This window comes from Gouania willdenowi, chromosome 6, assembly GCF_900634775.1.
Source record: "Gouania willdenowi chromosome 6, fGouWil2.1, whole genome shotgun sequence".
NCBI classification, from domain to species: domain Eukaryota; kingdom Metazoa; phylum Chordata; class Actinopteri; order Blenniiformes; family Gobiesocidae; genus Gouania; species Gouania willdenowi.
The window spans coordinates 17,403,196-17,515,180 of record NC_041049.1 but is presented as its reverse complement, the minus strand read 5'-3'; the positions used below and the strand labels follow the sequence as shown (position 1 = coordinate 17,515,180).

General features: G+C 37.6%; 6 protein-coding genes and 1 pseudogene across 13 annotated transcripts; 3 read left to right on the top strand and 4 right to left on the bottom strand.

Moving 5' to 3' along the window:
- Nucleotides 1-1,595: 1,595 nt before the first annotated feature.
- kdm5a (lysine demethylase 5A) lies at nucleotides 1,596-22,134 on the bottom strand. Of its 2 annotated transcripts, XM_028449453.1 has the most exons (28): nucleotides 21,140-22,134; nucleotides 20,555-20,632; nucleotides 18,751-18,873; nucleotides 18,385-18,555; nucleotides 18,028-18,210; nucleotides 17,786-17,864; nucleotides 17,585-17,676; nucleotides 17,307-17,465; nucleotides 16,478-16,597; nucleotides 16,223-16,381; nucleotides 15,557-15,738; nucleotides 15,302-15,464; nucleotides 15,059-15,178; nucleotides 14,772-14,966; nucleotides 14,054-14,235; nucleotides 13,780-13,904; nucleotides 13,563-13,713; nucleotides 13,295-13,415; nucleotides 13,026-13,202; nucleotides 11,240-11,418; nucleotides 10,684-11,002; nucleotides 8,714-9,274; nucleotides 8,484-8,642; nucleotides 7,404-7,532; nucleotides 7,028-7,175; nucleotides 6,718-6,938; nucleotides 6,166-6,639; nucleotides 1,596-2,399 (listed from the first exon to the last, which is right to left on the bottom strand). In XM_028449453.1, exons 1-28 carry the CDS (start codon nucleotides 21,284-21,286, stop codon nucleotides 2,100-2,102), a joined length of 5,217 nt encoding a protein of 1,738 aa, XP_028305254.1. In that variant the 5' UTR covers nucleotides 21,287-22,134; the 3' UTR covers nucleotides 1,596-2,099. The 2 variants fall into 2 exon arrangements, with proteins under 2 accessions (XP_028305254.1, XP_028305255.1); XM_028449454.1 differs by lacking the exon at nucleotides 14,772-14,966.
- A 3,389-nt stretch (nucleotides 22,135-25,523) lies between these two features.
- Nucleotides 25,524-34,639, bottom strand: LOC114465555 (3-oxo-5-beta-steroid 4-dehydrogenase-like). Its single transcript, XM_028450645.1, has 9 exons — nucleotides 34,433-34,639; nucleotides 33,860-34,027; nucleotides 33,623-33,739; nucleotides 33,466-33,543; nucleotides 31,324-31,446; nucleotides 27,046-27,155; nucleotides 26,773-26,938; nucleotides 26,617-26,699; nucleotides 25,524-26,505 (listed from the first exon to the last, which is right to left on the bottom strand). Exons 1-9 carry the CDS (start codon nucleotides 34,523-34,525, stop codon nucleotides 26,463-26,465), a joined length of 981 nt encoding a protein of 326 aa, XP_028306446.1. The 5' UTR covers nucleotides 34,526-34,639; the 3' UTR covers nucleotides 25,524-26,462.
- A 1,701-nt stretch (nucleotides 34,640-36,340) lies between these two features.
- Nucleotides 36,341-51,418, top strand: trim24 (tripartite motif containing 24). 4 transcript variants are annotated; one of them, XM_028449299.1, is made up of 20 exons: nucleotides 36,351-36,426; nucleotides 36,718-37,041; nucleotides 40,087-40,205; nucleotides 40,315-40,462; nucleotides 40,667-40,799; nucleotides 42,162-42,278; nucleotides 42,438-42,552; nucleotides 42,636-42,782; nucleotides 42,883-42,997; nucleotides 45,118-45,263; nucleotides 45,355-45,600; nucleotides 45,721-45,843; nucleotides 45,917-46,064; nucleotides 46,512-46,569; nucleotides 46,858-46,984; nucleotides 47,901-48,190; nucleotides 48,398-48,509; nucleotides 48,798-48,872; nucleotides 49,770-49,931; nucleotides 50,035-51,418. In XM_028449299.1, the coding sequence occupies exons 2-20, from the start codon at nucleotides 36,774-36,776 to the stop codon at nucleotides 50,590-50,592; spliced, it is 3,207 nt and encodes a 1,068-aa protein (XP_028305100.1). In that variant the 5' UTR covers nucleotides 36,351-36,426; nucleotides 36,718-36,773; the 3' UTR covers nucleotides 50,593-51,418. The 4 variants fall into 4 exon arrangements, with proteins under 4 accessions (XP_028305101.1, XP_028305102.1, XP_028305099.1 ...); XM_028449300.1 differs by having other exon boundaries at nucleotides 36,341-37,041; nucleotides 40,670-40,799; XM_028449301.1 differs by having other exon boundaries at nucleotides 36,341-37,041; nucleotides 45,118-45,257.
- Nucleotides 51,419-51,839: 421 nt separating this feature from the next.
- Nucleotides 51,840-65,573, top strand: LOC114464765 (fibulin-1-like). Its single transcript, XM_028449303.1, has 15 exons — nucleotides 51,840-52,180; nucleotides 52,331-52,445; nucleotides 55,502-55,637; nucleotides 55,735-55,870; nucleotides 56,077-56,127; nucleotides 56,391-56,477; nucleotides 57,402-57,539; nucleotides 57,672-57,809; nucleotides 57,872-58,012; nucleotides 58,116-58,238; nucleotides 59,510-59,635; nucleotides 60,862-60,985; nucleotides 63,843-63,985; nucleotides 65,074-65,211; nucleotides 65,350-65,573. The coding sequence occupies exons 1-15, from the start codon at nucleotides 52,117-52,119 to the stop codon at nucleotides 65,487-65,489; spliced, it is 1,800 nt and encodes a 599-aa protein (XP_028305104.1). The 5' UTR covers nucleotides 51,840-52,116; the 3' UTR covers nucleotides 65,490-65,573.
- Nucleotides 65,574-67,156: 1,583 nt separating this feature from the next.
- atxn10 (ataxin 10) lies at nucleotides 67,157-98,849 on the top strand. 4 transcript variants are annotated; one of them, XR_003674257.1, is made up of 12 exons: nucleotides 67,157-67,315; nucleotides 70,961-71,146; nucleotides 71,230-71,312; nucleotides 71,405-71,501; nucleotides 72,348-72,512; nucleotides 72,630-72,710; nucleotides 73,050-73,209; nucleotides 74,293-74,410; nucleotides 74,547-74,737; nucleotides 78,199-78,262; nucleotides 81,896-82,140; nucleotides 98,575-98,849. XR_003674257.1 is itself a non-coding variant. In XM_028449307.1 (11 exons), exons 1-11 carry the CDS (start codon nucleotides 67,170-67,172, stop codon nucleotides 82,078-82,080), a joined length of 1,476 nt encoding a protein of 491 aa, XP_028305108.1. In that variant the 5' UTR covers nucleotides 67,157-67,169; the 3' UTR covers nucleotides 82,081-85,195. The 4 variants fall into 4 exon arrangements, 1 of the variants encoding a protein (XP_028305108.1); XR_003674258.1 differs by lacking the exon at nucleotides 98,575-98,849 and adding an exon at nucleotides 89,071-89,341; XR_003674256.1 differs by lacking the exon at nucleotides 98,575-98,849 and adding an exon at nucleotides 83,016-85,195.
- Nucleotides 85,221-95,766, bottom strand: wnt7ba (wingless-type MMTV integration site family, member 7Ba). The gene is made up of 4 exons (XM_028449308.1): nucleotides 95,492-95,766; nucleotides 93,800-94,026; nucleotides 89,044-89,315; nucleotides 85,221-85,739 (listed from the first exon to the last, which is right to left on the bottom strand). The coding sequence occupies exons 1-4, from the start codon at nucleotides 95,572-95,574 to the stop codon at nucleotides 85,260-85,262; spliced, it is 1,062 nt and encodes a 353-aa protein (XP_028305109.1). The 5' UTR covers nucleotides 95,575-95,766; the 3' UTR covers nucleotides 85,221-85,259.
- LOC114466286 (uncharacterized) lies at nucleotides 93,469-93,585 on the bottom strand (annotated as a pseudogene).
- Nucleotides 98,850-111,985: the final 13,136 nt, after the last annotated feature.

The window sequence follows — 111,985 nt, the reverse complement described above, 5'->3', positions numbered from 1 at the left end:
AGGAGAAACTGGTCCATGCTTTTATCTCCAGCAGACTGGACTATTGTAATGGTCTTCTGACAGGAATCCCCCTAAAGAGCATCAAACAGCTACAGCTGGTTCAGAACGCTGCAGCTCGGGTCTTAACCAGAACAAAGAGGTCAGAACACATTACTCCAGTTTTAAAGTCTTTACACTGGCTCCCAGTCAGCCTCAGAATATATCGTTCTGCTGCTGGTGTATAAATCTGTGAATGTGTTTGGTCCAGAATACATCAGTGAGATGTTAGTCAGGTATGACCCCAGCAGGTCTCTCAGATCTATGGACACAGGTCAGATAATGGAGCCCAGAGTACTGCTGATTTTAATGCTTATTGATTTTTAAACTGTTAAATGATTACTTTTTATTCACATAAAGCACATTTAGTTGCCTTGTGTATGAAATGCGCTATACAAATAAATGTGCCTTGCCTTACAGTGTGGTTGCGTTATGTCATTCTCATGCACATTTGCAGGTTGTGTAAATGCATCTAATTGTGTCTTTATTTGAGACATTGAGATGAGTTGATCAGATGGAGGCTAAAGCAGCTGAAGTCTGTCCGCACTGGATTTGGCTTGGTTGACTAATGAGTGAACACCAGCACAGCCCCCACCCCCAATCCTCAGCCACATGTGCTGATTCACACTCACTCTGCACAAAAGAGCTCAAATTAGTTTCTGCAAAGCAAACAAATACAAAATGATATACAACACTATAATATTGATGCTGAGTGACAAAACAAATGATACAAAAGCTAAATGGGCTGCTCACTTCTGCTTTTGGAGGCTATGTGATCCAAAATTTGTAGCTTTACATTTAGTGTTGTTGTGCACAATGGTTTTTCGATTGTTGGATTTTCTAATTGCAGAAGTCATCTAGTTTCTGTAGTGGAATTAACATACAGCATTATTCTGCATATTCTTTATCATAGTGGCCCGCTGGCAAATGCAGACCTAAGACAAAAAAATTAAATAATGTAACATCAGTGATCATTCCTTCTACAAAATATGAAAAATACTTGAACTTATGTAAAACACATCTATTCATGACAATAGTTTTTAACTATGAAATTTAAATGGTAAAAACTGCATTTTTACAAGATCCAAGGATTTTGTCTTCGCTATATATGAGAGAGAAAAAACAAATATTAAAAATGGAGCCTTTTAAAAACGTTTTTTTAACTTGGTACATACTCTTAGCCCTAAATCAAAAATCAATACTAATATTGATGAAGTTAAAAAATTAAAAAAATAAATCTATATCAACACATCATTCCGTGTCTGCATTGTTTGGATTTGGTCACCCTTGGGTTAAAAAGCCCTTTTAGTCTAACCTGCTCTTTGCTCCGAGTTCACCTTCCTATCATTACTATATATACAGTACATATAATCAATTTACATTTTAATGCATCCTACCTATGTGCATGTAACCTCTTTGCATGACAACAGAATCTACATTGTGCCTTAATGATCATTTGTACTCATTAGAACACTTGACATTGAATGATAGGAGAATAGAATGGATTCCAGGCCACAGAATTCACACAATTAACATAAAAAAAAAAACTGAAGAAAATATAATATTTGACTAGGAATAGTTTATTAAAGGTGAGAAAACAGAACAAAAAGCCACAATCCATTGATTTAATTGCTTAAAAGCTATGTACATTATAAATAATCCCACTACATTACAACTGTTTGCTTGTTCTAACCTTGGGGATCTACATATTGAGATGTTACTGCCTGAACAGCTGGTCAGAGAGCAGAGGGGAGCATGTGAGGATGTCTCACACTGGAAACCATTACCGCAGTGAGTAAAACAGCAAGTGTATCAACACTCTAGTACAGTTGATGGGAAGAGGAGCCACTTAAAACCCTTGAATAACTCATAGCTGGGTAAAGGTGTGAGTGCTGAGACTGAGATCTGCTGTGTGGTTTGACATCAAGACAGAAGCGCTCCTCTGACGACTCCTGCGTATCAAGTTTCTTCAAAATAAAAGGCTCTCTGAGGAGGAAAACCCCGATTATCCAACCAGTAAAACCGTTCTGCATGGCACTCAAGTTTCAGTTCATTTGTGAGTGCTAACTGCCCTGCTGAGGCTCCTGATGTGAGGCTGCCGGGGTTAAGTGAGGAGCAGAGGACCACGGCGCCACAACGATCGCTGAGGTGGGAGCGCTCTGCACGCTGCACAACGACGTGGCCAACACCACCACGCTCTCCTCTGCCACCTCCTCGATGGTCACCCCTCCACCTGAGCCGGTGGCCTTCCTGGAGCAGTCCATGCAGATGTAGTCCTCGTTCTCGGCCATTTCACAAGAGACGCCCACGCAGATCTGGTGGAACCACTCATCACAGCCGCCATCGCATTGAACCCAGTCCACCTGAGCAGAGAGTGGAGATGCAGTCATTTCTTAAACCTAAGGCTGACCAAATAATCAATATTCCATTATGATTTTTCAATGATACATATGTTTTATTTGTTAAATAAAACAAACTCACAGGATTGAGGATATCTACAAAGAATAAAGCTTGGCACACACAACAAAAAACAATTATTAATACTAACTTTGAGTTGTTTAATGCACACACATGTAAACTCCTAACCTGCAGGCTAACACAAGGAAAGTTGTTGCTCGTGGTCTTGAAACATGGCAAGAGAAACGCAGCAAAACGCTTGGTAAAGAAGTGGCAAGTCAAATTCTCTTCTATGGGAACACTTTGGGTTTAATGATGAAGACCTAGAACATAGACACATCACGTGCAAGAAGTGTTTTGTTTTGTGCAAAATGAACATACTTGATTTTAGTGTTTGAAAGATTTTATCTATGTTTAAAGAATATATTTTACATTGTTTTGTACAAAAAATAAATAACTTTTTGGCTGACAAATAATTGTTTGAATAATCATTTCAATTATGACTAAAATTATCGTGATTATTTTTTCTATATTCGAGCAGCCCTACTTAAACCTATTAATTTAACATTAAACACCCACATTTGAAGATAAAAGCCCAATGCATGTTTGAACTTGTGCACATATACCATTGACCAGGTAAACCTAATGAAATTATCCTATTTTCTTGTCTGAGCAGCTCTTTCACAATCTCAGAACCAATCTGCGCCACAAGCACTCCTCAGCTCTGATTGGTCCGTGCCACGCACCTACAGCATATGGAATGTTGCCACTGGTTAACCCAGCAGTGTGAGTTCTGCACCATGTTGCTGTGGCCTGTTAATACGTTATGTGTAACTCTCCTTAAGGTGTTCTAGTGCTGTTGTCAGCTGTTGATATTCAATGACGTTGCATGATGTTCATTTAAGAAGTGTTCTTCATTAACTCCATCGTGTGCAAACAGCAGCACCGTAACTGTTTGAAGACATGAATTGGCTTCAACCAGTCACAACTGCCATAAGCAGGACAACGTCACAGCATGAGACATTTTATCTTTCTGATCTTTTTGGTTAAAAAAGGACTTTATCTTTTCTCTGTGGTCAAAAGACAATTGGAAGATGTATTTTATACATTAATAAAAAGATTAAAATTCATTCACAAAACAAAATACAAATATTGACTTCTACCGCTTGACCGGGTCAGGTACCTCTACCCTATTCTGGCCAAGGACCATGCCTTTGGAGGTGCTGATTCTCATCCCGGCCACTTCACACCTGGCTGGAAACCGATCTAGTGAGATCTTAAGGTCACAGCCTGATGGAGCTAACAAGATCATATCATCCGCACAAAGCGGTGACCTAATCCTGAGGTCACCTGAGGACCCCCTTGATCTCTTGCCTGCACCTCAAAGATCTGTCCAAAGTTTGAACAGAATCTGTAATAAAATGCAACCCTTGCGGGGTCAAACCTTGACACCAGTCGTACAGGGAATGGAGAACCCTTAGCAGGGGGTCCGGTATTCTCATAGTCCTGGAGAACGCCCCACAGGACTCCCCAGGGAACACGAATGAATACCTTCTTCAAGTCCACAAAGCACATGTGCACTGGTTGGGCAAACTACCATGCACCCTAAAGGACCCTGCTGAAAGAATAAGTTGGTCCACGGTTCCACAACCAGGACAAAAACCACATTCCTCCTCCTGGATCTGAGGTTCGACTATCCAGCGGATAGTCAAGTAGAATAGACCTCACCAGGGAGGCTGAGAAGTGTGATAGTGTGATCCTCTGTAGTTGGAACACACCCTTCGATCCCCCTTCTTATAAAGAGAGTTAAATGTAAGGATGTTGGCTTGTAAATGTTTACACGTGTACACTAGGGGTGGGAACCTCTGAGTACCTCACAATATGATATGCAATACAAAGCTCACGATACGATTATCTCAAAATATGACAATACTGCGACTGTCGATATATTGGTCATAAATCAATCTATGACATAACAAGAAAAAAAAGATTAAGTGAAAAAATACAATTTTTATTTTATATCTTTGAAAGACAATAAATTGAAAAAGTGTTCTATGAACAGTGACACTATTTTCGTGCAACATTTCTGTAAATAAGTGTCAACATACCAATGTAAACAAATAAGTATCTCCAATTGTGCTTTTTGTAAACAAAAAATAGGGTCTTTCTTACCAGTGACACCATTATAGTGCAATATTCCAGTAAACAATATATTGGTTCCTTTAACAGTGAAAAAAATTCTGTGAAGACGTACCTGCACATTTTAGTGAAAAAAGCAGAAAAAGTTTTGAAAATAATAAAATTAATCTTAAATCCAAAAGAATAAAAAAAATTAAAAAAAATCGATACTTAGTACAAGCATATCGATAATGGATTGTGCAAAAAAAATATCGTGATACATCACCATATCGTCACACTCCTAGTGTACACAGCATTCTAGTCGACTGACAAAAAACTAGTTTATTTTGTGTTTCAGTGACATAATAATGTATCAACAGTGCGTGTGGAAATACTTTCCATTAAAGAGTGACAAAGTTAAACGCAAACTGCTCAACTCAAAACTTTCAGGCTATAATTGAACCGGGCAGAACCTCATTAAAATGCAGCTGGAGGGTAGCACACAGGCTAATCAGACGGAGCAGCTCAGCAAGCTAATGTTAGCGTCTATTCTTTATTTTGTACCAATGTAATGATGTCAGAGAAGATAACTGACCTAACTGAAGAGATAAGGGTGTGAGGTGTGTGTGCGAGTGTTGTGTTTTTGTCCGTGCAAGAGCAAGCAAATGTGTACGACCGTATTTTATTGGAGGTGTTTGTGATGTAATACTACCTGCTAATGATTACATGGCTGCTACGTTTGTATCAAGTCAAAGCTTTACCTGGTATTCAGTAACAGGATAAACAACACTTCTCTCATTTTCCATTTCCTTTTTGAATTAAGATATGATACCTGAAAACTTTATTATTGAGAGCTGAAAATTAATTCTGATAACTGATTTATAGTTGTGGTTATAGTATATTTTATTGCTTTTTGTAAAGTTGCCATTGTTTAATGTGATTGTTCAATAATAATGCTTCTGCCTTTTGGACTGTTTTTTGTCCAAATATTTGCAAGCTTTAAACTTCAGAAATGCTTGGAAATGACACACATTGATTCCAGAGCTTATTGATTTGTCACTGAAGGTTTAGTTTGATGTTCAGCAGAATTCAGTTGCTCGTCTGTCTCACAGTGTGCACATCTCACTGGTATCTAAACTAATAACTAGTTATGCAGAGGATGTTTTCAGATAAAATGGTTTTAAACAATTGTAGCAGTGTTTCGGTTCATCATTAGACAACAATAACCTTGACAAACCGTATTACCATATACTAGAACCAATTAGAACAATCTTAGTTGACAATGTGTGCTTGACTTCTGTACAAACCCTAACACTGAGGGTTGCTCAAGTAAAAAGTGCATAAAATGTGTCTGGATCTCCATGAACTACATTCTTGGAAAATTCAACACAGACAAAATGGGTGGAGCAAGTTAAAGAAGATACAGTGTCACGTAGTCACCTGTATGACCGCTGTTAATCTCTAATCTGTACATCAGTTATTTATCATCACTGTCGTGTCATGTTTACAGCAGGACGACTGGCTAACAGAAACTTTCATGTCTCTACTTGGAAAAAGAAATGTTAAATGAATGTTATTACAGTCACACCCCCAGAGTGAGGAGTTACTACTCACCTTATCTTTACACGGCCTCTGGCAGTTCTTTGATGCACACACTGCGTTCTCGTCGTTGGAGTCCTCGGCCCCAGACCAATCGTATTTGGAGGGAATGTCTAGAATCTTCTTCTCCTTCCTCTTATCCAGCCCGTCCCAGACGGCCTCTGCTTTGGCTGCTGCCTTTTCTTTCCTCTTCCTCTCTTTCTCCTCCTTGGCGATGCGCTTTGCAAACTGCTTTATGTCGCGGCTCTTGTCTATGTTCAGTTTGAGCTTCTTTTTCTTGCTTTTGCTGCTGAGGCTGAGCTCCAGGCTGACCCTCTTCAGCTCCTTGGACTTGGCCTGTCGAATTTCTCCCAATGTGGAGGCTCCGCTGGCGGCTGCTACTGCCAATAACATATGATGGTGCTCAGCTCGTTCCAACTTTCGTTTCCTCTTCTTCTCTGAATCTTTCATTTTGATCTTCAGAGGCTTCTCCATTAAGGAGTCTTCAGGCTTTAAGCAAGAGGAGAAGTGAGATTAACCATCACATAATTCACATTTGGGTCTACACATCGAATGACCCTCCCCTACCTCCATGACCTGCAGAAATCTCTCCTCAGAGGGAGGATGCGTGGCCTGTAGGATCCTCCAGATGTGCTGCGTCTCATCCAGGGACACCTCCAGCAGGTCTCCCAACATCATCAGTTCCTCCAGCTGGGCCTTGGCCTGCGAGGACAACTCCAGCACTGGGGGCTCCAAGCTCCGAGGAACCAGGGGCGTCTTCCTGGGCTGCTTTCTGGGCGTACCTATATCTGAAAAGTAAATATTTGAAAGAACGAGTAAGGCTATATGAACGCGTAAAATCGCACAGTATTGATGAGTCATGTTAAAAATACATTACTTTGCACGCAGGACTTGGAGGCTGAGGAGTAGGCGTGTTCCGCGCAGAAGGAGGGCGGGGCAGACGGCCACATGTGACTGACCACCTCCTCAGATTTCACAGGAATTTCCTCGTCGCAGAACAAATAGGGCTTGACCTCCCCTTGGTCCTAATACCAGCCAAACAAACAACAAAGGAGATGATATAAAGCATGCAATTATATCAGTTAACAGAAATAAAATATGGAACAGATCAGCAAAGACATTTCATCAACAAGTTTGTAATATTACTAAGTTCAATAAATATCTAAATAGAAGCTTAAATCATTGCAGTAAGCATGAAGATTGAAATCTTTCAGCATTGTTTCATATACAAGAAAACTGAGGTTCTCACATACCTTTGCGTCATATCCGTAAGTCTCCCTGATGTCCTCGTCGGAGTCCGTCTCCTCGTCATCGTAGTCCATGGATTGGCGTGGGGACGTAGCTCTGCTGAAGCCAGATTGCTGGAATGTTTGGATGTGTCCCTAAAAATCAACCAAACGTCAATTTCTAAACCAATGTTTCCGTCTACATGTTTACAAGATTCACTGAGCCACTACACATTACAATATTGCATGGTGCGTGTACCCCTAGAGGTACACGATGGTACTACAGAGAGAGAGAAAGTGGACAATAAACAAACAAAACATTTAAAGCATGGGGTTTTATAATATTTATTTTTAGTTAAAATGATAATCATAATAACAATGATGAAAATGATCTTAATCAAAACATGAATTGAAAATACAAGAGTCAGTCTTGTTACCACACCAGACGTGAGATGACCGAAAATTAAAAAAACTATAGAAATAAATCTATTCAGGAGTCACTAAATACTGTTTCATTCCACTTATTTACTAAATGACATTCTTTAAAACATGTTATCACTCATTCATTCCATCATTTTGCTCTATAAATGTTTTTTCAGCGTATTCAGAGCAAAATGTTGTAGTCGGACAAAAGGAGGTACTTGGATTCAAAAATAAGAGAGAGGGGGTACTTGAGAATAACTGCTTTACATAGTAACTGATGTTATCAAGAAATGACAAACGCACAATGTTATAAATTGGTTGAATTTCTCTAATATTACAAAGTTCCTTCATCTGTTATTCTATTGCCAAAAAAAAGAAGAGGAGAAAAACTATTCAAGGAGCCAAAATGATGTTACAAATTTAAAAAAATCCATAGACAGGAAGCCCTACTTTTAACTATGCAGATACAGAACCAGGAAGCTTCCAAAATATTTCCCAAAAACAGGTGAATAAGTTTAACTATTGTGTAAAAAACTTTTCTATCTTATCGGTTAGTGCCCTCTGTTGGAGCCTTGAGCACTTACAGCCAAAAGACCATATTTTTGCTATTTCGAAGACAACTTCCACCCAAAGACACAGTTTTCAATCCCCCAATGTAATTTTATTTTCTAAAGCCTGCAGTACCTGGAGGTCGGGGTTTGCAGCAGCTTTCTGCAGCTCTGCGTTGATGATCTTCTCAGTTTTCTCCCTGGCTGCCTGCTCCACCATACGCTGGCTGAGGACGGACAGCTTAGCCAGGGCCGACGAGAGCTCGTCCGTGGCCAGAGCCTGACGTGCTCGGTCCTGTAGCAACAACCACTATCAGCAAAAAAAAAAAAAAAAGAAAGAACAACAAATCGGTATTTTGTACCCACCTGCCAGCTCATCACCCTTTCAGTCAAACACTGGAGAGCTTCCCCTTCTGGCAGACGCACCGGCAGCTTCTGCAGTGACACCAGCAGAGACAGAATAGTCTCCAGCCGCGGCCTCCTGGAGCGCTGACACAGCGGACACAGAAACTTGGACTCTTTGCTGTTGCTCTGGCAGCTCACGCCGACCTTCTTCTGCGATCCCGTCTTAGGGAGCGGGACACACGCTCCGTGGAACCAGTCTTTACACAGCTCACACTGCAACATGAAGCCGCTCGCCGTCTTCCGACAGAGGCAGAACTTAACCTCCTCAATGCGGTCTGCCATGGCCATCTTGGCTAAATTAGCAGCCCTCAGCGAGTGAATGGCCTCTACCTCCTTCTGCTCTTTGGCTTTGAAGGCAGCGACCACGGTAGACGGTTCTCGTACCTCCTCCAGGCTTTCCTCCAGGTCGCTCAGGATGTCGCGGTCAAAGCCACCACGTTCCTTCTCCATGAGCTCTTTGACGCGCTTCCGCTTGCTCTTGCTGTTACCGTACACACCGATGTCTGCACGGGGACTCAGGACCTAAAGACAGAGAAAGATCCTCAGAAGTTTGGTCTAAATTAAATAAAAACTGCAGACATATTCTTAGACAACACTATGATTAAATCGTCAACCAGGTGCATGGGAAATGATACTAAAGCAGATAGTGTTCATTTTGTTGAACAATATGTTTTTGTTTAAACTACATTTAAAAATGTAGTTCAAAAATACATAAACAAAGGAAAAGTGAGTAAAAGCATAAATTCAAACTAGACATAAATGCTCTTAAAGATTTGAATTAGCAACTAATTTAGTCCAAAATATTCAGAAATCAATGTTGCACGGAAACTCAAAATTTACAAACTCAGTTAAATATTTAAAGTAAAATACATTTTTGTTCACTAACTCAGCTGGTCAAAAATAAATAAATACTTAATGTCTCATGTTGGACTTTTCTTTTATTTTGAAAGAAACTTTTCTTTTGACAGGCATATATAGAATCTTGTTATAGAAAAGAATATATGTGTGTTTTCAACAGCTATTTTTGAAAAACTAAATTTGGATGGGTGAATTCTCAAAAAGAAAGTGGGTCGTGATTTAATGACCGTGGGGTGAAACCAGTTGAAAACATCTGGACTAAAATGAAATTTGAAAAAAATCTGATGGCCAAAGAAACTACAAATACCACTACTGACTACTTAAAGTACAGAAACTTGGGGGTAAAATTGTAATTTACGTTCAAATGTATCAAAAATAAAAAGAAACACTGGAGAGGCAAGAACATTTTTTGTATGAGGCTGTTTTGTCCTGTGAAAGGGAAGCTGCAACTATTTATGCTGCTATAAAAGTTCATGGGCGAAAGAAAAACAATTACACATCAGAGCTCAGACAAGGCAAGGGTAAACAAACAATAACATTTATTATAATATATGTGCCATGTACCTAATCCCTACGAACAGGTTTTGAAAGCTGGATTTTAAAAATGTATCAAATGTTAACTACATGATTAATATTATTAGTCAAACATGCATCTGATCTCGTGTCACATTTTTTGTTCGTTCTAAGCCGTGCTTGGAAATCTAAAAAGCATGGCATGTGATACTGAGTACTGTCGCCTAAAGGAAAATGCTTATAAACCATGTAAAGTGGAGTCAAGCAGGGACATACATAGTGTGCATGCACCCTTACTGAGCAAGATGAACATTTAATTATACATTTTAATTTACTAAAAGTGGCTGGGGAAAAAAAACTGTAAATGATTACCTTTAATAAAGTCATTGTGATTATGTATATTACTGTGTAGTTATGCATGAATATATATATACAGTATATACACATACAGTTTTATATAAGTGTTTTAGCAAGTGAGACACTAGCAAACAAATGTGTGAACATACTTGATGAATAAAAAACGGATTCTGATGAGGATGGTTGTGTTTTTAGGGGCCCACCTGGAGCAGTGTGTACGTGGAGTTCTTCTTGAGAAAGGTGCGAGCTGTCCTCTCCCTCCAGGCCCGAGCAGCAGCCACCTGAGATTCAACCTGGCCCAGTGGATCCAGTCTGACGGGGATGGAGCGACCTCGGGCCAGTAGGCTCTCCAGTTGCTCAAGGTAGGCGTAGCTGCCTCCGCTCTGGATGGCCTCCACCTTGGAGGTCCAGTCCTTGGCCTTCTGCAGGGCTTCTCTTAGAGCCAGAATATAAGGCAGGTAGGCAGGGATGTTCTTTGCTTCCAGCACGATGCTCTCAAGGGTCACCATGCTGTGACGAGGCCTGAGGACACAACGTGGGGGTCATTGTGGAGAAGTAAATGTCTGTTTGCACTGTTGCATTTTACATTTTAAATATATGCTTCTTAAGTAAATATTTGCATGCTTTTAATTTATTAAGATGTTATTGTTATTCGTGACACCATTCCAAGCTGCTACAATTTTGCTCTATGACTTTGTACAATGACAATAAAAAGCCATCTATCTATTGATATATTGAATTGCATCAGTGAGGGCTCACCTGGCCTGCAGACAGGCTCGAGCCTTGTCCTCCCACTTCTCTGAGACAGTGAGGATCTCCTGTAATTCAGCCATGGCTTTCTCCACCGCATGATGAGGAGCAAGACCAACACCAGAGTCTATCAGCCTCTTCATCAGCTCCAGAGTCACACGCTGCGGTTCAGCAAGGGTCAAACGCACCTGAGAGAAAATAAATATATTCCATACATTTTGTCAGTCTTATCTAGTTTCTGTACTTACAATGTTGACTGGAAAGATAGACAATATAACATGCATCAAAAATGTGCGATGTACTTATCTGTATAGGAATCTTACACATAGCGTTTCCTCTTGATATCTATTTCTATTTTTTTTTCCATTCTACTTACCCTATGTAAATACTTGCTGCTTTTTATCCTGCCATACAAGCCAATTCAATGTAATTTATTTCTTATCTGTACTGTTATGTTCAAGTTTGAATGACAATAAAGGAAGTCTAAGTTTAAGCCTTGACACTGTAACAACAATATACCAGTTTATTTTAGACATAAGTCCAAAAAAAAATAATTGAAGTTTAAAAAGGAATTATTAAACTATTAAAAAGTTAAAAACATTTTTCTGGTGGGAACATCAACATCATCTCTCGTAGCGCCATTTTCTGTCTTGTGAACTCCTTTCCTCTCCCTCTGAGCTCTGCATTCAAAGGCGCCTACACCTACATGTCGCCTATTATTTTGCTATCTGGCTTACAGTTGAAGCCCACTCACCCCCGTCGATCACTCAGACGTAACTTCCTCTTCCTCTCGACACGCAGCGATGACCGTTCTGGCTAGGTTAGTTGATGGTCTTATTTCACGATCGCAACATTATGAATAATCCACTCAGGTCCACACATGTCATGTGTTAGTATGTGGTGGTGTGAGCTGCTGGATACTTCACAATATCACTCTATAGCGCCATAATCTCACTCGTCCCTGCTTCTCCCTCCTTAGCTACGGTAGCATCAGTGGCTAATCTCTCATCTAAAGGTGTACTGCTGCCACCTTTAGGGCACCAGTTGGTCACTACATCACATTACAGCTTAGATATTGATGAGGGACCTCTGCCAGGGTGTTTTCTAGTAATCTCTGTGAAAAAACGCAAATGACGAGTTTTAAATTTGAAATGACGAGTTATTTCGTCAATGGCACCGAGTGAGTTAAGTGTCGTTCGTTACCCTAACCCTTCGTTAGCCTAAACCCTAATGCCACTAGATCCCTCCACCTTGCCCAAAAAATGCCAACATAGCTCCAAAGGAGTCACAATTTAATTTAACTTAATGACATCCTTCATGACACTTTATTCATGCTAATGACAGATAATGACAGCGTAATGTCAGCCATATGTATAAAACTTCAAGTAAAGTGTTCCCAAAAGTTTCATCAAAAAACTTTAATGATGAAATATTTATCAATCCGTTTTTCCAACCCGCTTGCTCTTTTCGGGGTCACAGGGAAAAGAAAATGTGACATTTGTTTTACATTCAACGAAAATTAAAAAGGAATAATAATTCCCCACATTTTACATTTTACGAAATTATTAAACTTAAGATTTTAAAAGACAATGCCAAAAAGCCCTTAAACTAAAACTGAAATATACAAAGAATAACAAAAAAAAAGTGCAGTATATCTATTACACCTGCAAAAGCAAACAAGCAAAAAACACTTATAACTTTAAAGACCAATATCTATGGTCCCACTGTGCAGAAATACAAACCCAACACTAAATCTCATAAAAAATAGGAAACACCGTATGTTTTCCATGCTCACCTCATCAAGCCAGCGGGCCTGCTGGAGCTCCTGTTTGAGTCTGGGCAGCTGTGGCAGTTCTACATCCAGCCCACTGCCCAGGTCCAACAGCGCCTGTAGCTTAGAGGAATCAGGCATTTCGTCTGATAGCGCTAGCTGGGCTCGCTCATGGAAGTCTTCCACATTTTCAAGTAGTTCCTGATGAAACCGGAGGTGGCCAGTTTAGAGAAAACCCTGGTAAAGCTTATTTGATTCAAGCTGGGTTCTGTGTTTTTACAGGGCAGACTTACTTTAACTTGTCTTGCCTGGCTGATGATGCAGGGCAGCTTAAAGAGCTGGTCCACAAACGCCTTGAGCTCATCTACAGTCAGTTTAGTGCGGTTACGACTGTTCTCAGAACGCAGGCGACTGCTGGAAAACGCACACAAAAAGCTTCTGAATTTAAATAAATCTATAGCACGAGTAATGTTTCCAAATGCAATATTTTGTATTTTACTTGCAGATTTTTCATACCATTAAGTTAAGGCTATTGTGTGTATGTCTTCATTTTGTGCTAACCTGTGCCTCTGCTTGCGACTGAGCAGCAGCTGAGCTACGGATGAACATGTCTCAGCCTCTTTGACCATCTCCCTTAGGTGACGAAACAGCGTGTTCTCGGGGTACTTCCTGTCCTCCGCATCTTCTAGTAAAACTTTGAGCTCAATCAAATCTAAGAGAAAGAAATGCAAAAATTATTATGTGTAACTGCCACGTGTGGGAGAACTTAAGTGCAAACCTTTTTTGCTTTTCTGGTCAGCGTCCAAAGCTTCTGTGACTCTTTTTGCCCAGGTGTCAAAAGACTGTGCTCGTGTTTTGACACCATACAGCATAGAAGGGAACTCCTCCAAATCATAGCGATATCTGAAAGTACACCATGCAGAAGTGTGGGCGTGGTTAGAGGTGCAATAAATTAACAAAAAATGTAGATGACCTATTTCGGAAATACCTTTCACACCACTGACTGAGTAACTTACTCATTATCCAACATCACATTGTGCTTAAGTTCTCACCTGAGGCATTTGTTGCCAGGAGGACAGTCGCACAGATGTGCGGTGTGATGGAGACAAACCAGGCGATCGGGGCTGCAGGAGCACGTCAACGCAGACAGGAAACAGGTGGTCTTGCAATTGTAGCACTGCCGCTCATCATCTGGAAGGAGCTCAAACACCTCCTGCTCTGATGAAAGCACCCCCTATAAATAGAATGAATAGAAGAAATTACATTACCATTAAAAACTATATCACAGGCCAACATTTGGTGTTATGACTAAAAGCCCTGAAGGCATCCGGTAGATCACTAATCTCTTACTTTGTGGTGTCAAATAAGGGTTCTATTTAATTTCGGAGAAACGATTGAAGCGCACAAGAACAGGTGTTATTGATAATGGCCAAAAGTAATTAAACATTTACCTTCAGTAAATTCTTAATGCTCCAATAGAGATCTGAGCATTAGAATTGAGACGTCCCCCTTAATCTTGGGGTCAGGACCCCATTTGGGGTCGTGAAACAGTGAGAGGGGGTCACCAGATGTCTTCAAGAAACTAATTTCAGCCCATTTTTGCATATTTTTACCCTTTTTCTGCAACTACAGGAAAACTTGTCATACTTTAACATCATTTTTTATTGCCATATTTTTGCTCCTTTAAATACATTTTTGCTCCATTACTCCCATTTCTGCTACTTCGCCATCAAATTTTCTGCTATTTTTTTCCACGGATCATTAGTTTACCATTTCTTGGACAGCTCGTCTCAGTTTGGTCTCCTCCTCCATCATTTCTCCCAGTTCTTTAAAGACGGCTGCTGCCAGTTCAACGTCGAGGCTGTCTGGGTCCGCAGCCATCTTACACAGAAGCTCTTCATGGGAGAAGACGCAGTAGCGATGAAGCCGCCGGTAATGGGCAACGCACTGACGGCCTATTGGTAACTGTGGGGCGCGTGTGTGGAATTTAGCAAAAGCTTCAATATAAAATGATAGATCTGAATCTATTCATTAATAAACAGGTGTGCTTTCCTCACCCAGTCGGCCGTGCAGAAGTTAACTGCTTCAGCAAAGTTGTATCCTTGGTTGAAGCCGCTGTGATACGCGCGAGGAAAGGTCACAACGAACTCCCCTGCACACTGATTGGTCCGGTAGACCTAAGAGAACAAGCATGTGTATAATCATACATGACACTTCTTATCAGTTGGTATGTATGTATGTATGTATGTATGTATGTATGTATGTATGTATGTATATATATATATGAGTGGTTTCCTCACTGGGACGCCGTGCTCCATGAGGATGTTGGGATTCATGATTGTGACGAGCTGATGAAGAAGGTCTGGCTGGGAATCAAACAGCTCAGGAGCCAACTTTTTCATTACAGCCTCCAACTTTTCAGCAGCAGAGGCTGGCACGCCATACCAAGTCTTAGGTTCACCCCTACAGATCAGAGGTAAGAAGCGATTAAGATGTTTTAAATATGTATTATTTTCAGTTTATTTCTATTCATTACAATATTCAGGGGGTCGCACCAGTGCAGGAAGTTGATAGAGTAACTCCAGTGGTCCTCGATGTGCCAGCAGAACGAGGAGAAGCACATGCCTACATAAAGCCAAGGCACCTTCATGCCTGAGATGTCTACGTTGATGTGGGTGAGTACGGACTGTTCCAGCACGGGCATGTTGTTCAGGTTCCAGCCTGAGCTAGCGTAATCCTAACGGAAGAACAAGAAGGTCATTGTTTTTTAGTGTAAATTACATTCAACGTTTGTACCTTAAAGCAATAATAAATAAATAAATAAAACTAAAAAAGTGACATAAAAATGTCATTACATGGTATAGAAATGTTGAAATACAAAACTTAATTTGTAAATAAATGTACAGCCAACTGAATTTAGATTAAAGTTTATACTTTGTGTGAACATTTTGAAATTTCAATGGTTTCTATTCAGTATGAAAATGTTTACAGGGCTTCAAAAAAGCAAAATCATCTTTGATCAAAACCAACAACTTCCAAACATGTTCACGCTTCATGTTGCCACAGGAGGAAACTGCTCCACCTGCACAATTATAAACTCACTCTCATTGGTTGAATAAAACTCACTTCTACATGACCTCTTTTCATCCTTCTCCACAATGAGCGTTTGTATCATGAAAATCTGAACAATTCACAGAAATAAAGCGTGAAATTCTCCTTACCTCCTCATCTCCCAGCAGCCTCCTCTTCCCATCTCTGACAGGAAACCCACTGCCGACATCTTTCGAGCTGATGTCTGCACCGTACTCCACGATCACATCCTCCTCGATGCTGCTAACCAGACGCCAGAACTCTTTTTCCACCAGCTCTGTTGGGACCATCTATAAGCAAAACGCAACAACAAATAATGAGCATGAAGCCCAGTCTTGCCTCTGGCTGCCTAGTTACACACATGGTAGGTTGTTTTTTTTACACACATGAACAGGCATGTTGAAATAGTCCGACTTGAAGTGGTCGGCCATCTCTCCGAAGCTCTGTAACGTGTACTCCCTCACGGCCTGCTCAAAGCCAAACGCCTCTCTGGGTTTACTGCACTCCTGCAGGGAAACAGTAACTCATGTTTAAAATACATATAACTCAAACATATAACGAACATCTCATTTTCAAACTCCATCAAGGTATTGATACCCTGAGGCCACAGACCGAATTTGGTTATCCTATCTTAAACAGTTTCTGAGAAAAGCTGTCCCCTTTAACTCGGACGCACGGACAGACAGAGTTCAAACCTATATCCCCCTTCCACATTAGTGGCGGGGGGATAATAAAGCATAGAAGCTGCTCTTCATCAAGAACCTAAATACACTTTGTGTTTTTATAAGAGAACATATTTAATTTGTATCTTTCAACAGCCTATTCAGTCATAGGCCTGTACTGAAGTTATACATATTTTGTATTTTATTATATTATTTTGTGAATTGTTGGGATGTCAGTGCCAAATAAATACTTTAACATCTTAAAATGATTTATTTTTCAAAGCAATAACATTAAATTATGCAATTGCAATACCTTGATTTTATTGAGGTTAGTCCACACTCAGAGCCATATTTTTATTTTTATTTCGATGAATCACTACATTTAATAATTAAACTTGTATAACCTAAAATAAAACACTAGTTTTGGTCATGAAACAGGAAATATGTGAAACCCGATTGAACATAAAAAAATCAAGAGTGGCAATTTTCCTCAAATGTTGCCCTGAGTGAATAAATGAAAGACATTCAAGAATTTGAAAGTGTGAAGTTCTACCTCAGCAACACATTTGGGGCACCTCCAGTCTCCCTTTGGCACGTCCTGCAGTGGTGGTATCAGACAGAAGGTGTGGTAGCTGTCGTCACAGCCGTCACACAGTAGCAACCTGTCCTCCTCATCGCCTCGGCCACACGCCAGGCACAGATACAGGTCAATCTGCACATTTGAGGGAAGAAAAAGCATTACAAACAAATGTAAATACAGTCATCATACCTCATTCATGTGAATGACAGGAATATCCACAAGGATGCCTAATTTAATAAAAAGGTCCTCACAAAATTAAACTCAAGGGTCTCCTTTCTGGGTTGCATCTTAATAGCGAAGGCCTGAGCTTTGAGGTGGCGCTGCTTTTTGCTGAAACCATCATCTGAAAATGAAAAATGAGAGAAGAAGTGAACACATTATGGTTTCCTTCCCTATATAAAAATATCAAACAAATAAAAATTTTAAAAATCAAGAAAGAAAAAGACACACACCAGCTGCTACAATTTCCAAGTTGACCAGCTTGGGAGTTGTTTCAAAGATTTTGAGGCCCTTGGGGTCCTTGTTTTCCCTCTGAAGAGACAAAAACACACAGTGAGCCCATTCAAGGGTCAAAAGCGTAAATATTCCTCAGGTAGGTCCAAAATCTAACAAGCTCCTGAGGAGGATGTTAACATTGAAAAGGTTAACAACTTTTAAAAATTGTTTTGTTTTTTTTCTCTTGGTTGGTATTCACCTCTGACTTTATTCTTCTGGAGCGTCTTTCGGGGAGGAGATGATCTTTGTCTTGGGCGACATTTCCTTCTCCGTCTTTCTCCTTCTCGTCGTCATCTTGTTCCTCCTCATCCACAGTTTCTTCACCGACTCCCTCATCCACCTCTTCCCCGTCGGTGCCCTCCTCGTACAGACGCTGGAGGCCCTTATTGGTGGAATTCAGACAGACACACATAACATGATTTAAATAGTTTGACACAGTGTACATCTTTACATCCTAAAAATGTGCTAAACATTCATTTGCATGTATCACCGCTTCAAGTCAGTGTGTACCAGGTGTAGTTAACATACAAAAAAAGCTCAAACTTTCCGTACTTACAGTCAAAGTGGCGCCAGACTGGAAGAGCTCATAGGGATAAAGAATTCTCTCATAGTGTGAGCGCAGAAGTGATCCAGTGCCTTTCCCCTGAGGGAAGCCCATCCGATTGGCCACCTTAGACCATCGTTTCTCTTTACAAACCGTCTCAAAGCCACCTTCAGATGACACAATCTGAGAAATTCACAACATTTGAAAATAAGTCCTAAATAATAAAAGCATTCATAAAAATATCAAATCAATACGGACCGAGTACTCAACTGAATTTCTAGGGAAAAAAAGACTTATTCAAGGACCTCTTGTAACCAAATAAAACAAAATCCATTGCATACATTAACAACATTGACACACACACATATGTGGTTTTACCTTGCTGAGTTGATAGAGATTCAAGATTTTTCTCTCCACATGAGGGAATCGAATCTTGGATCCCTGCAGCTCCCAGAACTTTGCTATTTGATCCAAAAAGTTCAGCTTAACTCGCGTCAGTGCCTAGAAAAAAACAAAAAAAAAGACACAATCAGCCACCTGAAGCGTGTTTCAAGGACTACAAGCCTCTCATCCTCAAATACATACATGTTATAACAATATAAAGTGGCAGTGAAATGGAAAAGACACATTTCTAAAGTACTGGAAAGTGACTGTGAATCCAATTCTCCTCCTGTTTCATTGCAACCATAACATTTGAAACACATTTACTTTGGTGTCCTTTCATTAGAAGTGGCTATATTTAGATTGATTGATCTCAAGCTTTATTGCTGGAGCCTTTGTAAGTATTAGAGGACCACATTTATTCTGGTTTGCTCCGGTGTGTCATTATTTATGGATGCATGAAACATTCCCAAGGAGATGAAGAGGGTGAATGCTGCGGTTTTTGTTTTTTAAAAACATGGCGGCATCTTAAGTTAAAATAAAATAAAAAAAAACCTCCAAAAACCTGCCTGAAGCAGTGCCAGCAGTATGATAGGTGTTACTTTATGTGAAAGGAGGAATTTACAGTAGCATTTTTACCTCACTTGACATGAAGTCCAACCTTAGTAACAAGTCAGTCTTAGTATTCCAAATCACTAAGTGACTAGTGTCTACAGATACATGAGACAATGCCCAAACTTGTATGGTAACACTCCCCCACCTTGTTGCTGTGGAGTTAGTGATAGGCCTCAGCGCTTTGCAGATTATAGCTTCCTGTGCTGTCTGTAACAACTGTAAATTACTAAAGTAGCGAAATTATTTGGCGTGCAATCTTTAAGGAGACAATGTTCACTATCTAAGTGGAATTCCATGGCAAAATATAATAATGCCAAGTTCAAAAAGGTACAATTAAAAAAAACAAAACAAATATTTTAAGATTGTGTCCAAAAAAAAAAAAATTAGCCTGTGGCATTACCAGATAAACTCAAATAAATCAAAAGGTCACACAAGCCACAAATAAGATGAATAAAGCTAAATCATACAACAAACATGGTGTAAACTATGGAAGCTGATTAGGGCCAATTTTGATGGGAGATTTTTGGGGAAATTCAAGAATAAATTCGAAATGTTGAGATTGAACTTGAAATTTTGAGAATGAAGTTGACATTTAATGTCAAGATAAAAGTCAAAATATAAATAATATTGTGATAAAAGTCAAAGGTTTGCTAAAAAAGTCAAATCTACAGAAACTGACAAGGTCCAATTCACCATATGACAACAAACAGCAGATCGTGGCCGTCTACAAAATGCTGTGTACCGATGAATGCGTGAAACTATATTTTTAAGTTGGGTTTAATAATGAAGAGACTATTTCTTTTTTTTAGCTCATAAACACGGCATTGTAATCTCTTTAAGGACTTTGAAGAGATAAAAAACATCATCTGTTCAGAAGGAAAAACCAGTGAAGTTTGGAAAAGGCGGAGCATTCAGTCCCGTCTGTGGCTATTGAGGAGCTACGGAAACAGACTGGGGTCAGTTTTGATGTAGACTGCTTCCGTAGATTTGACTTTATTATACAACTTTCCACTTTTATCACAAAATTGTATTTTGTGTTCATTTTCGAAATGTCAACTTTAATCTCAACATTTCGACTTTATTCTCGATTTGCCCAAAACTATTTTCTCCATCAAAATTGGCCCTAATTCACTTCCGTAGTAAACAACTCTCCCCAAATCCCTAAATTGTCCTTTTGCTGACTCACCTCAAGTTCATTGAGTCTCTGCACTCTGGGTGTGAAGCGGAAGTTGCGAACATCACAGGCAAACGGAGGTTGCCAGTCCTGACAAAACAATAACATTTTCTTGAAACATCAACAATTACTCGTACATTGATAAATAAACATCACCAGGATATCCGTTACTATCACACAAGTGTGAGGAGGATTTGTGTTATTGAATTATCTGTACAATTTACAACGTAGTAAAAGCTCACAGGGCAACAAAGTTACATTATACAAGCAGCGTTACAGAGTCAGACATCCGTGTTATTTAATGACATGAAATGCAGTGCAACAGGCCTGGAATGAAGCCCAATGTCGCATAATCCTGACTGACCACTTTAGAACAGCCATGGGAACACAAAACTAGATCAACGCTTGTATTTGGCTAATTTTTTCCCCAGAGTCTAATGTGAGCATTACAAAAACAAAACAAAAAAAAAAGAAAGAGAAAGTGTGAAACGATATTAGGCCAGATTTGACCTCTATTAAGAGTAAGATTCAGAAGGCCCAAAGTAAACCAATGGTATATCGGCACAAAACCAACCATGTGATATTGGTGAGTTTTACCTCAGGAGGTCTGATCTTGCAGATTCCGGTTTTCTCTGCGATGGGTCGTATTTTGTTAATGAATCCTAAAGGATCCGAGAAATCCTCCCAACTAGGCTCAAACACCGGACACTCGGGAGGAGGGACAAACTCAGCAAACGCAGACATCACGGGCAGTATCCAGTGAAAAAGTCTTTAAAGTACAAGTTAAGGTTAAAAATTCTACTGTTATAAGCAGTCATTTGGGATCTCGTCAGCCAAACAGTCGCATCACGGTTGAGACGTGGTTGAGGAAGTGATGGCAGATACAGGAGAAGCAAGGTGGTGGTGGTGGATATCCCCTCCCATCATCCGTAAACACACGGCCACGACCAGGCTCCCCTACCTGGGACGGAGAGAAGTGTCGCTCCCAACCGCCACCATCCCCCTGACTTTAGTTTGAAATCAACAACAGGCTTGGTGCCAAAATCGAGAAGTTAACCAAACAAAACAATACAGGCCGTGATGTTATGTTACACAAGCTAACGCTGTTGCCTTTCCGTACGTGTGCAGCGCGTCATGTTGCATGTCGAACAAAGTTACCCGCGGTCAGCTCATAGTCATCATTAACGTCTCCAAAACGTCCCAGGCTTCTTTAAAATCCTGCCGTGTCCGCAGAGCGATGTTAAAACCCAGCCAGTGATCAAGGAACCATGACTGTCTCCATTCATTACAGCCACTGGGAAAGCTAGCATAAAGCTATAGCAGTTTAGCTGCCACTGCTCATGGCGCAGCTAACATTAGCAAAAAGTCACCGGGGAAGGTTAATCTGCCTTGAATAAAGGCAATTGAATGAAGTCACATTGATCCAGAGTAATGCCTTTTCTGTTTTGTTTAGCTGGAGATGACGTTCTGTGTTGTTTGACGTCGACTTTAAGTTGTAGCCGTGTCAGCTAACGCGCTATTTACGACTAGCAAAGCGATGATAGTTGTCACGGTGGCTTCAGGGACACTCGGAAATAGTAACACCAAAGTATTTCGTCCTTTACTGATTCATATAGTTTCAGGGCAATGTCTTATGACGAGATTGGCAATTTCATTGGCAGTGGTGATAACAAAAATATGATTGTCTGATCCGAGGGCCACATTATCAATGTTCATGGCAGCATTTAGCATTTGTATTTTAATTTTTTAATTATGCACTGGGCGGGGACTCAGCTGGAAATTAGCAGCAAAGGCTAAAGCTGTTCCTTTTAATGTAAAATGAATTGTCCACGAAATAATTAACTAAACTACACCAAACTAAACTCATTAACATAGAAAGAACAAAGAGCTTCTGTATGATTTTGTTGTAGTTTTGTGTAATTTTCCATCATTTTGCTTTTGTTTAATATTAATTTGGTATGTTTTTGTTTTCATTTTGTCTTTTTAGAGTCATTTTATGTGTTTTGCAGTTTTTGCGAGTCATTTTGTATAGTTTTGTCATTTTGTATACCTTCCTGTTCATCTTTTGTGTTTAAGTTGTCATTTTGAAGTTATTCTGTGGAGTTTTACTGTTTTGTGTGTTATGTCATTTTGTGTGTGTATATATATATATATAATTTTTTATTTTTTAATGTATTTATTTTTGTCATTTTGTGTTCAACATGTGTGTGTTGCCGTTTTGTGTATTTTTCTGAAGTTGTGAGTTTTTCGGAGTCACTTGTGTATATTGAGTCATTTTTTGCGTTTACTTTTCTGGGGCCACACACCGCCAGCTGCCCATGACTGATATAGTGTATACTGTATATACGTATATATACACTATACCAGTAATGGTAACATATATGTTTGCTCCCAAGATGAGGTGTGGTTAAGGTTTTTATGAAGAGAAACAATTAAATTACCAAAGGAAAACACTCACATGTGGTGTTTAAATGTGAATATCCAAAGAATAACATATTACACAACAATACAAGTCATGTGGTTCATTCATGCTTTGTGGTTCGTTTGTGTTTTGTGAGTCATACTTGCTTTTTAATGCTTTGTTCATGTGGTTCATTCTAATCCTCCTAACCATACTTATATTATATAGTTGACAGTATATACTCATTTTGTTTGTAGTGCATAGTACAGAGTGTCATTTGGAACACAGCTCAGAACACAGAACAATATATGCTATGCTAATTACCAACTCAATACTTACTATACTTCTACATTCACTATTCTCTCACTCCAACCTACTCGCCATAGTTTGCACAGTCCACAGGTGATAGTTTTTATAGGAGGGGCGGAGCCAACAGTGGTGGTTTGTGACGCAGGAAGCCACCAAAAGGTCTCAAACCTCCATTCTCATGCTAGATTTTTAATGAGTTTCCTTAATGGAAGAAACTACAAAGACTAAAGACACACGCACTAGCTGGTGGACAATGTGGTAAATCATGACATCATTTTCAAAAGCTTGCTTTAAAATCCTTGCCTTTGTTGTAGAGATGTTCAAAAATAATGCACAAACTGACTCATGTAATAAGTTGTGTAATACCCTCTACTGACAGCAGAGGGCTCATAGGAAGTCAACAAACCGTTTAGGAATGTCCCTCTCTTCCTACTGCACACATCTGCATCTTCATCCTAATGATGCCAGAGTGATGATGGTGATGTTTTACATTTAATAAAGCTGGGGGGGGGGTGAAAACTACTGAAAAACATGCCCGATACGTGTGACAAACGTAATCCTCTAATAAACTAATACAATCATCTAAGGCTGAACAAAAAATTAAATGTCAACACAGTCAACGACATCTCCAGTCTAAATTAACTGTAGAAATGTAACATGCGTGTAAAGACGGATTGATGTTGAGTTGCTTCCTTTTTACGGTGATCTTTTGACATGACTACATATAGAGGGTTTTCACGGTGCGTCATCAAACCGGAAGTTGCCATATTGGAGGTACTCAGCAGGTAAACAAAGCAGATCCAGAGCATCGAACGAAAACAAATGGTGAATTATTGCCATGTTTTTGGCTGTACCAATCGCTGAGACCGTGAAAAACATTTGTAGTTTTATAGACTGCCAAAAGTTATAACAAATCAGGAAAAACAATGTCAAAAGCTATCAGAGGAAAGGTGGCGCTTGTGGCTAGCTAAGCTAAACCAGGAGGCACAAATCTGGACAACATCCACATTTGTTCAGCATGTTTCTTTTCAGGTAAGTGAATTGTTGATAGCAGTGGTTCTTAACTAATTTTCTATTGTGATGATAATAAAATATAGTTCATATCGAGCCACTGCATTTTGCATTATTGACTTAATACAATCACATTTAATAGCCTGCAACAGTAGCAACAAATTGTATAGAGCTAAAATATGCTGTATTTCTCATTGTATTCCAGGCAAAAGGTCTGACCTTTAACAAAAGGATGATTAGGGTTAAAACCAGGTAGTTGACGATATAAGGATACGCAATAGATGGAAGACTCTCTGGGTCGTCATTGATCCAAGACAATGGAGCCCACTCGTATGGATCTGCACCACCAATAATCTATATCTTTTCTAAAAATTGTGCCCTTTCCTGAGAACCAAGTCCTTCCCTGTATGCCTATGCATCTATAATGCATTTTGAGGAGCTTTTCTGTGGTTTCGGACATTTATCCATCGCAGTGTTTACCTCCGAGTGCCTCCAATATGTCCGTGAATCCGGGTTACTGCCCAGAACGTGACGTAGTGACTGTGACCTTGCTTTGTTTTACTGTTCACATTTTTGCATTCAAGCTGCAATATGTAAATTTCTTTGGTGTTATTTGGTCAAAAATCCATAATCATCTTATTGTATTGCATATTGTAATCCAAAGTGTTCTGAGTGGACATTGAATCTATTCTCCTTCTCTTGGCTCTGTAAATGAGCTTTAGCAATACAGGAGTGTGACGCTGGACCAGCCAATCAGAGATCTTTCTACCAACAAGGTGCTCCCGTGAGCTGTTTTAAGCATTACTATTGGCTGCTCGAGCTGCTCGTCAAAAGTCAATGCATGTTCTTCATCTGAGAGTAGAGACATTTCATTTGTAGTGTGGAGTGTGTCTGCTCTGCGTGTGTGTGTGGAGCGGCTCTGAGCCTCTTATTGTCCTCACAGCAGTGAGCGATACGTGCTTTCATGTCTCTAAAACATCAGAAAACTCTCCAATAACACAAGATGAAGTCCCGACATTTGTTACGAGTCTCTATGGTGTAAACAGTCGCAAAGAGTGCACGCAAGCGTTCCCAAGGAGACCGTTGAGTTTTTCAGGAGGGGAGGGGGGGAGTGTGGAGCGCCTCACGATTCTACATATTGCAGCTTTAATACCTATTATTTTTGTGTGTGTACCTGTAAAAAATGGTCATGTGGCCACCTCTGCTGCATAATTTCTGCTTAGGTAGCATGAATATTGTCTGAGAAAAAAAAAAACCAACTGCAAATACATAATTTATTGACAAAGTTACTTTATTTAAACATACAAATTACAATCTCTTGAACAAAGTAAAAGTGATATAGAAACTGTATGTTGGCAAAGATTCCCACCAAAATATTGTAGAATCGTGTTATTTATGCCAATAGTCTAAGTCAGTGGTTCCCAAACTGGGGGGTGCGCCCTCACGTCATGACTGAGGGGGGCGCAGGGCAATGGGTGGGGTGCTAAAATACCTTTGAGCATGAAAAATAGAAAATATTTTTTTTGTTGCACTTTATTAAGACCTTTATTACTGTTCTAAAATATGTAATTACACATTTTCTGTTATTTTTGTGAGATTTGAAGAATAGTCAAAATTAATTATTTTTTCAAAAAAGGTCACCTATTTTTTGACATTTTGTGGTGATGGGGGGGGGGACCCTGAGAAATCTTTTATTCTTCAAAGTGAAGGGCAGCAGCAAAAGTTTGGGAACCACTGGTGTAAGTGTTTTTTTGCCGGTGTTTATACCCCTTGTTTGCTGTAAAAGTCTTAAGTTTTAAAAAATGTATTAATGTGATAATTAAATGCTGCTTATCATTCGTTTAAAGGACATTTTGAATGTTATACATACATCAAAAGTTTAAAAGTACGGTAACACTTTGAAAATGAAGTGAGAAAAAACAACTTCAATCCATTCATAATGGGTGTGTGTGTGTGTGTGTGTGTGTGTGTGTGTGTGTGTGTGAGATCTGTCTATTGTTGTGCTGTAAAGGCCTGATTACAGGTTGCAAGTTGAGACCCTGGTGATATTGTAAAAGTCTCATGTAAAGTTAATCATAAGCCTTGTTATATAATAGCATAACACAACATCCCAATGCACAATATATATTTGCTGCTGATTGATAAACGACCACAAAAGACAAAAACATTTATCACAGATGACCATAAACATCTCCATGTCTAGTATTCATCGTGAAACGGATATTCAGGATGATCAGCCCACCTGTTGAATCACAAAAATAAATAAATAAAGAGATCTTTATTTCACATAACCTTTTTATGAAAAAAAAAAAAGAAGAAAAACTCAGGAGTCAGACACAGGAACTGTACTCACATGAGAAGCTCCACAAAGCGAATGTCCTTATTCAAGCCTTCGATTGCCTTCATTTCAGCCTCAGTCAGAGAGAAGTCAAATATCTGCATGAACATGATCTTTTTACAAGCTATGCAAGTCACATGATATCATATTATCACTGAAACAAGTGCAAACCTCAAAGTTCTCCTTTATACGAATGGGAGTGAAGCTCTTTGGGATGACCACCACTCCTCTCTGCACATTGAACCTCAAGCACACCTGAGCTGTGGTCTTGTTATACTTCTTGGCAATCGACACCAGGAGCTCATCCTCCAGCAGTGGGGGGCATTTTAGGTTTACCCTGTTGGTAAAACACATTTCTGCGGTCTTTATAAATCCAATATAGTCTCAGATAGGAGAAAACATACTGTTTTCTTCATAGTCCACAAAAAGTGCAGGAATTTATACCAGGAAGGATCTCTGGATGTTCCTAATGGGCTGTACCCAACAATGACGATGTCTTGCTGGCGACAGTAGTGAAGCAGCTTCGGCTGGGTGAAGTACGGATGGCATTCCACCTGTGTGGAAAAGTGTTCATGATCAAAGCTAGACTGGGAAGTGTACAAATATACATTTAATTATTATTATAATATTAAGGAGGGAAGTTCAATTTAAATATTTTAGGTGTCTGAACTACTTTGAAAAGTTTTTGTATGTCAATTTGTGGAGTAAAATTATGGAACAGAATGAGTATGGAGCTAAAACAATGTTGAAACACACAAAAAAAATGATTTTCACAAGGTACAGGAATGAATCTGATCACTGGTTTTGGTGATTAGCTATGGACTATTTGTGAATATGCAGATTGTTTGATAATATACAGGTAATTAATTGCATTGTTAGTTTTTCTCCTTTTCGCACATGTAAGTTGAGAAGTTTAAGTGTTGGTGGATCATATCAATGTTCTATTTCTGCTGTTGTAATTCATCATTTTTCATTTTCTAAACTGTTGTCCTTTAACTTCTTTTATCATTTTACATGTTCGATGTCGAAAGACGTCAATCAATAATAGTTTGTTTTTAATTCAACACTGAAGCCTATGCCAGCTGGCTCAGTGCCTATATTAGTGTTTTCACTTCTGATACGATGACGATATATTGCATCCGTAAATATTGGTTGATACAAATATCCATTCAATATGATGATGATGCACATATCATTCATACATTCGTGACTAACTTTGTTGTGTAGAATTTTGGAAAAAAAGTTTGATTAAGTGATATTACTTAGAGAACAAGAGTTAACAACGGTAGAAAAACGGAACTATTTATTATTAACCAATGGGTTAGAGAAACTTTACTCTGAAACACAAGAATATTCTACAAATTAATAAAATTAATTAAAAAAAAGACCCTAAAAAATAACCTCAATAAATTAAATTAAAACAATATTTATATCAGAGATTTTAGATGCAGACTAAAATAATCTGGCCAATAATATAATATAATATAATAATATGAATATCCGATATTGATATAGGACCGAAACACCCTTAGCCTATATACAGATTTACAGTATTTTCATCATGTTTTTGCTGTCTCTTATACAGCAAATGGCAAATCCCAAAGATAGTTTCAAGATCAATGATTATACACGAGTAAAATAAGTAGAACTCATTTTATAAAGTTATGGCAGTAATCATGAGTTAAAGTATAGCCTTTATCCAGGATTCTTATTTTAGAAAGAAAGCAGCAGTAGTTCCCTAACTTTTTCTGGCCCTTTAAATGATGTAAAATTATCAGGGGTCTCCATTGCAACATTATTTTGACAAAATGGGTATTTGAAAAAAAGCAACCTTTTATGAAAAAGGTAAAAATTTTGATTATTATTCTTCAAAACTCAAGAAAAACAAATGTGAAATCTCGTATTTTAGAAGAAAAAGTACTTTCTAAGTATGTTTTAGGGATCAAAACATTCTATTCAATAACAACTAAAGGACAATTAAATAACTTTCAGAGTCTTAAAAAAAGAGTTTTCTCTGGAACAACAAGACATTTACATGTATCTACAGTTCTGTAATTACTTTAAAAAAATGTAAAACTAAATATTCAAAGGGGTGCTAAGAGCTTATACTGAAATAAAGGTATTGTTTCTAGACTGTACAAAGGTTTTCAATGAAAAACACAACTGAGTAAGCTAAGGCTAAATGGGAAAAAGAAGGAGATTGTGAAATAACGAAAGAACAATGGCAGACTTATTGTGAATCAATGTGGAAAAGCAACAACTCACATATGTGGCGGGAGTTTGCATGGAAATGTTTGATGAGATTCCTTTTTTTTTATTAGATCACAACCAAGTTAGAAACACACCATACAGGGAAAACTATTAAATGCTGGAGTTGTTCAGTGAGTCAAGATGCAAACCATTACCACATGTTCTGGGAATGTTTGGGCTGAAGAAATGCTGGTGTTATTTAATATTTACACAATATTTAACACAAAGTTTCCCAATCACTTCAAAACTTTTTTCTTGGGAAGAGATGACTGCATTACAGAAAGTCTTACTAAACAATTACTTATAGAATAATGGTAAAGGCAGCAAAGAAAAATGTCACGAGAAAATGGACAAACCCTGATCGTCCCACAATAAACGAATGGAGACAGTGGGAAAAAAATAATTAAATGGATACTTATTCACTTAAAGGGGACATATCATGGTTTTAAATCCTTCCTTTTTAGATATAAATCATACAGTTGTGGTCTATATAAAGCGGAACTGCACTGTTTGGGTCTGAATTCCTCATTATTATCGCTCCACAGGCCCCTTTTCTACCCCTTTTCTGATGTGCTTCTGAGAGCAACTCGTTTTGGTGCTGTCTCTTTAAATGTAAATGAGACACTCCATACCACGCCCCCTCTTCAGGTGACACTCGGTTCAACTCCACCCTGCTCGGCCATTTTTGTAGTTTGATAGAAGAGATACAGCTATGTAGCGGCGCATAAACTTTTTATTCAGAGGTTATTTACAAAATGTCAACAACAGAAGACTTGTCCATCCAGCCTTACATGTTCCAGCCAGAGTCGGACCCAGCGGAGCGAGATGAAAATGAAGATGATGAACCTGCCGAACCCTAACAAGTGAGCTAACACAAGCGCCGAGCTAACGCTAGCGCCAAGCTAACGTCACGAAATGCATTTTAATACAGTCTTTTCGGAGACAAAAACGTAAAAATGAAATGACTAATGAAAACTTTAGACTTAAATTAAACCATGTAGGCCATATCATCAAGGATCTAAAACGAGCACACAGCGCTAACATATGAAGACGGTGCAACTGATAATGCTAGCAAAACAATGACAGGAACGTCTTATCATTTTTTAGCGTTATTTACAGCTTACCGAAGTGCTCTGTTCGTCGTCTCCAAAGATAGAAGGAATTGAACCCTCAATCAGACAAAGCCTTTCGGCAAATCCTTCTTTATACTGGTGGAGGTTGCTGAAGCAGTCATCCTTGAAGTGCTTCGCGCACACAAAAATTACCTTACCCACAGATGTGGGTACATTTCCATGAAAAATAAAACTCAACCAGGCACTTTGAAAAGGTTCTGATGCTGGGAGACGTTGTAATGAAGCGTGTGGGTTACTACATCCAACAACCGAACATTTTGACTTATCCTCTCGTAACTTCGGCATCCTTGAGCTTGGACTACAAAATAAAAGCGAGAAATAAAAATGGCGGATTGCTCGAAGTGTTGGACCTGGAGTTGATGTACTAATTTGGCAGTTCCGCTGCAAATACTGTGACGTAATAGTTCAAAAAACGTAATAGAGAATAGAAAAATTGAAACAGATTGAAAAATATGAGCAAAACAGAATATAAAGATATCTACGGAGCACCTGAAGAGACTAATTTGATGTTTTCTGTACTTCTAAGCACTCTAAATATACAACAAAATGCATTTAAGGGCTAAAAAAGTGGATTTTGCATGATATGTCCCCTTTAATTTACAAATGGATAAATTTACAAGGATGAGGACAAAATGGGTCTCCTTTATGGACATAATGAAAAATAATGGGAAAACGACTGACTGTCCCTGTCATTAGATATAGAAAACAGTGAGCCAGCCTGTTATGTCGGAAGGGCAACACCTTAAAACTATCAGAATGCCTCCCTAGAAAAGTGTAGAACGCCATCATTTTTAAAAATGTTATTCTATTTTTATTGTCATTATTGTTTTTACTTCTTATTTTGGTTTTATACATCCCTGTTTTTGAAAAACAAAAAAGGAAAAAACAAAAGAAAAAGAGGAGTATTGAGGTCTTGTTGTATTTAAAATGGATCAATCTTGTTATGACTGCTTTACAACGCAAGATGTACAGCAACAAATATAGATGTGAAATGTGTTCATGTACTGTATGTATGTATACATTGTAATACTAATAAAATCCACAAATCAGTTTGGGAACCACTGATGTAGAAATGAAGAGAGTTACGCTATCTGTTTAACGAAACAAACCATATTTCTTATTTGAATTTATTCTTTCTTATCACAAAGTTGCACCTATACACCGAAAGTAGAGACCTTGACTATCGTGTGAATAATACTGAGTGGGTTTGCTCAGAGCTTAAATCGGTGTGGCTGTCAGTGTCTTTGATGTCAGCGCTTTGATAAACTGCCATGCAGTCTAATAAAACTGGGATAAGCTTCATATAGATATATGTACAGTATGTACTGTATGTGTGCACCTGGTTTGACACTGGTCTGTGTTTCAGCCCAGGCTTGTTCAGGATCAGCTCCAGCTGCCTCTTGTTGAAGTTGGACACTCCGAGTGACTTGACCAGCCCAGCATCCTTACAGGCTTCCATAGCCTGTACAAGATGGAGGAAAATCACAGCAGTGAGGCAACGTGTGGAGCTTTAAAGCTGCAGTATGTAGAGTCGTGAGACGCTCTACGCTCCCTCCTCCCCTTCTGAACGAAACTTACTGGTCTTCTTGTGAACGCTTGCGCGAACGAGCACAACTGTGGAACTCTTTGTGACTGTTTTCTCCATAGAAACTAGTAACAAATGTTAGGACTTTATCTTGTGTTTTTGGAGAGTTTTCTGATGTTTTAGAGACATGAAAGCACGTATCGCTCACACAAGCAGCCGTACTAAGCTGATCAGAGCAGACACACTCCACACTGCAAAATTGTTTTGCGTCTGTTCTGTCCACCTTAGATAATGTTTCTCAAGCTATTTATCCCATCTGTTATCTCTCTCTCTCTGACTCGGTATGTGGAACAGATTGCGCACGGACTGAAAGATGATCGCGCGCAGTCCGCCCCACATAATGAGTCAGAGGAACCTCTGCAGAGTCTGTTCCTCCTGAAGACGTTTGAGCCTTTATTCTGTTGCTTCTCCACCTCGATCTTCCTTTTCCTCTTGGTATGCTGTGTAACGCTGTGCCAAAAGCTGTGTTAGAGATGCCATGAGACTGTCCCTACTCTCGGATAGAGAATGCGCATTGACTTCTGACAAGCAACTCGAGCAATCAATAGTAGGGATGTAACGATTCACTCAACTCCCAATACAATTCAATTCACGATACCGGGTTCACGATACGATTCGCTCACAATTTATTTTACAAAATGGGACTGTAGACAAATGATGATTGAAAAATATTCCTTTATTTTTTTTGGGAAAAAAAATAGAAAATACTGTACTATTTTCCTTTTATTTTTCATTGTCAAAAGAATCCCTTGATAAACTATTCAAAACAATGCAATTTAACTGAAAATAAATCTTGAATGAAATAAATAAAGGAATAATACAAATGAAGACGAATCCTATTAATTTAAATTCTGGTTCTATAGTAAACAATGCAAAACTACTTAATAGTTCTTTTTCTTTTTAAAATTGCAACTGAAAATGTATTTTGTGCCTTAACAATTGGACTTTAAAAAAAAAAAAGTGAAGAAGAGATGCTATACTAGCAGACAGAGCTAATAGAAAAACGTGACTTTTACAGATATTCACGTAATATTACAGATATTCTTTCGGTGCTAAAGGGGTAAGGAATCATTTATAAACATGTTTAAGAGTAGAAGGCGACCAGAAAGAAAGTAGCAGCAGATTCCGCCCGACGTCAACACTTCTGGATAGCGCCCTCTGCTGTTTAAAAAAAGTACTGCGATTCAATTTTCAGATAATCGATATCAACCGTGATACCTATAAATCGATTTTTAACTGCCTTACGTCTAATCGTTACATCCCTAATCAATAGTGTTGCTTAAAACAGCTCATGGGATCGCTCTATTGGTAGAAAGATCTCTGATTGGCTGAAATCCAGCATCACGCTCCTATATTTCTAAAGCTCATTTATAGAGCCAAGAGAAGGAGAATATATTCACTGTCCACTCAGAACACTTTGGATTACAATATGCTCAAAGATAATTATGGATTTTTGACTAAATGACGCCAAAAAAAAAAAAACTTACATACTGCAGCTTTAAATGCAAATATGTCAGATTGTTGTCTGGTGATTTCATTTTTTGTAGTTTCACAATGCCCGCTGATCATTTTAAAAAAATACTGATTTAGAAATATACTAAAAAAACCTACAAGTAACCAACAAAGCAACTCAATTACAGTAATGTGAGTACTTGTAATCTTTTACTTTCACCTCTGCAAAACGAAATGCTGAAATCTGAGTAAAATAACTGTTGTGAATGAGTGAATTGTGAATCTTTGTAATTTTCTCAGCAATTGTATGTAACACTATGACCAACTGTCCAACACTGAGTCATCTTGGAGTCTGCATTTGCTTCTTCCACTCATCTGATGACCACACTATTTTTTTTTCCTAAATAAGAGGATCAAATAAAACATAATGCCTGCCACACTTACCTCCCAAGTAGCACAAAGATCCGTTTCATGATAAAAATACTTTCCATTCTTATCTTGGGGGTAAAATGTATCTCCAGGCTGCAGAAAACAACACAAAGTAGATGTTAGCATATTGTAAATGACACATTTAGATTGTGATATTTAAGTATTTAAGTACCTTAAAGGCTGTGGGCATCTCCACAATATAGAGGTCTACATAATCCAGCTGCAACGCCTGCAAGGTTTTCTCCAAAGCAGGTCTGACCAACTCTGGAGGATGAAACGTGTTCCATAACTGCAAGAAAAGCACAAACATTAGTGCAGTGTTTATCTCTGGAGCTATCTCGGTGTGCCCTGTCAAACAGTTCAAAGGTTAATGGGCACATGGTGAAACAAGCGTAGTACTACAGCCAACCTTCCCACAGTAGAAGATATCCTCTCTCTTCAAAGTTCCATCAGCAATCTTATCCCTGATTGCTTGTCCCACCTCGTGTTCGTTGTAATAAACCAAAGCCCCATCGATGTGCCGGTACCCCGTCTCAATGGCCACCTTCACTGCATTGTACGAAGTCCCTTTAGGGGTCTGCCAATATGTATAGAGTAAAGTTCATAAAACACTTTAATCAGGAGTCAACAAAACACAATCCATGCAAATGGTAAAACTGGTCAGCCAAGTATATTAAGTCTTTTCCAGGCTTAAGTTTTCTTCATATACCACAAGTGAACTGCAAAATACATTTTCATTTAAACAGCACCTGCAAAAAAACTTTGCCTCCCAGCCAACTTTGAACATTTCAAACTCCGGTGTTTGTAGCTTCTGATCAAGAACAATGGCCATCTGGAAAACAGATCACCAGGCACGGCAAACGCACTTTACGAGATCTGTGCACATGGTGTACCATGCATGATGCATAACCTTCAGCTATTCAGATGAGTAAACCATTTACCTTCTACAACACATTAATGATCAGCTCAACGAGTCTCTTACGGTTCGGGGGTTCCCATAAGTTCCCAGTCCCATCAGAGGTATGCTGTTCCCATCACTCAAGGGGACTGAGTGCTTCTCTGCTGTCAGTTCCATATTCTGAAAATCTGGTGTAGAAAAGGCTGAAAACCACAGACGGAGCACTTTGACAGCTCTCTACACTCACTCTACTGATCTTTGACCACAGTCAGGACTCCTCCCAATCACAGGGGGTTTGGTTTCCTTTGAAAACTAGAGCCACATAGTTATGAATTATCAACAACTCTGGTCTTAAAGTGACCCTGTCCCACAAAAGATGCAGTGCAAAGCCAAACACACAATTGTCACTCTTTCTTTCTTTTTTTAAATTAGTGTTAAAATAAACAACTTTTTAGTAATGGGTGTGTCTTTTGAGTTTAAACAGGTTTTCCTGTCACAAGATGTCAAATATGTGGCATAAAAATGCTCTATGACTAATCCTTTTTTTGGCCCGTTTCCAAAAGAAGTTCAAGAGGTTGAATTAAAACAAACATGATGAAAACTTCCCTATCCTGGGTGTACCCCTGTCTAGTGCCTGATGACAGGTGGAAATCGACACCTGCAGTATCAAGTTAACCCAAAATGTTTGCCTCAGGATAATGTGATCATACCAGCCTGTCATTGCCCAATCTTGTTAGATCTCGGAAGCTAAGCAGTTCTGGGCCTGGTTAATAATTGAATAAGAGACCACTGAGAATCCCAGGTGCCACAGTGGGGGACAGTCAATTTTGCTTAAAAAAAAATCTCCAAATTTTTTAAAAGAAAAATTTGAGTTTCGATTTTTGATTTTTTTTTTTAAATTCACTTAAAAATGACTGCAGACATAAGATATACGTATTGTCAAAAGTGGAACTTTAGTGCTGTGATTGTCCTCAAGAGTTAAAATGCATAGAACAATCCCAAAATAAAAAGTAAATGAGGCTCTGTCATTCAACAACTTCAAGCTTTAACCCAGGTTTAAGCAAAAGTGCAACAGCAACTTCACAGTAGCTTAAATTTTCTGATTAAGAAATCAGATAACTACAGTACATATTCTATAACATATACCATTACAATTAAAAAATAAACTCTTTCCTTAGCATCTCAGCATAGTGCGAATAAAACATGAAACATGCCTGTAGCACACATATAGCCTACTCAAAGGGTAAACACATGTAAACAAAGAGGGGACTGGCTCACATCAGAATGCGAAAAAGTCCGAAAAAACTGTGGTGGGAAAAAACAAAAAATAAAAAAAATAAATAAATAAAACTTGAATTTGCAAAATAAAAATCGTTTTATCTACAAATTTGATTAATCGATTTTTTTGCCCAGCCCTACCCCAGTGGTATATGTCATTTTGTTCTTGGGCAAGGCACTTCACCCTCAGTCTAGTATGAATGTAGTGTGTGAGTGAGTGTTGGTGGTGGTCGGAGGGGCCGATGGCGCACTATGGCAGCTCCAGGGCAGCTGTAGCTACAATAGTAGCTTACCACCACTAAGTGTGGAGTGAAAGAATAATGCCTTAACTCTGTAAAGCGCTTTGAGTATCTATGATAAAGTGCTATTTACAATCCAATGCATTGTCATCATTATATATTCAATTAGACATTTTTTAGGGATTAATAAAATGATTTATTGTAATTTTTTTCTCCATGTTTTTTTTTCTAGATCCTCATTTCTGAATTAGCAAAATCTAGTATATTTGTAGTAGAAAGTCGTCTCATAATTATTAATTAAAAAAAAAAAAAGTCAATCTTGTAGGATATTTGGGTAAATATCTTGTCTTTTTGCGTCAGCAATCAGTGACGTAGTCAAAATGCGATCATCAGTTAAGCAGGTCACTAGTTGATCCGAAACACCGGCCCCGATCGCTGTTCCTTTAAGATACCGCACTGGCTTGTGGGTAGTTCATATGGTACGTGTTGTGAGAAGACAGCACAGCTGTATCTGTAACCTGTGCTCGAATGATCCTTTAAAAACACCGTGGGAAGAGTCGGGTGAACATAAACGTTACATTACGATGCTGTCCTTTGCTTTTCATAATAAGAATCGTTACATTTCGTGAAATACTTTGTTTATAATCTTTACGCTGGCTATGTATTGCAATTAGCATATTTTGCTAATGTAGCTTCCCAGTTAGGAACGCGTGTACTTAAATTAACTTGTACATTTCATTTAACTAACATGAAGGCTTAACAGACTGATTAATCCTGTCTACCACCACATTTAGCCTATTTTTGTCTATAAAGTGGCAAGTTTTAAACTCCGTATCCTGTTTACGGTCTCAGCACCGGTTTCATCGATAGGCTAACTGGAGCTAATTGAGAACAGCTGTTGACAAACAATGGAGGAAAGTGCGGAATCTACCGACGACATTGTTATCATCGTAGAAAATGAAGCTGAAAGTTTACCTGCAGGGGAGGACAGGATGAAGCAGCCTGGCAGCTTCGGGCTCATGGACACATGTCCCATCTGCAAACTGAGCTTCCACAACAGAGAGCCCAAGTTACTGCCCTGTCTGCACTCCTTCTGCAAGAGGTGTCTGCCCGCCCCCTTCAGAGGGCCCGACCCCAGGCGTGACTTCAAGCCTCAGACTGACCTCAGCAAGCAAAGTGAGTCTATCTAATCATCCATATCACCTACCACTGATGAAAGTCTACTGGGTTACATATACACAGAGGTGTAGAGTACTGATATGTCCTACTCAAGCAGAAGTACTATTACTTGTTTGAAATACTTGTGAGAAAAATGGAGAACGTCTGGTTTTAGGCAGACATGGGCAACTGGTGGCCCTCGGTCTAATCCTAAAACCAATCCACCAAAAATTGTAATTTAAGAAATAGGAAGTAATTTGAAGCCCATCATATTACACAAAATTACTCCAAAAACACACGAAACAACGCCAAAATGCACAGAATGGCAACGACAATAATAAAAACAGCAAAAAAGACTCAAAATACACAAATGAGGACATTAGACATACAAAACAACCACCTAAACTCACACGGTTGAATCCCAAACTTCTAGAAACATGTCACAGTTCCAAAAAGCAATGCACATCACATCACATTCAGTCGTTCAGTGATTTATCATTATTTATTCAGTGATTTATTATTTATACTGAAATAAATAAAATAAAACCTCCACCAGAAAGGAGGTAAACAACATGTACAGAAAAACAAATTTGAATTTGAATTATTTATTCATCCCTGAAGGGAAATTACATTGCACACTGTTATTTTTAGGGACATGCGTCTCACACACACAGGCCTGAATCACACACATGCAAAAACAGGACCTGTGGACATGCATTAATGGAGAGATGCCAGAGTGGGGCTGCTTTTACAATGAAGGGAGCGCACCAGAGCAGTGTTGGGTTTGGTGCCTTGCTCAAGGGCACCTCGACAGTGCTCGAGAAGTGCCCTGGCACCTTTCCAGCTACCAGAACAACTTCCGTATTTTGGTCCGCATTGGGACTTGAACCGGCCACCCTCCGACATAACTTTACATAACTGTACATAACTTTTTGAAGTTAGTCAACTGAAACTTTTAATGTTCATCAAATGATTTGGAGTGTCTAGGTTTTAGTGTAGGAACAGGAGCTGGTCAACATAGGCTGCTCCAAAAGAGAAGTCCCAAAGTACTGCAGTGTGAGGATTGGCCTTATTTTTCTGTCTGAGACACAGTTAAAATATCAAACTGTGACTTAACATTGGACACAGTGTTAAAATAGTTGACCAGCGTGGACATCATTCTGAGGTCTGTCAGAGTTTCATTTCACAAGCTGCAGCTGACGTGCACACCGCAGCACACAGCTGATTTGCTCTGCAACGCAGCAGCCACCATCCTTCCGCCTCATCTGACATAACGCAAATAGCCAGCTTGACTGGCTTCATTACATGGATACGTTTATTCAGTATTCCATCCAGGGTTCGTTGGTCTGCTGTCAGGTGTCTTGTCTTGCTTGCTTTAGCTTTATGTCTGGATGGTGACGTAGAAGATGAGCAGTAATGTTTGTTGTGTTACACAATAAGCTACTTGTCCGGAGCAGAGTTTAATACAGCTTTGGTCATGTTTAAATCTGTTCTTCATGGAATCTATTTATATCATACCGGTGCATGTTTAATCACGGTTGTTGGTTATGGTTGCTAAAGGGAAGTCCCAGCTGCTGCAACTCTTCTTCGTGCTGCAAGTCTTCCTCGTGTTTGCACTCACATGTTAGTGCATTACCTCCACCCAGTGGTTGCCCACGAAAGTGTGAAAAATACAAGAAAAAAAAATCGATACTGGGAAGCAGAATCGATTATTAAAATCGGTACCCAAAAAATTGCGATATATCGTAAAATAGATTTTTTTCCCACCCTTACTCTCGACCTATGACCCCCCCCCCCCCAGGTCGCGCATGTAAAAGCCTTATAAAGAAAATGCAAACATAACACTCAAAAAATAATAATAATACAAAAACACATATGACTCATGAAAGCAAAAATTGACAGATAAATACACAACAAAATGTCAAAAAAACAGACAAAACCCTTTGTTTTTTCCTGTGTTAATGTTCAGATTGGTCGTTAATCTTAATACTGGCATTAACATTTTTGTGGCCCCGCTGTGATAACAGTTGGCCATCCCTGGTTTTAGGGGTATGGATAAAATGCAACAGAACAGTTTGTACAGATATAAAACTTTGTGTAGAATATATATTCAATGTGTTTTGTAAAAACTAGTAACATTAGTTTCCTAATTATTATAAAATATTTATTTTTATACTATAGAGAACCTTGTTTTGTTTTTTGTGATGGGGTAGGTGTGTATAAGCTTTTGTTTCAACCTACACCCTTTTGGCAGATTAGTTAGATAATTGTTCTGTTTTTTGTTTTTTCTGAAGACTGCCGAAATAAATTTCAAATTGTACTCAAGTGAAAGTAGCTCCATTAAATAGGACTCAAAGTAAAAGTTACTACCGTAGTTACTTTCACTTCCCATGTTTATTTTTGGTAATAAATATTGCCACGGTTCTCTTGCATCCAGTAAACATTTCATGTATAAAGTTTAATAAGAAGGTTTTTGAAAATGTACAATTCTTTTTTACATAAAATGCCACCAATGAATCAGTTCTTTGAATTCCCAAGTAAAATTACTGATTTAGAAATATACTCAAAGTACCCATAAAAGCAACTCAATTACAGTAATGCTAGTACTCACCTCTGCGTGCATATACACTTTTATGTGTAGGGGCCATTATCTCCCAAATTATAGTTTTAGTGCAAATCGGTGCAACAGCGTCTTAAAAAAAATTCAAATGTATTGTAACTTACAACCTTAAGTAATTTCAGCAGTATTTTTTAGACCAGAGGTGTTAAACGTATTGTAGTTCAGGTGCCAAATACAGACAAGTTTAATCTCAAGTGGGTAACAAATTATAGGTTGGGAATTAATTTGCCCTAGATCGCACTTCCACGTTTAAATGATATAATGTATGGAAGGTGCCAACATCATCAAAGCAAGAACTGACATATATCTGTCCCCGCAGGATCTTTACTTTAGATGTCCTTGATTTTATGACCATTTTTTAATCAATTTAAGGAAATTTGTGAAAATGCAAATCCCTGGAATTAAAGCCTTCTATCTTTGCTAACTTTGCTCTCTTGCTTCAGTGGGAACAATTCGATGTCCAGTGTGCAGACAAGACTGCTGCGAGATCGATATTTTGGACAACTTCTTTGTCAAAGACTCTGCTGAGATGCCCAGCAGCACCGTGGAAAAAAGCACCCAGGTTAGTCACGCTAGTATCCTCAACTGTTTGTAGTGTTCTGTAGCTTGAGTTAATGTCATCATCACCTGTTGGTATTAAATATGCTGTTATTTTGATTGATCTTGGTTAGGTGTGCATGTGCTGTGAAGACAACACAGAAGCTACGGGTTACTGTATGGAATGTGTGGAGTTCCTTTGCGTTACCTGTATTGAGGCGCACCAGAGAGTCAAATTTACCAGGGATCACACCATCCGTCAGAAGGAGGAGATGTCACCAGGTATACATTTTTCTAAATATGAGTTAAAAGGGAAGCAGTCCACACCTTTAACACCTCAGCCACCGCTTAGCCTCTTTTGGGCAACGTGAGTTGCTATCTATCAGCTGTAACCTTGTACACAAAATGTTAATGGTGATCAGTTTGTGTTTTAAAAAGCCATGGGGAACTAACTGTGCTGCCTAAATTATCCTGTCTGTGTGCCAGAAGCAGTAGGCTTATCTACACAGAAACCTGTTTTCTGCGACATCCACAAGCAGGAGCCACTGAAGCTGTTCTGTGAGACGTGTGACCGGCTCACCTGTCGAGACTGTCAACTGCTGAAGCACAAGGATCACAAGTATGTTGGTTTCAAGTCCTTAACCCTGCAATCAGAATATAGAAATATTTAAAGGCGTCTACTTGTTGATGATGTTGAATTTGAGAGCATTATGTACCAATAGGAAATGCAACTGCAAATCAAGTCATCTTTTTTCTTTTTTTTTACTGCTTCAAGTTCTGTACTCTGATCTCTAATGTCTATTGTTGGTGAATAATAAGGTTAAAGGTGAATTCCAGTGTCAGAATTGGAGCGCCCACCCAGTTTATGTAATTATGCTGCCACTTGTGAAGATTGAATCGCAAAGGAAGTGTACATAGGCCAGAATGGCACTACCAAACCCCAATCCTGGGCTCAAAAGTTAGGTCTGGGTACAGCCTGAAAGGATCGTGTGTGCCCGCGCTTCTAAAAGCTCACCACCCTCAGGAATGCAGTGTGGATTGGGCAGCAGACCAGTGGAAGGCTTAGCGATTTGATCCTGGTCTTTAGATGCTCACTCTAGAGACATGGAATGTCATTTCTGTGGTGGGGACATAGCCTCAGCTGGTGCGTGAGTAGTTGGCTTCACCTCAACACATAGCAAGGGCTCCGGAACCAGGCTTTTTGACACAGAACACATGGGAGAGCCTAAGTCTCTTGGCTGACCTTGGAACTTCTCGGAATCCCCCGGGAAGAGCTGAACAAATTAGACTGGGTAGAGGGCAGTCTGGGCTTCCCTGCTTAGGATGCTGCCCCCATGACTCGACCATGACAAGATAGATGATGGATGAATGTTGCCTCTATTTAACTATTCATCTTTCTATCAGAGCGAGTTCTGAATTTTGAGGCTATTATTGAGAGTGTAGCTCTTATTATCTTGTATTAAATGGTGTTGACCAGATAATTTTCCCTGAATGGTCAGAGAACCTTGACCATCATTGATGGCCATCATTGATTTTGTAGAATATTATTGACTTTGAAATAAGTTGCGCTTTGTTTGAAGATTCAGAAAATGATCATATTTCCAGCCAGTTGGTGCCAGGACAGGATCAAAGACCAATAAATAAAGTAAATAAAATCTTCTTGCTTACAGTGGGAGGTAGTTCATTCATGAGTGGTTCCTTTTTTTGTGTCAGTACAGATTTTTTTTTATTTCTTTTTTAAATCTCACTGTCAGTATGAAGGGTTTAAGTTTCACAAGGCTCTTAATACATCTGTAAGTTTTGTAATTATTCACATCATGGAATGCAGCAACCTACAGCAGTGCTACCAGGTAAAGGACTGGTGAAGACTGAATCAGTTAGATGCTTTTAAAAGAGCCATTTTTGTGTGTGTGTTTTTTTTTTTAAATATTGTTAGCTGTTACATTTAAAACATTCATTTGAAACATTTTTCTCTGTCTAGCTACCAGTTTTTGGAGGATGCGTACAGAAACCACAGGCAGTATCTGGAGAAGATGACACAGCAGCTACAAGAGAAAAGAAAGACTATTGAGGACATGTCCTGTTGTATCAATTCTGGGTAAAACTTCACAACTAGACCTAAATTGATGTGTTATTATTTTTTTTAGATATTTCAAATATTAATTTTATTGATGTACAATGCAATGTTCTCAAAATGTCTTGTGCAAATTAAAATATTATTAAAAGGCATTTTTGAGTTTACATTTTTGGTTCTCAGTCTGCAGCAAGTGGATGAAAATCGGAAGTCTGTGACCAATGAGATCAAAAGGTCCATTTGTAACTTGATTATGGAGATCAACAGGAAGGGCAAAATTTTGGTCAACCAGCTCGAGGTCTGTTTAATCGAGAGTCATAGTCACTCTGTGTAAGTGTCACACTTTGTGTTCTGATTTTCTATGCACATCCTTTCTCCCAGGCTTTGACTAAAGACCATGAGTTGGGTTTAAAGAAGCAGCAGGATGATGTGAACTCTCTGAGCAGACAACTGGACCATGTCATCAGCTTCACCAAATGGGCCACAGCCAGCCAGAGTGGGACAGCTCTCCTGTACTGCAAGAGACTAGTGTGTAAACCTATGGCGCTATGTTAGGCTACACATTTCAGAGTTATAAAAAAGGAAATGTTTTATTCCTTTTTTTTAATAATACATTTTTGTCAAATAGATTCTTTATCAGATCCATTACCTGATGAGAGCAAGCTGTAACCCCTCCATCGTCCCTCAGACCTCTGTTCGCTTCCAGTGCCGCTCTGGCTTCTGGGCCAGCAACGTGGACCTTGGTAAGACTGACATTCCTATCACAGATTGTTTAAAGGTCCTATAGTGTACTGCTTTTCATACCATTTGACATCACTATCAGAAGCCCAGCAAAACAGTATTTGATGTGCATTTCCCTAAAAGCATCCATCGTCCTGAAATGTCAGCGGTTTAAAAAGTTGCATTCATGAGCTCCCCTCAGAACAGGCTGTTACAGGAAGTGTAGTTCCGGGTATGTACATGAGCTGTATCTGGCCTGATATCTCCTGATATCATTTGCTGTTGTGCGTTTATGGACACAAGGTTAGCAGCAGTAACTGAGCAGTGTTAGCTTCCATGTTAACATTACACTGACATTTGAACAGCTAGCAGCTTATCATGCTAGTTAGGCTTATGCAGTAAAAATATGAACTTAATCTTCCACGTTTGTGCTTGAGTCATAAAGTGTTTTATCTGGAATCATGAGCTAAGCCAGCTTAAATTGTAAGCCCGAGCCCGAAGCAAACCCGACGTAAATTATTATTTTATTGAACGTATTGCAGCCAGTAGAATAGTATCTCGGGGAGAGGGGGGGCGCGCACACACTCACCGCAGCCCAAAAGGTATAGTAATGACTTGACTTGAGCCGTTATCGCAGTTTTACAGGATTTTAATGGAGGTTGTAGTAACGCCAAAAATGAACAAACAAACACACAAAGAACCGTCATACACTCCCACTACCGTGGAAACAGAATTGTTCCCTCTTTTCCCCGCTTACACCCGTCCTTTCACCAGCCTCCCAGCCAATCAACACTCAGAACACATGTAATCAAAGACACACATTGGCAGAGAAAGCGGCACGTAACCATGATGCCTTCTCGGCCATGGGAAATCTCAGCATCAGTTACCCACTGAATACACACAAGTGGGACATAACCAGAACATAGATTAAAAAAAAAAAAAAAAAAAAAGTTAAAAATGAAGCCCGACCCGACAGCTGAGCAGGAAAATGAATCTAAACTCTATTTGGTACACAACCAGCAAAGATCAAATCCAGCCACTGGGTCCTGAGAGGCTCAGATGGGGGGAGGAAAAATACAGTTTAGCATGGCTCGATGCAGCCGACAACACCGCAATTTGCATGCCGATGTCCTGCCTTTGCTATGTCTGTTTACCTGTAAAGTTGTTAGTGAGGGGCGAGCTCACCTCCCTGCAGGGGCAGACGGAGGATCAGTAGGAGGAGTTTTTCTGCTTATGATGTCACAAACGGGTCAAACTCGCCTGTCTTTCACAAAATGCTGAGCAGGTGATGGAGGAATCATACATTTTCACTTTTGGAGCCTCATAATGAGGCTACAGCACTACATAGTAATGTTAGAAAACTATTACAAAGTGAAATTTGTATAATATTGGACATTTAAGTGGCATTGGCTAGATAAGGAATGTTGACTAATTTTTATTTTTAATATGAGTCTAAAGTTAGGCTTCAACTGCTAAAATGTTAATTCAGATTTTGTTATGACTATAAATTGAGCTTTGTATTTTCTGCCAAGAAGGACTAAACCGACATATTTGTTTTTTGTTTACAAAATTGATTCACACAATTGTTTAATATTCTCTAATATATGTAATTTAGAAAGCTATGCCATAAAATTGTTTTCTATTGGTTTTTATGACAAACATACCTTTGTGATAGAGCATTGTTTCAGTCAGTGTTGGCAGTTTGAGCCATCAAATAAATAAATAAATAAATAAAAACTGCAGTAATAGACCCCTACAGATAGAGGGGGCTACATGGTTAAGTTGAAAAGAAGACATTTTCTGTCACTAAATACACGTGTCTTTTCCTTTTTCATTATATCACTTCTGGTATATACGTAACATTAAACAATTTAAGTAAGTAAAATTACCATATAGAATATATGTTACTATACAATAATGTTTTTTTGTGTCTGTAGCAGGGCAAAATAAATGTCTTTTTCAAATCAAGCTTAGTCAAACATGTCATTATAAACAGTTGGTGGTGCTAATTATCCACTAATTTCATAAAAGGCCACAATTGTCATTTTGACTTTGCTTTGAATGGTAGGAATTCTGAGCCTGGATGAAGTTTTGTCCTTTTTTTTCATTTTGAGTTATTGCTCTCATGTTGAATTTCTTGCAGGTTCACTTGTTGTTGAGAGAGGCCCCGGGCGGCCCCCTATCCCCAATCACCAGACAGGCCCTAGGGGAGAAGCCCCCTCTGGAGCTCTCTCTCTGTCAGCCCAGCAGCGACAGACCACATTGGCACAGCTCCAGATGCAGGTAGAGGTACAGGTCCTTCAAAGCTGGAATTACACGGTGTGAAGCTGCTGTGCTGTGGTTTCCTGACTAATAATCACCTCCCTCCTGTCTGTCAAAGGTTGAAAAGATTACCCAACCCCCTCACAGGCCACCCCCTCCCAACCACTGGCCCTGGTACCAAAATGTCAGACTCCCTGGACCTGCAGGCCCTCCACCCCCAACTAGACCTATCCACGGAGTCTCACCCCCCACTCAAGGACCCCCCAATATGACTCAGCCAGGGCGGAGGTTTGCGGCCTCCCACCTAAACACGAGAAGTCCCACATCGTCCATGCTTCACAACCCCAACTTCCCACCAAATCTTGTAAGTAAGGCAGACCTACAGGTATTACAGACAGACCTATTCAGCCACCATTAAAAAATGCATTGAATTTAAAGTCAAGGAGCAGAAAGTGTGAGTCGATTCTTTTTCTTTTCCATGTAGTCTCTGAGAGAGATGATCAACAGTTCCAGCTTCCCCATGAAACCCCATGAAGTACCACATGGTGCAGCCTGCTTTCCTCAGCCGCTGACCACAGCAGCTGCTGCACAGACTTCACTACAACAGGTAGGTCAGAAAGAAGAATAAATTAAAAATGAACCTCTTTTATTGATCTGCTTTTTCTTCCCCTGCCCCCCAGAGAGCATTCGCAGAGTCTTCTTTCCTTAAGAGGAGCGAACCCAGCCGATCTATCCCATCCATCACAGTCTCCATCCCCAAACCCAGTTTCACCACAAGTTTAGCCTCCACTTCAGCAGATAAAATGATCTCACTCAATCAGATGACAGGTAATCGTCTTTCCCTGAGATTGAAAAAGTATTTAAAAAATAACTGGTTATTGAACTTCCCAAAATAAGGTTAATAGTTTAAATTGCTGTTATTCATTTTACATTATATGTGCTTCAGACAACTCACTGAAATGGGTGAATACTTTTGACCCTCACTCACTCGTTTTACAGAAAAAAATACCATAAAAATGTGTGATATGGTCCTAAACATTATTTATGAAACTTTTTAATTACTGCCATTGGAGCTAGAAATAGGAGAAACAAGAGTCAGATTGCTTTTTCAGTGTCTGAGGTGGAAAATTTCATTTTCTTTCATTTGTTCTCCACATTCATGGAAAATTGGAGGCACTACATCTCTGCTCTGTGAAAATCCATACAAAAGGAGAACCTTCTCTGATTTTTTTGTCTTTAAATGTTATTTTGGTTCTCTCTCCCACTTTTCTCTAGTTCCAGGAAGACAGAACCCTCCGATGGTTAAACTTTCTTCTACAGACAACAGCTCAGGGTAGGACACCTTGAATTTGTCATAATGTTGGTCTGATTTTCCAATGTTGTAAATTCACAAGTTCACAAAATGTTTGCTGATGAAACTGAATGTCCTCCGAAAATTTTAGTGGAATGTAATTAAAGGGCAGAACTGTTTGACTATCTTTGTCACTATCGGTGTTTTGCAATGAAAACACTAAAATGCAATGTCATCATGTGACCCAGAGGAATATTTCCTTTAGACATTTTGATCTCATACAATAAAGCTGATATGTCTTTCTGTTTTCAAACTCCAATCTGTGGTTAGACCCACTTATCGGAAGCCAAGTTCAGATCCACCATCCGCCCCCACATCCAAGCGCCGCCGAAGGTTATCTCCAGGCCCTATTATTGTCATCAAGGATGAACCTGAAGATGAGGATGAAGTTCGATTTGTAAGTGAATTTTTCAAATCAATTTCAGCCTAAACCCAGAAGAAGGCCTTGGAATGGTGTTGCAATTGTTCCCTAATTTATGAGACATCTGTTTCCATCTATTGGGGCGACCCTGGATCAGTGGTAGAGTGGGTCGTCCAGTAACCGAAGGGTTGGGGGTTCGAATCCTGCTCTATCCAAGTCATTGTCGTGTCTTTGGGCAAGGCACTTTACCTACATTGCCTTGTATGAATGGGTATAAATGTTGGTGGTGTTTAGATGGGCCTTAGGCACAAAATGGCAGCTTTTGTCACTGTGGCTACATTGTAGCTTACCACCACTGGTATGACTGATGTGAGTGACTGGTGTGAATGAATAATGGTTTCTGTATGTGCTTTGAGTCTCCTTAAAAAAAGCGCTATATAAATCCAAGCCATTATTATAATGAATTGTGTAGTTAGCGCTATTGTGTATATTTTCCTTCCTCTACCCATTCCATTGTAATGTAACACTGGTTTAAACTGATTATATGTTTAGCTCAACTACATGTCTGTTCTAACAGTAGTATCAGTGTGTACGCCAGAGGAGTCTGTTGTCAGATTTACCTCCTAAAGACTCCTGAAGAATGTTAGATTATCAGTTGCTCACGTGCCACATTATGGACATGGGGCTCATAAATATAAGTCATCAAGTGTGATGTGATAACAATGTACAAGGACTTCTTGATATGTAAAACACAATAACAACTTTAGCTGGGATATCCAGTGTTGTTTGTCCAGAACAGTGTTTGTTAGCGGAAATTGAGGAGAACCATGAACTGATTTATATTTTATACTCTGACTTGCAACAAAATGTAATATGACAAATAACCAATCAGAATTCTGGGTACATTTATTTCAGTAAGTTTTAGTTGATATTATACCCCAATGGTCCGCAGGTCCAGTCCACTGTTGGCTCTAATTTGCCAGATAGCAGCACCGGTGCCCAGTCCAAGCCCCGACAGCAACAGAAAGGGCCCCCAACAAGCCACAATCCTGGTCCTGTGTCCAAAGAAGATCATGCACCCACTCCACAGCAGCCAGAGCCCAATAAACCTGCAGAGCCAGAGGACCCCAACGAGGACTGGTGCGCTGTCTGTCAGAACGGAGGAGAGCTGCTCTGCTGTGACAAGTGCCCCAAAGTCTTTCACCTGGCCTGTCACATCCCTGCTCTCAAAGAGTCGCCCAGGTTAGATATAAACTGCGTCACTGGGATCATTAAAGCTTGACATTATAGGTTTTTGACTATTTTTACTCTGCTAATTAGAGTATAAAAATGGCCTCTATGAAGAGCTGTTTCTAGGCTAAGGCAGTTTACGCCAGTTGGATACATCTACAGCATTGTTCAAAGCTAAGTCAACAGTAATCAGCATGTCTTGATCCCTTCTCTTCACAGTGGTGAGTGGTTCTGTTCGTTCTGCCGGAACATCGACTCCCCTGAGATGGAGTACGACAGCTTCAACAAAGACGCTCCAGACTCTGAGAATTTCTCACCTGTTGATCGAAGGGTATCAGTAGAAACTCACACTTAAAACGCTTCACTTCTCTGTGCTTCCATGGTGCCTCCACACCTACAAATCAACAAACATACAGTGACCACTTTTAGTAATTCCCCTTTTGGCCAAGTTTAACAAGTTCCTGCACTTTCTACCTGAATGGAATGTAAATACACAGTAGAATTTTAAGACGAAATCTGCAGTTAAATCACATTCCTTAAGCTTCATTTAAAAACACGTTTCATTTTAAATTAGCTGATGTTTTGTGATTAGTGATTACTCTGTTTTTCTGTCATGTAGAAATGTGAGAGGCTGCTGCTGCGTCTATACTGCAATGACTTCAGCGCCGACTTCCAGCAGGCCGCTTCGCCATCGGTAAAAAGAAACTATCTGTGTATTGGTGCCGAAAATCCACAATCTGCAGTCGTTTTACATAAAGCATATTGTTTAAGGGTGTAAAGATGAGTTTTAACGATTTGTTGTTCCCTCTACAACTCAAGGATGTTATTATTGGTCAGTTTAGAAAGATTCGATCCGAAAGGATTCAGTGGCTTGAAATTATTGCAATAGCTTTAATGAAAATTCAACTAGTGACTGAAATAAATACCTGGGTACTGGACAGTGCAGGTGAGCTTTTCTAGATTCCTAGACATAAACATAAACTAACGTTTTTGTCATTAAAAGCCCTTTAAGAAAACACATCCATATAAAACCTGCCGTTATTTCCTTGTATCTAAACAGTTGATCGATTACCTTTTAAAACAAGGTTAGATCGATGTGTCATTCGGAAGGCCAACTTACCGAGTACAGATCGATGTAGTTGGATTATTGGAATATAAATCGATGCTCTGATCTTAAAAGATAAATTATTACTTCCTTAATATTGTTTGATATTTGTGCTTAATTAGCAAGATCTTTATTGGGTTTTATGGGCGATCAGGTAGTAGAGGTGTCTTTTTCTGATTGAAAGGTCAGGGGTTTGATCCTAAGGATATACAGTACCTTTCTATGTATTGAAGAGTCCTTGGGCAAGGTGGTGAACCCTAATTTGCTGTCAATGGTTGACTAGCGCCTTGCACGGCAGCTTTGTGCCATTGGTGTGTGAATGTGATATTGTAAAGTTATCTAGGAATACTTTGGTAGTGATATAAGCACGTTATAAAGTATTTGCTATCTATTATGGAAGTGACTTATAATGCTCTTTGATAAATCTGTAGAGTTAGATTGATCTCCATGTTGCGTGTTTTCACTTGTGCTTCTTTTGTCCTGTAGGAGACGAAAAGGTATAAAGAGCTGATAAAGACTCCGATGGATTTGTCGATCGTGAAGAAGAGACTGGAGTCAAAGGCAGAAAACGGGGATTTTTACGTCTCTCCAGAGAGATTCGTAGAAGATGTCAGGCTCATATTTTTCAACTGTGCAAAGTACTACAAGGTAGATATACTTTATGTAACTTCTATCTTTAGTCTTTTTTGTGTTTGTAATGAATATTGTTCTGAGACGAGTTCTGAATATAAAAACATTCTGATTATTTCAGGCAACCTCAGAGATTGGGAGTTCTGGTTTGTACCTGGAGGATTATTTTGAGGAACAGCTGAAGCTCACCTACACAGACAAGGTGTTTCCTGGAGGAAGAGAAGAACACATGATCCCTCCTTTAGAGGATGAGATCGATGAAGACGAGGAGATAGTTGAGGGATTAATTGCTCCAGCTGAGGATGAAAATATGCACACTTGTGAGGAAAAAGGAAGCCCACAGGAAGGAGTGGCCTCAGCTTTACTAGAGGAAGTTCCTGCTCAGTTAGAGACAGAAAAACTAAGCAGTGAGGAGGTGATCACATCAGAGGAAAAACAGGCAGATGATGTGGCCTCAGTCAAGGAGGAAGATGTTGCTCCTGCAGAGAAGGAAAAGGAGTCTACAGAGGCAATGCAGGAGGACATTAGTTCAGATCCTACATGTGGCACAAAAGAGGATGAAGCTTCTAAATCCCCAAAAGATGAGAATCCTAAGCTTGCTCATCAAGTACCTGCAGATCTTCCTGGAAGTGATGATAAACCAGCTCCTGCTGACTCAGCCAAAGAGACAGAGCGATGAAGACTTGACAGATCAGCTAAAGGACTCCAGTCTTCCACCAATGTGTCCCCAGTGGGGACAGACTGTTTATGCAATCAAGTGATCAAACTGCAATGTTTTACTAAACGTTGGTGGCAGATTGAGGCACTTGGAACATAAAGAACAAATTTTCTGTCAGACATAAAAACACATTAGTTTTTGTTTATTATGTTTAAATTATCTTGTCTTGTAAATAATGTGTGTGCGTGAACTGAAAGCACAAGTGCTGCATTTAGCACCTGTAAAAGACTTAGATTAGTAATGCATGCAATTTATCACAATATAATGTATTTTTATTTGTTAATTTGAACATTGAGTTTTGACATAGTATTATTATGTTCCAATCTGTTATTATTCTGTGACGTGTGTCACTGCTTTGTTCTGTAGCGTCTGTACAGAAGGAAGTGTCTGATAAAATAGGTACAGCCATACCGACAACACCATCTACTGTAGATAGGAACCACTCTCAAGTATTTCATGCCACGTTGAGGCCTCTTATCCCATAAATCCAACCCAACCTTTTTACACTATATTTATTTTACTGTTATCCCCCTTTGATAAAGACGGTTACACTATCATCACTGTCATTTGTTAAACAGACTGATTTGACCCACTTGATGATTGTTAGTAATAATGAACACAGAAACGGACTTCCTTTAAGTAACCATTCTCTGCATTTGTTCTAAACTGGTATATTATGAAATCTATCACTTTATTGCTGATTATGAATAAAAAGGATCCGTGATAACTAGAAATGAGGATAGAATAGGAATTTTCAATATTTGTAATAAACATGACTACAATACCACGTGGCTACTTTAGTTTTTGTACCATGATTGTGTGTGTTGTGTATATTTCTATTGTTACATTCAAAATATGTAAGTTTAATAAATCACTGTTTCAGTTTGAACGTGGCACAGATTTGAGTGTCTTTAGTAGGATAAGCATGTGTAGAGGATGTCATTTTTATATTATATATATTGTTTCTTATTTCTGTTAGATTGAACATTTATTTAGTTACATTTCCAGCATTTGTTTTATAACTGTTTTATTCCTAGTGGATGTTTTTTTTTAGCCTATGTTTAGACATGATTTTGCAAGTGTGTAGTTTTTTTTAAATTTTTTACCATGATTGTGTGTTCTTGTGTATATTTCTGTTACATTCAAATTATGTAAGTATAATGAATAACACAGTTTCATTGTGAATGTTGCACAGGTTTGAGTGTCTTGCGTAGGATAAGGATGTGTAGAGGATGTCATTTTTAACCTCAGATACTTTGCATTGTCCATAAAGGACACATTTTTTCAGCATTTGAAAGGACAAATGACCATTTATCTTCAGACAGTAAACATGATGTTTCAGTAGCTGCCGGTGATATGTGTGTTATCTGGCGGATGCTGTGACGGTGATATCAGAGCCTTCTGGAGGCGTGCGCGTGTCCTCAGCTGTGATCAAACTGCTCTGCTCCTCTCAGCACTGGGCACTCAGTCCTCCTCACATCCACGATGACTGACAGGACGCTGTGGATCACACTTTTATTCTCTATTTGTGGACTTCTGGATGCATACCGTGAGGACCCTACTGCACCATTTCAACACATTGCTCTTTGTTCTTGACAATATACAATATTTAATATTTACTTTGTTAAATATTCTAAACTTTTAATATTGCCATTTTTAATTTGACTGGTGGTAATCACTTGTGATCATCCTTACACAGGAGACAACCACTACCATGCTCTGTTCTTGAGGAAATGCTGTCAGGAAGGAATGCTCAAAGCAGAGGACGGCCAGGACTGTTCACTCTACCTGTTCACTGCCAACATAATGTGCAGGTAAGGTTCTACTTCAGTACAAAGTCAAGGTCAGAGGTGTTATAGGTCCTGTTTTATTTTTATGTCCAAGAATATATGCATTACTTTCAGTTAAAAGAGAATATTTTGAACCTGATAAAGAGGATTATTTCATCCTTATATGATTATTTCCATTATTTGCTGCCTATGATGATCAAACCGTAAAACTCATCACTTTAACCTGACAGTTTCATCTTTGATTTTTGGATATATCTCTATTATATTTGTATTATTATTCTTTCATCCTATTTTATTTTCTCTACTGTAATGTGTGCAGTTGTATTTAATACTTATTTAACTAACAGTCTGTTATATACTCTTTCTTTCTTTTTTCCTTGTTTATTCTTTTCATTTGTAATAGTTCTCGAGCCTCTGTGACCCAAGTAAATAAAGTATTTCTGATTCTGGTGTCACAAATGTAAATAGCATTATGGACACAACCACCAATTTAGGATATGGCTCATCAATAATGACGACTGCTATTATTTCTGTCATAATTTTGTTTCTATTCATGGCTTTTAAAACAAATGTAAACCATATTTCTAAAGCTACAGTAGTGAATTGGAGCTGACGTTATCGTTTTATGAAAGAGTAGAAGTGCATGTTGGTTTTCTGTGTTTTTTTTTAACATTTATATTAGCAGTTATCAGGAAGCTAAGTTATGGATTCAATCTGATCAAGTTCCACTCAAATACAGGAAGTAGTGACCCTAGAAATATGGTGCATATCTTATGTATCATATATGTAAAATGCTCATGTCTTTGCAGTGTTGGGAGTAACGATTAACAGTAATATATTCCTTTTTTAAGTAACGCAGTAATATAATGCATTAGTGAAACAAAAATCGGCAATATATTACTTATTACTCTCTAGACTTTAATGAATTCCACTAATATTCCAATGAAAATGAAAAAAAGGAGTAAAATTAAAACCGTAAATTTTACCCCTTTCTCTGGCATAGAAGACGAACCTCTGCATTGTGATTTAATATCCATTTGACTGTGCTCAGGTCATAAGTTAATCTATTATTTAGACATAAGGTTTTGGTTTAAGTTATACAAACTTTTATTTGGTGTCTTGCCTTTTTGGCTCTGAGCTATATTTTATATCTTATTTCAATTAGATTTAAAATGTATTTACAGTCATTTTACATTTCCAGTCATTTGTTTTATGACTGATTGAATATTGTAGGATGTTTTTGTTAGCCTGTGTTTAGGCATTGTTTTGCAAATGTTGCACATTTTAAAGCATTGATTATATGTTTGCATTGTTATACAGTATAAGAATATGTTAAGGTTATGAAAACTGATTCAAAGGTCAAAAAAATATTGTATGAAATGTGGTGTCACATTTGTAGACATTAGTCTGTAATGGTATCAATTTAATTAGATTAGTATTTTAAAAGTAACTTAAAGTAATGTAACTCAGTAGCATTTTGGAGATGGTAATATTGTAATACAAGTATGTTACGTTTTTATGCCTGTAACGAGTAATATAAAGTGTATTACTATTTTAGAGTAATTTTCCCATTACTGCTCTCTTATACCTGCACCTTATTTATTATAGATTATTATCATTGTTAATGACTAATCATTGTTGATTTAGTCATAGTATTTTGACTAAAATGAATTTAGTCAAAGTTAGTAAATTTAGCCATCAGGGTTATACTTGTAGTCTAGTTTTAGACGATTACATCTGTTACATATATAATGGACTAAAATATTGTATAGGAGAACACATGAATTATGATTAGATTTCATCCAATTTGACAAAATTATCAATTTGTTTGTATTAGCCAACAAAAATGGCAATATATTTTAATATAGTTTCGTTCACATGTATTTCATTTTAAATTATAGACAATTATAGATAAGTTTATTGAAGTCATGGTCTCATTATTGTCACTTAAAAACATTTGTGGACAAAAACTGTGATGAAATTCTTTAGTTGAAAAACTGACACTGATTATTAGTCTTCTGTAGATATGGTTACGTATATTTCTTCCACTGTAAGAGTGGTAGTAGAAAATAGCAATTTATTTTTACTTACTTGGAATGTGTAATTATGATATTATTCTCTTTGAGGTCTACTATAAACTGCCATGTTGAATTGAAAAGACCATAAAAAGTGATCAGACAGAACAGGATAATGTCTACACCATATGTTAGAACAGGGTCTAAAGTATGATTAAAATAACAAGTTGGTTTGTTTACATTCTGTGTGAAGACCATTTTTTTAAATTTATTTATTCATTTCCTGAAAATGCAAACCAACATAGATTCCCCATGTACATCAATCAATATCACAGTCCAAATAAAACATTTTCATGATTGAAGAGGAGCAGTAAGAGTAATTAAATTCTATATACTATACTATAATATTTGTGCCCCCTAACTTAATCAATACATAATTGATTACCCCACCAACTTTCTCTGTCATTCCACACAATTTTTACTATTCTCAAACACCAAATCAAAATTTACAAATCATCCCACAAGTCAACTTTCTAAAGCATAATTAATTAAATCACAAGGTAAATAGGACAGATCATATACAGTTCTTGTGATATCATATTTGATGAACGGGGCACGTTCCCTGAACGGGGTCAGCCCTATGGTCCCACAGCCCTATCATTTCCAAGATATTTTTCAAAATGAGGCCCTATGTTCCCACAGCCCTATGTTAGGGTTAGGATGTGTACTGTTCATTAAAGAATTATAGAAAGTTAAATGTGTCTAAATTGCACTAACTGATGGAAGTGAGGGTTCGTCACTCCACAGCAACCCCATATTGGAGTAGCGGTGTTGACCTCAAAAGACTTTGGAAGCTATAACTATCTCTTTCAAATCGCCGGGATCGAGTGGCGAACCCCTAACTACCAGGGATATGAAAATAGTGGGAACATATGGCCTAATTTTGAAAAATATCTTGAAAATGTTTGAACATAGGCACTCTCTCTGATGAACACAGTATTTCTTGGTGGTGATTTTGCAGCATTACTGCTCAATTCTCATGTATTGTTTGCCCTGTGCTTGCAGCATTATCTCTGAGCAGTGTTGTAAAACGACACTGAAGGTCATCCTCTGTAACAAAGGCATCCAGATGGCTCAGCAGCAACAGCCCTGCGAGATGTCCTTCTTTGAAGACGATATACCAGATGTCCAAAGTGCCAAGGTGCTTCTTTTTTCTATTTTAAATAGTCTTCAAAACAACTCACACATGATTACTTTCTTGTTCCATTTAAGTTTGTTTTTTTCTTTTTTCTGTATAGATGTGTTGTGACTGCTGCTCTCTTGGCCTAAAATTATCAAAGCAGGAGATAGGCTGCAACCTCCAGGACCTGTCCTTAGGGGAGCAGTGCAGAAACGTTGCTCTAAGTTGTTGTAACAAAAATAACACAGCTGAAGGTATAAACTTCTAACTATGTGTGACGTTCGTTTATATGGCTTATATATGGTGGTGGGATCAAGCTTCCTGATTGGCTGTAAGAAATCAGATGGTACAATAGAGAGTTAAAACCTCTGAGAATATACAGTATCAGGTATGCAGGATGCGTTTCCTATGTGACTTTTGCCTGTTGTGTTATGATAATAAATCAGTTTTTGTTTGACAGCCACAAAGATGCCCAGTGTGGTAAATACTGCACCACCCAAAAGCTGTGCAGGTTTGATATTATCTTTGCTTTAATAACATTTAATATTCATTTCTTTCTTTTGAATATTTTTTCAGTTGCATTATGCTTTGTATGCATATATATTTCTTTTTTTTTTTTTTGCTACATTATTGATTCTACTTTGTGTTTTGTGTTTGTTCTGCTTCTTTCTGACATACTTATATATTTTCTGTTTTGTCACTTAAAACATAAATAATTCAATACAAAGAAATGAAGAATGTCTTTACTAACACTTATTTCTTTGATGTTTTCAGTGATTCGATGCTCCCAGCTGTGTGTGGATGGTGTGTGTACCTGCCATCCTGGCTATCAAATGCAAAAGGATGGAGTGAATTGTACAGGTAGAAAGACGAATAATAAGTAGACAGATTTAAGTTCATTTCATCCTAGATAAGGTGGTTTAAAGTAGCTGTGGTAACACCATCCAGGTTGGTGAGAAAATGTGGTTTTGTGTCCGATAGCTCAAAAAGAAAAAAGAAAAGATTATTCAGCTCCTGATGAGGAATTCAGGTCACCTCTTATAAATGTATCAGTGCTGCTCAATGCATTTGCATTTGCACATTAAAACAAGAATTCGCCTGGATATAAGATGGTGTCATCACATGGCTAAAATACAGTAGCAGCATTAAAGAAAAAACCCTGGATTTATGAATTTGAAGGAAATAGTAAATATAGATGTTCTGATGAGTATGTTTCTTACTTGCATCACAATGTATTAATGTTTAGCTGGTAGCTTTCTGTTGGAAGCAAACATTTATATCTTGCAAGCATATTATTGCATGCAATGCTGAAATAATATTTACTTTTTATTTCAGGCTTAAAAGTTTGCTCCTGTTTTTTTTTTCTTCATCTTATTCCTGTGGGCGCTACTTCAAATATGTTTATGATTATTGGCCTGGTAGTAATACATAAATGTGGGAGCAGCTAGTGAGTTGTAAAACCTTTAATATAATAATCTTCCGTGAACATTTTAGTTAGTAATAATGTTAGTTTTTTTTTTTTTTTTAACGAAGTAAAATTTGGTAATATTAATATGCGTAAAAGTGAAGGGAAAACATGAATCCAAGGCATGATGCCAAACTATTTCCCTTTTTTTTTTGTCACTTTCATTTGTCAATGAAAAAAATGATTCCCAATATTTTTTGTGCATTTATCACACAGAAAGTTGGACCCATATTATCACAAAGTAGTAACTCCAGGAACAGGGTTGTTGATATATATACATATGCATATATAAACCAACAACAGTCTGTTGCTTTTCACAGATTTAAATGAGTGCCAAACAGCAACTCACAACTGTACCCATGAGGAAACCTGCGTTAATAATAATGGCTCCTTTGTCTGTCTGAGTGGAACCACCTGTAAGCCTGGCTTTGAACTCACAGTAAACAATACTTGCAAAGGTAATGACTCCAGACAATCCAGGAAAAAAATGACTTTCTATATCAAAGCCTCACCCATAAACAGTGACTATATGATTAAAAAAAAACATCTTTAATCTTTAAAATGTGATCTTTCCTTTTTTTTGGCTTTAGATATTGATGAGTGTGCTTCAGCGACCCACACCTGTGGATCAGACTTAGTTTGCACCAACACTGAAGGCTCCTTCGACTGCATTCCAAAGGACGAATGTGCAGAAGGTTTCATTAAGGACACCAAGAGAGCCTGTGTTGGTAAGGATGAAGAATTAGAACTAGATCAGCTTGTGTTTCAATGGCTTTTCTTTTTGAATTAGATATAAATGAGTGCTTAGTCATTCCCGAGCCGTGCCACGCTACTCACACCTGTATCAACACCATCGGCTCCTTCATCTGCCGCAGTGACAGTGACCCATGTGGACCAGGATTTGTTCTGACCGTGGACAGACGCTGTGAAGGTTGGAGTCCGTTTGAGTTCCTTTGTATTCTCCTTCATGTCTTTACCTAAAAGCTGTTATTGTTATGGCAGCACTTAATTGGAGTTTTATTTGTCTCTTATAGATATTGATGAGTGTGAAACAGGCCATGTGTGTGGCACTGATAGGTGCGTGAACGTGATTGGTTCATATCGCTGTGAATGCCAAACTGGCTTCACCTTCAACCAGATGGCCAAAGTTTGTGAAGGTACAGATTTAATTTTTCACATTTTCTTTTTCAGTTTTGTCAGGAGTGATCATATTAATAAAGTGCAATAAAATTGGAAATCTGCATTTTTACTTCATTTCTATGTCTGTGACATCATCATGTGTGTTTATTAGAGGTCAGGCAGCCACAGCTACAGGAAACCTATTGTTATCCTTTATGTCCTTTTTCTACTTCAGAGGAAATTCTACTTCTCATGCACAAAAGAAAAATCACCAAGTTTTGCACAAAGATCCATCCAGTCCCATGTCAGATTGACTTAGCTGATAAAACAGGCCAATAGTCTGGCACTACAGCAAGTCTCTAAAGTTAAACATTTTGAAAATTCACAACAAATCAACCAAATGTGCTACAGATTTGCAACTTTTACCAAAAGACAAAAAAAAACAAAAAACTTTTGGACTCTCAAACCTTTAGTGAATTATGAATTTTTTTTTCTTTTGATCTCATCCCACAATTTTTTTCTACAGTACATCCTAACACTAGACGACATGAACAATCCACACAGATTTTCGATTAATCACAAACTGAGCCGACAGTGCACAGAAATATTTGACTGTAAATACTATTGTAAATTAATACTAGCAAATTCTTGCGAAATATATTTTTAATGTTCATTAAAAAAAAAGACGACGTTTTAAGTTATTGTAGATGGTGTTTGCAAAATATCAGTATTTAATGCCAAAAACTGATTTTTAATTTATTTTTAACAGCATTTTGCATTTTGCTCTCATGCAAACAATTGGAACCAATGCAAAATTGTCATTTTTAAGCATCATTTTTATCACTTATTTCATCAATAAATCCTTGTTAAAAACAAATTACCAACATCTCCATGTTATCGAGATGCATTATGTGTATTTTAGCATTTCTTTCTTAATACCTGAAGTTTTGACAGTCGACGCTAACAGCTGCTGTCTAGTTTTGCCTAAAATTGCCTGGCCCTAAGCATTGCTGCTCAGCAGCTATAATACATTTTGTAATCTATGTCATTTGTCGATGTTGAACAATATTGACCAAACTCCTTTTTCCCCGATGCATCCTTCCTTTATTATGGACTATTGTGTTTTTGTCTTTTGCAATTTTGGCATTGGTTTCTAAATCTACCCAAGATCAACTGATTTTAAACGTTGTGACTAAAAGCAAAAAAATATACAACCATCAAAGACTCAGTTGGTAAAAGACTCAAATGTTCTCTTTCTTTTTTGGTGTACAGTTGTTTCTATCTCTGACTGCTTTCCTCTGTTTTTCAGATATTAATGAGTGTATGAACTCCTCTGTGCAACATTGTGCTCAGAATTGTGAGAACACACGAGGTTCATTCAAGTGCAGTTGCTCCACTGGATTCAATCTGGCACATAATAATAGAAGCTGTGAAGGTACGATCACATTATTTGGCATAATAATAAAGTTGTATAATAAAAAAAAAAAAAGTCAGGGGACGGGACCCAGATAAGCAAACTGCTTCTCTCGTCTCCTTTTTCGGCATGTACAAAAAAAAAAAAAGTGAATGTAACCATGTCGGGAAAAAAACTGAATAAATAAAATAAAAGTAAATAAATAAGATTTATAATACAGTAGTGTGAAAAAGTTGATGTGATCAATGCATAAGATCACATGAGTTTTGAATGTGGCAAATTATAGCTTCATTTTTTATTAGTCGATGAAAATATGAATATATTTTGATGTAGTTTTAGTCACTTAAAAATAGTCAATGAAAACTTTGACAGAATACAAACTGCTCAACTGGACATATATTGTGCTGCTCATACAGTATATACTTTGTCACATGTCAAGGTCCAGAGAACCAAAAGGCAGAAAACATTATTTCTGAAAAAAGTATTGACAAACAGTATTTAGAATAAGTTTTAAAAGCACTCAAGTTTGGGATTGCTTTCAGACTTTTATTGTGCACATTTTTTTTTTATCTTGTCACAGACCATTGGTTCTTAAATGATTGGACTCTGTGAACCATTATCACCTTTTGATTAAAATAAATAAATAAATTAAAAAAAAAGCCATTACCAACACTGAGGAAAACATCATGTAGTTTGATACAAAAGTCCCAATTCATCACAGTATACAAACACAAATACTTCAGCTTAAAGGTGCAATATGTAGAATTTTCAACTTTTAATATATGTCTTAAATACCTAAAATAAAAATTTGAGTGTTAAAAAGCTTGTCCTTAGCCGTCATGCTATATGTGATTTTTTTTTTAGACTACATAGTTATATATACTTTAATAAATATTGCCAGCCCGGCCAACCTGTAGTACCTATTTTCCACCAGTTGGGTGAGTATAAGCCTTTTTATAGCAGAGCAGCCCCTGAACTTGACCATCTCTGGTAACAAACATCCATAAACATATTGAAGATGCTCTACCTGTGAGATTTACAACTAACAAACTACTGCTTAAACATCTTCACTCATGAACGCATCACACATTTAAAGCTAACGATATACATCGGCCCGCATGGGCTCGCCGAAAACATTTGCGTGGTGTAGCAGAGAATATTGTCACCTGTATATTCAGTGGTCAGGACCAGATATGGCTGAAGTGTCGATTTTACTGAGTAATTTTTGTGTTTTACTTTGTGTTTAGATATCGATGAATGTGCAGCAGAAACTCACTCGTGTTCTACATTAGAGACATGCTTCAACGTCCAGGGGGGGTTTCACTGTCTGTACTTCCACTGCCCGCAAAACTTTGAGCGAATCGAGATGAAGTAAGTGATGACAAAAAGTGTGTTCATACCTCTTACTCCAGTTTCTGATTGAAGAGCATCAGCTCATGCACAAACACAAAATGGCGGCGATACATGAGCATTTTCACTCATTTTCACAATGATTACTGTATGTTGATACAGATGCAGTAGGATGAAATAACTGGAAGGACAATTGTTGTATAAAGTAACATCTTCATTTCAAATCCAGTTTTTACTCTTTTACTTCATAAGAGCAATTTGTCCTCCGCCCCTTGGGCAAAAGTAGTTGACAACCAAATATTATCTGACAATGCTGTGGTATTGTCAAACATTCTATCCCATCAGTGCATTAAATCTGGCCCACGGGCAATTGATCATATTATTGTATTCCTATTATTTATAGTTTGTTGCACTGTTTTAGTAAAAGTAAAAGAAATAACACCAATATGTGTATTATATTTACGCAAATATTTAAAAACAATGACTTATTTCCTGTTTAAATTTCTATTATGTGATGAGTATGTTCAGGATTTCCATACCATTAAACATTTTTGTAAATATAAAATAATTTTGAGATCTTGACAAGTTGTTTTAATTGTAAAGTAAAATATACATTGTTCAGTTATAGATACCTATGGGCCTTGTTAGAGCACGATATAAAACTATGACCAGAAATGTAACAAGACCAGAAAAGTGATAAAAGAAAAAAGTAATAAAACCCAAAATGTTACAACTGGTCAATAATGTAACAAGACACTGAGCCCAAAACGTAAAAACTTTATGTTATTACGTACAATATTGTCCATAATGTCCAATGGGCTCAGCGTCATGTTACATTATCGACCAGTTGTAACATTTTGGGTTTATTTACTTTTTTCTTTTATAACAATTCTGGTCTTGTTACATTTCTGGCCATAATTCCATATTGGGCTCTAACAAGGCCCATACGTATCTATAACTGAACAATGTATTACTTTACGAATGAAACAACTTGTCACGATCTCAAAAATATTTTATATTTACAAAATATTTTTAATGGTATGGAAATCCTGAACTTGCTCATCACATAATAGAAATTTAAATGGGAGCTAAGTCATTATTTTTAAATATTTGCGTAAATATGATTTTAATTTTTGTGTTATTTTATTTTTACTTTTACAAAAACAGTGCGACAACCTATGAATAATACATTTTTTTTTTTTTTACATTTTTAAAAGTAACAAATTGGGTCTTGTTATATTTTGGTTCATTGTTACACATCAGGCTCTAACAGACCTTTGTGGATCCACTGTGATCTAAATGATGTAATACACATGTGCCTTTACTTTTCTTTGAAAAAAAAATCCTTATGTTCATTACACGTTTTTGCAAAATGAAATTTAAATAAATAAAATTGACATGTTTTCACCAACACAAAGGGGAAAAGTTGCAAACGTCATGATTTATAGGTTATTTAATGCCTTGGTTATACTGGTCTGACCCTCTTTAGATCTGCTCTGTTATAGACTGTTAAATTCTATAATTATGTGTGGCAAAGATAACTTTACACTCACACGTACAATAATGAGTAAGCTATAAAAATGATGTGTTTTCATTACGATTCCCCAGCTGTACAGTTATGGAAAGCCTTTTAATAATCTTATTGTGTAATATCAGGACATCGTGTACCACTAGATGGGGTTTGTTGGTTGCTGAGGATCACATCCACGTGCACAGATGGTAGCTGTCAGACAGAGCGCTGCCATTTATATGCACAATCTGTGTGTTTCAAATTAAACTGTGACAGATCAAAATGGCTCATTTCTCTCTGACACACACACACACACACACGTTTGGCATGATTTTGGTGGATGTGTTGTGATTGTCTTTAATGTTGAAACCACCTTTTCCCTTAATATATCCCAAAAAGCCTTGCTGAATAATCAAGTAGGCTGTGCCTCAGTGGACAGTTAGAAAAACAAGGGTGGCCCTTGTGAATGATCACCTGGAGCCTGGTTGAAAAAAAAAAAAAAAAGGGGGCTCAATTAGTGGTGAGCAGTGATTTCTCTGGTGAGATGGATGGTGTTTGGAGTGTTGGTATTGGGTCGTTATCAGTTGATTCAGTCAACGTGATGCCAGACGGCCAGTGGTCAGCTGGATAATCGTAACCAGATTGATTTTCCAATTCTTTTTTTTGGTTGTTTTTTTTGCTGCATTTACACTTATGACACATATGGCAATGCAATTCCTTAAAATCAATGGCTTATATAACCACCTTAGTTTGTGCAAGTATACAAAACATTGTGTTTTGCTTGTAAAAAATACAGTAATCTACGTTCATTAATAATCAATGATAAATCCCTGAATTACTTTTGTGCAACTTATTCAACTTCATGTTCACTTCTGGTTTTCTACCAGCTTGTATTTTGGAAGTATTGCAGTGGATGTGGATTACCACAAATCCTCCCTGTGGCTTGGCCTCATCCTGGGTGCACACTGTACTGTGTTTACCACACTGTACTCACCTGCTTTGCTGCTGATTACATGGCTCAGCTCTGTCTGTAGTGGTGTATTTGAAAGCACCGCTGTCTTCATTTCGGTGATCCCTCTCCACCAAGATCGTCGGGTTTTGGCCTCTTTGGAAGTTACAAATTGCTTGGTTAACCACTGAGGTCTATAGCACTATTCACATGTTGCCAGGTTCTTCTGTTTGGACATAACTACAGCGCTTTGGTCGAATCCACTTTGACCAAAGCCACTTTTTTAAATAGTCCAATAACGAAGTTGTATGATACGCACACTTTTCCTCTCACTTGTGTGTCTTCCTTACCTTGTTTTTTTGTTTTGTTGTTGTATCCACGATTTATTCATTTTCACCCTTGCTGTCTGTCGTCTGTAGGACTAAAGGAGATTTGTCACTCACTGTGCGCTGTGTGAAAGACTGTCAGCCCGAGGACATGATCTGTCATGGAGATCCTGTTCACATCATCACACACAGTGTCCTCATTCTGCCAATCACTGAACAACTACATGAGCCTCAGGGTGCGTATGACAAAATCTAAAGGCTTTTAATATGTATGTACCTGGATATGTTGATGCTTTGATAAGGTACAAAAAAAATGGTTCAACAGTTGCAGGTTTGTGTACAAAGTCACTCCAGAGTTCTCTATTTATGGGAATAAACACTTATAACTTTATATTTTAACATACATAGGGTAGATCAAGTGCACCTGTGCCGAATTTTTGTGTGGCCCCCAAATGTAAACTCACAAAATGACTCCAAAAACGGACAGAAAAATAGAGAAGATAACCATAAAAATACACAAAAATGAGAAAATGTGCAAAACGATGAAAAAAACACAAATGGTGCCAAAAACACAAACGAAAACAGAAAATGGCAACAAAAACACATACAATTTCATAAAAACTTACTGAATGATATCAAGAACAACCAACAACAAACATACACAAAATGACTACAGAATCCTTCAAAATGAGACAATACACAAACTTCAAGAGATTCCAAACTTACTTTGCTGTTCACACTGAAGATATAAACTATAAATATCAGGAAATTACACCAAATGACACCATTGATTATAGCGTCTTGTATGGCAGCTCTGTGAGCGTGAATGGGTGATTATGAAGCGCTATATAAATCAAGTCCAATTACAATTTACCATCTTTTGTGTTTTTTGTGTCATTTAGTTAATTTTCCTCTCATTTTGTGTGTATTTAGTGTCATTTACTATATTTTTCTCTCATTTTGTGTGTTTTGGTGACGTTCGTTTTTGTTGTTGTTTTGGACATTTTTCTGTTTTGTATAATTTCATGGTTTTCTTCGTCAGTTTGTACAAAACAACAACAAAAAACGCATGAAATATTAGGAAAAACGTAATAATCTAAATAATTCCAAGAACACACAACAAAATACAAAAAAAAAAATCACCACAAAAACTCACAAAATAAGAAAAAAGTACCTCAGATAACCATAATACACAATACGCAAAATATTACCTATTATCTGAAAATATTTCAATTTTTTTCTTACATTTTTTAAGACTTTAAAACCTGGTGACATTTCAGTGGTTATATACTACTCATATCAACATGTTTCTCCCCTTCCACAGAAATCATCATGCTGCGAACAATCACACCAGCTCATCAAGTGGAACCTGACCCCACTGAGGTTTTTTTTGCAATACTAAGTACTGACGCGTACTTATCTTTTGATGTCGTGAAACGCACTGAGAATGGCATGATTGTTGGTAAGAGAAGACATTTTTTGTCAATTTACAACGAAAGGCAACTGGTTCACACCCCAGTGTGTTCTTGCTGTTGTGGACAGTTTTATAAAGGCAAGAACTGTAAAGCAGTCACTGATTTGAACCCGTGTCCTCCTGCAGGTGTGGTTCGGCAGGTGAAACCTATCCATTCACCCAAAGACATTGTGTTGGAAGTCGGGATGAACTACGTCAAGTCTGGGGTTGTTTCCTACAGGAATTATGTCCTCCTTCATGTCTTTATTTCTAAATACTTGCCTTGATCTGCACTTAAATTCCCACAGGTCTGAATTATGTTGATTTAATGAGCTAATAAAATTTGTAAGAAATTGAGAATGAACCTGAAACTGTTTGTCACTGGTCTAATAATATAGCTTTTGCACATACTTGGTCAAAAAACTGCAGGATTTACATCCTGGAAGAAGAGGACGGAAAACCAGTTCTCGTCAAAACGATGGACAACTTGGGAAAATACAAAGGATCCACCTAAACAACAACACTACTGATGGTAATCATGGATATGGACCCAGATCTATATAAACACTGGAAACAAAACTCAGACTGTGATTATTTTACGGAGACCGATTTAAATGTGAAACCAAGAGTAAAAAAGGTCTGTCATTTATTCATTTCAATTGCTAGGTGGTGGGGTGATTAAGGATTACATTAAATTTAAATTCAAAGTGTTTATTGTCATATGTGCAGTTAGAAACACGTTTTTTTTTTTTTTTATACAATGAAATTACTGCCTTGCTTATGAGCTGGGATATAATAATGTGTTTATACAAGTTAAATCTAACAGTGGAAAATACAACACTGCCAATAAAACTAACAACAGCAGTTAGAAACACGCTTATGAACTAAGATATATTACATTAAAATACTGCCTTGCTTGTGAACTGGGATGTAGTGATGTGTTTATACAAGTTGGATCTGATCCCATCATCAGACAGTGGAGGATACAACACTGCCAATGGAACTAACAACAGCTGGATTACCCTTGATGTAGAGACAAAACAAGGTGACATTGTGGATGAAAAGGGAAAAACCTTCCAAACACCTTCGAAAGAGGAACTATTCTTGAACTGGAGGAATGCTAACAACGTCTGGCAGGGAACAAGGCGAACACAAACAAAGATAGAGAGGACAACACTGACTACAGATGGACGTTCAGAAGAAATCAAGAATGTTTGACCAGAGAGACATGTAAACCCATGTAAATTTGCGATGGTAAAACAGGGGACGGGACCCGGATAAGCAAACTGCTTCTCTCGTCTCCTTTTTCGGCATTTACAAAATCAAAAACAAAAAAAATGTAAAAAAAAAAAAAGGGAATGTAACCATGTCGGAAATAAACTGAATAAATAAATAAATAAATAATAAATAAAGTTTGCTGTAATTTCTATCTATTGTACAGTCTTTAAAAATAAGCTGCCTAAAATAATGATGAATTAGTAAATGTGTTTTTTTAAAAAGTGTTTAAAGGGTGTGGTTTTTTTAAGACAGTAGTTTTACTTGCTATTTTGCTCTGAAAATCAGCTTAAATGTATCAATGAAATTGATATTTAATCAATGAATGAATAAATGAGCTCAAAAAAATATGTTGAAAATGAATCAAAACGTCTATTTGGTATTTGTACAAGTTTTTTTTGTTTTTTTTTTAAATTTTGCAAACAAGCAATATACAAGGGCATACAAAATACAAATAAATATGAGTGCCAGGGGGTTCACATACAATCAAACATTTTAGCAACTGTACAGATGTACAGTAATAGTTTCTGAACTTTTTTTTTTTTTTTGGATTCCTTAATGTGATTTATGTAATTAACAAGTTATTTTACTGGTTACTCTAATAAAAACACACGCACATGCTTTGGCTCCGCCTTTATCCTGAAGTCACCCAATAGTCTATCAAAGAGAAACCCGGAAGTCCCGCCCATCGCATGCATCAGGCAAACATGGCAGCGTCCTCCGAGTGCACTCTGCCAATCTCAGCGTCTATCGCTGCAGTTTTAAACGAAACTGACAACCCACATCACCTGCAGGTATTAAAAAACTTCACTTCTGCACTGCGGGGTCAGGAATACAGGTATGTTTAAGAGTGTTGAATGGTTTTTCAGGTAGAATATTAGAGGATGCTAGCTGTGTTTGCTAAGCTACCGTTAACTCGTCAAGTCATCCTGGTGTCGGTGCCTGCTGCGGACTGCTCTGTTAGGATGCTACACAAGCTTTATTTTTCTACTTTGTGTGAAATAAAGTGCATTTGGAGGTTTGTTTAGCCTCTGGGGCTAAATTTATTTATAAATTATAATTAAAATCGAATTCCAAGTTTGCTAAAAATCGTGAAGACCTTGCATTTACAGTTAACAACAGGCCGAGTTTCCTCTTTGAAAATATAAATAATACATTATACTCGTGTCTAATTTCATTTTGTCGTGAGTTCCTGTTGGTAACACAATTAATATTGGTAATAAATAGATGTCACAAGAAGGAGACAATGCATCACAGTTTTGTGTCGGTGGCTACATGCTTTTCACACTTATTCCTTAGACAATGTATGTACAAATTACGTTAATTGCTATGTAATGTAAGACGGTGTCCTGGTCTAATCATTTAGAGTAGCTTTCATCACATTAAAGTTGGGTTGTACATCTAATTACAATGTAATGTTTTAGGTGTCTCTATTTCTGGCACCAACGATTCCTTGAGAACTACGATAATCTCGATTACAAATGTGATCGATTAATTTTCTCTCTCGTTTAAAAAGAAATTAAAAAAAAAAATGGCATTTTTGTCATGCTTGCATGTGTCATCTTTGAAACCACATGTAAATACATATTTTTGTGATACTGTATATGCTTTAGGAATGTCCCGATACAACTTTTTCACTTTCCGATACGATACCAATATTGCATACATACTTTTATAACTTGTTTTGTAATGTGGAATGTTAGAACATGTTTGATCAAGTGATGTTACTCAAACAGAGAACAATAATCAGCAACAGTAGGTATGAGAAAAACTGACCCATTTAATATTTACCAATTGGTTACATACATTTTAACCTTCAGCATAATATCTACAGTATTTTATAATTGAACTAATATAATATATATCGGATAATTTAGATGCAGTCCGATATAATCCGATATTTGTTTTCCGGCTGATATCGGATCAAGACACCCTATTATGCTTGTTTATTCTTTTTGTAGTTTTCTTAATAGATATATGTAAAAGAAAAGAAAAAAAATAATCAAAATTTTCTCTTCAAAAATTTAGGTATTTAGTTGGTTTTATTCAGTGATCTGTCTTTTTTCTATTGTATATTTAAAATGAAGCTTTAGTTAAGCAAAAGTATATCTTATATGATTACTCGGTTGACTGGTGATGAAATAATTTATAGAAAACACAATTACCCAAATATTTGATAGCTGCAGCCCTACGTCTCATCTTTTAGTCGTATTATATTCCCTTTGTTATTGTCTTCTTCCATATACAGTATATCTTTATTGGGTTATCAAGACAACATAAACATACATTTTCAAACAATAAGCATTTCACTCATTTCCCCCCCTTTTTTTTTTTTACAACACAAACATCTCCCTCCCTACTGGAGAGTCACGTTCACATGATATAAACAAAAAACCAAATAAGTTATAATAAAGAGCAAACAACAGTCTCTCCCCAAATAAAAAACACAGGAGGGGTGAACATTAGGAGTGAGTATTGGCAAGGATGTTGCAATACGATACATATCATGATACTTGGGTCACAATACCATATTATTGCGATATATCGTGATATCGCAATATTCTACCCAGTTAAAATCAAAATTAAGCATAGAGATGGAAAATCAAGTTGATGTTCATCAGAAGATATTGATCATTCAGATGACAAATTGAGTCAAAACTATTTACTTCAAAACATCCTATTTACAGTGTTATTAGTGTTTTTGCACATTTTCACTGAAAAGAAAGCACAGTGTTACACACTGCCATCATAAAATAAAGTGCTACAAGGTTCTTTTCACTGAAACTACTGTGTAGAAGCCGCAAAGTAACCATGGCAACATAATGACGGCATTGTAACAACTGTAAGTGAGAACATTAAGGATAAATCACCCTGAGTTACTGACAATGCACAAAAATAAGAAAAAATAATTTCTCCTATTGTGTAATCTGAACAGATTGTATGAAAATAAATGTCTGTGCATACATAAATATTGCAGGCATTACACCCTGCAATCATAAAATCAAGTAACCATTGCAACACATTGAAAGCATTTTAACCAATACTGAAATATTGCACAAATACACAAAAATATTGATTAAATATCCCCACAAAAAATAAATAATAATAATTAAAAAAAAATTAAATTTTTTTTTTAAAGCGGCACCCAAAAAATCGTGATATATCGTGAAAACCTAGTGAACAGTAACCCGAACAACAGAACATTTAAACATATAAGGGATGTTTAGAGGACAAATTCAAAGTGCTCAAAAGTAGGGGTGTCTCGATCCGATATTGATATCGAATATCGGTCCGATATCAGCCAGAAAACGATAACCGGATATTATCGGACTGCATCTAAAATCTCCGATATATATTATATTATATTGTATTTATTCAGTAGTAGAATACTGTAGACATTATGTTGAAGGTTAAAATGTATGTAACCAATTGGTTAATAATAAATGGGTCAGTTTTTCCTCATACCTACTGTTGCTGACTATTGTTCTCTGTTTGAGTAACATCACTTGATCAAACCTTTTCTAACATTCTACACTACAAAATGAATAATAAAAGTACGTATGATTTGTGCTGATATCGGATCGATGTTAAGAAAGGTTTACTACTACTAGGTTTAGATATGTGGCCTTATTGGCGTACCAAAGCCATCCATCCATTTTCCAACGTGCTTGCTCCTTTTTTCATGGTCACAAAAATCTTCTGGGGCCTATTCCAGCTGTGCTTACCAAAGCATAGGAAACAAATATTTGCTCAAATAAAACAACTTGAAAAATAGTTAGGTTGGGTCTGCGTGATCCCTGAAGTATGGCAGAATTTTATAAGTTAATTAAGAAATATTGGAATTAACTCAATCAATCAATAAAACTGTATTTAGAATTTTTCTTCCTAATTCTATTGCAGATCAAAGTACTTTAGAGAAATTTGGCAACGCGATTAGGGATGAGTATTAGCAAGGATGTTACAATACGTTACATATCACGATACTTGGGTCATGATACGAAATGATCGCGATATTCTACCCAGTTAATATCAAATTTGAAAATGTGTCCAGCAGTAGAAAACACACGTCCACAAAAATGTGAAACATACAATAAGAATAATGTTTATTAAATATCAGAAGAAAATTTTTTTTATATATATTTTTAAAAATCGATAAAAAAAATAACGGTTTAAAATCGGCACCCAAAAAATTACGATATATTGTGAAACAATTTTTTTTCACACCCCTAAACACAATTGATAAAAGTAAAAAATGATTAAAAAAAAAAAAAAGGTTTAAAGACTAATGTACACAGAAGTAATTTAATAAGATAATTTAAAAAATGACAAAATAATAATTGAATAGTCAGTCTTGTTTAGAAAATATACCTTATTGTTAAAAAACTGATAGCTTATTTGGCTGAAAACAATACATTTTGACTGCCTTAAGTCATATAATAATTTCCCAGTGATGGCCTTTTCCGTGTGTGTTTCTTGTGGTCAGAGATGCTGTGGAGGAGGAGGTATTCACTAACCTTCTGAAGGTGCTAACCAGACTGTATGAAGACCTACAGACTGCTCAGACAGACGATCTGCAGTCTTTGGATTCACAGCTGCAGCTGTTAGCAGAGTGCTTCAGGGCCCAGAGAAACTGCTGTGTGCAGAGCACGCGCAACCAAAATCTGCTCAGGTATGTCCAATGATGAGTTTATCCTCACGTAGGTGTTATTTAAAACAGTTTTTTGTTGCATAAGTGAGTTATTTTGTTTGCAGGGAACTTGGCTTCATTAATGTATCTTTTAATATCCTAAAACTACATCAAACCCTGTTGAGGAGCAAGGAGGCCTCGTTTGAACGTAAGTGTGGCTTGGAAACACCAATACGTAGCAGAACAATTAGAAAGACTTGTTTGTTGTGGATGTGTTTTTTCTCCATGCCTTGTGTTCAGCTCTCCGCTGTGGGATCCAGTTTCTCGGTAACATAACAGTTGGAAATCAAATGTGTAAAGATGACATTTGGTCGCTGATATTTCCAGATCTGCTGCTGTAAGTTTTTAGTTTCTTTACAAACAAAAATACTGTCATCCAAAATATAAGTTTAATACTGTAATATAGTATGTACCGTAATAATCAGAATCAACTTTATTGGCCATGTATGTTATACACACAAATAGTTTGACTTGGTGAACTGTGCTCTCTCTAACAATGTAAATGTTTAATAATAACAATGAACGAGAAAATATAAACAGTAAATAAAGACTAATATGTACAAAACTAAATAGGATGCGATAATAAGATAATAGTTCAGTAATGCAAAAAGGATGGTGAATTAATTAATTTATTTTTATTTCATTTGTTTATTTGTTGAACTGAATTTAACTTATGAATAGAGCATGAAATGCGCAAAGTCACCAGCAGGAGGTGTTGTAGAATTAGCTCAAAGTGCTGAACATAGGGATTGATTGATTTTTTATTTATTTATTTTTTAACCTATCCAGAATCAGTATATTGATTTGGATCATCTCCAGAATCTAATCATTTCTTTCTTATTCCATTTTGGATATTTCCTGAAATTGTCAGAGAAATCCATCCATTAGTTTTGGAGTTTCACTGCTTACATGTCGCTAAATGCTTGTTCATGTGGATCTTGTTGGATTCTGTCTTTCTTACTATGGACTCTATATTTTTGTTAAGCCCTTTGAAATGACTTTGTTGTAATTTGCGATATATAAATAAAGTTGAATTGAATACAAATGATGAAATAAAATAACACCGACAAAAAACACCACATCTTTGGCAGAGTCAACTAAATATTCAAAATTGCACTTAAGAGTTTTATCATTAAATAAAATGCCCCATATCAAAGTGTCCTGTTTTTTACTTTGTGAACAGGGAGCTTCTCAATAGCAACGACGACAAAGTGGTGAATTACACCTCTATGGTTCTCCACACGTGCCTGGATGACGTCAAAGTCGCCGATTTGTCCGATCCAGAGAATCCTCAGGTTGCCCTCAAGGTGATGGAACTGTGCAGGACACAGCCTGATCTAGACTGGACGTAAGGGCAAATACGATACGCCTCTATGATGTCTCCTATATTGTTTTTTTCCCTTCTTTTTTGTCCTTTTTTCCTTTTGTGTTTAAAAGTTGACCTAATACATGAATGAATTTGCAGGGTGCTCATAGCAACCCAGTATTTTCTCAGGTCTCCTGCTCTGATGGAGAGCATGTACACAGGGATGTCCCACACTGAGAGGTATATTACATCATTATTACTATGACACTTAGAGAACATGGAATTTAATAAATAAGATGAATATACATTTGTTAAATTATTATAAAGCCATTTTCTCTCAACCTTTTTCTCTGTTTTTTGTGATATATATTTTTAAATAGTGATTGATGTTTGAATATTTATGCAAGACTGAGACAAATAAACTGAAACTGAAAACTTTTATGGAAGTGATACAAATAGCCAGTTGTACAGTATGTTGTTAAAATACAGGATGCTAGCTGTGTTTGCTAAGCATTACACAATCATGTTGGGCGTATTACAGATGACTGTGATGATGGCATCATGTGATGTGTTTCCCAGAGTCACTCTATTAGAGCTGATGTTTGCCCAGCTGACAGAGGAGGACTCTGACTCTGAGTGCGGCATTCCTCCCAGTGTGGCCCGTTTCCTGGCCTCTGCCTTCCAGAATGGCTGTGGGGCTGTACTTACACTTGCTACAGGTTCTGCATCCAATGACGAGGTACACACTGCTTGTATATAATGTTTTAACCGTTATCTGCAGCTACACCAAACTTGCCATATTTTAACCTATTTTCATCACTTTTTCTTGCCACATTTTTGCTCCTTTTGATGCATTTTTGCTACATTACTCCCATTTCTGCCACTTCTCCATCAAATTTCAATGTCTTTTTTGCACATTTTTTCCATTTTCAGCTTTTCTAAACCCTGTCCACCACTTTTCCCACCTAATGTTGCATATATTGACCCATTATTGTTACTTTTAACCTCTTTTCACCATATTTCATGCTTATTTTGGCCAATATTCACGATTTGTCATACCCATTATTTGCCAAAAGTGTCTATTTGTACAGTTTGATTTAGGGTTCGGTTATAACCCTATATCGCAACAATTTTTAGGGTTAGGGTTGGATTTAGTCTTAGTCACATAACCTAAACTGGCCAATGAGGGGTTAGAATGACAGTTAGAATGTCGGTATATTGATACAGCAACCGTATGGACATTATTTGCCACTTTGAACTAATTCTTCCTACTTTTTTCTGCCACTTTTAAGCCAATATTGACACTTTGAACCCTTTTTAACACTTTTTCTGCCAGTTTTTGGCCACTCTAATTTGCAACTTTTAACCAATTTTAGTGGTTTTTAAAATCCCATTTCACCACCTTTTCCACCATTTTTGGTCACTTTTAAGCCGTTTTATTTCTAATTAAAACAAGAATTTACATCTGTAAAATGACTATATACTATGGCACAAATAATACTAAACTTAATGGATAACAGTGGATATTATTTTCAGATAAATAGATAAATGTTCTTATCACAGATTCATAGAACAATGGACCATAATCTTGCTGACTTCATGGATGGGCCCCAAAAAGTTCTCCCCTTTATTCCCCCTTATAGATGGTCCTGTCTTCACATGACTGTTCTTCAATGTTCATGTCTGTTTTCAACCACCTTCAGCTACAGTGGGGTCCCTGGTCTCTGGTGCCTTTATTTTGGGGGTCACGGGCTGAAAAGGTTTAGAACCACTGCTGAATAAAAGTTGTTTTTTGACTAACACCTGTTGCAATATCTCACAGGTCCTGCAGGAGGCACTGACAGTGATTAGTCTGCTGGACGTGCTGTGTGAGATGACGTCGGACCACAAAGAGTTCATGTTTTTGCAGGGGCAGTCGGACCTTCTGGTTTCCACTGTTGGTAAATGAACAAAAACCATTTATTCGACCATACTCAAACAAGCAAACATATACTGTATATACAAGTTAGAGGAAATAAATATCAACAAACTGGTGTCTTCTTTTACATTTTTTACAATATGATTGTGTATTTGCAGAGCTCCTTAAGCAGGTGCACACCATCGGCAAAGCCAGTAAGAATATTTTCAGTGCTGCTCAAAACTTCTCCTCGGTGAGTGGGGATGGAGATGAAGACTCTTTCTCCCAATCTCCCGTCATCAGCTTTAAAGCTCATCTCATCAGGCTGATCGGAAACCTCTGCCACGGCAACAGCAGCAATCAGAACAAGGTTGGGACTATGTTAGGTCTGTTGATCAATTAAATCACTGCTTTATTGAGAGCATTATATTTGTTTTTGAGGTGTTAACATCCATCCTCGGAATAGATTGTTTTTACCTCTACTGATTTTTTAAATTGTATATTTTGTATTCTAACTGTTCTCTAAACCAATAGTATATGAGACCTTTCTTAACACCCTCAAACACGTTTTAAACTCGGGCCCTTTAGAGCATATGTCCAACTCAAGGCCCGGGGACCAAATCCGGCCCTTTGGAGCATCCAATTTGGCCCACTGGTGAAATACATGATATAAGAATAACAGCGTGAATCATTGTGTGAAACTTAGGTGCTCACAGTTTTTCTGGTGCTTGTATCGAATGTTGACAGTCATTTTAAATGTTTAACTGTTGGAAAAAAAAACCCTCAAAATTCTTACACAACATTTTCCTTAATTAAATTGAAAATAATCACAAATCTAGGAAATTTAAAGTGAAGGTCCTGTTGAGACTGATATATATCACTTATTGCTTGGATATTGTCAGTTTCTTACATATTTTTTTATTGTATGTATACGTACAAGTGCAAACTATGGCACAATAATGTTGAAATTATTTTCCACATAAAACCTGTGGCCCTCTTGAGGTCAAACTGCTTTGTATTTGGCCCCTGAACTAAAGAGTTCATGTAAATGACCAACTAATTTTACTTGTAGTTTTCTCAGTCCCTCCAAATACGCAAATTCCATCAGACTCCTTAATATTTGTAAGTAATGTAAGTAAGTGTTTATTTTTATAGCACCTTTCACAGACAGGTCACAGAGTGCTTTATATATCCACTCATTCACACTTACGCTCACACACCAATGGGACAGACTACTATTTGCTGAGCTCATAGTTTTCTCATGCTTATATCACATGATGCCAGTCATTTTTAATCTGAAATTCTTGAGAGAAAACTCTATATTTTTCCAAAATCCTGCAATTTCCCTCAAATTATTTCACAAATTAAATAAAAATTGGTCACAAAATCAAGGAAATTTAGGGGAAGTTCTTTGGAGTTTTGATATTGTTGGTGCCTTCCATACTTTATATATCATTTATATGTGAAAGTGCATATTAATGTTGAAGTTAGTAGTTTTTTCCACCTATAGTCCACGTATAACCGGTGGCCTACATGAGATGAAACTAAAATGAGTTTGACCCCCCTGCCCTCCAACTATTCAAAGTATTACGGTCAAAGATTAAGAGCCAATTGGTGCATTTCAGGAAGCTCCAAGGCGTCGCTTGCTGTGAGTGCTGGTCTTTAGGCCTGGGCTGTCAAACCACAGGATCTCTTGAGGACAGCGGTGTACAAATGACAGAACCAGAACATCTTTGTTCTTTTAACACAGCAGTGTCCTTTCTGCATGTAACTGTGAATCTCCTCTTCCTTTAGTTCTTCTCGCCATCAGCGTCTGTCATCATCTCATCGTTAAAGTGGATAATGTGCGATCTCTGTTGTATATTATGGGCCCGGCTCTAGAAACAGATTGGTGGAATGCTTGTGGGATGGCCACCCTCAGCTGGCCTCACTGTTAGATTTATGGATGCTGATCTGTGGTCTGTCAGTGGTCAGGAATCACCCCATATCTGTTTTCACTAAGACTTCTTCCAGTAAACCAAATGTCACAGCATGCACCTTCAGGAGAGATTGTAATTTAAGATGTGCATTCAGAGAGCTGAGCGTTCTGTTCCGGCCTGTAGTCAGCATCCACTCGTTTGCTATTCGTCTCTTTATGGCTTTTAGACATAATGTAAGCATCCCCAGGCGATCTCACGAGTAGGAAATATGTTCTTCTGACAGTTTCAATGACATTTTCGTTTTCTGAAAGTCAGCAGTCAGCCCTTGTGCTGTTCCTCCCATAAGTGTGTTTGGAGTGAAACCACAACGGGGGGCAGCAGCTAGCAAACAGTAATCAAGCCCATAAAGTCAGGCATGTGATAAAGAGCAGATCTCCCTGTTCGTGGTTCACAAGCCGTTTCTATTTTCTCAAAGGTTTAATGTGTGGGTCAAAACAGGCCAAACCTCTACCCACCCCTGCTCCGTGCTCTTGAATCACGAGCCTTTTATACGCTCCTCTGACTTCTATAATAACTTTCCTTCCTTGACACTGCCTCCAGGAAATAGACAGAGCCATGACTCTTCTCTTGTCGCTGCTGGTGGATCTGTTCCCCATTATGTTTAGCACTGGTTACAATCGAATTCGATCCAAGGTCACCTCCGACTTAATCCTCATTCATTCACGTCACGATCACGCCCCTCAGTTTGAGAACCGCAGTCCTAAACAAACCCACAACCACATGACGGCTTTTGCAGTCACGCACGGAAGGCTTAGCGAAGGACATATTCTCCCTACAATACAAGCTGAATCTTAAGTTGTATTGTATTTTCTCAGAGCGCCGCAATTATTTTACATGGATTTAATGCTAATGTCTGTTAGTTTTTGCATGATATGATGAGGCTGCCATTTTTTTAAAAAAATCCCCTTCACTCCTCAAAAAGCTCTTGGCTGAATGATTTCCTGTTGCTTTGTTCATGTAAAAGCACATTTTATTCTTGCAGTCTAATAGAGTGGGAAAAAGTAAGCTTGTGGCTTGTGCACCAAGGTTTAGAAACGACAGCAAACGACTGAATTGAGCTCAGATTGATGTTTTTTCAATTTGAATATGTCAGTATAGTTGTGTAGTGGTTACTGTTTGGCCTCAAAGCAAAAATGGTTTCACTCCAGGCATTTAATAAGAATAGTTGAACACTTATGATCATTACATATCTATCTGTACCTATTTTGTTGACAGTCACTCAGGCAGGGGTGTCAAACTAATTTTAATTCTTGGGCCAAATACGGACCAGTTTGATCTAATGTGGACCAAAGATTTTTTTGTGGGAAAAAGCGAAAATTTGGTTTGCACTGCTACGTTTATACTGTAAATAAATAGTTAAAGTCTGCAAGTATATCAGTCTCTGCAGGATCTTAACTTACATTAACCTGATTTTCGTATTTTTGGGAAGTTTTGTGAAATAATTTGAGGAAAATTTGCGATTAAATATGAGATTAAAAATGATTGCCCGTCATGTGATATAAGAACTGAAAAACTGAACTCTGCAAATATTGTGGATTTTAATTGAAATTTTGTAATTGGTGGGGCTGCCATATCTACAACTGAATTAAGTGGTCTCATCTTTACTTTCTTGAGCTGGCCGAATTTGATGCTCTAAAGGGTTGGATTTCGGGCCTTGAGTTTGACACATGTGCACTACGGTAAGTTATTGAACTAATAAGTAACACACAAAAAATCTAATAAATTAATTTTATTTGAAACTAAGCTCAACAAAACTCTGGACTGCGTACGGATTCTAGTTTTGTTTCAGTTTGTTTTGGGCCTTTTTGTGTTTTCTCCACATACATTAATTTATTTCCCTTTGTTCCCACAGGTGAGAGAACTTGAAGGCATCCCACTCATCCTTGACAACTGTAATATAGACAGTAACAATCCCTGTATCCTTTACCGCGCCGTTCAGTCAATCACAGCTTCTAGGAGTCACAATAATAGTCTGTTTGTTTAAATGTTTGTTTTTTGGGCTGTTTTATTTTTTTGGCACCATCAGACAGAGCTGAGTCACAAACCTGTAAAAAGTGTGCCTGAACAATCACCAGGAATTCAGTGCATTATGTCATTGTCTTTGCTGTGTGAGGTCATCAGTCCAATGGTGCTGGTGCATTGATTTTGCTACAGATTAGCACTGGTAGCTTCATCAGTCATAGGCAGGGTCATTAAATCCAGCTTTGTGTCTGGGGACTGTGGGGAGAAAAGTAAGGCTGGTGGTTGAAAACACTGCATTAGGCTGCTGTTTGAAAGCTTTTAATGGGAGAATTGAGTCCCTGCTCAATTACAATCATTTCACACAGCATTCACAAACACACATGGGCACAGATGATGTTTTTGTATTTATATTGAATTGGCTTCTTTTCTGAAAAAGATTGTAAAAGAAAAACCGAGTTTGAAGGGGAAACCTGAGAAGCAGTTACCTGAGGTGTTGTAAAAATACAGAACCTGTCTATAGAACTGAGTGAGCAAAGGCAAACAGCAGCCATTCAGGAGTTTGAGATTAACAATTTGCTTTATCTATTGCTGTTATTCACTCACTTTTTACTCTCTACTGAAACTAATCTCGTACTGGGGTGTCCCAATCTGATTGAATATTGGTTTGATATCAGCAACAACACGAAAATAAAACAGACAATTATTAGGCTTGCATCTAAAATCTTTAATTTAATAAATATTGTTTAATTAGATGTATTGAATTTTTTTTTTTTTAATTTATTTTACTCATTTGCAGATTATTCTTAATTTTAAGGTTAAAATGTGTGTAACCCTTTGGCTGATAATAAATTAGTCACTTTTTCCTCATGCCTGCTGTTGCTGACTATTGTTCTCTGTTTGAATTATGTCACTTGATCAAGTTTTTTCTTACATTTCACACTACAAAAGAAGTTGTACAAGTATAAATGGTGCTGATATCGTATCGGATCAATAATGGTATTGGCAGATACTTAAGGCAGCAATATCGGTATCGTATCGGAAGAGAAAAAGTTATCGAGACACCCCAACTCATGAGAGAAATTACTAATTGTAGAAGCCCATGTTAAGCTTTGGGGAAAATAAACACAGGGATGAAGCTGTCAGGCCAATTTGGTCCTGCAGAGACATTTCCCTGCTCAAACACACCTGAATCTAATGATTGTGTCATCGGAAAGCCTGATAACGAGCTACCTTTCACAGGTGTGGTGAACCAGGGTAGCTAATTCAGGAACAGTTTTAGGCATTTTAAAGCATGTTTTTATGCTGTTGGAATGTAAAAAAAAATGTTCCTTCTGAATGTTTTTCCTGTGTTATTTTCTGGTAATACTTGTTTTTATTCTTTTAATACTGTTGTATTGGAAATGTTTTACTGCAAAGTGTTTTTTCTATCTTGTCAGTAATATAGTTCGATATAATTTTATAATACAAAATGTGTCACACTGTTTTTAATGGCAGTGAAAAACTCGATTTACTGAAAAATTCCCGAGAGTACGATAATTTAGTTAAGTTTTTAGAATTACAGGCTCTCTCACAAAAAGGTATGGGCTCTGGATCTAGACATTAGCAGTTGCACATCAGGCAAGTGATTTTAAGCTATTGGCGGCTATGCGATATGTTTATCATACAGCATCAGATTTTGATTTATTCCCTTACACATTTTGTGTCATGTGCTGCTCCATGTGGGTAAGTGTTGCGATGCTGCCTCTAAGCTGATGTGGCTGTTTTGTCAGTTTAGCTTTCTTCTTCCCACTGTCCAATAACATTTGAAACTGTCCACTGTCTTTGCAGATTTATTGCACAGAGAATGGGGAAAATCCTCATTGGAAACCTGATCATAGTTTCAGGCCTTGATTTATTCTGCCTTTTCTTTTTAAAGCCAGGGTTTGCGTGTTGAAGTTAATGAGCTTGTCATTATGTCTGCCTGTGTCTGTTGTGTGTCTGTCTAAATGGAATCATTTGTTTGGATCAAATATAGGAGGATAAATTAAGGTTAAACTAATCAGGTAGTCATCAGTTCTAAAGGCAAGACCTCCAAGATCCTAAACTTAATCCTGTTCTGATATCTGTGGTTCCCAGAGTACTTTACATAATAACATTAGCGATGCACGATATTGGGTTTTTGGCCAAAATCCGATATGCTCGTCACTCGTAACTCATCTGGCCAAAAACCGCTAGCAATATTTTCCTTCCACAGAGATCATCTAGTTTCTGTAGTGGGATTAACATACAGAATTAATCTTTATTTTGTTGGCCCGCTGGAAAATGCAGACATGAGACAAAGCTGAAAATAATATGACATCAGTAATCATCATTCCTTCTGTAAAATAAGAAAAACACTTGCGTTATGGAAAACATGTCATATTTATCCTTTTATCCATGACAATTGTTTTTAAACATAACAATTCACATACTTGAAGCCTACCTTGAACAGTTATCAACTTACCTACTTAAAGTTTGTATTTGAGTGGTAAAAAAAAGGCATTAAACAAGATCCAAAAATTCTGTGTCATAGATTTATATATGACGAAAAAAATCAGTTTCCAAATCAGTAAATTCAGTGAATGATTCTACTTTGAGATTATTAGGTGCCTCTATTTTTCAAGCACTCCTGCAGTTTGCTCGCCACACACAAGATGGCGGCGCTTAGTCACGCCTCTCCACGGGCGATGCGGCGTCTACGTATATGATGTCTATGGCAGGGGTGTCAAACTCATTTTAGTTCAGGCGCCAAATATGGAGGAGTATGATTTTAAGTCAGTCGCAGATTTTTGGCCTGCAAAACGTGCCCTAGTTGGTGCCTCACGGTATAAGTGATATATAAAATATGTAAGGCAGACGATATCCAAGCGAAACGTGACACATATCACTCTCTGCAGGATCTTACGTAAATGTTATTGACTTTGAGACCAATTTTTATTTAATTTGGGGAAACAATTTGTAGAAAATTACAGGATTTGGTGAGTTCTTTCAACATTTTGCAGTTAAAAATGACATGTCATGTGATATAAGCATGGAAAAAATCTGAGCCTCACCAAATTTAATTGAATTGTAGACTTTGGAGGGACTGAGTTATCCACAACTGATATTGTTGGTGATTTACTCAATGATTAATGTCTTTTTGTTATTTTTACTTTCTTCTGTGGGCCGAATTGGATGCTGTAAATAGCCGGTTTTGCCTCCTGGGCCTTGAGTTTGACACGTGTTCTATGGGTTGATCAAGGAAGCAAAGCCTGTTGTTTTATCAGTTAATTATATCAGCGGAATGGCTGATGCCTGATACTTAATTTTAAAGCATTATTGAATTGCAACAGTGACCGATATGATGTCTTTAAAGTAAGGCAATAGAATATTTATAGCATGAAATGAGATATTCTGAAACCCCCTGTCTCGTTTTTTTTTTTTTTATCACATTGAAGTACCTAAGTGTGTATGTCTGAACTGATATTTTCAACGTGAATTCATTTAAACTATTTACTTCCTATCAAGAAACTGTTCCTAATTTCCTGTTGTGGTCTCTGACGTTGATGTCCTTAACCCAATGCCTGTAGTCATCAGCCAGTGGGCCATCTTTGCCACCAGGAACCTTCTGGAGAACAACCAGCAGAACCAGGAGCTTGTAGCCTCCTTGGAGCGTCAAGGTCCGGCCGATTACTCAGCCCTGAGGGAGCTGGGCTTCTCTGTGGAGGAGCGTGATGGAAGCTTGCTGCTGAAACCTGTGAAGAAGGGCTCCTAAAGGGCTACAGATAGCCCTCACCCCATGAGCAGACATCTATGCAGAGCAATGTTTTAGAAGGTAACGCAATGTGTGCGCACACAGATGTTAGATATTAGTTGTTGCAAGCTTTCTAAATATTCCCGTAAAAGACTGAGTGACAGCCACACTGCCAATAAAGTAAAGTGCATTTAAACTGGATACATCGCTATGAGAGACGTAAACACAACTCGATTTAATACCTCGGTGCTCATGTCCTCATGGGGCTCGAGGTATTCTTCACATACAAAAGATCTATAGGGGTTTTTCTAGTGTAGAGGCCGAGGTCAGGATGTCAGGAACTCCTGCTTTGTCTTGGCCTGAGTCTGGAAAATGAAGAGGCGAGCACATGCTGGCACCTTTTGGGCTCGCCCAACGCTTTGTCTTTGCTCTAATCCAAAAACAAAAAGCACTGCAGCGTCCAGCATTTTGGCTTTTCAGAGACAGTGATGGTCCCAGCAGGGGTCGGAGTTTAATCCCAGGCTCATAGTGGCTTCTGCAGTCACCATGAAACGGAGAATGAGCAAAACATGATGTAATCTACCCCCTCAGCGCCTTGGCTAATTAAAATGTGGCATCGTGGATGCACGTTGAAGGCTTCCCTATTGAAAGGTTCAACACAGCTGCTCGTCTGTTCATCAAAAAATGCAATTAGAAAACAAGTGGCACCTATTCACTATGCATGTTTGGAAAGTTAGAAAATTAGACTCAGTATGTGGCGTGAGCCTGGCTCACTACCTGCTTTTAGAATATTGCACTACCGTGCTGCACTGTTAGGCTGTTGTATAAGGCTAAAAGGGCTTTAGCGGTTAGGAGAAGACTTGAAATCGTATTTTTTACTTCTTATTCTTAGCGTGCATCTGTACCAGATTGGTTATTAATTGAGAGTTACTGAAAATCACCTAATGCATATTCAGGTTCTGAACAAAGTTGAAGATGAGAGGATGCCCAGTTTGTATCCACTGCGTGAGGAAACAGAAGCATTAGTTTGCAGAATGACATCCCACCCCTGCTACTCCCGCTGCCGGATAAGCTGAGCGGTCCTGACAACTCAACAATGCAGCGCTTTACAGGCCAGCCCACACCCTGCTCCACCCTGTTTGCTCTGCCCCGGATTTTTAATGACAAAATGTATCGAAAACAATCGGCTGGACTCTCCTCTCAATCCGCCAGCATATAGAAGGGAGCTTATACGGTTCCGGTGGCCAGGATTTCAGACAGTTAACAAAACAGCTGTTACTCGCGCTCCACTGGCCCGCTGAAATGCTTTTCAGCCCCACAGGAAAGAGGCAGTGCAAGTCAGCCGGGCCAATGGCCGGGTGTTCACCTCCCAACACATTAGCAGCACATCCACCCATGAGCCAAAATGTCTCATATGTTTCCCATATCAGCATTTTATTATATCGACTATGCACTCCTGCTGCTCTGGCTTTAAGCCCAACCCAACGTTTGGATCACATACTTCACATAATGAACTGTGTATTACCCATTAAAGTACAATGAATAATGATATGAATTGTTCTGAGGCCAAGCAGGACAATAAAACTCATGAGGCGTAAAAAGATGCTGAAGATTTATTGGTAAAAAATGGAAGAAAATAAATACAACTGGTCATTTTTGTAAGTGATGCAAACTTAAGAGTTTGCCACATGGCGAAGAAAGAAATTGATAGTTTGTTGTGTTTTATGTCTTAATCAGGCTTTGTTAAGAATACTGTGAGACACAAATAACTAACATTACTACCAAGACAAAAGCATAGTAATCTGAATACTAACTTTCATGTACTCAAGTAAACGATTGCATTTTCCACATCTGACAAATCAATGAACATCTCAGGACTGAGTGTGAATAGTGAAGGATGGTATATAAGTCAGCAATCAGGGCTACTTTTGGTTCAACGTGGAGTATTTACACTTGTGTAACTTAATTATTTTCAAATAATTTATAGCTTTCAATTCTGAATACAAAGACGTTAGAAAACACTTGTAAATAGTGAGTCTCTTTCCACCTATAAATGACATAAAGTGCCACATTCCTCATATAAAAATATACTCTTCAAATCGTTTCGTAAGTTATATAAAGCCCTAAATAAACACGTGAATACATTAAGGGTGCTGTCCAAAAATAGCTTGGAAGACTTTGATTCCCCCCCCCAATATGTGTGGTTAGGGCACATGCCATCCAGCCAGGCAAGGCCTAAACCGCGCTGGAAGGCCTTGTGTAAGCAGAGGCCGCTGTGGAATTCCACATTTCTACCCTTCATGGGAATGTCGGTTCTATCTGAACCTGGTGGCACCTCTATAGAGTTCCAATGAGGCTTACACGGTTTTCTCAGAAGTCAAGAGCCCGTCGACAACAAAACAATGGAGCCAGTCGAGACGAAGTGTCGTTCAAACTGACAAGCTGGTGCTTTAAATACTGCGGGTGTGTTTTCTGGGCTTAGCAAAAGACTCTGGGCTCCAGTGGTTCAGGTTTGGAATGAGAGATGAGCCATAACTGACATTAATTAACAAGCAAAGGGGAAAAAGGAGAACATGTGAGTGCAAAAGACAAGAATTAGTCCGCTAAGATAAAAACACTGACTGGGGGAAGTGTGTGTGTGTGTGTGGGGGGGGTGGGGTTAACTGTGTGACTAACAAAACATTCTTTTTCTTAAAACAACAAACAAATCTGAAACAGAATACATGGCCTGAAATGTTTGCATTCCTCACTACTTTTAAAAGGCTTTGTAAGATATTTTGACATAAATAATTTAGCTTTATTTTCAGTGTTCAAACAGAATACAGTGTGAGAGTACAGTTATTCGGCTGCCATCTTCTCGTCTTCTCCCGGTACCGTTGGTTTAGTCTAAAGGTCGTAGTGTTTCCAGTTATGTCGTTACAATAGTTTTCTGAACAATAATGGTACTTCTTCCCTCTCGAGCTGAACATCAAACATATTTCTGCGAGATGACATCTTCGATCCTTCCACATGCACTCAATTGTTCATTGTATCCCTCTGATCCTCTCCAATCCCCATATGGGTTTTATTTTCCTTGATTGTAAAGAACTCCACTAAGATGTCATCATGTGCAAAATGTAATAAATACCTCCAAGACCTTTGCTTCAGCTTCCTCTCTGTCCTATTCTTCACTTTCCTCTTCCAGTTCCTGCATTTCCTTTCTACTTGCAGGTGAAAGCTTCTGATTTCTCACTGCATGTGTTGCATTTAACAAAACAGCACCAGTGGAACTTGCAGTGGCACTGCCACACTCGTGTGTAGTGGTGCGTGTTGTACCCTCGGCCGCAGCACATCACGTTACAGCCGTCGCTGTGCGCCGAGGTGCCGTTGCACAGCCGGCCCTTTGTTCCTGTGCTTCCTGTGATCGTGTCCTCTTCACAGTAGTTAGGTGAACGCTCCAGGTAAACTAGATCTGTGTCAGTGGGCTTCTGGAAGCCTCGAGATTCTTTGATACGCAGGAAGGAGGGCTGGCGGAGCCGGGAAGCCCGGACAGGCTCTACCTGGACTGCATCGCTGTAGCGCTCCTTCAGCAGGTAGCCGATCTCTCTGAACTTTGGCAGCGTGATCCAGCAGGTCTTAGTGGTGCAGGAGCCAGAGACACCGTGACACTTGCACTCTAGCTTCATCCTCTCCTCTAGAACCTGATCGTACAGAGAGCAAATGTTAGATCTGTGTACATTACAAAATGTTACGACATAGTGTACATAACCAGGGCTGAGGCAGGAGCAAATATGTGCAAAACATTAAAGTGTCATTATCTGGGTTTCCATTACAGTTTTTTGCAAAATAAAAGCGATATTTCTAAATGTTGACAAAGTATAATTGTGATTTGAATGTGTTTCCATTGAAGGCTGTTTTATGCAGGAGCCCCGCAGACTTCGCTGCAGAAAGACAGACGCTCGGAACATAATGTTTACTCAGAGAGAAATGGTCATGTGACCAGGAATGTCAAGTCCTGTGACGTGTATTTGCGGAAAAAGTGTTTCCATAGCTTTTGCGACACATTTCAATATCGAAACGTCTGAAATACCTCCTCATGAAAGCGTAATTTCTTTTTTTTTTTTTTTTTCTCGATATTTGAGTGTTTTTTCTAAATTCAGGTGTTCCCATTACTAGTTTTTATTTTACTATTTAGATTTTGTGCATATTTAAAAACAGGAGTGTCAAAGTTTTTGTTGTTAAAGAACCACATTTTTCCCCATTTCATTTCAAGTGGGCCAGACCTTCAAATATCTAGCATTTTAAAAGAAAGTGATAAAAGTAAGCAATTCTGTCATTTATAAATAGTATATATATATATCCTGAGCTGAACTATGGGAAGAATTTTCAATTTAAGTTTAAAAACTCTTGCGGAAACCACACAACACAGTGTTAAAGCTGCCAGAGATGATCCCCAACACCCTTATGTCGTCAAAAAGTTATTCTCATCCACTGCTGATGCCATTGTGTGCCCCTAATCACTGCCATAGTGACAGAACTGGTGTTGTGCCAAAACAATAGCCAATGTTCATTTTGTGGTTTTTCACAGAAACAGCTGGAATTCAATCTCTAGCGGAGTGACGTCATAGGACAGGGAACACCATAAACAGACCAGAACAAAAATGGCATTAAGCGAATCCATGTCTGGCAAAGAAACGCAAGAAATCAATGTTAAGAATTAAATAAAAACACGTAATAAATATCAGAAATGTAACTTCAAATATTGCAGTCTAACCTCATATAGTAAATTTAGTGTGATAGCGTGAAGTGTTTCGTTGCGGCAAAACTGTGAATGACTAGATTTAACACAGATTTAACCGTCAATCTGTCATGAAACTTTTCCGCTTCGGCGACATCTTTTCATTCTTCTGCGAAATTTCCAATCCGACCATGCAATGCGCAAAACTTTTCCAAAGTTCAAGTCACATGACCATTTGTCAACAAACCCAAACAATGTGATGGAGTCAAAAACAATTTTGCGAGCTGCAATTTTAATCTTCAACATTTGTTTGTGAGTAATTTATCCTGTTTTGTAGAAGAAATACCTTTATCTGTGGTAAAGACGGAAAGAATGTAACACAGTTGAGACTACAGTATCTGTGGGATAAACCGGTACTAAAAAAGTATAAAGTATAAAATGGAGATGGTTATTAATAGGGAATCAATGAAGTCATTATTTTTTCAAACATTTACATGGTAAAATGTTACACTTTATATTGTTTTTTGTAATAGCAAAATTAGTTGAAGTTGTCAGTTCATTTAAACTGCATACGTAGTTGATATATGTGATATATATTTTTGAGATAAGCTAGTGGAAGTTGTATGGCAATAATGTGAAATTGATTTTTTATTCTATTTATCATGCAGGAAGTTGTACCCATGTTCAGGAAGCACTGGGTAAAGTGGCTAGAAAAGAACATTGCTATTTAAAATCAGAAAGTTATAAGAGATATGTACACTTTGTTGTCACGTTTGAATCAAATAAATTCCAAAGTTTTATGCAATATCTTTATATGTTCTTCGCTTACATTCACGAATAATTTGCGGGTTCTTTTCAGTTGAGAGGTAAACATCTCACAACTTTTGTCAATATGTTCAATTCCCGGCAGAAAGTTGCGTCACATGTTGTAAATGACATTATTTTGTTTGAATTGGCGAAAAAAATCCAGGTTTTCTTCAAAATGTTGCAATTACAAAAGCTGCTTTGGAGATCTTGGAGGCTTTTAGAACTTGACTTTTTTACATCACAGGTTAATTACCCGAAAACCAGTATATTTAAATGCATGGCCTTTTATTTTTGCCTCTCATAGTACACTGTGCTTTCTGTGGGCACTTCATCTCTCAGCCACCAGCATGCCAACTTCATGTCAAAACCTGGGGAAAATAACTCATACCCCTGAACTGTAGTCTCTAATTAACTTCACCTTTCTTCAGACCGCAGGATGTCGTGACAGCTCCAGAAAACTGACCAGAGCTGTTGTGCAACCATACACGTATAGAATTTCAATGTGGTTTGAGTTGAATTTATAATCAAATGTCTGAAAATTATTTTTATACAGAATTGACAAGTACGACCTTGGATCTGATGTGATTTGGTGATTCATGACCCTTTATCAGGACACACAGATTTATTATTTATTCTATACCAAATGAATGCAGCAATTCAATTAATTAAGATTAAAAGCAAAATAAAGGTGTGAGGTTGTTTTTTGTTTTTATTATTTCTATACAAAATACTTGGTTCAAATACTACAATTTTTATTTTTAATTTTTCAACATTTTATTAATTGTGCTTTGGTTAAAAGGAATCTGGCTTTTCACATGTTTTCTCTCCCTCTGTTAGCAGGCCACATGCAGCCCTCTGTCTATTTTATTTATTTATTTATTTTTTTGCTGCCCCTGAAACAAGAACACAAAAGAACTCCAAAAACACACAAAATGACTCCCAACAACACAGGACGACAACAAAAACATAAAAAAAATAACTGCCAGATTATAAAAAGAAGTACATAACTATACAAAATTACAGAAAAACACACAATGGCCAAATAACAAACAACAAAAATACAGAAAATGACTCTAAAAACACAAAAGATGACCACAAAAACACACTAAACAGAAACAGAATACAGAAAAACACACAAATGGGTCCCAAAACACAGAAAATGACGCTAAAACCATGCAATACCTCAATAATCCAACTAAGCATGACTACAACATTGCACAAAATGACAGGAAAAACACAACAAAATGGTTGTAAAATGCACAAAGTGACTCCAAAAACACACAAAACCTCAACAAAATATGACTTCAACAACAAAAATACACAAAATGACAACAAAAAAGCACAAAACCTTGTTCGTTTCCTATATTAATGTTTAGTTACATTGCCCACATATCAGACAGTCACATGTCATGACCTCTGCTGTAGCCAATCAATCACAACTTGTTTTTTTTTGTTTTTACCTTTCGCCCCGCCTCATTGTTGTGCAGGTTCATGAGCCGACGGGCGTTTTTCTTGATCTCTCGGGCGTCTACAAAGCGTCGTGAAAACTCCACTCCGTATTTAACATCCGCCGAGCAGCCCCCCCACTTCCAGCCCTCCTCCTGCTCGTGGTAGCCCTGTTTCTCACGGTCACAGCCGCACTGACTCAGGTTGCCTTGGCTACAAGCAGCAGTGACTGCATAGGCAACTCCTGCAGCGGTGATGGCATATGTGAACGCCGCCTCCCTGCTGCCTGAGGAAGAAAAGACAGGGTCGACATGAATTTCAATAACCAGTAGCTGAATCTGTTATGAACAAAACATGTTATGTAGAAGTATGCAGATCTTTTTATGACTAAAAAACCTAAATGAATATTGTCATTTAAATTCCATGGATGTATCGAAAGTCAGTCTTTCATACATTTTTAAAGCTTTTGCAGATTATGATGGGAGGAAATGAAATAGGCGAATGTACCGAAAAAGTTTTCACGTTGTGGGTCGGAGTCCATTCATGGGTCACCAGAGTGTCATCAGTGGGTCATAAGCATTTGTCTCAGGAAAAAACAAAACATTTATGATCTAATGTCTTAAGTTTTAGGGTGATTTTATGAAGTGACATGTTTTCAGACGATTAACAAAAAATCTGTTCCAAAATGTAATTTTGGTCTGACTGTTTACATCAAAGGGATACTAAATCCTCTTTTTTTTAGTTTTTTTTTTAGGTGTATTAGGCTTTACCGGCACCATATACCCTTTTAAAGAATTTGAAATTTAGATTTTTCTTTTGATTTGTGTCCCAGACAACCAGCGTTGAGGTGCTGACTCGCTTATTCCTTTGATTCAGGGTTGCGGGGTTGTTCATAAAAACAATTAATAACCTGTTAAACACAATGTATTTAGTTGTTGATAAAATAAAAAATAAAAATCTGAAATATTTTTGTGTAATCAAAAATGTATCAAGTTGTACATTTGGTTTAGAAAACACAATTTTGGTCTGACTTTATTTCAAAGCGCAAGATACTTAAGCCTCTTCTTTTTTTAGGGTATAAATGGCACTATATACTGTTTAAATGGATTTGAAAATTAGACGATTTTCTTTTTATTTGTGTCTCGGTTTGGTTTTAGGGAATGGTGATGGGACCTGAAACCATCACTTTGGTGTTGTCAAGAAATATTGTTCATTTTATTTATGTTAAAAGAACACCTGTGATACTCTCCATTTAGAAATGACTCAATGTAATAATGAAATAAGTGACTACGTTTTATTGCTTTGAGAAATCAAGACAGACATTAAGGTGTTAAAAAAAAATTCATATTTTATTAGTTTGTTCACATCTGTTTTATTAAATATTGAATGTATACAATTTAAATGTTTTCTTTATAATTACTAAACTATTACTAAAAAAAAAAAAAAAAAAATCTAAATACCATTGTTTATAATATCTGCAACTTTAAAAACACAGCACTTATTACAGTCAGATATTGTGTTAAGTAAAATGGTCCTTTAAAGGCTGGAGTTGGTCAATGTTACATAACAGTTTGATTAAAGGATTGAGCATTTCTGCACGTTAAACCATAATAGCTCTTCTACTCCTGGGCAACCTAAGCGTTATACCCTCCAACCTAAACATTCCTAAAAACTAACAGGATGGTCTAAGTCATGTCAATCAGAACCAAATCTGGACACGCTCGTACATTTCTCAGTCCAATAATGAGGCAGAATAAGTGAAAATATCCATGTGGGTGGACAGTAGAAGTGCAGGGTGTTTAAATTGTCAAACCAGTAGCCAATTGGTTAAAGTACAATGTTCATATTTTCCAAACCTTTGTGCCACTTCTCTCCTTAAATCCAGGCGGAAAGCCCACACTTTTTTAATTAAAAACTTTAAAAACTGGTGAACTGTGAACCGTCATCACTTGTACTAACTGACAGTCACTGAGCAGTTGCGAACTGATGGTTATAATTAAGGGCTAATATTTCCAGGCTTTAGTAAACAATCAAATCATCTTCAGTTTAAAAAAAAACAACACATTTCAGCAGAGGTTTTATGTGTTGGGAAGATGAGAGAACGGGGGATGAATTTTCTGGCACTACAGCTGGTAATGGGATACCGTTCCTCACCAATCAGGGTAATGCCTGGCTGTTTTCATCCCAACAATCCACAGTATTAATGCACAACATCTCTGAAGGCGATTCTAATGGCTCCCTGCCAACCTGACAAACTCCCTTGCAGAAACCATCGAGCTGTGGTTCCCCTGGTCCATAAGTCATAACAAACTCTGAAGTCTTCTCTCATCGAGCTGAATTCAAAAAAACGTTGCGTTTGTGACCATTTTTTGAGGCGCTGGCAACGGCCAAACCTCCATCTCTTCTCACTGGGATTTGTTTTCATTGTACAGCGGTGCACGCAGGGTTTTGTTGTCGTCGTCCAGCTGCTGGAGCTGACTTCAATTAGTGGTTTGCATGAATCTTTCTGTTCTTTTTCACTGTCTAATGAGTTCACAGGCCAAACAGGTCAATCAAAAGAAAAAAGAAAAAAAAAGGAAGATGGTATGTTCACCACAGAGGACGAGGCACTGCTCTAGGTTTGATTTCCAGACATTGTAAACGAATAAGATAGAATGCAGAATAATCAGCAATGGTGAATGTCTAATTAGTTTTTATACAAATCCAAGTTAATGTTGTCTCGGAGAATGTTTCTCCTCATGTTCAGGACATGAAGAACAACGTTGGGTTGTTTCTTTGAGCTCGTTTACCACAAAAGAAAAGAGACATTTCCTCTGACAAAAGAAATAAAGCCATCCAGACGTCTTGTCTGCCTGACTCCCGTGTAGAAGAGAGTAATTGCTCCCAGAGCTGCTAGATTAAACATGTATCCAAACCCACAGCAAGACCGCAACAAAACCTTTCGGACTAAGACAGAATTTATATAAGAGGTTCATATCAGGAGCAAACGGGCTTCTCAGGGGAAATAAAATACGGGGAGAATGTTGACTAAAACCAGAGGGATGTGTGATAGCCTGTATTTACACATGGCACAGGTATTATCGAAATGCTGGCACGCAGAGATAACCCTGAAACTGTGTCCATGAAAGCAATCCTTCAGTTTGTAAAAGGGATGCCACACAGACCAACACATTGGCTCTCTGATTCAGTCTTCTCTTGAAGGCTCTAACAAGGGAGGTCAATATTAAAGTTGTGCTATTCCACAATCAGAAGGAGGTTGATCGAAGTCATTCCTTGATATTTCGCCACGTTTTATTTGGTTTTTTTGCAATAAAGTACTCAACAAGAGCACTCTGATAGCGCAAACCTCCGCCAAGCACCAGATATCCTCTTTGCAAGGTATTGACAGTTATCTGGATCATTGGTCCTTATCATGGTACATTGATCACTCATACTTTAAAGGCTTGGAAGAAATGTACATCCCCATTAATAATGATTCAGTAAGTCCAAATGTATGGGCACCCACATTTTTTTGGGAAAAATCGCAATGAAATGCGCCATCCGGATGAAACTCAATGAGGAACCAATCTGACATGTGAGTCATGAAGATTGGTCGATTACAAACTAAGATATGAACTTTTGAAATGTTGCTAATAATAAGAGATAGGGATTTTTTGATTATTGAAACCGACTTAGAATCAGTCAATTGATCTGGATCCCCTCCAAAACTTAATGGAATCTTCCATGGTGCAGTGTTTTAAGTTTGACAACACATTTTGATTTCGTTTTAGTCTTTTGACAAAATTGCAACTTAGTTTTGGTGAAAATGTAATCTTCAGTTATATTCTAGTGTTAGTCAACTAAATCTGGTACAGATATAGTTGACTTTTTGCATTTTTATATAAAATGAAATGACCTTTGATCAACCTGATATGGGATGGTATTAATGTAATACACACAGACATTGGTGATCAATGCGTAACACCACATGATCATTGGAGTTCTGATTGGATTTCTTTGCATGTGATGAAATGAAAGTTTAGTTTTAGTCAACAAAATTATCAATATCAATTTTGATGTAGTTTTCATCCACATGTATTTTTTAATAAATTAGTCGTAGTCTAGTTATTGTCACTTTAAAAACCGTAGTCGACGAAAACTATGACAAAAACAAAATTAACATTGCCATGGAGTATAATAATAATGCATTGGATTTTATATAGCACTTTATTATAGACACTCAGAGCACTTTATAGAAATAAGGGATTATTTTTTCACTCCATACTTAGTGGTGGTAATCTACTATTGTAGCCACAGCTGCCCTGGGGAAGACTGACGGAAGCGAGGCTGCCGTGGTGCGCCATCGACCACTAACATTCACACTACAGTCATCCTAGGCAATGTGGGTGAAGTGCCTTGCCCAAGGACACAATGACAGATACCACTGGAGCGACTGACCCCCACTGTGACACCTGGAATTCTCAGTGGTCTCCCATCCAACTACTAACCAGGCCCAGACCTGCTTAGCTTCTGAGATCAACGAGATCAGGCAATGACCAGCTGGTATGACCACAGTATGGTCAATTATTGGCTAAAATTTTGTCAAAATTCTGTTAAGTAATTTTGACATGTTCCTGCTAAGTAAATAACTAAATGAATGCTCCGTATTGGTGGAGGTCGTGAAGAAAATCTTTGCGTTTAGAACAAACATCTGAATACAAGCCTTAACCTCCCCCCTCCATCTTTTCCTCCCTTTACCACACATTAAAGCCCAGCGTCAAACAGACTGACCTACTCTCAGCTCTTGTCCAAAGACTGTCCTCTCGCCCAGGGCCGAGCAGTTCCACCGGCCATAACGGAACTGGTGCTGACACTCATTGATGCCGAGCTGGGCTCCTTCACCGATGACGATGATGGCATCGGGGCGATTCTGACAGAGGGCTCTCTGACGCGGGGCCAGGCCTGGGATTTTGTTGCAGATGATGTTTGCACCGAGAGCTACCACGGAGGACAACGCCCTGAGGAGGAAACAGGGATTTGTCACATGGATGATAGAGGACAGGAAGAACTTGCTTAAAAAAAATGTGCAGCATATACAGGCATCACAGGGAAACCCTACTTGGTTTAAAGTCGTCGGATTTCGCAGGTGCACAAAAATATTAGATTGTAAATATAAAATGGGGAAATCAGACAATTAGATCTGTTCTGATTGACCTATTTGTAATTTTAGTTAATCTTCACAACTTATTTTTTTATTTGTATGAATTTTTTTTGGCAAAAACTTGATTTTTTGTCTTAATTCACTCTTCAAAATAGTTTTTTTTAGGTCTAGACAAGTCTCTGTCAATGAATCCCAACGACCTCAGTAGGCCAAATTTAGTATTTAGTCGATTAGAATTGAATGATTCTAAGAATTTATTAAGATCCAGTCTTCCAAGGGTGAAAATATGTCTAAAGTTAACTTCAATCAGCCCTGTTATCTTTACAAGACAGCTGGAGTGTGTTTTGGTAAAAGCAGTAGAGCCACACCTGCCACTCATGAAAACTATACAAAGGTGCAAAGCTATAGAAAAAGGTTTGTTCCTCTGTTTAAACATTTTTTGTTTTTTCAATTTCTTTTTTTCTTTTCTTCATGATGATATTGGGATATAACACCATTATGTTCACAAAAAGAACTTTACTCGATCTGACTTACCTTCATTTCACACTATCTCACTCTTGATGGACTAAATTGGGTTTTCAAGCACTTTTTTGATGACATTCGTCAGGTGAATATGTGAATCAAAGTCTTTTTTGACAAAAAGTATTGGTTTTTAAAAATGAACTGTTCTTAGTTCCGTAAAACAGCTGGTTCAGGGTTCCATTCATGAGCGTGTATGGTGCAGCAATCATCCACTTTGTGAGGAATTGGCTTTATATTAATACCATTAGAAAGAGCTCATTACTGTGGCATGAACTGGTCCAATATTACTCTTTCCCATATGCTACCATCCTGTTTTATATACCTTTTCTGCAGAGGTGCTCCTGTGACATAGTGGTATTTGGTGTAATGTGTAAATCCAAAATTGCAGGTTATCCCATCAGCTGCACACAGAGCATGTTTAACAATCGTGTAGGTTAAATATTGGCTGCATTCACCAAAAGTCGTCATTCACTCCTTGTAACCGGTGGATTTATGGCTCAATAACTGTATATAAAAAATATGACACATACGTGGAAAAACGCACAGCTTTTGTTCCACTGGCTGATTAGACACAGTCACGCATTTCCTACCCATGTTTTCCCACTATTCCAGGTTATGTTCAGTTTTATTGGACAATATATTTAGTATCTGCAATAATTAAATACCTTAATTAGCCCGAAAAACGCAACATCTTCATTCAAACGCGTGGTGCGTAATTGGCCACTTTTACGCACAGCTGGTTGATTTAAAACGTGCTAAGAGGCGAAAAAAATGATCAAGTGCACTGATCAGAAACCTACAGGTAGCTGCCGCTGGTGAGGATGAGGAAGATCTGGGGGTAGTAGACGGACAGCAGCGCACTGCGAGACGAGATGATCAGCATGGCTGCGCATCGAGCGCAACTTGGCTTGCGCTCCTGGCTGAAAATCTAGGGAGAGTTTAGCGAAGAAGAAGAAGAAGTAGATCCTGATGTCAAGAAGAAGAAGAAGAAGCAGGATCTCCTTCCTAATGAAGCCGTGGCGCTCCAAGCTGCGCCGTCCATGCGCAGAAGATGAGCAGCTGCTGCATCCCTCCGCTGATGTGCGCTCTGCACCTGGACTCTGAGGCCGAGGTGGAGGATCACACACACAGGGTGGGGCGGATGAGATGGATATCCGGGTGTCCTACTGCGCACAGCTCTTCAAAACTTGTGGCATGGGAATCAGACTGCTGTGTCCAGCGGCTCCAGCCCCCCCGACGTGTCCTCCTCACCCTCACACACACCCGCATCCACATGTTCCCCCTCCTCCACACGCACACACCTCCATCCATCCTCCCTCTCATGGTTTCACACCGTTTTATTTCCCCTTGCTATGAGTAGAGAAGCTGACCCTGAGTATATTTTTCCTCGCTTTTCTTTGTTTATTTTTCCATCAGTGGTGTAAAACAGTGGTTCTCAACGTTGGGTTCTGGACTCCAATTGGGGTCACGAGACACTGGGAAAGGATCTTCAAAAAACCAAGATTTTTTTTAGCCCATTTTTGCCCTTTTTATGCAACCCCAAACTTGCCATATTATAACCTATTTTCATTGCTTTTTTTCCCCATATTTTTGCTCTTTTTCACGCATTTTTGCATTCCTCTATAACATTTCAATGCCTTTTCTGGACATTGTTTCCACTTTCAAGACATTTCCGGCACTTATAAACCCTTTCCACCACTTTTCCCATAATGTTGCATATGTTGACCCATTATTGTCACTTTTAACCTCTTTTCACCATATTTCATGCTTATTTTTTGCCAATTTAACCACATAAACTGTCCATTATCTGTCAGGTTAAACTAATTGCTCCCATACTGACACTTTGAAACTTTTTGTTTTTGACACTTTTTCTGTCCATTTTTGCCCACTCTAATTTGCAACTTTTAACCAATTTCTCTTTTTTTAAAATCCGTTTTTACCACCTTTCCCACTATTTTTGGTCACTTTCTGTTTCGACCCATTTTATTTCTGATTAAAACATGGATTTACATCTTTAAGATGACTATAAACTATATGGCCCAAATAATAATAAACTTCCTTAATAACAGTGGATATTATTAAGATGAAATCAAATATTTTGTAATGTTCATTTGACTGTTTTTTTTTTTGTTGCTACATATACATATATGTTAAATATTACTTTCATTCTTAAATGTTTTTTTTTTCTGTTTGAAATCATTTATAGTCAGCATACTTTCCTTATTTCTACCAACAAACAATTATTTTGTAAGTTCTTTAAATAGGCTTTTAGTGGTTTTGTTTTACAAACTTTGTTAATTGATGGATTAAAAAAAAAAAAAAACATAGCTATGTTTGCAAAGTTAAATTTCAGGGCAGTGGACTCAACAGTGGTGTTAGTTGGGGAAGACAAGGATAAAAATATACAACAATTTGTCCATACACTCAGTAAAATGACTCAAAAATATGTCGTGACTCAAAAAAACAAAGTTAAACTTTAAATAATTTAAATGTTTATATAGAGGTTATAAAATAGTGCAGAAGTTTGGGTGGAAAACCAAACAAACATAGGAATGCTTGGACATTTGTGTGTTGTTATACAACACTAACAACTTGAGTTTGAATGTATTTAAAGGAAGGAACATAATTATAGATCAAATCTCTTTTTTTTATTACTGCGGATCAATCTCTCTCCCTCTCTCTTTAAAAAAATATTTATTTATATATTTATTGAATATGTATCTGTGTCTGAATATGTTTTTAATTACACAAAATCACAGATATATAATGCATTCATAGAACCATCTTTTTGAATGTAAATGTGTTGTTTTCTTGCATTTAAAGACAGAAATGGACAATTGTGGTGATTGATCAGGTCACTCTGGCCTACTATCAGGATAACTCAGCTATGAATGAGACTTATTTTGATTTATTATAAGCATCATCTCTGCTGTGTCCCAACAATACGCCCCCATGTGGAAGTAAAAGGTAAAAGTCCAAATTTTCCCTGTCAGAAGCATCTCAACAAAGATGGAGTTGAATCGATCAAGTTCAAAAACCCTATTTCTTGGTCGTCTTTCTCGCACAGACACATCCAGATATGTCTGCTTTGTTCGCTGTCACACATTCACACAGCAAATATTCTTGTAAAACTCACTTTGCCTTTGAAGTGCTCTGCTAGGATCAGATAGGGCTGTACTCGTTTTGCAAAGTATCGTGAAAAACAAAGGGGAGCGTTGGCTGTGTCTACCTTTTAAAGATGTTCCGCGTTAAGAGCAGCCTTTGAAAGCATCGGGCGGTTTTATGGGTCTGCTTCACAGAGCGGATGGAGGACAAAGTGCATGTTTTCATGACGTCTTGTTGACATTTTGGGGACCAAAAAGGAGACTTTGTGGACTAGACTTCAGCTAATAACCACCAATAGATGATGTTGATAAAGGACTGGTTTAAAAGTTTAGCTCATTCTGTTCAGATTACGGCTGGTGATGTAGGAAAGAATCCGTCCATTTGGATTCCTTGTTGATGCGGTCCAAGCTTTTTGTGGGATTGAAGTGATTGTGGAAAGCAGGGTAATAAAATGACTCATGGGAGCCCTTTTCTGGTCCTTTTTAGCTTCTTAAACCTTGTCACAGGATCACGAGTCATGACTTCCAGCCATTATCAGTGGACAACCCACTGATAATGTGTCAGAGGCAAACCCTTTGTGTACACACGCCCATGTTTTTTTTCCTCATGGCCGATTACTCTCCGTGTCTCTCTCTCTTCCTTTCTCTCTCTATCCAAATAATCCTCCTAAACCACCGTTTCCAAAGCCAAGATAGCACTTAAGAAGCTTGCACTCACTCACTGTCCTGGCTCTAACACACTAAGATCTGTTTCTTCTCATATATTTTTTTATACACAGATGATGAGGTGATGAGGGGAATGCTGGGCAGAGCAGGAATGTTTCTTGCACTGCAGAAGAAAACATCCAATCAGCAATACCATAGGCTGAACTTTTTTACCACTATCACAGGTAACACTCTTATCACGGTGTTAAAGCGTTAACATGGAAACCGCAGTGGTAAAAAGGCCTCATGTTAGTTAGCATTAATAGTAGGGTTGGGACAATATACACAATACAATACAATACAATAGATCACATGTCAAACTCATGGCCCGGGGGCCAAATCTGGCCCTTTGTAGCATCCAATTCGGCCCACAGGAGAGTGTAAAAATGACAGAGAAAACATGAATATTGTGTAAATGTAACTCTATCACAGTTTTCCCGGTACTTATATTGCAAAAAAAAAAAAATTCAGTCCTTTTAAATGTTAAACAGTTGAAAAAACTCAAAATTCTTACAAACTCCTTCAATTTTCCTCAAATTATTACATAATATTTCCTTTATTTAAATAGAAATTGGTCAGAAAATCTAGGACATTTAAAGTGAAAGTCCTGTTGAGGCTGATAGCTATCACGTATTGCTTTGGTTTTGTCACTTTCTTACATATTTATTTGATTGTTCTGTTTTATTTCGAGCTAATTGCAGATGCGATAATACAAGAAGTAATATACAAGAAGTAATATTACAATAAATAAAAGATTTGATGCAGATGGCTTTTCTCCAGAAAAATAGAATCACATACAGTGTATTACTGCATACAAATATTTGTTGTGTTCGAAAGGGAGTGGGTGGAAGTATAAACTTAAGTATACGTAGAACTGCAAACTAAGGCACAATCATGTTGTTCAAGAGTTCAAACTGCTCCGTATTTGGCCCCTGAATCAAAATGGGTTTGACACCCCTGTGACAGGGCTCACAATAACAATATGATACAATTTTTTAGGAAAGGAAAAAAGACAACAACAAAAAAAAAAGTCATGCTTTTGTTGAAATTGAATTCTGCACATACAAACTTACTCTGGGTCTGAACTTATCAACTCTATATAGAAATATGAAAAATAAAAACAAACAATAACAATCTGGTGTGTAGTAGATTGTGTTTTTTTTACTTCCTCAGGATACCACTCGCACCCCGACGATAGGGCTGCTCAATTACTCAAAATGTGATTATGATTTTGATTATCACACCCAACGATTACAAAAATAACATAATCGAGAAAAAACTATTTATTTATTTATTTTTTTGCACATGTTTTATTCGCTAAATAAAAGAAACTCACTATTTCAGACATCTACAAATAATAAAGCTTGGCACACATGTTTTTATTACTAACTTTGAGTTGTAAGCTCCTCCCTCCGCCCCGCCCCTCTCAAAGCCAAAGCCAGCCTGCAGGCCAACACAAGGTAAGTTGTTGTTAGTGGTCTTGAAACATGGCAGGAGAAACGCAGCAAAAACACTTGGTAAACAAGTCAAATTCTCTTTAATGGGAACACTTATCAACTCTATATAGATATCACGAGTTTTAATATCGTCCCACCTTTGATTCATCCCAAAGTCCTTTGGATTTGTGGATGTTTTTTTTTCCTGAGCTTTTTTTTTTAATGGAAAGCACTTTAGTAAATATTTGATGACTATCACCTGTGCCAAAGAGGGTCATATTTTCACCGGCGTTTATTTGATTGTGAGCAGGATATCGTTAAAAGTACTTCACAGATTTTGACAAAAATCCGGATCAATATACTGATTCGGGATCAGTTTCAAAATTTAAGAAATCTTTATCACTCATTATTGGCTAACTTTAATTAGTCATTGTTAAGTATTTATTAATGCATTATTCTGCATGGCCTTATACAACCAGTAAGCCATTAACTAAGAGTTTTCCCTCAATAACCTCAGAATTATTACTTATTAGTAGTAAGTAAGGAAGTTGTTATATAATGAATTACGATCTCAATATGTTAAGGGTAAACGTTAACCCTAACTTTAATCCTAACCCTAACCCTGTTTGGACTGCGAGACTGCCATTAAGTGTATAATAAGGCATTAATAAGAATAAGGTATTAATAAGTACTTAATAAGGCATTGATAAGTACTTAATGATAAGAACCAATATGTTACTAATGCTAATAAGCAACTAAGTAATGGTTAATAGGTGTTCCCTAAACTAAAGTGTGACTATTATATTGCATAATTGTGACAGTCACCAGCCCTTCTTAGGGATAAGTGAGCTAAACTTTATTAGGGGGAAATATATAAAAAAGAGAATGCAGTGTAACACCTGAGTGAGGTTAAAGGAGTTAGGGAGGACAGGACAAAGAAGGACGAGAGTGAATCCATTTTGCTCGTACTGTTGGTATAATAAGTTTCTACGACAGTGCACAGGGTTTGGTTCCCTGAGGGGAGGATTGGAGACTCCAAAGCACATCTAATGTGTCATGCAGGAAAAGTAGGCTTTTACTAATGCCCCGCAATGGATAAGTCTCACCAAAAACAGAAGGTTTTAGTGGAGCAAAATCCTTGTGCGTGTGTGTATGGTTTTGATATATACCAGTACACTCGTGAAAGTTTTATGTTAAAGTAAAAATCATACTCGCAAATGATCAATCACTGGTTCAAGGTTCCACTTGTCGTCACCAGGAATGATTATTCAACATAGAGTGCAACGCTATTTTCTTGGACTGTCGTTTCTCTTTGATCGACTGAAATACATGTATGTTTGTTAGTGAGAGTGTGCATGTGTGTTAGCACTAAACTACACTATAAACAACATCACAGGGCACAAAAAATGTGATTGTGTCTGATCCGAGTGCAATTAAAGAACAGAAGATTTTGTGTATTTTTGATGTCGTTTTGTGTATTTTTTTTAGGGGTTGCACATGGCCCTTGGACCATTAGTTACCCAGTCCCTTCAGGATTTTTCGGGCATTTTTTGTGATTGTTTCGGGCTGAAATGCCTGATTTCGCGGGCCATTTTTCAAAAAGTTTAAAAAGTTGCAATTTTTTTCAGCCCTAAAACATACTTTACTCACAATTAAGTTAATCTTTTGCTGCCAATTATAAATACATATTGACCAGACATGTTTTAGAAAAATATGTTTTATCGTTGTAAAGAAAACGCCACAAGAATTTAGGTTTTTTTTTTTTTTTTAGCTTATACACTGAGCATACCCTGAATGCAAAAGGTGCAACAGTTTTTAATCAAAATCATCATCAGAAGTTCAAGTCAGTAAACAATATTGAACTTAAGCAATCTTAAAGTGCATAACATGAACCTGTCATGAAGACATATTTATTTAGGCATAACAAAAAATTTCAAAATACAAAGCATTAATGTACATACTGTATGTAATGATATTGTGTGCTTCCTGTTTGTTCTCCCACATGGGGTTGTGCACTGGCTTGCATTCTCTTGACGTACTTTGCAGAAGCAAAATGCTTGTCCATAGACGACTTCCGCTTGTGCTCAATGATGACATTGCATTTTGAACAAAAAGGTTTACCTCCACTCTTATGAAGCAACGTCGGGTACTGTTTTGCACAATCCTTAGCCAATATTTTTGATGGCAAATACAAGGTATTTCTATCTCACATGACTCCATTGAATGCTTTCTCCTGGCACTGGTTGAAAACAGGAAGTGACGTAGACATTTTGTTCTTCGTAGGTTCCTTGTAAGCAGGGCAAAGCATAGACACAATATACGTAGACGCACCACTTTAGTGGGCGGCAGCAGTCGATGCAGCATTTACGTATATATGTTTATGGCGCAAAGTAGCAACTACAAGCGCTAAAATGCCTAAAATAACAATAAGCAGTCGCATATTTATATGTTTTTTTTTCAGCAAAGTTGCGGGCATTCGCTGAGTTTGCTTGATTTTGCGTTAATAGTTGCAATCGCAACATCACAAAATCTTGGAGGGACTGGTTCCCCATCTCTTATCTACCTACATCACCTTTATCTATGATGGGTAACAGTTTTCATAGGAAATCTAATGTGATTTTAAGGTGAGTAAAGCAACATTGTTCTATTAAAGGTATTGTGGAGGATGTTATTTTGGCTTCAAATTCTGTGTGGATCATCAAAACCATTGGTCCTCCTAATTGTCAATCATTCTGACGTAAGGTCGTCGTACGTGCTCATCCCTAGCTAGTTTTTGCTTGCTGCGCTTGTGCACTTTCAAGTGTTTATGTGTATCGTGAGCTACAGTTTCAGCCATTCATTGAAGCTCGTGGTTCTCACCGGGTGCTAATCTTATTTTGAAAAGTAATTTTGTATGCGCGATGCCGACACCAACTTGTAAGTAGAGCTGTACACGAGGAAAACTGGGCTCGTGTTCGCTCTCTCGCACAAGTTTAAAAAGGCGTTCCCTCGTGATAGAAGATAGAGTGTTGGGCATGTGCATTTTTTCAAAAAGTGTAGAGGGCGTTTCTTTTCTAAACTTTGGGAAAATCCTCCATTATACCTTTAAATGGTAATAAATGAAGAAATAATCAGAACATTGTCTCATAACGTAATGGTTAAACTAACCATAATTCCTAGTACCAATGAACTTTGATAAGTTCATATTAATTGTCTGCTAAACCAGTGGTTCCCAACCAGAGGTATTTTATATAACACAATTAGTTCATGATCCTATTTCCTATTACACATGACAGAAAAGTTTGGGAAACACTATGCTAAACTGAATATTCTTATTGCTAACTGACTTTGAATATTTTTGCACGTTATTGATCATTTCTTTATTAATCTGTTTAGCTTGTTGTCTTTCTGTCTGTGTATCAGGGTTCCTTTTGGTTTCCCACTCCTTTCTATGTTGAGTAAATTAGTACATTCCCCTCCTCCATTCTGTCTGCACTCAGGTGTGCCTTATCCTCCTGATTACTTCCTTGCACTAATTAAAGCACTGCTTGAACACTGAATGGTATCCCAGTTATTATCATGTATCAGACGATTTTGGTCTGTCTTTATTTTTGGTTATTGTTGGTCACTGGTTTCGTTTCTACTTTGCTCACTAAGATGAAGTTATTCTTTTGTAATTTTAATTTATTACTCTAATTTTTTCTATTTTTGTTTCTTAAATTTTATTGACAAATTGCAAGTTTACAAATCAGTGAAACAACATAAATTGAACAAAGAACAAAGTCAGGTAAAACATCACGAGTAAAGAATAAAGCAAGTATAGGCATCAGAGTATGTCATAGGTACAGGAAACAATTATTCAAACACCTTTTTGGGGTTTAAGTATATTATTTTAAGTATTCATGTTATAATTAAACACAATTAAGAAAAGATGGAAATTTGGAAGGGATTTTGAGAATTTTGATTTATCAATATGGAATTTTGCCTTACTACATATTATGAGGCTAATGTTAAACGATATTGATTTGTTTTTGTTTTCAAAGATAAAATTAACATCTTTTGGCGTTATTACTATCGTGATTTTGGTTTTGTGGTAAACATAATCACTATGTTGAAGTTATTTCATTAAGTGAACATTCTGTGTGACATCACCTCATCAACTAACCCAGACTTTAGAAAGTTTATCAGCGTACTCTGGGTAAGGCCAGCTACATCCTCTATGGACACGACTCATGCCTATCTGTTTAATAAAATAGTAATAGTGGAATAACATAACTATTTTTATTTTATTTTTTTATACACTATATATTGGCCATTAACCAAAGGCCAAGCTTGATGTTTAAATGTGGCCATTTTAATCAGATTGGTGTAGCCAGCTTGTAAACTTGCCATATGTTTATATTTGGGTCTTCCCTTTAAAATACACAGCATAAACAAACAAACAAACAGATATGTCATCCAAAACCCCAGTTGTAACTACAGTTTTTTGTGCTGCTGCCTATCGTGATGAGTACACACTTGTAAAAGAGATTAAGTCTCAATGCGGTTCTCCTGGTTAAATAAAGCTTATACTACCGGTAATAACTAATAATTAAATAAAGGATTAAATTATGCGCTGTGGGATGAATCAGAGTTTAAGGTGATCTCCAGATGTTAAAAACACTCAATACAAAAATATCAAATTGATAAAGAGCGTTTAACTCCGCTGAGAATTCACTTTAAAATGAGATAGACAGAGATGACGGGTGCGCATTGATTAACAAAAAATGAGTAACCGCAGTGCAAAGAAACTGCTGTTACTGAGACGATCACTCAAAGATACTAAAAGTTCTGCCAGCTCTTAATGCACGACATGTGTAATTATCGTTCCTTTTAAAAGTCAATAAGAGAAACACTGAGGCTTTGGTGTTTTCAAGGTGACATCACTCAGGACTCACAATAACTCATCAAGGATGTCAGTGATAGGATCTCTGATCTGACACAACATTGTTGAAAGGGATCAACTGTTGTGGTTTTTTCTTTTTTTTTTCTGTGAAAGACAAAATTTAAACAACGATGACCTCGTTTGAACGACATGGTATTAAAACGTATAAAATCAAGTGCAAAAAAAGCATTGAGAGGAAACATCTTAAGTAGAAAGTCAACTATGTGCAGTTTTCTTTTTTCTGTTGACCATCCAAAATAAGAAAAAGCTTGAACAGCTTCAACCACTGAGGGATGAGTCAACTACAACGTTAGAGTTTATTACAGTGAACCCAAAAACAATCGAGGAAACTGGTCAGCAGCTGAATCCATCAACTTGTTGCCTTGACACAATACCCACAAACTTCTTTAAAACTATTGTAAAGTCAATTGTCACTGATTTGTGTCAGATAATGAACTGCTCATTCCAAACAGGCACCATACCAAAATCCTTGAAAGTAGCTGCTGTGAAACCTCTATGCCTCAATACTTGCTAACTTTAGACCAATCAGCAACCTTCCATTCATAGCCAAGATCATTGAGAAGGTGGTCTTCAACCAACTGCGTCAATTCTTAACACAATATTTGATAAATTTCAGTCAGGCTTTCGTTCTCATCACAGCACAGAAACTAATTCACTAAAAGTATCTGTTCTCATTCTATTGGATCTAAGTGCTGCATTTGACACTGTAGATCATATAATTTTGTTGCACCGATTGCAAACATGGGTTGGACTAAATGGAAAAGTAATGCAATGGTTTAAGTCATACTTGGTGGAGCAAAGTTATTTTGTAAGCATTAGAAACTTTGAGTCTGACAGATTACCAATGTCCTGTGGGGTTCCTCAGGGCTCTGTTATAGGACCCCTTCTGTTTAGCCTTTTTATGCTTCCTTTAGGACAAATTTTACAGAACTCTAAGGTTGATTATCAGAGCTACGCAGATGACACATAACTATATCTATCACTGAACCCAGATGACTATGGTCCCATTGAGGTGTTGTGTGACTGCTTAGAAAAAGTAAACTGCTGAATGAGTGAAAACTTCCTTCAACTAAATCATGACAAGATGGAGGTGATTGTCTTTGGTAACAAGGAAAAGAGGACTGCTGTCAGTAAGTATCTTGAGTCTCGATCTTTAAAAGCTAAAGACTAAGTCAAAAACCTTGGTGTTCTGATTGAATCAGATCTGTCATTCAGCAGTCAGATCAAATCTATCACAAAAACAGCTTCTACCACCTAAAGAACATCATCAGAGTGAAAGGTTTATTGACTCAGAAAGATCAGGAGAAACTGGTCCATGCTTTTATCTCCAGCAGACTGGACTATTGTAATGGTCTTCTGACAGGAATCCCCCAAAAGAGCATCAAACAGCTACAGCTGGTTCAGAACGCTGCAGCTCGGGTCTTAACCAGAACAAAGATGTCAGAACACAAACTGCCAGCAGAGCTGAAGTCAGCATCCAATGTGAACATTTTTAAATCAAAGTTTAAGACACTTTTTTCTCTACTGCGTATGATTGTGAGGGAGGCTTTAAGCGGAATGTTTTCTGTTGCACTTTTTGATCATGTAAAGCACATTGAATTGCCTTGTGTATGAAATGCGCTATAGGAATAAATTTGCATTATCTTACATTCATCCATCCAATCATCTCATCCGTCCTCAGATTATTTTCAGATTGTGGCCAATTAATCAACTGCATTTTGCCACTAGTGCTAATGTGTAACACTGTGGGCAACAATAACACTGAGACAAAATCATTTTTTTTGTCACAACCCTCATCCACACGTTGTGTCAAACTCATGAACCGAGAGCCAAATCAAACTCGTTTAGAGCAATGTTTTTCAACCTTGGGGCCGGGACCCCATGTGGGGTTGCCTGGAATTATAATAGGGTTGCCTGAAATGTCTAATAATTGGTAAAAAAAAAAGAAAACAAAAACAAAAAAAAAACAACAAAACCAAAAAAACAAATAAAAAAACTAGGTAAAAATTGATTACAAATAATTTTTTTAAATTTTTTTTTAATTATTATTTTTTAAATACACATCACACACAATAAATATCAAATAACTGTGGTGCAGCACTTTGTGCACTAATCCTGGCTATTATAAACATGATCAAAAACTAATTCTAGAAAAAACAAATGTCTCTGCGGTCACCAATAATTGGGTCACGACCCAAAAAAGAAAGTAAAAAGGATGAATTATTGTGTAAATTAAAAACTAATTCAGTTGTCGATATCTCAACCCCTCCAAATACAATAATTCACCGAAACTCCATATTATTTGCTAGAGCTCACAGTTTTATCATGCTAATATCACATGATGGTTGAAAGAACTGGCAATTTCCCTCTAATTATTCCACAACACTTCTCCAAATTAAATAAAAATTAGTTCCAAAATCCAGGAAATTTAAGCAAAGATCCTGCAGGGACTGACGGCTGTAATACCTGGATATTGTCGGTTTCTTACATACTAAACATATCATTTATATGATGAAGTGAAAACTAGGACACGTTAATGTTGAAATTGCTCGTTTTACCACCTATAATGTGTGGCCCACTTGGGATCAAACTGCTCCTTATTTGGCCCCTGAACTAAAATGAATTTGACACCCCTGGCATAAACAGCCTGACCAAAAACCAGCTGTTTCTACCTCTGCATTTTGTTTTATGCTGATTTCAGGGACACACAGAAGCTCTCCTTCAGTTTAATGACTCAAGCAGGCTTGGGGTCAATTACATTTTTCAGTTACAATTACGGTTTTCAATTACTTATATTCAATTATGATTACGGTGACCGGCATTTTTTCCCAATTAAAATGAAATGAAAATTATTGTGTAGCCTCAGAAAGTCAATTACAATTACCTTCTCAATTACTAAAGTTAAATTACAATTGATTACAATTACTGAGTCTTAAATCAGCTGTAAAATACACTAAAAACAAATATATATCATCTAATTTCTTTCCCATCTATTGATTGTTAGACTTCCTAATCAATGAAAATATAGGTATTAATATTTTTGGTGTGGGCGTCTGAGCCTTTTTTGTGTCAGTATACCCGTAGATTATTACTATTATTTTTTTTTAATGGTAAAATGTGGGAAAGCGTGATATGAAGCACATTTTAATAACTAATATTTAATAACTACATGTAGAAATGTAACGTGGTTCCCCAGGTTTGTGTTTAATTAAATTGTAATTGACAGTTTTCATTTAATTTCTTTGAAACTTACAATTACAAAATCAATTATCTGAACACAAATATTACAACAGCAACACATTTTTTCAATTATAATTATATTTATGCCATAATTGTAATTCATTATGAATTACATGATAACAATTCTAATTGACCCCAACCCTGGACTCAAGACTTGGAGCCTAAATTGAAACCCACAACCGTGTAAACTAAAAATGAATGTGTATCTTTCGTATACACAAACTCGTCAGATGAAGTAACATTGATAATTGTAACTTGTTGAGTTGGATTTATGACTATAAGATAGATCTCTACAGAGATTCCACAGAGAACACAACAGAGTACAGACATCAAAGGTCTCTGGTTCATTAAAAACCCTTGATGGATTTATTGTAATTAGGTCAGACAAGTGCTCGTAGGCCTGTTAGGCTCATAACCACATTGTTAGACACTGCTATAGCTAGACAAACACGTGTGTGTTTTTGTAATTGGAAGCTGGTATGAACAAAGACGTAGAGAATGGTTGGCAAGATGACAATCACAACCAGTAAAGAGCTTTAAGACAAAGATAAAAAAACAAAACTTGTCTTGGCACGGAGGAGTAATTGAGCCTTTATGACAAAGCTCAATGAAACTACTTTGTAATCAAATTCAATTTACACCGTTCGTAGTATCACAGAAAGCTTCCAGAGCTGACAGGGAGGGCGGGAATCGTTTCCACATTTGGCGAGCAAAGCTACAATCCTGCTTTAGAGCAATTACTGCCTTTGAAGCATCTTGAACCTTTTTTGAGGGCAGGACTGTTTTTTCAAAAGTGCCACAAGGCCCATAAAAGTCTTCAGAAAATGACTCCCTTTAAGTAAATGTGATTTATCATTCTGGTGTAAAAATGAGGATTTGGAGTCGCAGAAGACGTAAAATGAATACTCAGAGGGTAAGGAGACTCCTGCTACAATTCTAAATGACCATTAGCTAACTTTGTTGATTCAAATCTGTTAAAAAAAACCATTCTGGTAAAACACATGCACGATGAGTAATTGTGAATTTAACAGCTGCAAATGTAAACCTCAATTCAGGTAAGCATTAAAGCTTTACTTTAGGTTTAAGGATTCATGTGTATACCATCTAATATAAGTTTAATGTGGATTTGTCTTTGTTTGCACTACTTTTTTATTTTTAGTTTAGCTTGAATATTTAAGCTTCCTTGAGCTGCTATTGCTTTGTTTAAACTGTAGGGGGAGACATAATACCAAAAACAGTTACACCTCCGGTTTAGGTCAAGGACATTGACCCAATACTGTCTTAAACTGACTTAAAAACAAACTTCTTTCCTTTTTAATGTCTTAAAATCATGTATGATATGACTTGCCTTTAAAAATAATAATTAAATCAGGGGCAGACTGAGACAAAAATCCAGCCCTGTTTGGGACCTCTTTTGCAAAACTGTAATGCAGAAATTCTTCATCCATTGTATCCCAAACTTAGGTCCGGGATCCCCTAGAGGGGACCAAAATATCTTAAAGGGGTGCAACGCTTTGTCAGCTCTGAGGCTACTAAAATTAGATTTGCAAGTTTTTACTAAAACCATGATAAAGCTGTTGATAAGTCGGTGATAATCAACATGAGGCTCTTTATGTGTTAATTTTAAATATTATTCCCTCAGAAAACCTTAAAAAAGGAGGAAACTTTTTAACCCCATTTAACTTTTTTTCCTTTGTTTCATTTTTTGCCCCTTTTAAACATTTTTGACACTTTTTTCAGATTTCAGCTATCTTTTCTTATTTTTCTTACATTTTGCCCTTTTTGTTCTACATTTTTACCCTTTTTCACTATTGTTTGACACATTTGGCCTCTTTAGGCTCTTTTGCCATTACATATCACTTGTTTCAAATATTTACTAAAACCATTAAAATGCTGTTTTTAATTGAGTGATACTCAACATGTGGCTCTTTATGTGTTAATTTTAAATATTATTCCCCCAGTCTAACTTCCTTTGTCCCATTTTCAACATTCTCAACACTTTTTTTCAGCTACCTTTTCCTTTTTTCCCTATATTGTGCCTTTTTCACTATCGTTTGCCACATTTGGCCCCTTTAGGCTACTTTTCCCCTTTGCATATCACTTGTTTCTTCTTTATTTGCCAATGTTTGCCACTCATGACTGCTTTTTGCTCATTTTAGTAACTATTGACTCTTTTCTTGCTACATTTTTGGACAATTTTTCCCCCCACGTTACTCCTTTTTTTTTTTTTGTCTTTTCTTACCCATCTTTACTACTTCAATTATTTGTTCACTTTTTTCTCTCCATTTTCACTGCTTTGAATTCATTTTGCTGCATTTTGGGCATTTCCACCCTGTAACTTATTTATTTTATTTTTTTTGCCACTTTAACCCATCTGACCAGTTCACCCATGGATGAAATGCAATTCGATGATACCCGTCTGGTAAACTCTTCAGCATTCCTCATAAGTTATCCAAACTATTATGTCCGATGACCTCCAGGAGGCGCTGCACCCTCTTCTTTCTCTCTCCAGGCGGGAGGAAAGACTGGTCACGCCCCTTTAGTAGCTCCGCCATCTTTGTTTTCTCATCCACATTTTAAAATTAACCCATCCCATGCTTATCTGTGTGTGAACATGTACAAAGTGTTGGTACATTAGGAATGCTGAAAGTAATTGATTACTAGTACTCAATACTGTAACTGAGTAGTTTTTATGGGAACTTGTACTTTTTTTTTGAGTATATTTTTATATCAATAATTTTACTTGTACTTAAGTAAGTTTTAAAAGAAGTAAAGTAATTCATTACATTTCTACACCTAACCATTAAATTATAATTTTTTTGTTTCAAAATGATCAACCGACATTGTGAAACTACAAAGAATAGAATAGAATATTAAGACGATAAATAAACAAAAAAAAATACAAAAAATGAAATGAGCAGACAACAATTGAAACAGCATTGAATGCCAGTTCATTTCTCAATTTTAGAGTTTATAAATTTTGCTATACTTGGAGCCTGAGAATTTTCTTATATTGAATTGAATTCAGTGGTGTTATTTTATTTTTTTTTAAATTATTGTACATTTTGACAAACCTTTTATTCTATACAGATGCTTTTGTTAAAATCAAGTTCCAATCGTGCAAGGTTTGGTCTCTTCCTTTTTAACTTTATACATGAGATGTTTACTGCATGCAAGGGAACCATGGGAAGATTTATTACGGGGGTGAAACTCGTAACTTTTACTTTGAGTACTATTTAATTGAGCTTATTTTTACTTGTACTGTAGTAATTTATGTATGACTTACTTGTACTTGAGTACAATTTCAATCAAGTATCAGTACTTCTCTTTGAGTAGGATATATCAGTACTCTTTACACGTCTGCTGAATGGCATTTCAATTCTTATCATCATCACTGAATCTTGGAACAATATATAATGTCTGACATGTTGAAACAATAGGCTTTAAAGTTAAAGTATAATCATTTGTATTATTTTTTTTAATGGGTTGTAGTTGCCAGATTTGTTTTTTTTCTTCTTCTTTATTAATCAATCAGTCAATGTTTATTTAAAAAAAGTGCTTTTCATACAAATAGATGCAGCTCAAAGTGCTTTTACATAGTTAAAAATACACCCACCACGTACAAACTCCATCCACCACACACAGACACACAAGTTAAAATAAAAACAGAATAAGGACAATGGCACATGGCTGGGTACAGAAGGATCTAGGTAAGGAGTCATCACAAGGAGCCGTCTGCACCAGGAGCAGGACACAGACCGTGGGCACAGGGCGCTGAGACAGAGACAGAGCCCCCAGTCCAGTAGAACAGCAGCAGCTATTCACCAACACTGAGGGCCACGAGACAGATAGCACCACTGCAGCCACGGCTTCCTCTGAGGAAAC

Bases quoted from the DNA above. Each gene is read 5' to 3' on its own strand.
- kdm5a (XM_028449453.1), bottom strand. From the start codon at position 21,286: ATGTCTGCGTTTGCTGAGTTTGTCCCTCCTCCCGAGTGTCCGGTGTTT. The intron at 16,598-17,306 runs GTAGAACTTCAC...GTTTCCCTGCAG, and splicing joins GCCCCAAATGTGTTGCTGAG to GAGTGCAGTAAACCCAGAGA. The intron at 13,714-13,779 runs GTTTGCACTTAA...TCTTTCTCTTAG, and splicing joins TGACCAGAAAAGCAAAAAAG to ATTTGATTGAGCTCAAAGTT.
- LOC114465555 (XM_028450645.1), bottom strand. From the start codon at position 34,525: ATGGAACTGACAGCAGAGAAGCACTCAGTCCCCTTGAGTGATGGGAAC. The intron at 27,156-31,323 runs GTGCACACATAC...TTTTCCACACAG, and splicing joins ACAGACCAGTGTCAAACCAG to GTGGAATGCCATCCGTACTT. The intron at 26,939-27,045 runs GTATAAATTCCT...TTTTACCAACAG, and splicing joins ACATCCAGAGATCCTTCCTG to GGTAAACCTAAAATGCCCCC.
- atxn10 (XM_028449307.1), top strand. From the start codon at position 67,170: ATGCATCAGGCAAACATGGCAGCGTCCTCCGAGTGCACTCTGCCAATC. The intron at 71,147-71,229 runs GTATGTCCAATG...TTTTGTTTGCAG, and splicing joins CGCAACCAAAATCTGCTCAG to GGAACTTGGCTTCATTAATG. The intron at 74,411-74,546 runs GTAAATGAACAA...GTGTATTTGCAG, and splicing joins CCTTCTGGTTTCCACTGTTG to AGCTCCTTAAGCAGGTGCAC.
- trim24 (XM_028449298.1), top strand. From the start codon at position 36,774: ATGGAGGAAAGTGCGGAATCTACCGACGACATTGTTATCATCGTAGAA. The intron at 42,553-42,635 runs GTCTGTTTAATC...CCTTTCTCCCAG, and splicing joins TTTTGGTCAACCAGCTCGAG to GCTTTGACTAAAGACCATGA. The intron at 46,985-47,900 runs GTAAGTGAATTT...AATGGTCCGCAG, and splicing joins ATGAGGATGAAGTTCGATTT to GTCCAGTCCACTGTTGGCTC.
- LOC114464765 (XM_028449303.1), top strand. From the start codon at position 52,117: ATGACTGACAGGACGCTGTGGATCACACTTTTATTCTCTATTTGTGGA. The intron at 57,540-57,671 runs GTAATGACTCCA...TTTTGGCTTTAG, and splicing joins AGTAAACAATACTTGCAAAG to ATATTGATGAGTGTGCTTCA. The intron at 59,636-60,861 runs GTACGATCACAT...CTTTGTGTTTAG, and splicing joins TAATAATAGAAGCTGTGAAG to ATATCGATGAATGTGCAGCA.
- wnt7ba (XM_028449308.1), bottom strand. From the start codon at position 95,574: ATGCTGATCATCTCGTCTCGCAGTGCGCTGCTGTCCGTCTACTACCCC. The intron at 94,027-95,491 runs GTAGGTTTCTGA...TTTCCTCCTCAG, and splicing joins CTCACCAGCGGCAGCTACCT to GGCGTTGTCCTCCGTGGTAG. The intron at 85,740-89,043 runs GTAAAAACAAAA...CTGTACGATCAG, and splicing joins ACAATGAGGCGGGGCGAAAG to GTTCTAGAGGAGAGGATGAA.